Source organism: Apodemus sylvaticus, chromosome 2 (genome assembly GCF_947179515.1).
Source record: "Apodemus sylvaticus chromosome 2, mApoSyl1.1, whole genome shotgun sequence".
Taxonomy (NCBI): Eukaryota; Metazoa; Chordata; class Mammalia; order Rodentia; family Muridae; genus Apodemus; species Apodemus sylvaticus.
In genome coordinates this window covers 86,877,419-87,021,597 of record NC_067473.1, presented here as the reverse complement: position 1 = coordinate 87,021,597, position 144,179 = coordinate 86,877,419, and the positions used below count along the sequence as shown (strand labels likewise).

Here is a 144,179-nt window from a genome sequence, read left to right as displayed (position 1 = left end):
ACTGATTCTTTTATTTTTATTTTTTATTTTTATTTTTATTTTTTTTAAATTTATTTATTTATTTATTTATTTTTACTTACATTGCAAATGATTTCCCCTTTTCTGGGTCCCCACTCCCTGCAAATCCCATAAGCCCTCTTCCGTCCCCCTATTCTTCCATCTACCCCTTCCCACTTCCCTGTTCTGGAATTCCCCTATACTCTTGCACTGAGTCTTTCCAGAACCAGGGCCCACTCCTCCATTCTTTTTGGACATCATTTAATTTGTGGATTATGTCCTGGGTGTTCAAAGTTTCTAGGCTAATATCCCATTTTTTAATAGGGTTGTTCGGTTTTCTGGAGTCTAACTTCTTGAGTTCTTTATATATATTGGATATTAGCCCTCTATCTGATGTAGGATTTGTGAAGATCTTTTCCCAATTTGTTGGTTGCCGATTTGTCCTCTTGATGGTGTCCTTTGCCTTACAGAAACTTTGTAATTTTATGAGGTCTCATTTGTCAATTCTTGATCTTAGAGCATATGCTATTGGTGTTCTGTTCAGAAACTTTCTCCCTGTACCAATGTCCTCATGGGTCTTCCCCAGTTTCTTTTCTATTAGCTTCAGAGTGTCTGGCTTTATGTGGAGGTCCTTGATCCATTTGGATTTGAGCTTAGTACAAGGAGACAAGGATGGATCAATTCGCATTCTTCTGCATGCTGACCTCCAGTTGTACCAGCACCATTTGTTGAAAAGGCTATCTTTTTTCCATTGGATGTTTTCAGCCTCTTTGTCGAGGATCAAGTGGCCATAGGTGTGTGGGTTCATTGTGGATCTTCAATCCTGTTCCATTGATCCTCCTGCCTGTCACTGTACCAATACCATGCAGTTTTTAACACTATGGCTCTGTAGTATTGCTTGAGGTCAGGGATACTGATTCCCCCAGACTTTCATTTGTTGCTGAGAATAGTTTTAGCTGTCCTGGGTTTTTTGTTGTTCCAGATGAATTTGATAATTGCTCTTTCTAACTCTGTGAAGAATTGAGTTGGGATTTTGATGGGTATTGCATTGAATCTGTATATTGCTTTTGGCAAAATGACCATTTTAACTATATTGATTCTACCGATCCATGAGCATGGGAGGTTTTCCCATTTTTTGAGGTCTTCTTCCATTTCCTTCTTCAGAGTCTTGAAGTTCTTGTCATACAGATCTTTCACATGTTTGGTAAGAGTCACCCCAAGATACTTTATAGAATTTGTGGCTGTTGTGAAGGGTGTCATTTCCCTAATTTCTTTCTCAGCCTGCTTATCCTTTGAGTTTAGGAAGGCCACTGATTTGCTTGAGTTGATTTTATAACCTGCCACTTTGCTGAAGTTGTTTTTCAGCTGTAGGAGTTCTCTAGTGGGTTTTTTTGGGTCGCTTAGGTAGACTATCATGTCATCTGCAAATAATGATAGTTTGACTTCTTCCTTTCCAATTTGTATCTCTTTGACCTCCTTATGTTGTCGAATTGCCCGAGCTAGTACCTCAAGTACAATATTGAAAAGATAAGGAGAAAGGGGGCAGCCTTGTCTGGTCCCTGATTTCAGTGGGATTGCTTCAAGTATCTCTCCATTTAGTTTGATGCTGGCTACCGGTTTGCTGTATATTGCTTTTACTATGTTTAGGTATGGGCCTTGAATTCCTGTTTTCTCCAAGACTTTAAGCATGAAAGGATGCTGAATTTTGTCAAATGCTTTTTCAGCATCCAATGAAATGACCATGTGGTTTTGTTCTTTGAGATTGTTTATGTAGTGGATTGCATTGATGGATTTCCGTATATTGAACCAACCCTGCATTCCCGGGATAAAGCCTACTTGATCATGGTGGATGATCGTTTTGATGTGTTCTTGGATTTGGTTGGCAAGAATTTTATTGAGTATTTTTGCATTGATGTTCATAAGGGAAATTGGTCTGAAGTTCTCTTTCTTTGTTGGATCTTTGTGTGGCTTTGGTATCAGCGTAATTGTGGCTTCGTAGAAGGAATTGGGTAGTGTTCCTTCTGTTTCTATTTTGTGGAATAGTTTGAAGAGTATTGGTGTTAACTCTTCTTTGAAGGTCTGATAGAATTCTGCACTGAAACCATCTGGTCCTGTGCTTTTTTTGGTTGGAAGACTTTCTATGACTCCTTCTATTTCTTTAGGCATTATGGGACTGTTTAGATGGTCTAGTTGGTCCTGATTTAATTTTGGTATTTGGTATCTGTCAAGGAAATTGTCCATTTCCTCCAGATTCTCCAGTTGTGTTGAGTACAGTCTCTTGTAGTAGGGTCTGATGATTTTTTGGATTTCCTCAGTTTCCTTTGTTATATCTCCCTTTTCATTTCTAAGTTTGTTAATTTGGATACTTTCTCTGTGCCCTTTGGTCAGTCTGGCTAAGGGTTTATCTATCTTGTTGATTTTCTCAAAGAACCAGGTCCTGGTTTTGTTGATTCTTTGTATGGTTCTCTTTGTTTCTACTTGATTGATTTCGGCCCTGAGTTTGATGATTTCCTGCCTTCTACTCCTCCTGGGTGAAATAGCTTCTTTTTGTTCCAGGGCTTTCAGGTGTGTCATTGAGCTGGTAATGTATGCTCTTCCATTTTCTTTTTGGAGGCACTCAGGGCTATGAGTTTTCCTCTTAGCACTGCTTTCATTGTGTCCCATAGATTTGGGTATGTTGTGTTTTCATTTTCATTGTGTTCTAAAAAGTCTTTAATTTCTTTCTTTATTTCTTCCTTGACCAAGGTATCATTGAGTAGAATATTGTTCAGTTTCCACGTGTATGTGGGTTTTCTGTTGTTTTTGTTGCTATTGAAGACCACTTTTAGTCCATAGTGATCTGATAGGAGGCATGGGATTAGTTCGATCTTCCTATATTTGTTGAGGTCTGTCTTGTGACCAATTATATGGTCGATTTTGGAGAAGGTACCATGAGGTGCTGAGAAAAAGGTATATTCTTTTGTTTTAGGATAGAATGTTCTATATATATCTGTTAAATCTGATTGGTCCAAAGCTTCAATTAGTTTCATTGTGTCCCTGTTTAGTTTCTATTTTCCTGATCGGTCCATTGAGGAAAGTGCAGTGTTGAAGTTACCCATAATTATTGTGTCAGGTGCAATGTGTGCTTTGAGTTTTAATAAAGTTTCTTTTATGAAAGAGGGTGCCCTTGCATTTGGAGCATAGATGTTCAGGATTGAGAGTTCTTCTTGTTGTATTTTTCCTTTGACCAGCAAGAAGTATCCCTCTTTCATGACCTCAGCCTGTTGACCAAAGTTCTCCTGTATTTCTTTAAGTGTTTTTTGCGTTTCCTCATTGTTGGCTTTTGTATTCTCCTGGATTTCTTTCAATGCTTTTTGTGTTTCCCTTGCAAGGGCTTCTAACTTTTGATCCATTTTCTCCTGAATTTCTTTAAGCATGTCCTTTATGTGTTCCTGTACCAGCATCATGACCAATGATTTTAAATCCAAATCTTGTTTTACTGGTGTGATGGGGGTATCCAGGACATGTTGGTAGAGGAGAATTGGGTTCAGATGTTGTCATATTGCCTTGATTTCTGTTAGTGACATTTCCTGCGTTTGCCTTTTGCCATCTAGTTCTCACTGGTGTTAGTTGGCCTTGTCAGTGCTGGACTTACCAGTGCAAGCTGCCCCTTCCAAGGTGGCTTCTGGTGCACAGCTTACCTCCTGCACTGCCTGTAGGCAGGGTGCTGCTGCCCAGGCTGTTCAGATCCCGAAGTAGGCACCTGAAGGCTTCAGCTGGGGCCCGCTGGATTCACCAGAGCACTCCAACTTCTCCCCGTTGGCCACCCGGAAGCCCCTCTAGCCTCTTGCAGGACCTGGAGATGTGGTGTTGCCGCCCAGGCTGATCTGGATCAGGAAGCGGAGAGAGTTGAGCTGAGGGCTCCTGCCAGAGGCCTTAGGACCGGGACCCAAGCTCTGGGCAGCAGGAGCAAGCCTTGCTTCGAGCTCCCAGATTGCCTCTGGGTGCACACTGGGTCCCCCGCACTTCCTGGACACCAAGCTCTGTGGCCCTGGCTGTTCAGATCCCAAAGCAGGCACCGGAAGGCTCACGCTGGGGCCCGCTGGATTCACTGGAGCACACCGACTTCTCCCCTCTGGCCTCCCGGAAGCCCCTCTGTATACCCCATTTTTAATAGGGTTATTTGTTTTTCTGGGATCTAACTTCTTGAGTTCTTTGTATATATTGGATATTAGCCCTCTATGTGATGTAGGGTTGCTGAACATCTTTTCCCAATTTGTTGGTTGCCGATTTGTCCTTTTGATGGTGTACTTTGCTTTACAGAAACTTTGTAATTTAATGAGGTCCCATTTGTCAATGCTTTATCTTAGAGCATAAGCTATTGGTGTTCTGTTCAGGAACTTTCCCCCTGTACCGATGTCCTCAAGGGTCTTCCCCAGTTTCTTTTCTATTAGCTTCAGAGTGTCTGGCTTTATGTGGAGGTCCTTGATCCATTTGGAGTTGAGCTTAGTACAAGGAGACAAGGATGGATCAATTCGCATTCTTCTGCATGCTGACCTCCAATTGAACCAGCACCATTTGTTGAAAAGACTATCTTTTTTCCATTGGATGTTTTCAGTCCCTTTATCGAGGATCAAGTGGCCATAGATATGTGGATTCATTTCTGGATCTTCAATCCTGTTCCATTGATCCACCTGCCTGTCACTGTACCAATAGCAGTTTTTAACACTATTGCTCTGTAGTATTGCTTGAGGTCAGGGAAAAAGCCTGGCAGGCTAAGGCCTGAGCAAAGTTCCCCTTGGGCTATGACTGTTAATTGGTTCTTTCAGGTGGCCAGGATGGCAGTGTGCAATGTGCTCTCTGAAAGTGCTGGGAGCGTCTGCTATGCTAACAAACAACCTCCTGGCTGGGTTGGTCCAAGCAGCCCAGGACCTAAGGTCAGTCCAAGGTCTGTCTGTCTTAGGCCCTTTCCCCCTCCCCCCTGCTATGTTAGCCTCAGGCTATGACTCTTAGCTGACTTTGCCTGCTAGAACTCTCTGGCAGCCCATAGTCAAAATGGTGGAGTGCGTGCTAAGCCGGGCAATCAACCTCCTGCCTGGGTTCACACACCGATGGCCCCCTGAACAGCCCTGGGTCTGGGTGCAGGCCAATGTCTGTCGGGCTTAGACCCCCACGATGTTGGCCTTGGGTTATATTTGCGTACCTCAGTCTGTCTGATCTCTCTGGTACCCTAGATCCAAGATGGCGGAGAGACTCTAGTAACTGACTGGCAGGAGGCAGAGTTCTGATGTGGCTTCTTGATTCCACTGCTGTTGGTCCTTCTGTTGGACCAGCTGCCATGGCGGCTGCTGCTGCTGCCGCTGCCCTGTAATTCTCTTTCTTTGTTGAAACATTGTATCTGTTTGGGTATCTGTTTGGGTATCTGGGTGGCAGTGGCCATATAAAACTGAATTTGGCAATGCTCCTTCTGTTTCTATATTATAAAATAATTTGTTGAATATTGGCATTAGCACCTTTTTGAAAGTCTGGTAGAATTCTGTGTTCAAGTCATCTGTCTCTGGGATTTTTTTTTTTTTGGAAGGGGGTTTGGAAGACTTTTTAATGACTGCTTCTGTGTCACTAGGGGTTATAGGTTTATCTAAATTGTTTATCTGATCTTGATTTATCTTTGGTAAGTTGTGTCTATTTAGAAAATCATTCATTTCTTCCAGATCTTCCAACTTGTTGGAGTATAGATTTTTTAAAGTATATCCTTAAAATTATCTGGATTTCCTCTTTGCATCTTGTTATATCCTTTTTTTTTCTTATTTTGTTAATTTGCATATTCTTTCCCAGCCTTTTAGTTAGTTTGGATAAGGGCTTGTCGACCTTGTTGATTTTGTCAAATAACAAACTCTTTGTTTCATAGATTCTATGCATTTTAAAAAAAAAATTCAATCGTGAATTTGATTATTTCTTGATATCTCCTCTTTTTGGGTGATTATTTCTTTTTGTTCTAGAGCTTCCAGGTATGTAAATTGCTAGTATGAGATTTCTCCATTTTTGCTTTGCTGCTGTAATCACAGGAAATGTCTGCTGGTATTGGAGGCCAGGATACTTGGATGATTTGGGGGAAGTTAGGTTGGAGGAGGTCTTTTTGTTCTTTAGGTTCAGAGAAGAAAAGGAGATTGCAGTGGTTTTCCTGCTAGAGAGCTGGGGATGAGACTGGAGGCATAGACAGGAGGAGTACTGGAAAACTGAGTCTGGCATTAGATTAGTTCTAACCCTGGGGAGAGTGTACCTTGGGTTAGCAAGTGTGCTTTCCTTGAGCAGCAGCTGGGATAAAGTAAAGAGTGGGGGAGGGAGTAAGAGAAGGTGGTCTGTGGCATCCACAGGAGATTTGGCCAGGGAGAGAGAAGGCTATAGCTGGTGTAGTTGCAGTTCTAAGGATGAGAATGAGGGATGTATTTGAAAGGGAAGAAGGTGTGGTGAGGGCTTTCAGCTAGTTTATCTGTGTTTTTGTCTCCCTTAGGTAGTATGTTCCCAGTGAATGACTGCTGTTGTTGGAGGCTGTGATAATAATGGGATTAGTTGGGGGAAAGGAAAGAGAAGATCTTAGTGATAGTTTGGGATGGCATCAGAGAGAACATATTTCCTGGTACAGAACTGAGGATGAGACTGGGGAGATTAGATCACAGGAGCAGTAGGAGAAGTACAGGTCTGCCTTCAGCCTACTTATTATTCTGGGAGTAGAAGCCCTTGTGTTACCATGGTGCCTGCTGGGGCATAGGGGGCCAAGCAATGAGTCCAGGAGAGAAGTGCAAAAGGGGAAGATCTATGGTAGATACAGTGGGGAAGGAAGGATGCCATGAGGTGTTCTGATGCAGAGCTGGGGATGGGACTGGAGGATTGGATCTGGGGGAACAGAGAGAAAAGACAGAATCTGCAGGCAGCCAACCTGGTTTTCTGGCAGGTGTCTACTGGTCTCATTTAAACAATCATATTGTTTAGATTTTATAAGTGTTGCTTTTCCATCATATCTATAAGATGCTATTTACATATCTAGAAGATGCTATTACAGCTATTTCCTGGCTCTTACCAACCTTACTAACTCCTCTGAAATGTTCCCTAATCATTAACTACATGAATTTTGTTATAAATGTATCAGCTGGGATTAGTATCCCACCTTCTGTCATTTTCTGCATTTTTTGAACAGTTATAGATTTCTTTGATAATCTCCATCTGTTTCAAAAACAAACTTATTTGATCCTATCTGAGTACTAACTCTCGGCAAGTCCAAGGTTGCTATTCAAGCTGCCTAGGAATAAAAACAATATAAAATACTAAGTCCCTTTAAGGCCTATGAACTGCATCAATAACTATCTGATGAAGATATCTATAGGAGATCAATAATGACACTTATAGCACGGGGTGACAACAGCTGTCTAATTTGACCTAAGGCCCAATCAATATGAGGGAATTTATGCCTGGTACTGTAAATCTAACTATATGCACTTGGTGATATAATGGAATCTAGACAAGAAGCTATACTTCCACTTTCCTAGAAAAGTATAATTTTTCTTTTTAATTGGCTATTTTATTTGTTTACAACATTTGTTTTAACATTTCAAATGTTATCCCTTTTCGCAGTTTCCCCTCAAAAACCCCTATCCCACCCCCCTCACCCTGCTTCTATGGGGATGCTCCTACCCCAGCCCACTCCTTCTTCACTGCCCTAGCATTCTTTAACACTGGAGCATCAAACCTTCACAGGACGAAGGGCCTCCCCTCCCCTTGATGCCAGATAAGGCCCCTTCAGCTCCTTTAGTCCTTCCCCTAACTCCTCCATTGGGGTCCCCGTGCTTAGTCCTGTAGTTGGATGTGAGCAGAATGTAGTTGGAAACCAAGGTATGTAATATTGTTTGTGACTCTTGTGAAAGGGGTCATTTCCCTAATTTCTTTCTCCTCTTGTTTATCCTTTGAGTATAGGAAGACTACTGATTTGTTTGAATTAATTTTCATACAGCCACTTTGCTGAAGTTGTTTATCAGGTTTAGGAGTTCTCTGTTGGAATTTTTGGGATCACTTAAGTATATTATCATATCATCTGCAAATATTCATAAAATTATTTAAGCAGTAATTAAGATTACGATTTATAGTCCAGGCAGTGGTGACACACACCTTTAATCCCAGCACTTGGGAGGCAGAGGCTGGCAGATTTCTGAGTTTGAGGCCAGCCTGGTCTATGGAGTGAGTTCCAAGGCAGCCAGAGCTACACAGGGAAACCTTGTCTCAAAAAAACTTAAAAAAAATCAGCCTTAAGATTTCTAATTTTTTATTATATTAAAAGTCCTACTTCAAAAATTTAAATAAGGTTTTGAGGTAGATACTTAAACTCAAAAGAATAAAAATGTATCACAGGAATATTATTGCTTATTTGATTAATATAACTAATTTTTAAAAAAATACTCTTGAAGTATAGCTTACAACATAAAAGTGTTAATCTGTTTTTATTTCTCTAAAATACTATTTATAAACTGTTCTGTCATCTTAAGTCAGACCAATCATTCCTATATCTTGTCTAACTCATAAAGCCTAACGGTAATGTGTTACCAAAACAGAAAACTATGACGTTTTCTCTACTAGAATTAATTTAGTAGTAATAAAGAACTGTCATGGGTCAGACCAGCCAGCTGTAGAGACTCATAAGGGTAGGGTGCAAGGGTTCCAAAAGTTTGCAGCAAAACAAGAAGCTGGGGTCATCAAAAACATAAAGCTTAAAACAATATTGTAAGTTTGCACCACTATCAGGCTTGTACCTTTCCAACATGGGCTCAGAGTCCCGAAGCCTGCAGTCAGGTCTGTGTAGAATCTGAGAGAGGCCTGTGCCCAGCAGGACCACTGCCTCTACAAACTGAAGAGGCCTGGGAGCTTGCATCTCATACAGCTGACAGAGAAAGTCGTCCAATTCTGAGCTACAGGAGTGAGTCTGCTTCTGAAAATGCAGGAAGAGCAGACACACTTGGTGCTATGGGTGTGGAGGAAGATAGCTGGGACAGGAAGATGTAGGGGAAAATTTCCTAAACAGAACACTAATAGCTTATGCTCTAAGATCAAGAATAGACAAATGGGACCTTGTAAAATTGGAAAGCTTCTGTAAGAAAAGGGACATTGTCAATAGGAAAAAAAAAAAAAAACGGCAACCAACAGATTGGGAAAAGATCTTTACTAATCGTACATTTGATAGAGGGCTAATATCCAATTTCTACAAAGAACTTAAGAATTTAGACTCCAGAGAATCAAATAACCCTACTAAAATGGGGTACAGAACTAAACAAAGAATTTTCAACTGAGGATATATTGAACAGATAAGACCAAAAACTTGGGACAACAGATTCTGGAGAGGATGTGGAAAAATAGGAACACCCCTCCATTGCTGGTGGGATTGCAAGCTGGTAAAATCAATCTGGAAATCAGTTTGGTTGTTCCTCAGAATGCTGGACATAGTACTACCTGAGGACCCAGCTATAGCATTCCTGGGCATATTCCCAGAAGATTCTCTAACATGTAATAAAGACAAATGACCAGTCACTATGTTCAGAGCAGCCTTATTTGTAATACCCAGAAGCTGGAAAGAACCCAGGTGTCCCTCAACAGAGGAAAGGAAACAGAAAATGAAGTACATTTATACAGTGGAGTACTACTCAGCTATTAAAACCAATGAATTCTTGAAATTCTTAGGCAAATGGATGGAACTAGAAAATATCATCGTGAGTGAGGTAACCCAATCACAAAAGAACGCACATGGTATGTACTCGCTGGTAAGTGGATATTAGTCCCGAATTTCGGAATACTCAAGAAACAATTCACAGACCACATGAAGCTCAAGAAGGAAGACCAATGTGTGAGTGCTTTGGACCTTCTTAAAAATGGGAGCAAAATACTCAAAGGGATAAATATATAGACTGTTTAGAGTAGACACTGAAGGAAACATCATGCAGAGACTGTCCCACCTGGTCATCTATCCCATATACAGTCACCAAACCCAGACAGTTTGTGGATGACAAGAAGTGCTTGATGAAAGGAGCCTGATATACTTGTGTATTCAGCCTATAGCTGTCTCTTGAGAGGCTCTGCCAGAGCCTGACAGATATAGAGGTGATGCTCTCAGACAAGCATTGGACTAAGCACGGAATCCCCAATGAAGGACTTAGAGAAGGGACTGAAGGAGCTGAAGGGGTTTGAAACCTCATAGGAGGAACAACAATATGAAGCAATCAGTACCCCCAGAACTCCCAGGGACTAAGCCATCAACCAAGGGGTACACATAGCTCCAGCTGTATATGTAGCAGAGGATGGCCTTGTCAGGCATCAGTGGGAGGAGAGGTCCTTGGTTCTATGGAGGCTTGATAGATGGCCCAGAGTAGGGGAATAGAGTGTGGGGAGGTGGGAGTGGGTGGGTGGAAGAACACCTTCAGAGAAGCAGGAGAAGGGAGTTTGGGATATGGGGTTTCTTTGGGGGTGGGGAACTGGGAAAGGGAATAGCATTTGAAATGTAAATAAAGAAAATATCCAATAAAAAATGAGGAGGAGGAGGAAGAGGAGAAAAAAGAAAACAAACAGTACAACATCTAGGTAAGAAACATGGAGAAACATGATGGAGATCTTCAAAGCTGTCTCTTCTCACACACACATACACACACACATGCACGTATACACACATATACACACACACAAGTAATTCTGATGCATGCATAAATTTAGTTCATTATTGAGAGTAAGAATAACAACATTGCTAAAGAGAGTGTGTGGGTACAAAAAAGAAAGAGAAAAAATGCTTAACTAAATTTGTTCATAGGAAATTATCAGTTGTCAAGTATAAAAGTATATGATGACATTTGAGAATCAAATCTGGTCTTTTCACATGCAAAGAAATCTTCATTTAAGAAGTTTGCAGAATGAATCTCTAAGCTCTAAAGATAAATACTATCCAGAACTACTGAGCTGGGATGCCAGTAGGCACAGGGGTCACGGGGCAAGTTTTCTCTAATTTAAATAAAGCCAAAACCCAAAACAAACCAACTAACTAACCAAACAAAAAACAAACAACCAACAAACTAAACAAACAAGCAAATGACAAGTCCTGGAGCAACAGGAGAGACTGAGGACTGTGAATAGAAGCTCAATAGTCAACATACATTTGGGAACCTCCAGGAACTGAGGTGAGATCACAAGGCAGACCAGGCAGGGATAAAGAAACAGTGGCCCTGGATCATTGACTAAACAGCCATTGATAGAAACTATACAGGGACATACTAGGCCACAGTTTAAATTTCACACTAAAAAACAAAATTCATTTAAAAGCTGATCCCCTAGAGTATGTCAAAATTTTTTGTTTCTGCTCTAGTTAGCCTTATCTACCTCATGGTGCAGAGTCCATGTTATACAACACTTTCCTTCTTCAATTTGTTTCTAAAATCAGTGGCATAATCAGGCACACTCTTTAAAACTTGGCCATACTCTGGTTCATTACCTCCTCAAGTAAAAACACTATGATTTGGTGGGTTATGATTACGGAGGGTTGAAATAATATCAGTCATGAGCAGCTGAGAGCACTGGTTTATTAGCCTCTGATTTAAGCTTTAGAATCCTGTGCTTGGATACTCAATATTAAAGAACAATAGTCATAAGCCTCAGCCTTACAAATTACTCAAGATGGTTTTAAATGTGTGGTTATTTGCGTGTATGTGTGTCCGTGCACCATTTGTGTGCCTGATACCTATGGAGGCCAGAAAATAGTGTTGGGTTTCCAGGGACTGTAGTGAGCTGCCCTGTTCGTATTGGGACTCAGTTTCCAATCCTCTACAAGAGCAGCCTGTGCTCTCAACTCCTGAACCATGTCTCTAGCCCCACTAAAAGAAGAATTTATAAAGCTGATCACTTATTCCATGTATTTCATCCCTTAGCTCATTGCATTATGAGTGAATGATGGTATTGGTAGATAGGATAAAAATTATAAATATAATTGCTATTGGTTCATCTTGAGTCAGACATATAGATTTTTGAAGGTTTAGATTCCTTGGATAAAGCCCTCTATGATATTATCAGCTAGCAATGTGTTGTTACTTTGTAAATATAAATATTACCTCTAGTCCACTAAGGTAGCCATGAGAAGACATACTGTGTCTTAAACAAAAGGATTTTGTTTTCTCTCAGTTCTGGAAGTTAGAAGTCTAACATCTGTGTATATGCCCAGGAGTTGTATAGCAGGATCTTCTGGAAGTGAGGTGCCCAGTTTTCTGAGGAACCACCAGACTGATTTCCAGAGTAATTATACCAATTTGCAACCCCACCAGCAGTGGAGGAGTGTTCCTGTTTCTCCACATCCTTGCCAACACCTGCTGTCTCCTGAATTTTTAATCTTAGCCATTCTGACTGGTGTAAGGTGAAATCTCAGGGTTGTTTTGATTTCCCTAATGACTAATGAAGTTGATTATTTTTAAGATGCTTCTCCATTATCCAAAGTTCTTCAAGTGAAAATTCTTTGTTTAACTCTGTACCCCATTTTTTAATAGGGTTATTTGGTTTTCTGGGGTCTAACTTCTTGAGTTCTTTGTATATATTGGATATTAGCCCTCTATCACTCCTGGACATATACCCAGAGGATTCCCCAGCATGTAATAAGGATACATGCTCCACTATGCTCATAGCAGCCCTATTTACAATAGCCAGAAGCTGAAAAGAACCCAGGTATCCCTCAACAGAAGAATGGATGCAAAAAATGAGGTATATATACACAATGGAGTACTATTCAGCCATTAGAAACAATGAATTCATGAAATTTTTAGGCAAATGGATGGAGCTGGAGAATATCATACTAAGTGAGGTAACTCAGTCTCAAAAGATCAATCATGGTATGCACTCTCTAATAAGTGGATATTAGCCTGGAAAACTGGAATACCCAAAACATAATCCACACATCAAATGAAGTACAAGAAGAATGGAGGAGTGGCCCCTGCTTCTGAAAAGACTCAGTGTAGCAGTATAGGGCAAAATCAGAACAGGGAAGTGGGAAGGGGTGAGTGGGAGAACGGGGGAGGGAAGAGAACTTATGGGACTTTCGCGGGGAGTGGGGGGCCAGAATATGGGAAATCATCTGAAATGTTAATAAAAAAATATATCGAATAAAAAAAATTAAAAAAAAGAATCCACTCCCCCCCCCAAAAAAAAGAAGTCTAACATCAGATGTCAGCATGGTGATTTATCCCAGAGCTGCTGTCCTTGGCTCACAAGCCACCGCCTTCACAGTGCTGCCTCTGTGTCTACCTCTAATATATTCTAGTCTACTCTTCTTGTAAATACATCAATCATGGCAGATTTGGGCATCCTTCAATGACACACTTTAACCTTTATGTCCTCTTTAAATATATTAGTATCCTCATATACTGAGGGTTCGGACTTCAACACACATTTGTAAAAATTTAGTTGTAAGTCATTTACTTAAAAAATATCCTTAAAAACAAATTTTTTGCATAAATATAATGCATTCAGATTATTCTCACCTTCCACTGTCTTTTATTTACCGCTTACCCTTATCAAATCTCACTGTCATCCTTAAAAGTCTCTTTCCCGCATTTATTTCATTTTGTTTTGGGGCTCACTGAGTTTAACTATGTCCATTTGTGTGACAATGGGTATGTGCTCATTGGTTCCTGGTGAGCTTACCAGTGGGTGCACAGCTAAAGACAATGACTTTATGTCATTCAGCATCTATCAATAGCCAGTAATTAATCATGGAGAGGTAGGGGCACATGTACCCTTCCACTGTTGGTGGACTATTATTAGGCACATTCTTAAATAGATTCAGTGCCAAGAACTTCAGTTGGTGTAAGCTCATGATTAAAATGACTGTATTATGACCTGAAAAAGATGTTCTGTACTCTTTCTCCCTAACATCCAGCATATTATTTCCCTCCACTCTTCAGCTTTCATTCTATAAACTTTAGATGCACTGGTTCAAATGTCTTGTTTAGGGATGAAATAAGAAGATGAAGTGTGAAGCAAAGACTGAAGGAAAGGCCATCCAGAGACTGCCCTACCTGGAGATCCATCCCACTTGCAGACACCAAACCCAGATTATTGCGTATGCTAAGAAGTGCTTGCTGAAAGGAGCCTGATGTAGCTGTCTCCTGAGAGGCTCTTCCATTTCCTGACCAATACAGATACAGATATTCTCAGCCAACTATTAGACTGAACACAACGTGAGAGTTAGAGAAAGGACTAAAGGAGTTGAAAGGGTTTGCAACCTCATAGGAAGAACAATATCAACCAACCGGACCCCACCCACCTAGAGCTCCCAGGGATTAAGTCACCAACCAAGGAGTACACAAGGAGGGACCCATGGCTCTATCTGCATATGTAGGAGAGGATGGCCTTGTCAGGCATCAATGTGAGGACAGGCTCTTGGTTCTGTGAAGGCTCGATGGATGCCCCAATGTAGGGAAATTTGAAGGCAGGGAGGCAGAAGTGGTTGGGTGGGTGAACACCCTCATAGAAGCAGGGGGAGGGGGATCAGATAGGGGGCATGGGGGGACAGGGAAAGGGGATAACATTTGAAATGCAAATAAAGAAAATATCCAAAAATAAAAAACTACTATTACATATTACATGGAGAGAGAGAGAGAGAGAGAGAGAGAGAGAGAGAGAGAGAGAGAGAGAGAGAGAGGCAATTTAGCCAGGACATATAAACAGAGACAAGTTGCACAAAGAGAACAAGCTAGACACAGGAGAATTCAGAATAAACCAGAGAATGAAAAGGAGACAGAGTAGAGCATATTGCCAAAGTTAGTATGAGGCCAAAGCAGAGCAATTCAGGAGAGGCTGAAAGAAAGAAGCCAGAATGAATCAATCAGCGTGGAGAAGAGTTTGATCCAGAACAGCTGAGTTGAACCATGTAGCTAGAGTTCAAAAAGAACAAGACAAGGTGACTTATTCCTCATTAAGTCTTAGAGGCTGAAAACATTCTAGGCCTAGATAATACGGTATGGAGACTAGAAGCTTCTAGTACTAGACCTATTAGCAGAAAGAGGCAGTAAGCCTCTGACAAGACAATTACATCAGGTGAAAGTTACAATTACATGTAGGTAGAATATTCTTCAGCTGACAGACATTTAAACTGTTTCCATTTCATGACTATTATGAATAGAGAAGAAATGCACATGGATAAGTGAGCATCTCTGAAATGCAATATAGAGTCATTTGGGAATATGCCCAGGAATTATGTAGCTTGGTGATATGGAAGACCTATTTTTTCTCTTTTCTAGACATTCTACATTGATTTTCATAGTGAATGTTCCTGTTTTTCTCCCACCATCATTAAATTAGTGTTTACCTTTACTAAGTCTATACTAGAATTTGTCATTTGTCCATTGGTCTTAGAAATCCTGAATAGGGTAAGATGAAACCTTAAAGAGGTTTTAATTTACATTCCACAATGACCCAGGATGTGGTATATTTTAAAAATGTCTATCAGTCATTTGTCTTTCATCATTTAAGAGCTCTCTGTATAGCCTTAATGGCTCATTTTTTATTTGATTGTTTTCATGATGTTTAGCTTTATTTAGTTCTTTTTATATTCTAAAAATCTTTTCCCAGATGTATAGCTGATAAAATTTTGAAAATTTCCCCCAGTTTTCAGGATGTCTCATCACACAAATAATGGTGTTCTTCTGAATTTCACAGCCCTATTTGTCAGTTATTCTTAATATCTGTTCAACTGTGTCCTGTTCAGAACTCCCTTTCCTCCACCTGTAAGTTGAGATGCATTCCCTTTCTCCTCTGAAGGAATTGGGTTATCAGATTTGTGTGGAGATCCTTGGAGTTGGATTTTGTACAAAGTGAAGGAGAAGAATCTAAGTTCACTTTTGTACACATTGCTATACAGTTTGGTGAGCATAATTTGTTGAAGATAATGTCTTTTCCTCAATGTATATTTTTGAACAATTTGTAAAACATCAGTTGGCTTTAGGGCTATGGACTTATATTACTGCCCTCAATTCTATTCTATTGATTTGTATTTCTGATTTTGCTCAGCACTAGGTAGGTTTTTATTACTATAGTTGTCTGTGTAATTTAACTTGAAATCAGGTATGCTGATATCTACAGAAGTTGCTTTTTTTCTTTTTCATTTTTCTTTTTAAATTCAGATTTGTTTTTGCCTATCTTGGCTAGTTTGTTTTCATATGAAATGTCAAATTAGTTTTTCAAACTTTTTGAGAAATTGGCTTGAACATTTGATAGAAATTTTATTAGACCTGTAGATTACATTTGATAAGATGATCATTTTCACAATATGAATCCTAACCAATCCATGAGCACTGGCATTCTTTGCAACTCATGGTATCTTCTTCAATTTTTTCTTTGGTGTCTTAACATTTTCATTGTAGAAATATTTCACTTCCCTAATTACATTTTGTAACCATGTCCCTTTTATTTCCTCAGATGAAGAGATGAGATGAAAGTTGTATCTAAGCAGTGAGAATGCACAGCAGTGAGAATACAGTGAGAATCCTGAGCTCAGAGCATTTCCTTCTCTGTACTATCCCTAGATCCAGGCCTGGAAGCTTCTAGACTCCATACAGTGTGATCTTCTGCAAACCTAGATTTGGAAGGTTTCAGCTTCCAGCCCCTATCTTCTAACCTAAGCCTAGAATGTTTTAACTTACTTAATTCCAAGACTCATCCTTTCTAGTTCTATCTGAATTCTGTCTGGCTGCTTCAACTCAGTTGTTCTGAGTTCAAACTTCTCTCCAAGCTGACTGATTCAGATTGGGTTCTCTCAGCTTCTGACTGAATTGCTCTGCTTGGAAAGATTGCCTCTGAACTCCATGAACCTATCTGCTCTAAATTGATCTGAGCACAACTGCAGCCAACCGAACTGAACTGAACAGCTCCAATCTGAGATGGTCTAAACTGAACTGAACTGAATTGAAATCTCTCTCCTTCCCTGTTGTTTAAGTAGCTTCAGCTCCCTGTCTTGTGAGAGCCATATCTTATCTCTGACTCAGTGTGTAAAATCTTTCTATGTCTGTCCCTCAATTAGACATAATTATTTGAAATTAAAGGTGTGTAGGTCTATATTCCAGCAAGAGAGAAGAAATGTGTGTCTAGTCTGCACTCCAGCAGAATTATATCATTGAATTTGATCCCTTGCTAAAGCATCCATGCTGCTGGATTAAAATATCTACATTTATTCCAAGATATTTTATTTTTCTGTGGATATTGTCAGCACATAATTTGATGAGATTCAACCCATCCCTTAACACAGTAGTATTAGTAATGACAGTTACTGGTGCCTAGGTAAAATAATTTAAAATAATATCTTCATTAAAAAAATATTTTTCTACCTCTGAGATATAGAAAAGGTCATCATGAATTGTAAATATAAAATTAAGGTGAAAGAGGTGGAGGAAGGCTGAGCTATATCATCTCTATGCTAGTTCAATACATATTTCCTACTTGCATGAAAATTCTAATTGACTCCATATCTTCTAAATTTGGAGTGAGTTATATATGACATATTATATTCATTAACAGAATTAATGAATAAATCTGAACATTTGGAAATTTTTAATGTGGTCAACAGCATCCAACTATGACAGGAGAATTTGAAAAAAATCATGGGAAAATTGTCACTGGTTTTAATTAACACTTAAAAGGTATAACATCTTTTTCTATGCTATTGAGCTGTATTCCCAAAAGTGTTAAGTTCATTTTGTCTATTTGGGAAAAAGAAGAGGTAGAAAATATCTTGAGAAGAAGGAATATTGTGATCATGAGGCTGCAGTGAAATGGGCCATATTCACTATACTAACAGAGGAAAAGTAATAGAGGAAATTATCATGAATTCCACAAATGACACTATTTATTATCTGCAAGAGAGAGCAGATGAAATTTTTGTATGCTGTCTAGATAGAAATGAAGGAACATGTTTCTTTCTTTGATGGGAACAAATGGCTTCATACAGAAACGTTGTCCTGGAGTTAAGTCTCAGAGATGTTGAACTTTCCTTAGTGAAGAGGACAATGCAGCCTGCTGTGCTGCTATGAAGATTTTAGTCTTGCTCCTCTTTGGATAAACCACACTGTTTGTGGATACAAGATGCATTCTTTAGGTGTGAGGTGGAAACAGGAAACCTAACTACTTGCCAAATTCTCAAACACATTTTTTTATCTCCATGAAGTGACACTAGAACATAAAATACTTCAGCTATCACCTATTCTAATTAAATACACATAGGATTATTTTTTTTAAAATGATGTTTATGAAAACGGCTGAAAGTTCTTTGATTTTTTTTTCCAGTTAACTCCCTTATGCTCATGGCTCTACTGCTGATATTTGATGAATGTGTGTCTGAAGCTATTTGTATTTGTCACCTTTCTGTTGCTGTGCTAAGATACCACAACCAAAACATTTTATAGAAGGAAGAGTTTATTTGCCTTATCGTTCCATAGGGGTAAAAATCCACTATAGCAGAGATGCACAGAAAGAAGCTGAGGCGGGTGCATAACTTTAGTAGTAACAAAAAGACAAAGCAAATTGGAAGTAAGACAAGGCTACATAATCTCGAAGTCCAATCCCATGATATATTTCCTCAAGCACAGCTGCACCATCTAAACCTCCCCAAGCAGCAACACCAACTGAAAAACATGTGTTCAAATAACCAAACCTTTGTGTGACATTCTCATTCAAAACCATTCTCTGGCACCTATAGACCCATGGTCTATCTTAATAAAAAAAACATAGTGCATATTCAAAAGTAACTGTAGACTTTTATAGTCACAATATAATATCTGTTTAAAAGTCCAAAGTGTCTTCTCAGACTGAAGGCAGTCTCTCAATTATAACACCTTATAGAGTAAGATGCAAAATGAGAAATTTCAAACATGTCATGGTACAAAATCCCTAAAAAGAGGATGGGTGCCATAGTAGGAAAACACTGAACCAAAGCAAGACTAGAAGCCAGCAGTGTAAACAGAAAATTCTACAGGTCCATGTCAAGGGCTTAAATAATTATATACTTCCCACTTTGCTGCTTGAAGCATGTTTCTCTTTTGTGTTGGTTCCATCCACTGTCTGCAGATCTCCTTGTCAGATAACTCATACCATCGGAATTTTTAAAGTCTTGGGGTTCTATTGTTACCCAGGCTTCATTTTCAAAGTCTCACAGAATAGTCTCTCCGGGCCTCCTTTCTTTTCAGTATCTTCATTCAGGATGGTTTTGCCACATGTAGCTTGGACTCAGAAACTCTCAGAAACAATGGAGAAGACTCCATGAAGCCCTTAAAAATCAAATATCCATGCTTTATTAATTATGATATCCATGAACATTATTCTATTTCTGAAGCTGGATCTTCCATTAGAGTCTACAAAAAGCAAAGAAGAGAAAACAAGGCAGAGAAAAAGATAATAGAGGTAAGTGGACAAAGGGTTGTAAACAACACTAGGTCAAAAGCTTCTGGCCTGAAAATGAGTGGAGTAAGCCAATCATAAGGATGGGCAGAATCTCAGATGCTTAAGGGAAACTGTACTCTCCTGCATAACAAAAACATTCTGTGTCAGTGCATACAAGGCTCCAAAGAGTCAGATCTGGTCAAGAGCCAAATTCTAAAGAAATCTAGCTCTAAGTTCATTTCCAATTAACTATGGGCAAATGGTATGTTTTTTTCTGAGTCATTTTTCTCATAATGATTTTAATAATGATTTAAATATTGTAATGATTTAATGATTATAAGATTTAAATGATTTAAAAATAACAAATGATTTTAAATAATGTTTTAAAGAAAGGGTGAAGCTAATGTGGAACTCAATTTAAAAGTTACTAACAAAATTCAAATGTCATTTTCCATTTCTTTTTCAGATTGTTTTTAAAAATTATATCATTTCCACTTTTCCTTTTCTTTCTCCAAACCCTCTCATATACCCAACTTGCTCTCAAATTAATTGCCTCATCTTTTAAAAATTGTTGTTATAATTTTGTGTATAAGAATTTTAATATATTATAGTATCTTTAATAACAATAATTAATATAAATATATTAATATACAATATATATTTTCCTATACAGAAAAAAACCACCTCCTTGGACTGTAAATGTTACTGTGTGTGTGTGTGTGTGTGTGTGTGTGTTGATGTTTGGCCATTTGATATTGGAAAGCTCTTCCTTGGGGAACACTATTTCTACCAGTCTCACCACTCCTTAGGAACCTGCAATTCTTTGTGTAGAGTCTAAGGCCTCTTCAGGCCCCATTAACATTAGCATATCTATTGGTGTCTTTCTTGTTCGGGTCATGCTTAGGCAGCTATGCTGATGAGAATTTTGGGTATAGTTTCTGACATTTCTGGGAGACACAGTTTTTTTTTCCATTAGATATATTCTTTATTTACATTTCAAATGATTTCCCCTTTCCTGATTTCCCCCTCCCTGAAAGTCCCATAAGCCCTCTTCTTTTCCTCTGTTCCCCAATCAACCCCCTCCCCTTCCCTGTCCTGGTATTCCTCTACACTGCTGCATCTAGCCTTTCCAGGACAGGAGCCTCTCCTTCCTTCTTCTTGGACATCATTTCACATGTGAATTGTGTCTTGGGTGTTCCAAACTTCTGGGCTAATATCCACTTATCAGTGAGTGCATACTATGTGTGTTCTTTTTAATTGGGTTATCACTTAGGATGATATTTTTCAGTTCTACAAATTTGCCTAAGAATTTCATGAATTCATCATTTTTAATAGGTGAGTAGTATTCCATAGTGTAAATATACCACATTTTCTGTATCCATTCGTCCATTGAGGGACATCTGGGTTCTTTCCAGCTTCTGGCTATTATAAATAAGGCTGCTATGAACATAGTGGAGCATGTGTTCTTATTACATGCTGGGGAATTTTCACCTGAGGAATATCTAATGGCTGAAACATACCTAAAGAAATGTTCAACATCTTTAGTCATCAGGGAAATGCAAATCAAAACAACCATGAGATTTCACCTCACACTGGTCAGAATGGCTAAGATCAAAAATTCAGGAGACAACAGGTGCTGGAGAGGTGGTGGAGAAAAAGGAACACTCCTCCACTACTGGTAGGATTGCAAGCTGGTACAACCACTCTAGAAACCAGTCTGACAGTTCCTCAGAATCTGGGCATGATACTACTGGAGGACCCTGTTATACCACTCCTTGGAGACACAGTTTTATGGCAAACTCTCCGATCTTAAGGCTTTTATATCTTTCTGCTTCCTTTCAACAAGGACACCCAAGCATAAGGAAAGAATTTGTGTTGTAATTACATCGGTTGTGGTGTGGCTCCACAACTCTGAATTTTAATTGGTTGTGGTTTTCTGCAATTGTCTTTGCCTGTTGCAAAGAGAAGTTTTCTTGAAAAGGGAGGAATGAAAATTAAGCTTACCTATAAAAATAATGACATATACTTAGAATGTAGTTAGGGATGTTAATTGTTTGTAGGTTCTCCAGTATCTATGACGTTGCAAGCCATGGGTAGTTGGTTAAATTTCAATTACCATACAAGATCTCTCTCTTGTTATGCAGGTCATAAATTCAATTCGAGCTATTGCTATGCATACTGCTTTTACACCCGAAGAGTTATCATTCAATGCTGGCCACTGTTGTGTTTCACAGGCATCACATCTGGGCAGCAGTACAATGGGTTGCTTCCCTCCTTTGCTAGCATGCATGGTGTCTTCTGCTACTGTTAATGCTAGTCCTTGGGGAGGGGGCTTTCAGGTCAGTTCCAGCTTATGGCCTCTGTGCTCTGTGTTTGAAGTACATAGTGTGTTCAGCAATAAGTATTTCCTTTCTATTTCTGGAGAGCCCCCGAAAGCAATAATAGCGATAACATATAATGTTTTCTGAGTCTCTTGGATAACCCTGACCAATAACTCAAAAGAAGATTTCTCACTCATCTACCCCTGTGAGTTTTGTTGTTGTTGTTTTGTTTTAGATTTTTTTTGCAGTATTTCATCCCTCTTTTCCTCCCTCCAAATATTCCAATATACCTACCCCTCCCAAGTCTCCTTCACATTCAATGCCCTCCTTTTCTTTAATTGTTATTGCATAATATATGTATATACATATGTATTCCTCAATATAACCTACTCAGCCTAAATCTGAAAAATGTTACCTGAATGTATGTTTTCAGGGCTGACCATTTGACACTGCACAAGCCACTGGTATGGTCTTCTCTGGAGAAGACCACATCTCCTGCTCCCAGATTTGCTCAGTTACCTATCATTCTTCATGTAGCAGTGGGGCCTCCTGGCCTTTTCCCTGTCCATTTTGACATTTTCTCTGGTGTTGTCCTTGTTTAGTTCAGGTTTTGGTAGTCATGAATGTGAGACTTTATGGGTATAGCTTCTGACATTATTAGCAGACAGAATCTCATACAAAATTTCTTGATCCTCTGGCTCTTATGCTCTTGATGCATCCTTTTTTGCAATGTTCCCCGAGTCTTAGGCCAGGAGTTTGTGGTAGATGTATCCATTGGGACTGGACTCCACAACATTGTAGTTTGATTGGTTGTAGCTTTTCTGTAGTGGCCTCTATCTGTTGCAAAGAGAAGATTTCTTGATGATGTATAAAGACTATGCTTATCTGTGGGCTTAACAACAAATGTTTATAGATTGTAGTTACGGATTATGTTGGTTTAGTAAATTAGTGGTTGTAGTTTCTCCTCCAATATTCATGACTTTACTAGCACTGAATAGTTATTAGGTTTTCAGTTACCAGGCATAATTTCCTCTCTTGTTGAATGTATAATATCCCCAATTAAAGGGATGTTGGCTAATACTCACAGGTATGCATGTCACCCCTACATCCTTACGGTTATCATGGACCTTGGTGCCACTGACTCACATTAACATCACTTTTTTATTTGATTGCTTTCAAGGAATAGAAAATGATTGGGGTTCTCTTTAGGAAGCTTGAAACCCTGATTTGTGGAGTATTGCCTGAGGATACCCTTCCCTTTATTCCAGTGCAATGCAAAGTAGGCCTGTCCTTAATGTGCAAAGCTTCAGCACTGCCCTTGGCTGTAAAAATAAAAAAAAAAAAAACAAACAAACAAAAAAACAAAACTAGTGGTCTAAAGGAATTAATTTAGTGTAGGAGATTTTAAGACAACATAATAGTGAATCTGTGGAATGGTTTTACTGTTAAAACTTTATGCAAATCAATAATGAAAAAGAGCAACTGGGACAGAAATGCAAAATGTACAGTTTAGAAAGAAAAAAAACTACTAGTTTTGTTTTCTACATTCCTCAAACCCCCAACATGATCACGTTCTTCACAAAAATAGCCCACTCACTGGTACCAACTTCTGTCCTTGTTTCCTTCAAGTTGCTGTGATAGACACCATGGCCAGAAGCAGCTTTGGAAGCAAAGCTTTATTTCAGCTTGAAGGTTACAGCTTATCATCAACAGAATTCTTGGCAGAAACTCAAGGCAGAAACTGAAACAAAGGCCTTGGAGGAGTGCTGCTTGCTGGCTTACGTCCAGAATTACACTCCGCTACTTTTCTTATATGTCCCAAAGTCACTGTTCACAGTAGACTGGACTCTTTTACATCAATCATCAAGCAAGAAAATAACTACATATACACCCACAGGCCAATCTCCTACAGACAGTATATTAGTTAAAGTTCTCCCCTTCTCAGACATGTCTAAATTCATAACATGTTGTAAGAATAACCAGCACATGATTCAAACAGATTTGCTTAGTGATGGGAGAAGTAAAAGGAACTGTTTTAGACTGATATGCATGTAATGCTTTCAAAGGTTTCATCTCTTAACTAAGTGTTGGCGTTGTTTGTTTATTTCAAATGTTTATATTTCTTTAATTTTGTAATGTAAATATGAGAAATAGTATATGTTGTAGAACTTTAATTCAATGTTCTTGAACTTCACATCCAGATATCAATCACTTCTAACAGAATCATATTTTCTTTTCCCCTATAAAACATGATCTAGGAATCAGTATAAAAGTAGGCAAAAATAGACAGATACCTAAACAAAAGTTTTACATGGAGAATTGTTTTGGCAAAAACATTCATTTTTATAAAATTTATAAAATTTATAAAATTTAAATAAAATTAAAATTTTATTTACAAGGAAGATTGATACAGTATTGACTTTAATTTTTCTATCACCATTGACCTAATTTTCTTTAACAGCAAAAACTAAGTATTCTATGTGCGTATTAAGAAGTCTGTACAACCTGTCACAGAAACTCATGTTGATTTCTAATTTGCATCAAATGTTATTTTAACTATTTAGATATCTCTATAGATAAAACTACAACACAAGACATTTAAGGATTGGTAATGCTCATTAGCTTAACTATTGCCCCCCACACTTACACAATCATCAATTCATTAAACACAGATCCATTTTACATTTGACAAGTTGTCAAATTGTTTATACACACACACACACATATATATGTAGTTTATATATGAATGCAAATGTGTGTTTGCATGTATATTCCATCCTTTCCTCTCTATTTCAGTATTATTAAAAATTATATGCTATTTCTTTACTTAAAATGAAACTGCACATTTGGGTAAAATAAGTGAGATTTTTCTTTGGATAATTACACTGTGAAGATGTTTAAATAAGTATTTTTTGTGTGTATATATTTAAAGATTATCTGTGAAATATCTATATTTTTGTTATGAATTAAAAACATAAATATGTAGAAAGTCCTATTTCTATAGTCTAGGTTTTGACAAGTAAAATAAGAATCCATAACTCTGTTCTTTCCATTTTGGCCATGACACACATGGTCTTTTTGTAAATTACTCAGGCATTTTTACTCTCACTCAAATATAAACACATAATAACATATTTAATGAGAAATTGAAGTGGAACTTAGATAGAAAAGGACTTGAAGATGCTATGTTTAGAAGATAAAGCATCTTATTGGAGAGGCGGCGGCAGCAGCGGCAGTGCAGCAGTGGCTGGTCCAGCTGAAGGGCCATCAGCAGTGGAACCAAGGCGACACAGGGTCCAGTTAGGCCCTGCGCCCACAACCACTGACCTTCGCTGACCAGCCGGGCTGCAAGCAGCTGCGGTTTTGCAGCGCCTTTCGCTGCACAGAAGCCACTTCAGAACTCGGCCTCCCGCCAGTCAGGAGAGGCTCACCTCCATCTTGTTTTCGGACTCCAGAGATATCGGACAGACTGAGGTACACAAACATAATCCGAGGCCAACACCGCGGGGGTATGAGCCCGATGGGCGTTGGCCTGCACCCAGGCCCTGGGCTGTTCGGGGGGCCATCGGGGTGCCAACCCAGCCAGGAGGTTTTTTGCCCTGGCCTGCGCCCGCGCACACGCCACCATTTTGCCTACAAGGACGAAAGAGAGCTCTAGCGAGCATAGCCTTAACAGGCATAGCCTGAGGCTAACAAAGCGGGGGTCTAGGCCCCAAAAGGCACAGGACTGACCCCAAGAACTGGGCGGCTTGGTGGGCCATCTGTGAGTCAACGCGCCCAGGAGGTTGTTAGCACAGCAGACTCTCCCAGTGATTTCGGGGAGCACAGGGGCGCACACCCGCCATCCTGGTCACCTGGCGGACCCAATTAATAGTCATAGCCCTAGGGGAACTTTGCTCGGACCTTGGCCTCCCAGGCTTTTGCCTGGACACAGGGCCTGGGCAGCCAGGCTAACTTTGTGTGCGCTAGCCCGATTGGGGGATCGGCTGCCCAGCTGAGTGATCAGAACACAGGGGAGGTCCCGGCAGCATACACCATCTGTGCTCCCTGGGGGGTGCCCACGAGCTCCATCTGGTCCACAGACACAATCTGGGGCAAGGCCTCAGGCGGGAGCCCTCAGCTCAACTCTCTCCGCTTCAGGATCCAGATCAGCCTGGTCAGTGGCACCACATCTCCAGGTCCTGCAAGAGGCTAGAGGGGCTTCCGGGCAGCCAGCTGGGAGAAGTCGGTGTGCTCCGGTGAATCCAGCGGGCCCCAGCGGGAACCTTCGGGTGCCTGCTTCGGGATCTGAACAGCCTGGGCAGCAGCACCCTGTCTCCAGGCAGTGCAGGAGGTAAGCTGTGCACCAGAGGCCAACTGGGAAGGGGCAGCTTGCACTGGTGAGTCCAGCATTGACAGGACCAACTAACACCAGTGAGAGCTAGATGGCAAAAGGCAAACGCAGGAACTTCACTAACAGAAATCAAGGCAATATGGCAACATCTGAACCCAATTCTCCTCTACCAACATGTCCTGGATACCGCATCACATCAGTAAAACAAGATTTGGATTTAAAATCACTGGTCATGATGCTGGTACTGGAACACATGAAGGACATACTTAAAGAAATTCAGGAGAAAATGGATCAAAAGTTAGAAGCCCTTGCAAGGGAAACATAAAAATCATTGAAAGAAATCCAGGAAAATACAAAAGCCAACAATGAGGAAACGCAAAAAACACTTAAAGAAATACAGGAGAACTTTGGTCAACAGGCTGAGGTCATGAAAGAGGAAACACAAAAATCTCTTAAAGATTTACAGGAAAGCACAAACAAGCAAGTGAAGGAGCTAAGCAAAACCATCCAGGATCTAAAATCAGAAGTAGAAACAACTAAGAAAACTCAAAGGGAGACAACTTTGGAGATAGAAAGCCTTGGGAAGAAATCAGGGGACATAGATGCAAATATCAACAACAGAATACAAGAGATAGAAGAAAGAATCTCAGATGCTGAAGATTCCATAGAAACCATGGACTCAACAGTTAAAGAAAATGCAAAATGCAAAAAGCTTGTAACCCAAAATATCCAGGAAATACAGGACACAATGAGAAGACCAAACCTAAGGATTATAGGCATAGATGAGAGCGAAGATTTACAACTTAAAGGGCCAGCAAATATCTTCAATAAAATTATGCAAGAAAACTTCCCTAACCTAAAGAGAGAGATGCCCATGAATATACAAGAAGCCTACAGAACTCCAAACAGACTGGACCAGAACAGAAATACTTCCCTTCACATAATAATCAAAACACCAAATGTTCTAAACAAAGAAAGAATATTAAAGGCAGTAAGAGAAAAAGGCCAAGTAACATATAAAGGAAGACCTATCAGAATCACAGCAGACTTTTCACCTGAGACTATGAAGGCTAGAAGGTCCTGGGCAGATCTCATGCAGACTCTAAGAGAACACAAATGCCAACCAAAACTACTATATCCAGCAAAACTCTCAATCACTGTAGATGGAGAAACTAAGATATTTCATGACACAACCAAGTTTACCCAATATCTATCCACAAACCCAGCCCTACAAAGGATAATAGGAGGAAAACACCAATACAAGGAGGGAAACTTCACCCTGGAAAAAGCAAGATAGTAACCTTTCATCAAACCCAAAAGAAGTTAAGCAATCAAATTTAAAAAATAACCTCAAAAATGATAGGAAGTAACAATCTCTATTCCTTAATATCTCTTAACATCAATGGACTTAATGCCCCAATAAAAAGACACAGACTAACTTACTGGATACGCAAACAGGACCGTACATTTTGCTGCTTACAGGAAACATACCTCAGGGTCAAAGACAAACACTACCTAAGAGTAAAAGGCTGGAAGACAATTTTACAAGCAAATGGTCTCAGGAAACAAGCTGGAGTAGCCATTTTAATATCAGATAAAATTGACTTTCAACCCAAAGTCATCAAAAGAGACTCTGAGGGATACTTCTTGCTGGTCAAAGGAAAAATACAACAAGAAGAACTCTCAATCCTGAACATCTATGCTCCAAATGCAAGGGCACGCGCTTTCGTAAAAGAAACTTTATTAAAACTCAAAGCACACATTGCACCTAACACAATAATTATGGGTAACTTCAACACTGCACTTTCCTCAATGGACCGATCAGGAAAACAGAAACTAAACAGGGACACAATGAAACTAATTGAAGCTTTGGACCAATTAGATTTAACTGATATATATAGAACATTCTATCCTAAAACAAAAGAATATACCTTTTTCTCAGCACCTAATGGTACCTTCTCCAAAATCGACCATATAATTGGTCACAAGACAGACCTCAACAAATATTAGAAGATCGAACTAATCCCATGCCTCCTATCAGATCACTATGGAGTAAAAGTGGTCTTCAATAGCAACAAAAACAACAGAAAACCCACATACACGTGGAAACTGAACAATATTCTACTCAATGATACCTTGGTCAAGGAAGAAATAAAGAAAGAAATTAAAGACTTTTTAGAACACAATGAAAATGAAAACACAACATACCCAAATCTATGGGACACAATGAAAGCAGTGCTAAGAGGAAAACTCATAGCCCTGAGTGCCTCCAAAAAGAAAATGGAGAGTGCATACATTACCAGCTTAATGACACACCTGAAAGCCCTGGAACAAAAAGAAGCTATTTCACCCAGGAGGAGTAGAAGGCAGGAAATCATCAAACTCAGGGCCGAAATCAATCAAGTAGAAACAAAGAGAACCATACAAAAAATCAACAAAACCAGGAGCTGGCTCTTTGAGAAAATCAACAAGATAGATAAACCCTTAGCCAGACTGACCAAAGGGCATAGAGAAAGTATCCAAATTAACAAACTTAGAAATGAAAAGGGAGATATAACAAAGGAAACTGAGGAAATCCAAAAAATCATCAGACCCTACTACAAGAGACTGTACTCAACACAACTGGAGAATCTGGAGGAAATGGACAATTTCCTTGACAGATACCAAATACCAAAATTAAATCAGGACCAACTAGACCATCTAAACAGTCCCATAATGCCTAAAGAAATAAGAGGAGTCATAGAAAGTCTTCCAACCAAAAAAAGCACAGGACCAGATGGTTTCAGTGCAGAATTCTATCAGACCTTCAAAGAAAAGTTAACACCAATACTCTTCAAAGTATTCCACAAAATAGAAACAGAAGGAACACTACCCAATTCCTTCTACGAAGCCACAATTACGCTGATACCAAAGCCACACAAAGATCCAACAAAGAAAGAGAACTTCAGACCAATTTCCCTTATGAACATCGATGCAAAAATACTCAATAAAATTCTTGCCAACCAAATCCTAGAACACATCAAAACAATCATCCACCATGATCAAGTAGGCTTTATCCCGGGAATGCAGGGTTGGTTCAATATATGGAAATCCATCAATGCAATCCACTGCATAAACAAACTCAAAGAACAAAACCACATGGTCATTTCATTGGATGCTGAAAAAGCATTTGACAAAATTCAGCATCCTTTCATGCTAAAAGTCTTGGAGAAAACAGGAATTCAAGGCCCAAACCTAAACATAGTAAAAGCTATATACAGCAAACCGGTAGCCAGCATCAAACTAAATGGAGAGAAACTTGAAGCAATCCCACTGAAATCAGGGACCAGATAAGGCTGCCCTCTTTCTCCTTATCTTTTCAATATTGTACTTGAGGTACTAGCTCGGGCAATTCGACAACATAAGGAGGTCAAAGGGATACAAATTGGAAAGGAAGCAGTCAAACTATCATTATTTGCAGACGACATGATAGTCTACCTAAGTGACCCAAAAAACTCCACTAGAGAGCTCCTATAGCTGATAAACAACTTCAGCAAAGTGGCAGGTTATAAAATCAACACAAGCAAATCAGTGGCCTTCCTATACTCAAAGGATAAGCAGGCTGAGAAAGAAATTAGGGAAATGACCCCCTTCACAATAGCCACAAACAGTATAAAGTATCTTGGGGTGACTCTTACCAAACATGTGAAAGATCTGTATGACACGAACTTCAAGACTCTGAAGAAGGAAATGGAAGAAGACCTCAAAAAATGGGAAAACCTCCCATGCTCATGGATCGGTAGAATCAATATAGTTAAAATGGCCATTTTGCCAAAAGCAATATACATATTCAATGCAATACCCATCAAAATCCCAACTCAATTCTTCACAGAGTTAGAAAGAGCAATTATCAAATTCATCTGGAACAACAAAAAACCCAGGATAGCTAAAACTATTCTCAGCAACAAAAGAAAATCTGGGGGAATCAGTATCCCTGACCTCAAGCAATACTACAGAGCAATAGTGTTAAAAACAGCATGGTATTGGTACAGTGACAGGCAGGAGGATCAATGGAACAGGATTGAAGATCCAGAAATGAACCCACACACCTATGGCCACTTGATCCTTGACAAAGAGGCTGAAAATATCCAATGGAAAAAAGATAGCCTTTTCAACAAATGGTGCTGGTTCAGCATGGTGGAGGTCAGCATGGAGAAGAATGCGAATTGATCCATCCTTGTCTCCTTGTACTAAGCTGAAATCCAAATGGATCAAGGACCATCACATAAAGCCAGACACTCTGAAGCTAATAGAAAAGAAACTGGGGAAGACCCTTGAGGATATCGGTACAGGGAGAAAGTTTTTGAACAGAACACCAATAGCGAATGCTCTAAGAGCAATAATTGACAAATGGGACCTCATAAAATTACAAAGTTTCTGTAAGGCAAAGGACACCATCAAGAGGACAAATCGGCCACCAACAAATTGGGAAAGGATCTTCACCAATCCTACATCAGATAGAGGGCTAATATCCAATATATATAAAGAACTTAAGAAGTTAGACTCCAGAAAACCGAACAACCCTGTTAAAAAATGGGGTACAGAGTTAAACAAAGAATTCTCACCTGAGGAACTTCGGATGGAGGAGAAGCATCTTAAAAAATGCTCAACTTCATTAGTCATTAGGGAAATGCAAATCAAACCAACCCTGAGATTTCATCTTACACCAGTCAGAATGGCTAAGATTAAAAATTCAGGAGACAGCAGGTGTTGGAGAGGGTGTGGAGAAAGAGGAACACTCCTCCACTGCTGGTGGGGTTGCAAATTGGTACAACCACTCTGGAAATCAGTCTGGCGGTTCCTCCGAAACCTGGGCACCTCACTTCCAGAAGATCCTGCTATACCACTCCTGGGCATAAGAAACCTTTTAAATGCCACTCTATACTCTCAAAATGTCTAAACAGGTAAAAACAATTAGACTGTCTGAGCTCCTTGTGTTATAAGGGACATACTCATTTAATTGACTTTTTGTTATTTCTCTCCTTGAAAGGCATAATAACCAAATCAATGCTGTCAGCAAAACATAAATCTTCTTGATATGCTTTTTATCCATTTATTTTCCCTCTGAACATAAATATTACTCAAATATATCTTTCTCATTAATCTGTCCAGATTGTTCACATGAGATGTTAGAAGTTGGAATTCATAACCTTCATATCTGGTTGGAAATATTTTACATAGTATAGGAAGATAAAAGTATTGATGGCAGTAACACACATATCAGGTGTCTTGTGAATGGACTAAGAATTGACACAGGGATGCAAATAAGGCTCAAAATGATCACAATGAAAAGAAATGCTTCCTAGCTCACCTCAAACAGAAGTTTACATAAATATCACTACTTAAGGCACTAAAGAGATGGTGTAGTAATCAAGAGCTCAAATTGCCCTTAAGAAGATATAAGTTCATTTCCCAGCACCTACATCAAGAAGTTTAAACAGCCTTTATCTTCTGCTCCAGGAAATCTTATACCCCTAGGATCCTCAGGCACTACATTCATATTTATATACCTCTACACAGACATTCACAATAAATTAAACATTAACAAAACTTATGCTCATTTTTAAGATTGCACTCTGATTATAAGAATCATCTTATGTATTTCTGACATTACACAAGACAAATAAAATATGAGTCCTGTTTTACAGAGGAGATTAGAGAGGTGAGGGGCTAGTTCTACCTCATAGCACCACACGGGTTCATCTTGCCTCTGAATTGTACATGGGCACCCTCTGTCAGAATTACATTCTGCTTTCTAGAGTGCATTTCTTGGCTTCATCAATATGATGTATTTTTAAATTCTGAAATAAATAAATCTCTTATATTTCAAAATATCAAATGTATATTCTTTTTTTGTCTTTTTAAAATATTTTTATTTTCTAAATTCTTTGTTTGCATTCCAAATGATTTTCCCTTTCCGAGATCCCCCCTCCCCATATGTACCATAAACCTTCTTCTCTCCACCCACTCTCCAATCACCTCCCTCCTTTTTCTCTGTCCTTATATTCCCCTCCAACTCTAGATCAATCCTTTCCAGGATTAGGACCCTCTCCATACTTCTTCATGAGAGTCATTTGTTATGCGATTTGTGCCTTCGGTATTCAGAGCTTCTGGGCTAATTAATATCCACTTATCATAGATTGCATTCCACGTGCATTCTTTTGTGATTGGGTTACCTCACTTACGATGATATTTTCCAGATCAAACCATTTGCCTAAAAATTTTGTGAATTCATTATTTCTAATTGCTGAGTAGTATTCCATTGTGTAAAAATACCACATTTTCTGTATCCATTCCTCCTTTGAGGGACACCTGGGTTCTTTCCAGCTTCTGGCTATTATAAATAAGACTGCTATGAACATAATGGAGCATGTGTCTTTATTGCATTCTGGGGAATCCTTTAGATATATGCCCAGGAGAGGTATAGCAGGGTCCTTCAGAAGTGTCATGTCCAGTTTTCTGAGGAACCGCCAGAATGATTTCCAAAGTGTTTGTACCATCTTACAGCCCACATCCTTTCTTTCTCCACATCCTTGCCAACACCTGCTGTCTCCTGAGTTTTTGACCTTAGCCATTTTGAATGGTGTAAGGTGAAATCTCAGGTGGTTTTGATTTGCATTTCTCTAATGACTAATGATGTTGAACAGTTCTTAAGGTGCCTCTCCGCCATACGAATTTCTTCAGCTGAAAATTCTTTGTTTAGATCTGGACCCCATTTTTTATAGGGTTATTTTGGTTCCCTGGGCTCTAACTTCTTGAGTTCTTTGTATATATTGGATATTAGCCCTCTATCAGATGAAGAGTTCGTGAATATCCTTTCACAATTTGTTGGTTGCCATTTTGTCCTTTTAAGAGTGTCCTTTGTAATTTTATGAGGTCCCATTTGTCAATTCTTGTTCTTATAGCATAAGCTATTGGTCTGCTTCCCCATCAAAATCCCAACTCAGTTCTTTTTTTTTTTTTTTTTTTTTTTTTTTTTTTTTTTTTTTATAAAAAAGCGATTCTCAAATTCATCTAGAATAACAAAACACCCAGGATAGCTAAAACTATTCTCAACAACAAAAGAAATTCTGGGGGAATCTGTATCCCTGATTTCAAGCAATACTACAGAGCAATAGTGATAAAAATTGCATGGTATTGGCACAGTGACAGACAAGTTTACCAATGGAATAGACTTGAAGACCCAGAAATGAATCCACATAGCTATGGTCACTTGATCTTTGACAAAGGAGCCGAAAACATCCACACACCTGAAGGCTCCAGCAAGGGCCTGCTGGACTCACCAGAGCACACTGACTCCTTCCACCCGGATTCCTGGCTGCCCCTCTTGCCTCTTGCAGGACCTGGAGATGTTGAGTTGCAGCCCAAGTTGTTCTGGATCCCGAAGCGGAGATCTGAAGGCTCCCACCAGAGGCCTCAGGACTTGAACCTAAGCTCTGTGGGGCCGGATCCACTGGAGCAAGCTGTGTCCTCCCAGCCTGCCTCTGGGTGCACAGCAGGCCTCTTGCACTTCCTGGAGATCGAATGCTGTGGCCCAAGCTGTTCAGATCCTGAAGCAGACCTCAAATGTATTTTCTATTTAGTTTTGTATTCTTTAATCTTGGAATCATATATATCTTCATGTGCATAGTACCACAGAAATGACTGTAATGTTTAGAAAGATATCCAACTGAATTATTCATATATGCCATGCTATTTTCCTGTTGTCAAAATTTACACTTGTTCTTCATTGTTGTTCATTATCTTCTGCTGCCTGTGGAATAATCAAATAAACTGCACAAGAGGTCAAATTAAAGATTTTCTTCAGATACTTCATTGGTTCCTTTTCTTTTTAAATTCAGAGTAACATTACTGTTCTGCCTCAAGTTTATTAATCTTTGAAAATGAAAGATGATATCATCTTAAAGCCATGGATTGAGTTTCTTTGCTGCACCTCCTATATAAGATTGTAAGATACACATATGCAGATCTCAGCAGCTCATGTCTCATGTAATTACAGAAGATGAAGGAGAGACAGGCAGGTACTAAGAAGCACAGCCTAAGGATAAGCATATTATTTCTGTACTCACTTAAGCACATTAAATCAACACTTTCCACCCTTTTAATCACTTCTTCACCATCGGCTTCCTTCTTGCCATGAAATTTCCCTCTGCTTTCCTTGTAATAGTGCATTGTTAACTTCAGGACAGACCTCAAAACTCAGTTGTTTCATGGGAAGTCAAAGAGTGTGCAGGTTAAGTATATATTTGCCTAGAACATTAATCTACAACATAATTATGTGATTAAGCCCAGTTAAGTAAATGCTATTAGCATGGCAAAAAATTAGATTTCATTCATGGAAGAGCACCTGGTAACACATGTATGCATCACTCACATGTCCTATTAAGTTGTTCTTTCTTACACTACAGGCTTTAACTTAAATAAAAGTATAAAGTTTTAAATTTTAAGGTTATTTTCAGAATAAGACTTTGCTTCCAATGCAGGGTGTGGAGCAGAAAGGAGAAAACTACAGGAATGTCTAGTTCCTCTCTTTCTTAGAGAGGGCTGCAGCTCCATTATAAATGCAGAGACAAGAACCTACAGGTAGATTTTAAAGCCATCAGCATAGTTAACAAACCTGCTTGCTGTGCTCATTTTGTTTTGAAGTGTGAATGGAATAAAACACAACTATAATAATAATGCAAAATTGCAAAAAATATTTTACAATTTTATTGTAGCCATTTTTCTCTGTGCACATGTGTGTGCATATGTGCATGCATGCATGCGTGCAAGTATGCATATGTGTGTGTATGTGTGTGTGTGTGTGTGTGTATGTGTGTCTATGGAGAGACTTCACAGAGTGGTTTATAATGATAAAGGATTGTGTTTTCTGGAAAAGCCTACTGGATTATCTCACATTTGACTCTGATGTGATCTGAGTCCAACTCTTAGAGCACCAGTTTCCCTGTCTAGGAAAGTGACACAACTAAATTTATCCCCTTGTGATGATTAAACGGTGCAGCACCTCTGTTCTTTGCCAGACATAAAGCACAGTGCACAGATGTGGAGTTATGCTTCATTGTAGGAATCACAGCTATCCCAGTGAATCCCTTGTTGGTCGGCAGTTGGGCCTTAAAGTATCTATTATTTTATTTATCTTTTAACTGAAAGCCCAAGGCTTAAGAGGAGATCCCTGTGAACTTATAAATATGTCATATCAAGAAATATATTAAATAGTTGTCACTGTAGTATATCCAGCTAACTGAATTTTATGGGTCACCATGAAGTTGCATTATTGGCGGTAATAAAAAAAGGAAAAGAAAGTAATAAACTACTGATTTATGCAACAACAGGTAAACTAACACATGCTGACTGGTGTAAGCAAAGGCCATATACTCCACAGATATGGACAGAATCAAATAGAACTATAAGCATAGTTCAAAGGGATGAAAAATTTCCATTTATCTTTTGTCTTTTGAGATTTTACCCAGGTCAGAAAACTGGCCAGACTGTGAAACTGGAGACAATGGAATCCAGACAGTGCTTGTGACAGGAACCACACCTGGTCCAGTACTGCTTAGTTTTGTATGCTTCCTTAAGGGCACAATGGAACTTCTAGAAAAATCATCTCTTTCAAAATAGGATGCTATCACATGGACCTTTTCAAAATCTGGCAACACTTAAATCAGAGCAGTTCACTTTATAAACTATGTTTCAATATAGAATATCATTTGATGTCATTGTGGGTATTTCAATTATTCTCATACTTAGGAATGTATGCTAGAATGCTCCCAGAAGGAAAAAACAAGAAAAGCTTAACTCTCTAGAAGGAGAGGAGCTGATAGTGGCAGTAGCAGTACTGATGGCATAGAACGATGCTTTGAAAAATTGTGGAAGCTGGTGATACTTATGTAGGAATCTTACTCTCACACCTGCAAATATGTTTAAATGTTTTACATACTAAACTTTCAGAAGAGAGACATCATCACAATTCACTTTCTCTTCTATAATTGAGAGAATAAAAGCCCTGGGCAAATAGAACATAACTTGGTCAAGTTCTGAGAGGCAGAGAATCGACTCCCAGCTGCAACCAAAACAGGCCTGGCAAAACATTATCCTGAGGAGACACTTGTTTCCTTTCATCTGACTTCACACAACTGACAAGTAGACCCAAGAAATTGGAAGTCCTCCTGGACTTTGCTGGGGGAAGGAAAAGGCTGAAGATCTGTGCCAGTTATAGGGTAAGCATGTCTCCCAGGAAGAAATATCAGAGATCAGACAGTCAGACCACCTTGCAGAAGAGACTGGAGTGCAGACAGTGATGTTGGGTGGACGCCTACTTTGACCAGTACTACTTAGTTGGCCATACTTCCTGGCCTCTATTTAAACAAGATGAGCTTGGGGCACTGAACCTCTCTGTTCCTCTCCTTAATGTGACCACACTGAATTACTCCCCTTCCCAGTATTTTATTATTATACATTTCTTTACCTAGTTTATTGAGGACAGGTGTACCAGATTGGGAATGCTAGAGCCCGGGATCTAACCCTATCTACTGCAGGGGTGCCACCTTCTTCCTCTAATTTCAAGTAAACATGGTATGTGCCACTTCTGTGTAGGAAGTTGATTTTTAAAGGGAACAATAAGAATGGAAGGCATTGCTTAAGCAAGTAATTTCTGTCACATTACTTCTGCTCTGCATTTATGGTTTTATCTGACTCCTTCCTCTATAGCATGCCAAACCATTTGCTTGTACCTTGTTTCAAAATGCTTTTTTAGACTTTAATTTTATTTGTTTATCTATCTATCTATCTATCTATCTATCTATCTATCTATCTATCATCTATCATCTATCTATCTATCTATTTATTATTCAGGATTCAGAAGTAAACTCACTTCAAAGATCAAAGCAAGCATTTTTTTTAAATACAATAAAAGCTTGATTTAGCTCCCAGCGTTCTACCCAAGTTCGGAATACAAGAATGGAAAGCAGGCGCTCTGCTGGGGAGGAGCTTGGCACTCAGATCTACTCAGCTATTAAACAGTGGCATTCTGCTCATCTCAGAAAGAAGTGGAAATGTGTTAAAGTCACACAGAAATTGTCTCGAAGCCTGTGTCTCTATCTGCTCGTGTGCTGCGCTTGGAAGAAGGGTCTGTTAGCTGGGGCTCCATTCAGCCAGAAGTCAGAGGTAAGAGGTGTGCAAAATCTGCCATTAAGTAGGGGCTAAGGGAAGAAACTGCCTATGATAATCCCAGAGGGTGAAGGGTGAATCCCACAGACACAGACGCTACCTTCCAATCCTGTAATGCAGTTCTCTATAGTAAGCCACTTTTTCAAGTGAAAAAAAAAAAAAAGCCTCGAGGCAGCTGGTTTTCGACGGTTGGGGGATATTTATTCCGCGCTCCACAGATGGGGGAAAAAAATTCAGCGTCTGGCAGCCGCTGATTGGTGGAAAAGAAAATGGTGATAGTGGAGTGGGAAAGAGGATTTGCTGAGCCTCTCCCTCCCTCCTCGACCTGTAACTCTTCCTTAGTCGGCTCCCCTTTACACCCAGAACCCTTTTAGACTCCTCCGGTGTTAAGAAAAATGTAAATCACAGGCTGTGGGAACAAAAGTAAACCAAAGGGTGTGTGCTCCCTCTCCATTGCCTGGCTCTGCACACAGACCGTTTCAGGCGAGCCCTCTGGTGTCAGCGTCCGGGCTCATCCTGGAGGAGGGGGCGGCAGGGGTGCCTAAGGAACTGGGGACAGACTGAGGCAGGGAAGGAGGGGGATGAGGCAGGAGAGACGCCAGCTCAAGTTCAGCCACAATAAAGCTGAGGGCACCCTGAACTCGAGGTGAGGCTCAGGCCACCCTCTCTTCTCTCCTTCTGGGGAGCGTGCTCCTGATACCCACAGCTCTCGCGCACCTCCATCCTGTCCCCTCCCTAGGAGAACGAGCGAAGGCACGAGGCAGGCGAGGGGCGGGGAGAGGCGCTGACAAATCAGCTGCGGGGGCGACGTGAAGGAGCCAGGGAGCCAGAGCGCCCGGCAGCAGACAGCAGGAGACCAGCAGGTGTTCCCCCTGCTCCTGCCCCTGCACCCAGAGCCTTCCACCCCTCTCTCATCGAAATTAGATTGGGGGAAAAAGGAGGAATCAGAGTTCTGCGAAGCCTAGGGAGCTGGTAAGTACCTGTAGATGTAGCAGCCCTGCGGATCTTAGAGAGCCCTGGCTAAAAGCCAGGAAGCCCAGAGACCAACTAAGGCTACCTTGGCCAGTGCTTGGAAAGTATAATCACTCCAGCTTTCCTTCCGCTGGAGATGCGCTCTTCCATCCTCTCAAAGCCCAAGGGAAACGCCAGGTTGCCAGTGGCATCTGTTTTTTTCAAAGCAGAAATGCTAGGGTGTTTTGTGTTGAGTGCTGGGTGCTGGGTGCTGGGGGCTGAGTGCTGGGTATTGGGTATTGGGTGGCATTTGAGCTTCCAACTTTTATGCTGAAACCCCAGGGCATTTCAGCTTCTTTCAGTAGAGGAAGAAGGGTGCATTTGGTCAATGATTAATAGAAGTGCAGAGGACAGTAGGCAACAGGTGATAAGGGGTTAATGAGCACCGGGTGTAGGGTCTTTTAGAGGATTCTAGCTGAGGACAGAGCTTCTAGGTTGGGTGGTGCTCAAGTGAGACAGCTCAAGTGTATGGACAACTCCTGCTCTGTGCAGATAACAGGCAAAGAGCTAGTGGTGGGTGGAAGGTCTTGCAAGATTAGAAAGGCTTGGCCTGAAGTTGCCTACTTCTGGATTAGACAGTCCCCCTCCCTTCCTTCTACAAAGACTGACTCCTCTCTGGGTCTTTTTTTCTCTTGCCCCTACTCCATCTCTGTCCTGCCCCCCATGTTCCTTTTCTAGATAGCCTTTTTACTTTGAATGTAACCTTTGGTCCCCGGGAACTTGATGGGGGTAGAGGATGTCCATCTCCCCTTCTGTAACTCTACTTCTGAAGCATGAAGGAATAGTCAAGTGGTCCACTGGGATCCTTAAGTGGCAGGACTTTTTACTAGTGTTAAGTAAAATAGCTCACAATCAGCCAACACTGTGCCCAGTCGCGAGAGAGAGAGAGAGAGAGAGAGAGAGAGAGAGAGAGAGAGAGAGAGGGTGGAGGGAGAGGAAAAAGAAAAGAGAAGAGAAGAAAAGAAAAGAAAGAGCTCACACTTACACCAGGATGAGGCAGGGGTGGGCATAAGGATTTTTTGATTATTTTTTCCCCTCGATTTCATTTCTTTTCCTAACTGCTTTGAATCTTGTTTTCTTTTGCCCAAAATTTCTAATTCAAAATGTATTCTGTATTCTCTAGTGTGGAGCCAAAATACATCTTTAGCCATGGATGTGTTCATGAAAGGACTTTCAAAGGCCAAGGAGGGAGTTGTGGCTGCTGCTGAGAAAACGAAGCAGGGTGTGGCAGAGGCAGCTGGGAAGACAAAAGAGGGAGTCCTCTATGTAGGTAGGTAGTGGTGACACTGTGACTAATGAATTGGGGTGGCTGGTGTGTGGTGTCTGATTCGTGCGCATCACAGCCTCTCAGAAGAGTGACAGCTGTGTGGAGGTGAGAGAATGTGAACCTGCATGTTAACTCTCAGAAACAAACAGACACAGTGTTTTCTTTCCTTAGAATCATTAATTTTGCTATTTCCCTAGAGTTTTTAGTAGCTTTTCTGTTCCTGTGTAAAATTACACTGAATTTTAAAAATTGGCAACCCATGAAAAGTAACCAAGAATATGTTTATGAATCAAAGACGTTTGTGGCAGTGAGCTTGGTGGCACATGCCTGTAATGCCAGCGCTTAGGAGGTAGAGGCCCAAAGGGCCAGGAGTTGGTGGCCATCTTCAGCTACACAGAGCAATTGATGCCAGCCTGGGCTATGTGAAACCCCATAACAAAACAAAACAAAATAAAATGAGCCTCAAGTTTTCAAGCGACTTAGATTTTTCTCATCATTACTATAGCTAATACTTTCTAAGTTTAATGAATTGTAATGTTTAAAACAAGACTTTTGCACGATTTCATTTGATATCTGTAAAAATACAACTACATGGATCCCAAAATAGAAAAAAAGAAAGCAAGTCTTCTTGGATGAATCTCCTTTTAGGGATCACGTGGTCACTGGGGATGCAGGAGGTTAAGGACCCTCAGAAACATTTGTGTGGTTCACCTGTCAGAGATCATGCAAATAGGGAATAGTAAGAGCTTGATATTTAGTGCCATTTTTGCCTAACAGTATACAGTGTAAGAAGGGCCAACACTACCTTTCTCTGTCTTTCCCTGTGTTAAATTGGCTGTAACTTTACAAATTCCTTCCAATACTTCGACAGAAGGAATAGACACACACGCGCACACACACACACACACACACACACACACACGCGCGCACTCGCGCACACACATGCTCCTCCACAGCAGAGACACAGGTGCACATGGGAGCACAGTTGGATGTTTCATCTACCTCTCTCCTCTGAGGACTGTTTCCACCTTCTCAGGAGGGCTTCTACTGTGGTAGAAGACCCAGGGTCAACATTCAGACTGAAAGGGAGCAGAACAAGTGGCAAAAGTGATGGAGATGATATCCAGAGTACCAATGGAGGGAAGCCATGCTGACCCTTCAAAAGATCATTGGGAATTTACACTTGCAAACATTTTTATGCATGTGTCTTCTCATTGAAGTTTCTAGAAGATCACCATTACTCGTTCTTTATAGAATAACTTTACATTGAATTAATTCTTTCTTTTTCTACTTAAAACAACATCCTTTCAAAAAGTCTTGAAATAAATATTGTAAGAGAAGGGTGTCAGTGAGCTAATTTTATAGTATTTTTTAAATGAATTTCCTAAATTCATTTTTAAATGAATTCTTTTAGATAGAATTCTGAATATAAATGCAGTAATTTGAGTGGGGAACCAGAAAAGGGGAAATCATTTGAAATGTAAATAAAAAAATATATTGAATAAAATTAAAAAAATAAAAAAGCAATAATTTGTAGATTTGTAATTTGTGAATTCTTCCACATTCTGCAATGACAAGCCTATGACTGGTATTTTTTACTCCAGTTGCTTAAAAAATTATCTTTCTTCTTTGTAGATCAATAATTTTAAGCAAATTTAGAAGTTATTAAATATTAATTTAGTATATTACTCTTTCTGGATAATAAATGGATTTTATCAAGTAGAACACTTAATTGTTAATTGTGAGTTTGGGCAAATAAAATGATTACATTTTTCAGAGATTAATTTTGTTGTTCTCTGTAAGGCCATTATATTGAAAGTGTAATTTTTAATATGTGTAATATTAAAATTATCAATGACTGTTATTATATTTAAAACATGTATAATTAATCAATTGCTGATTATGTTCTAGAGTTTAATTAAAAGCTGAACACATGCATAGATTTTGGGATGAAGAGTAATGTATCAAGATAAGAATAGGAGCTCAGATATTTCTGTTAGTTTTCCAATACATACTAGAAAATCTGTCATAGATAATCAGCTGAACTGTTTGTTGACTGTGTTGATTGTTGCTGTTGAAGTGTGAAAGCAACCATAGACAAAAACCAGTGTGACTCTGCTTCAGTCTTTATTGACCCAGAGGATACAGAGAAGTGAAAGAAATGTAGACTTAACGTGATACAGGCAGAAATCTAATTCAAGCCACGTGACTTGTATCTTCAGCATCTTCAGGAGGTAACTTAATGTCTTTGAGTCTCATCCCCTTTTTCACACACATAGTTCATAAAAATGCAACTGTTTTACAGAGTTACTAATGTTATGTAGTTAAGGTAGTAGCCGAGTGCACTTTCATATTTAGGAACCTTGATTCTTGTCAGAGAAGTTGTTCAATTTACCAGTTACCCTTCCAACATGACTTCTTATTTTTCCTCCAAGATATGAAACTATTATTAATAACTAATCTGAAGGATTAGAAATGATCTGGGCTTGGCCATAGGTCTTGCGGCTCAGTGCTTGTCTACCAGCACGCAGCACTGGGTTTTATCCCCGTACCAGAAAAACAAAAGATTAAAAATAAAAGGTTAGAAGTAATCAAAGAAAACGTTTTTTAAGTTTCAGCACTGAAGGCTGAAAAGGCTTGGCAGAAGTCTCATCTCATCTCTAGTAACAGATACTTCGGGCAGCTGTCTTTCAATGAGTCAAAGAACTGCCATACTTATCAGTGTGCTGACTCTCTTTGTGATATTTGCACACGATTCAATTAACATATTTCAGTTTCCTAATAAAAAATCTCAATGATGTGATGTATAATTATAAATTGAATTTAAAGTCAAAATTTTTTCTTCACTTCATGTTAGTTTTATAGTATTAAGTTGAAAAAAAAATCACCTTCAAATTCTGTTTCACTGGGGAGCAGCCGTGGTCACACATCTAACTCCTTTAAGTCTCATATGTGAGACTTACTATGTACATGTTGTTAGGTAGTCAGCATACAAGCCAATGGTAAAACTTGGTTCTCACAGCTCTCTCCAGTCTGTACCCTTGTGATCCACCAAACAAACAAGACAGGGCGGGGGCAGGGCTCCTTAGAGAAGCCATTATTATATTGTCCCCCTGCTTCCATGTCTTACTTCTTTTTTTTAAGATTTATTTTATGTATATGAGTACACTGTAGCTGTCTTCAAACACCCCAGAAGAGGGTGTCGGATCCCATTACAGATGGTTGTGAGCCACCATGTGGTTGCTGGGAATTGAACTCAGGACCTCTGGAAGAGCAGCCAGTGCTCTTAGCCACTGAGCTATCTCTCCAGCCCCTTTTCTTACTTCTTATTTGTCACTTGACATCTACTTGTTCTTCTATATCTTATCACTTAGAGCTCACCTGTAAACTGAAGATAAACTACCATTTATAACTTAGCTAATAATAATTGTAACAACAGAGGTGAGTTATGACTTGAGATACAGGGCCTTCAAGACTGTCATTGGTTTTTCATTAAAGGGGCAGTTCATGATTTTGCCAAATGTCAAATTCTCTGCTACTGCTAAGGCAAAGAAGACAGACAAGGGATGAGCCAATGAGCATTTGTTTCCATTAGTCATGGTCTTAAAGATTGTTGGGAGTGAAGACAAAGGATCCAGAAGAGAAGAATTCTCTCATGCAAGCTGTTCTACTACTTATACAAGGTGCCTGCCTGCCCCCATTCCCAGTTGTGACTTTACTAGCACCTGTCTCAAAAAGCACAACTTAAACATCCGTTATTGCAGTGCATAAATTAATAGTAACTATTCAAGGAAGAAACTTTATTGCTAGCACTTCACCCTCAAAAATTATCGCAAAAGTAATGAAAGCCCATTATAATTGGTGACTAAATTAAACTACTTCTTCCAGAACTTGTCGGTAAGTTGCCACTTTGCATCTGTTTCAGGATTCGCACAAAGAGCAGCACCCATGGGTGTGTTGTCTCTTGTGCCCTGCCGATAAATCCTTGTGATATATTACAAACAAGCATCTCAGAGAAAACTGACCAGCTGAAGTGAAGTTACATCAAGGCAATAAAGTGAAATTTTCTGGGAACAATTGCTTTATAGAAAAAACAGCTGACTATTTAGATTGCAGAAATGTAAATTGAATATTTAATAATTTTGGAATTAGCATTTAGCTTATATAAGGATTAGTTTTGTCAACTTGAAACAAAGTAGAGAGAGCATATGTGTTCGTGTACTTAGGTCATCTTAGTGATCATATTATTCAGCTTGTAGAAATGTACATCTGAATTTTAAACAATTTTGAAATTACAAATTACCTCGTAGTGTTTGTCAACTTGATAGGAAGTAGAGCTATGTGGGAAGAGGATATATCATTTGAGGAATATTTTATCTCTGATTTACCTGTAGTAATGTTAGTGAGGATATTTTCCTTATTGACAACTGATGGAGGAGGACCCAGACCACTGTGGGTGGCACCACCCCTAGGCTGGTATTTTTGGGTGCTATAAGAAAGCAGTCTGAGCAAGACATGGAGAGCAAGCCAGTTAGCAGCATTCTCCCTCAAGGCCTCTGCATCAGTGCCTGCCTCTGGGTTCCTGCCATTCTTGAGTTTCTCATTTTGGTTCCCTAGATAATGAACTCCAACTGAGAAATCCCCTTTTCCATACTTGGCATTTGGCTACAGTGTTTATCACAAAAAAGAAGACTTTGATTTGTAAATTAATTATGTACAGGAAATATTTATTACAAATGTTATCTGTACTTTTTTTTTTTACCATGCACTTGGATTCTAGAAGCTATGTATATGATATAGTTTTTGTTCTTGTTTTTTTCCTACTTATTTTCTGTACACTTAACAAAACTTTTTTCTTTCTCAAATAGTTCTTTTTTAAAATCCAAATTGGTAACTGTTCCCCCATACATTGGACTAAATCTTTTTCAGTTTATATGTCTTCATGTCCTTTTATCCTTTGCATTCTTCTGGGTCTAGATAAGATTATTTTAGTTAATATTCCTTTCTCCCTCTCTTTAGTCCTTTCTTCTTCATTTTCTTGCTAATATTGGGGATCAAATTCAGATCCTTAAACATCAGAAAACAGTGCTGTACTAAAAACTAAGTCTTCATTCCTATAGGATAGCTTTAATTTTATTGTGTATTATTTACATGTATATATTGCACATATATGTATATTATGCATATATGTAGATATATAAAAGTTTTATGCATGCATATAAAATTATCAATTAATTGTACAAAGTGAGAAGTTTCTTTCTGACCTATGGGTCTCCTCTTCCTTGGAGGTGCTTGGCAACTTGCCTAAGAGGGCGAGGGGAGAGGAGGCTCAGGCTTCAGACTACCATAAGTACAATGATTGACTTCTGGGATCAGCTTCAGTTAGACATAACAGTTTAGACAGTGGTAGGGATTTCCAGGGTGGGTGTAAATTATTGGCTAGGACTGAGGTGCTGGGGAAGCTTCATTTACATGAAGAGAAATTCCAAGAATTATTGGGAGAAAGGATGTTGAATCTGTAATCTGGCCATAGACAGCAGTGATTGTCCTTAGCAGTGAGGGATGTAGAGGTCTTGTGCCACAGCAAGCAGACTAGAGTAGGGACAGAGTGACCCTGACTCATCCTGTCTCTGGATGGGATTTCCAGGGTCTTGATCACGTCTCAGTCTCACTCTGGCTCCAGGTCAGCTCTGGTAGCTGCACATGCTCACAATGATCTTCTCACACATGCATCTAACATACAGGTTTATAGCCACCCTTCTATTATTCAGGGTTTTATTGGTTTTATCATCATCATCATCATCATCATCATCATCATCATTATTATTTGTAGAGATGATGATTTTTATATTTCTTTGGCATTCCTGCTGTTTCATTTTTGTCGTGTATACTCATTGTTCATGGTACCATTTCATATGGACATTTTTATGTAAGTATTCATGATTTTTCACAATTTGTGTATGTATTTTGATCATAACCCCCTCCATCATTCTTTATCTCCCTTTCTCTTCCTCTTCACTTCTTTAGTAGAGCCCAGCTGCTTTTGTGTACTTTTTATCACTCTATATTGCATATCTGGGAGAAAAAATGATATGTTCATCTTTTTGAGCTGCGTCATTTCACTTAACATGATGATCTGTCTGTTTCCCTACATATATCACCATTTCATTCTTCTTTATTACTGAGTAAAACTTAATTATGGAACTCAGTGTGTGGATAATTCTCAAAAAGTTATAAATAGAATTTCCGGTCATGCCACTTCTGTTCAATCTCCAGATTCACCATACAAAAATGATTTACTGCATATTTGACCATTCAACCAGAGAGTGTTGTGGAGCCAGCCCAGATACTCACCAATGGATGAGTGGAAAAAACACTCCAGAATAAATCAAAACTAGCGTTTTTCAAATGAACCTTAAACCTCCAAAATATTTAGTTAAAATGCGATTATTATACTGAAATTTTAAGCATTAGAAAGACTATTATTAAAATGATTAACAAACTCACTTTTAATAATATGTGCAACCGTTATTTGTTTAGTAATGGCTCAAAGCATAGGTGAAATTCTTATTTTACATACAGACCTAGTTTGAAAGTGTTGTTACTTAATATTAGGTAAATCACTTAAGTATGACTTTTAATTTCCTTGTGTATGAAATAGGTATTGAAAGGCTGTTTCAGAGATGAGGGGAGATGAATCTGTAGCATGGGTTGGGCAGGCACTGACTCCTTCTTTCCTCTCTCTTATTTGTTGTGGAGTGTGCAGTCTCTGCTCTTCTGTGCTTTTACAGAATTCTCAGGTCTGCACAGAAAATCTTACTATGCCCGTGTTATATCCCCTTTCCTTCTCTTGGTAAATTGATAAATAAAACATCAAGCATAGGTTATGTAAAGAGTCATTATGTTTTGTGCATTATGTTTTGTGTTCTATCTGTTACTTTATGGCACAAAACTTTTTCAAATGATGCCTCTTGTGAAGTTCCCATCTGTCTTTACTTTGTGTGGTCAAGTTACAGATATCTGTTGCCTCCAACATGTGTCAGATCATTATGATATGAACCACCGAAACTTGTAGCTTTTTGAGCTACACAGTACCCAATTGCTGTCTTTGTCAACCCCACTGGAATAGCACAGGATCTTCATACTGCTGACTAACTCAGCTGGCTGCCCACTCAACCCTCTCTGGGCTTCCCTCCTGAACTCAACCTGGACAGGCCTGTCCTAGCTTTCCTCTGTGGCAGTGACCAGATCTCCCCACTTTAGTGATTTCTGACCGTAATTGGTGGTTGTTTGTCTTCTGAGGTTATCTTTAGAGATTTCTGAGTATGATTGGTAGTTGTTTGACTTCTGAGGTTATCTTTGTACATGAACTTCTGAATATTGACAATTTTTAATTGGCTGCTGCAAATCCAAGGACAGCCTAATATTTATGCATTCAATTTCTTGTTCTTTAGGTTCCAAAACTAAGGAGGGAGTGGTTCATGGAGTGACAACAGGTAAGCTCGGTTGTCTTTTATCCAGGGGTGATATCCCTAATGACCTCTAGTCTAACTGCACTTGATGCTGATAGTTCAAGATACAGTTGTAAAAGCCACTTTCTACAGAGGAACATGGGTCAATTTATTTTTATGCATCTAATTTTTTTTTATTTTGGTATGGTGATATAGACTTTTGCTACATAGGCCAGCATAGCTTCTCCTTCAACCTTCTAAGTACTAGGAATATAGGCATCATCAACGTACCTTGCATATTGGCTTTGTTGAATGCTTATTCTTTATGAAATATTTTTAAATAGACAAATATGGATAAAACACTTATAGCCCAATATTCTAATGGCTGAGAATGATGGCTTTAGATTTTTCAATGGTATTTAAATTCTAATGGTTTAGTATTTGGGTAGTGGGCTAAACAAATAAAATATAATGATGCTATTATTAAATATTTGATGTAAACATTTCTTTAGTATTTAGTATTTGCACCATAAGTTACACTGATTAGAACCTTGCCTCTGTGATTAAGGATCCTTTTTAGAAAATCTACTTAATAGTATGTTATTTTAAAATATATATACTTTTTTAGGTTAAATGAAGAACTTTTTCTTTTTTATTTATTTTCTATATTCTTTGCTTACATTCTGAAAGCGTTCCCCTTTCCCAGTCCCCAAGTAAAGAATTTTTTAATTTTAATTTTTAAAACATTGAGAGCACTTTTCTTACAATATATTTTGATTGTATCCACTCCCATACCCCAGTTCCTTCCAGATCAACTCCTTTTTATTTTATTTTATTTTTTGAGTATCTTCTTCATTTACATTGCCAATGGTAAAACCTTTCCCAATTTCCCCCTTCCCAAAAGTCCCCTCCCCAAAGATTCCCAACCCCTCGACATATATGCCTCTCTACCACTCCCACCTCCCCCACCCCTCCCCATCTGTTTCCTTTTGTTGGGGCCTCTATTGAACCTTTACCTGAGCAAGGACCACTCCTCCCACTAATGCCCAACAAGGCATTCCTCTGCCACATTTTTGGCTGGAACCATGTGTACCCCTTGGTTGATGGTTCAATCCCTGGGAGTCTTGGGGTGTCTGGGTGGCCAAAGACATTCTTCTTCCCATGGGGCTGTAAAATCTTTCAGCTCCTCCAGACCACCCTCCAAATCTTCCACTGGGGACTCCAAGCCCAGTCCAATAGTTGGATGCTAGTTTTTGCCTCTGTATTAGTAGGGCTCTGGCAGTGCCCCTCTGGAGACAGCCATGGCGTGCTCCTTTTGGTACATGCTTCTTGTCATAGTGTCAAGGTTTGGTGACTATTTATAGGATGAATCCCCAGGTAGGGCAGTCTCTGGGTGGCCTTTATTTCAGTCTCTGCTCCACACATTGCCTTCCTTATAACTCCTGTGAGTATTATGTTCCCTTTTTCAGAGGAACCTCTAAAGCACCTAAAGAAATGTTCAGCATCCTTAGTTATCGGGGAAATGCAAATCAAAACAACACTGAGATTCCACCTTACACCAGTCAGAATGGCTAAGATGAAAAACTCAGGGGACAGACGATTCTGGAGAGGATGTGGGGAAAGAGGAACACTTCTCCTTTGTTGGTGGGATTGCAAGCTGGTAAAACCACTCTGGAAATCAGTTTGGTGATTCCTCAGAAAATTAGACATTAGACCTGCGGACCCAGCTATACCACTCCTGGGCATATACCCAGAAGGTGCTCCTACATGTAATAAGGACACATGTTCCACTATGTTCATAGCTGCCTTATTTATAATAGCCAGAAGCTGAAAAGAGCCTAGATGTCCCTCAACAGAGGAATGGATACAAAAACTGTGGTATATATACACAGTGGAGTACTATTCAGCTATTAAAAACAATAAATTCCTGAAATTCTTAAGCAAATGGATGGAACTAGAAAGTGTCATCCTGAGCAAGGTAACCCAGTCACAAAAGAAAGCATATGGTATGTACTCACTAATAAGCAAATGCTGGTCCAAAATCTCAAAATAAAAAAAAAACTATATATTTTATTGTTTTTATGTCTATTTGTTAAAATTTCAAATAGATTTTCAATAAGATTCAAATAATAATTACTAAACTAATAGGGCTAAAACAAGAAAGATCAAAAATGATAGACAATGAAGTGACTGGGAGGAAAAGGAACAATAGAGTAATAAGACAGGAAAAAAACCAAAGAGAAAAAATAAATATAAGTTACCAAAGCTTGGTGGTAGTTAAAAACTCCCTTATGCATCAGACTTCCTTCAGTGGGAAGAGACCTCTCGGGAGCGTAATTGATATGATCAGGAACCTTGGCCATTACACTGTGTAACATAACAAATACATTGCATTATACAGCATCACACAGGGGCAATCTGTGTCTTCCAGTGGTCCTTCCCTGAGAATCATTTGCCAGCCATGGAAGAAAGAGCTCATTCTTTTTAGCATACTAATAAAGAATAATGATGCAAAAGCAAAACTGAAGCCTAGGAACAAGACTCTTTCTGAATTTCACAGTGTTGAGGACTTCTTTCAGTTGCTGTCCCACAGAAAGTGCAGATAGCAAGAGAGAAAGCAGGCTGATTGGTTCCTGGAGGAACTTGTTCCTATGTGTTATAAGTAAACTCTCAATCAATATTTTTTATGGGCTTTTGCAAACTTTTATTTTTTATTCGATATATTTTTTTATTTACATTCCAAATGATTTCCCCTTTTCAGGACCCCCACTCCCCGAAAGTCTCAATACTTTCTAATCTCCTCATTAAACTTGTATTCAGTGTTTGGTTGAAACATGCCACTTCTACATGGCTGTCTTGTTTCTTCAAACGCTTGTTACCTATGTTATATGTGTCTAACATATAACAACAAAAAGTTGACAGCTGCCAGAAGTGGAATTATTAAAATTTCTATCACACCACCATCTTTTAATCTGTTGTCATTCTTGATTTTCCTAAGTGGCTGAGAAGACCAAAGAGCAAGTGACAAATGTTGGAGGGGCAGTGGTGACTGGTGTGACAGCAGTCGCTCAGAAGACAGTGGAGGGAGCTGGTAACATTGCTGCTGCCACTGGCTTTGTCAAGAAGGACCAGATGGGCAAGGTATGGCTGCCTCTTTTATTCTATAGTGATAACCCTGGACACCATGGTCCTTGCATGCATAAGAAAGCATGAATATGAAGCATACTGTGGCGAAGGGCTGCCTTTAAAGGGCTCTGATGTTGATGCACTGTTTTACTTGGGAAATGTCATGTACACTGTACAATAACCCTGATAGTTTTAGTGTCTGGAAGAAAGCTACAGAGCTGAACAATGTAGTAAACCCTAAGTGACATTTCAGAAAGAAAGGCTGCTTTCATGGAAATGGTGGGTCTGGAATTTCTCCTTATGGCAATAGCAAGCGTTTTCATGAGTAATTCTCAAATTTCCAGAATGAAGACCTTTCATTTGATTTCTTTGTAATGACATCATCTCTTATTAAATGACATATTTGCATATCACATAACAACTCATTACCAAACATGTTTTTGCCAACTGGGAGACTTAAAGTGCACATCAAACACAGATCATGATATCATATGGTGATTCTTACATTTTCAGAATTTTAAATTTGCTTCTGGATAAAAGAGGCTGTAGTGACATATTCTAGATATAATTTTCCTATTAAATCTCAAAGAAAGAGAATATGAAGCCCCTGGGAAATGATGTTTCACAAACCCCATGATCTTATAGTAGGATGAGCTTTGCCTTTTGTATGTCATGTGTCCTTTAATATTTTTTGAGAGATTCCAGCTTCCCTTCCCCCAAAGTTCACAGTTGACTCTCAGTTCCTCTTGTTCTGGGTCTTCATTGAAATGACACCTTCCTTGCAATGCCTGATTTATTTAAAGTTGGAACCATTCTCACCCATGAAAACCTTTCTGATTTGATTTCTTCTTGGTTGATAAAGTTTTAATGCATTTAAAATAAACCAAATAATTTACTTATTTTTAGTATGTTGTTTATCTTTCCTTGTCTAGGTAGGTACAATAATAATGTAAATATTCATTTTGTTGGTTGATACTTAAATTTTCTAGGCAAGTTCCTAACCACAAATTCAGTAATTAATAAGTGCTTATTAAGGATAGAAAGAATGGAGAAATGACAATTTTCTGAGTATTAAAAATCATTCATGGTGTAAATTATTCGACTATTGATAATAATAATAGTTCTAATCAAAGGGTTCTGAAGTAGACATCCTGAAACCCAAAAGGAATGTACTTTCACCTGTGGGTAGAGTACTGTGGGTTTTCTCTATCTCAGTCATCCTAGGTGGCAGAACAGACTACATGAATAATGGATTAGGAAATCCGTGATACACTTTTTTACAGCCACTTCTGTTTTTAGAACAATTAAATGTAACCCAAGATAATCTAGGGAGAAGTGCTCAGCTGATGTGAGCACAGGACTGATTAAGTCAGCTCTGCTCTGAGTGTAATATGCTTCTGTAGTAATCTCTTTTTTTTTGCGGTAATAACTGTATTAATGCCTATTTTCCATTGGAAATTGTAACCATATGTTTATCCTTACCATACTTGAAATGTTAAGAGATACCAGATTAGTATGTAGGAGCCTAGAATTGCAGGTTTATTGACAATCCAATGAAAACAAGAGAGCCTCTTGTCAGAAAATTGCATGTTCACACATATGCACCAAAGAACAAAAGGAAGAACATCAACAGACCCTCAACTAAAACCAACTCCTGATTGTACACTGATGAATGTGGAATTTTTAGAGAGGAAGTGAGTATTAAGTTCCTTTAGTGACTGGAGTTACCTGATGACACTTGCACAGATCTATCTGTTGTATCACTTGCCTAGCTATGTCACCAATGTATACCTTCCTTTGTCTATAGATTGAATTGTGCAATACTAGATTTAGTGCAAAAATTTATTGCTTCGGAATGTTTAAAGGCCAGAAATCATGTCTCATTCCATTTCCCATTTTGACTGTGTTTAAAATATGCATTATAAGTCATAATGGTTTATTAAAAACACTTCAAATCTTGTCAACTCGAACATGGTTTCTACCTTTTAAAATAGCAGTCCTTATTTTAGTATTCTAAAGCAGAAATCTACCAATGTTACAAAATTAAACATTTGCAGATATTTCTCCTAGGGGAATTAACTGTGAGTTCTTAATTTTTTTTTAATATAAAAATGAAGCCATAAACAGAAATTGCAGTAAAAACTTAAGATAAAACCCAATGAGTTTGGGGTTAGATGGTTGATCTTCATAGTATACTGGTCATTTGGTAGCTATGAAAGCTTGTGCTAAGTGCCCAAGACCCATTCTTATGTAATGAGGGTGCTCTGAGTTCTGCTATTTTACCAGAAAGCTGATAAAGGCCAATTTGACAATGAAGTTCTGAATATCTATAATCACTCAAGGAATACTCAAATAAATGCCAGTAATTGTGGCCGTATTTTTGATGCTATACATATCTACAGTTTAAATATAATTGAATTTATTTCTAATGAAATTTGAAATATTTTATTTCATCCTTCAGATTCTAATTAAAATTATCTTGGTGAAAAGAAACAAGCACATATTCATTTATTATTGTAACTGATTGCCACTGACTCCATTTGGCCTATTTGTAACAAATAGTGATTGTGTATAATGCATTAGAAACTTGGAAGAACTGGGATTTGAACAGTGCGTCTCATAGATTAATAGAAAGCCAATAAAAGGTATTAACCACACTGCATTTTTGGTGGTTGTGTCTCAAGGACCAGGAACACTGGGGAACTCAAGAGTAACCTTGGATATTCCCAGCATGCTGTCTGAGGGTGTTTGTCTCATTGCTTCCTTGATGATGAATGGACTGGCACACTTTCTTCTTCTCCCTCTTTCTTCATATTTGTGCTTTGCTTTCTTGTTTAGAACTGAGCTGTAATAGTTCATTTCTTTGTCCTACTATTTCTTAATCTCACCTCTGATTTGAGATTCACAAGGCAATATTTGCTCCTAGCTTTAATAAGGTACAACCAGTTAAAGGAAATTGTATTTATGTCATAACACGTTAACAGCACAATGTTATATTAAGTATACCTAAAACTCCAAATGATTGTAGCCATCAAGATAATTAACATACTCCATGCCTTAAATGACTTTTTCTATTATTGTGGTGACAGGTATTAACTGCAACAACTGTGTCACATATTAAGTTTCAAGGTTATTCCCTTCTTTCTCCTCTCCTTACCCTTGATAACTTATCACCATCATCTTGCCATTTCTTCCATCTCCCAGCCCCTGGTAGCCACTATTCTAACCTTTTTTTCTATGGACTTGATGTTTTTTTTAGAAAATGTTCTACATAGAAGAGAGATCACAAAGTCTGTACCTTTGTGCATCTGGTTTATTTGCATAGTAAAATGTCCTCAAGGTTTAGTCATGCTGTGGCAAATGTAAAGATTTCCCTATCTGTAAAGACCTCTTGAAGGTGGAATAATATTGCATTTGTGCACATATGTACACATCTTTACCAATTCAGCTGCTAATTACTCTTTGGCTTGTTTGCACATATTAACTGTTGTGACTGGTTTCTTTCTTCATACCCACCAATATGGTTACCAGACTATATGGTAGCTGTGATTTTAATGTTTGAGGACTTGCACACAGTCTTGTTAATAACTCAGTTACATTCTTAGCAGCTGGTGCTTAAGATTCCCTGTCCTCTACATCCTCATGATTCTGGTTATGGGTTGTCTTTTAGATAACCAGTCTAATGGGTATAAAGTAATAGATCACTGTGGTTTTGAATCATATTCACTTAGTGTTTAGCTATTTGTATGACTTCTTTGATAAGTGTCTATCCAGCCAATTAATTCAGTGTGTGTGTGTGTGTGTGTGTGTGGTGTATTTGGTGTGTATATCTGTGATATGTGTCTGTTGTGTCTATGGTATGTATAGTGTATGTGTAGGTGCATGGTATGTGTGGGTTGTATGTGTATATGTGTGTAATATGTACATGTGAGTTTGTGTATATGTGTTATGCAAATGCACTTGTCTCTACAGGCATACATAGAGGCCATAGATTGACACTGGGATATTTTTGCAGTCAATTCTTCCAGGATCCAACTGTATCCATTTCCTAGTATTGAGTTTACAGGTGTGTCATGCTTGGCTTTTCTCATGGGTGTTGGGAATCCAAAGCAAGGATATGTGTTTATACAGCAAATGGGTAACAACCCAGTGAGCCAACTCTCCAGCTTCTTTTTTTCTCCATTTTCCTCTAACCAACTATAGATTTTTTAATACAGTATATTCTGAATATCGTTTCCCTGCCCCAACTCCTCCCAGTTCTTCTCCATCTCCCCTCTCATTTCATCCCATTTGCATCTACATCCTTTCTGTCTCTCTTAGAAACAAACAGGTATCTCAGGAATAATAATAAAGTTAGATAAAACAAAAACAAACAGAAGAAATGGAGTCAGAGCAAAATCATGAGCAACACAAGTGGATGCAGAAACATTGGTTATACACACAGGAATCCCATACAAACCACACAATTGAACCTCTAATATATACTTAAAGCCTGTAAGTTAAATACACTGCCCTGACAGAATATTAGAAGGGAAAGTACCTCCAAAGATGTCATTGAGTTCATTTTCTCTTTGCTATCTACTGCTGGGCATGCAACCCATGGTTGGTTTCCCCAGTGAGACTTGCTTGGAGAAACGAAGTTTTTATTGGCAAGTGGTTGCCAGTTGGAGGAAGCTTCTGGTTTAGGGGTGACTGTATGTGCCCACGTCTCCTTTCATCTCTAGGACTCCATCTGGTGCAGCTGTGCAGCAGGTTCTGTGTGTGCTGTCTCCAGCTGTGTGAGCGCCCATGGATTGGTTCTGGCATGTTTTGAGGCCCCTTTTCCCTAGTGTCCTCCACTCCCTCTGGCTCTGATGCTAGTTTGTTCATTTTTAAACCAAGTTATTTACTTTCCATTGACCACTGAACAGACACATGGTTTGCATTTTTCTCAGTTTTACAGGTAACTCTTATATCTTGACAGTCGTCCAATTTGCAGTGAAGAAGCAGTCAGTCTGACGCAACTTCTGTGTATTTGTATTCTATCCAGTAGATTTTGAGTTTTGTCCCCACAAAATATCGTTCAGACCCATGTAGGGGAGTTTTTCTTTACACTTTGTTACAGTAGTTTGCAAGGGTTGTTTGTTGTGTTTGGGTGTAGGCCCACTTTCTGTTCTGTAATTGGCTGTTCCATTTTCCCAGTGATGCCTACTGAAGCCTTCCCAGAGCTGCTTTGCCCATTGTGTGCTTTTAACACTTTTGGCTGCTGTCAAGTCTGTGGGTTTACAGTTCTCTATTCCCGTGCACACATTATGCCAGTATAATGCTGTTTTGGTTACTCTAGCTTTGTAACAGATTTTTAAATCTGGCATTCTGATACCTCCAGGTCGGATCTGAAATACTGATGTTATTGCTTGTTGCTCAAAGTGGCTTTGGATATTTAAAGTCCTCTGACATGACTCTTGTGGGTTGAGGACATCTACATGTGTAAAATGTGTTGTTTTAGTTTGGGCAGGATGGACATCCCAGTTCTACCCATTTTGGTGACATTGTGATGCTTCAGATCCACGAATACAGGTTTCCTTCCCATTACCTCTGTCTTCTCATTTTTAAAGCAATGTTTTATAATTTTCAGCCATTTAGGCTTTAAAACCCTCATTAAATTTATTTCTATGTACTTTTTTAATTGAGACTCTTGATGATCTTGACACTATTTAAATGGAATTACTTTTTTCTTTCTTAGATATCTGTGTCAAACTGATTTTTAATTTTGCCTATTGACTTCATATCTTGAAACTATTTGTTTATTAGTTCTATTTGGTGTAGGACTTATTTTCTTTACATGTATATATCAATTTATGCATATAAAACACATGTATGTACTATGACTGTACTATAAACAATTGGGCATAAAAACTTGATATAAAATGTGGAAGATTTTATAAGTGACTCAGTAATAGACAGACCTGATCTACCATGTGCTGTGTGTAAGAGCTTATCAGTTGCTACAAACTCATTCATTTGATTGTTACAGTGGAAACTGACTAATACACATTGGCAAAAATACAAGTTAGTAGTGGTTTTATGTATAGCAGACAAATTATTCCCCCTTTTGACAGAGAGAAAGATCTGTTTGTACCAGGAATGCTGAACAAAGGAAATTACTGGACTCCATGTTGTTGAGTACTGGAATAGTGTTTACAGTGCAGAGCTAGTCAATGAGCATCTGTCTGGGACATCTGGCCTATCTGTCTTTTATAGCTGATTAATGATGTCCTGTTTGGGCCTACTGTTCAAATCAACCACTGCTAAATAAATGGACATCTCTTTAGTGCAATTTAGAATGTGCTGAAAAGTTGTGGACAGATATTTAAACATGTTTTTAAAGTTTGTGAAGAACTAAGTCAATTGTGGAGCATGCTGCCTTGCATATATGATAGTGCTCTGCCCCCCCCCCCCCATCCTGTCCTTTTAGGTATCAACCTACCCACATGGTAATTCATAGTTTTCATACAGGTAAGCTTGAAGCACCAAGGATCAGGAGTGTGAATTATTTTTCTCCAGAGTCCAAAGGAAGTTCTGAAGCATTGATAATTATGAAACATTAATCATTAGAATATAAATAATTTTTTATTTATCTGTCTGGTTAATTTCATTTTTGGAGATTGCATTAAATTAATTAATTAATTAATTAATTAATTAATTTTATTTATTTTTACTCCGGATCTTATTCTCCCTGCTTCCACTCTCTACCCTCTAACTTGTTCCACATCCCATACCTCCTCCCCAACTCCTGTCTCTACAAGGATGTCTCCACCCTCCACCCAATCAGACCTCTAAACTCCCTGAACATAATTTTTGAAAAGCTTACTTTCAAGACAGAATAAAACACATGAAGTCTATAATCATTTCTTGATTCATTAGAAGATAGCTAACCAAAGGCAGAAAGAACAGTGTCATGTTTGGTGTGGTCTTTCATGATCATGACATTCTTCTCCCTGATTCCTGTTAGCATGATTGATGTGTGCAGTGTTGTGCAGATTAATTGTTTAAACACTGAAACTGAGCTTGATCAGATGACATATGCTGCCTCTTGGTGAACCATTTGATCACAACCTCACAAGGAATCCACAGACCATAGGCAACCTTTTGCATTTCTCTAAAGAGAAATACATATACTACAGGTAGAATCAAAGGACAGAATTAGTGAAGTATTTTCTTTTATTGTAAAATAGTTTCCTTCAGTGTTTAATAATGGTTAATGTACTATGTCATCTGAAAGCATAGAAACTCAAGTCCTGTCTGTTCAGAAGAAGATAATCAACACAACATTCAGATGTAAATGAAGACTTGTGACACAGGGAGTGATCTGCTCTGTGTTTGTTATGGTAGTAGAGTCTGTGAGCAACATTGGAACCTTAAAGTATGATAATACCCCACTAAAGGATAAATGCAATGCACTTAAATGATCTGTTTCAAAAGACATATCATCAGTAGCATTTTTGTAATGTGATTCATCAAAAATAGTACTTTTACTTAAAGGAGAACATGCTAATTGTATACATTGTCCCTACTTTGAAACACATGTGTTAAGTGGTTGTATTGTACCTGAATGTTTCACTTCACTTATATGTGTGGAGATGAACTGTGATCCTTAGTGACTTCTAATCAAGGAAAGTTCTAAATGTAAAAGAATTCTGTAATTATAGGGAAAAATAGGCTTACTGGACTTTTGTTTGTTGTTATAATTCCAAAGCACTGAGTAATTTGCTAACATGTGCCTGGTATGCAGATGGGCCAGTGAGAGTAAAACAAACAATATAGTCTGGAATCAGTGAATACATAATAATAAAATAAATGAACAAATGGGAAGAATTATGTATATTTCAACTTCCCTTTTGCCTTATCTTTCCTTAGTATTTTCTTATTAAAACAATATGACTAATTTGTTTGTAACTCAGTTCATACAAATGAATACAGTTTCAGGTCTGTGTATGCAAGGAGTAAAGTGAAATTTAGATTTTAACTATACTTGTGAAGGAATGAGTTCAAATGTTCATGTTTCTATTTGATTACTGGGTGTCTACACAAAAAATGAGAAAAAAATTAAATGTTACATGATTTTCTTTCATGCATCTTTAGGGAATGCACACTCAACTCAGCTTTGACTCTTCAAATTTTGTTCAGTGGATTGTGTGTTATTTGATAAGTCTGGGGGTAGGCATGCACTTCCTACTTATGCCACCTAGCTTGGAATCAATCTATCTGTCACACAAAGTCTAAAATTTACTAGAATATTTTATCTTTAATCTAATATTAGAACATATGTAAGGCAAATACCTTTCAAAATATCTCTGCTAAACCTAACAGAGTTGCTTATAGTAGAAATCATCTGTCCATGGAGGACAGCCACTGTAAGATTGAGACATAGGTAGTGGTTATATGTTCTGTTAGAGCTACTTCATACCTGCTACTGGATCCACTTTGACAGCCATCTGATCCTAATCTTTATCCCCAGGTTCTGGTTTATGTGTTCTATTTGCTCGAGCATAGATAAAGTGTGGCTGGGTGCAGTGGACAACTCTGTACCCCATGGAGTGTAGCATTATTCTTTTCTCTTTCACAATGCTGGATGAGGTCACCATACCGCTTTGAGCACTGACATTTTTATCCATGAAATAGAATTGCTGTATGAACCGAGCTCAAAATGTTTTGTATCTTGATTCAGTGGCTTGAATTTAGGCCAGTTGTTTTTCAATTATGCATTGCCAGACCCCTTCCAACTCATTTAACCTTTCTAAAGAAGCGCTTGTCCTCTGTAATTGACCAGCCAACTTCAGATTTAGAGTGGAAAGGAACCGTGGCAGCAAAGGCAAACAATCAAATGGACTGTAGCATAATGTGTTTTTTTTCTGTAAAGAATCTGATGTTTCTATTTATGTCTTTGGTTTAGACATGTGATTATTGGGACAGTTTTTCTCCATTCTTGGTGTGGTTTGGCTCTGTTAAGTGGTTTAACACCGAAAGGAATAGACTTCAGAGAGGAGATCTCTTTGTTGGGCTTAATAAAGTGAGTCACAGTCCTTGTCATAGGTTTTTTTTTTTTTAATTTTTTTTCATGTTGATTATTAAAATCCTCTGACTTAAGCAACTTTCACTCACAAATCATGGGTACATTCAATCATGGCAGGGAAACTGAGGGAGCAGAAATGTGAAGCATCAAGTCACTTAAAAAAAAAAAACTCGTAAAGTACAGAGATTGGTGAATGGGAGACATCCAGTCATGTTCTCTTTGTATACAATTCAAGATCCTATCCTATGGCATGGTGCCTCTCACAGTGGGCTGGTTTTCTCAGTTCAGTTATCTAATCAACATAATCTCTCACAGGCATTCCCAGAGGCCTAGGTGATTCTACATCCCATCAAATTCACAGTTGAGGTTAGCAATAACACCTCTGTTACTTTGAATTAAATTTCTCCAAAGCACTAGGTTTTATTAAATGTTATTTTCATGTTTTAATTAAAAAGGGTTCTATTCAAAGGACTTTGAGAAACACTGGTATAAACAAAGTTTAAAAATTTATCTTTTAAATTGAAAATGCCAAGTATTTAGCATTACATTGCAGGCATATAATTATCTTCTTAGTGTCTCTTTACAGCAGATGAATAGAGAATAATTCTAAATATTCATAGAACACAGATACAAGATGGCCAGGATCATGACCACCCTCTCTCTATTTTCCTTTTCTTAGTAATAGTTATTTTAGATCCCAGGTAAAAGGACACTCAGAGCAAGTAAATGATCTCTCTGCATTTCATATCACAATCTATTTTCTGGAGATACTTTTTAAAGCATTCTTGAAAGAAGGACAAAGAAATAATCCCTGGGTCACTATGAGGTTTTGCATCAAATCCTGGAAAAGATTCAGATAACCTAGATGGTGAGAGGTCAGCTAGACCAGCTATGAAATTGGCACCCTCATCATCACAACCCCTCTCCTCCCAGACATTAGAGGGGAGCACACAGAAACTGTGTCCTCATGCTAATTCAGTGTTGTAGAAATTCCAAAAGTGGTAACTGTCTGACAGAACAACTCCTCACATAACTTTAAGGTGACTTACCTAAGGTCTATTGAACGTAGTCTCTGCTGAGAGAAGATGAAGCAACAGCGACAGACACAGAGTGCTCTTGCTCTGGCTGGTGCTTGGCAGACTCCTGAATAGCTCTGTCTGTGACCACTCTTCTCTGTGGCTGAGAGGTGCCTTGCCAGGACAGTTGCAACCTATGGCCTTTGGAAAGACAGCCTTCTCCCTGCACTCATCTTTCCTTTTGGTGAGCCAGCCTTCACTTCTTTCCAACACGTAATGTGAACCCAGATAACCTAGAAATTTGTCATTGCAGTTTTGAATCTCGGGAACTGGGGTTAGTGTGGGAAGGACACAGTGCTTTCTGCTGATGCTCACATGTTGAGCATCTCTGTGTCACAGGTTAAGAATGCATTGATAGACGCTTCCCTGAGAACACATGAGACACTGGCAAAAGAGCACTGCAAGTATGCTTCTCCACTTAGTATATTTTGTGTCCAAGAGTTAAACAGTTCTAGCTTTAGATATAAGGTTATTTATCAAAGCATTAGTAATGATATCTTTCTTAAATGATAGAAGCTTGCCCAATAGCCCCTAGGCTCAATATATGATGGTTTACCCCAGGTAATAATTAATTGAACAGAAAGTGCAGAAGAGTAATGGGTTGCTCTTTCTGCATTAAGTGAAAAGAAGAGATCATAAAACAGTATTAAAGTTTGTAAATACGTTTGTTCTTAAAAACAAACATATGGTCTTTGTGTGTATGTGTGTATGTATTTCTAAGCAGTCTCTTCATTTAATTGGAATTAGAAATAAAAGATACAAAATTTTATTGTACATGTCCAAATTCCAACTTAAATTGATTCATAAAATCATTTTATTTATTCAGGACATGAAATTATTACTAAAGTGTGACTCTTACTGTTTATTCATTTACTTATCCACACATACATATGTTGGCCTGTCTAATTCATACTATGTGTTCTATTCTATACCAAGTATTATAACTTTAGTGATGTAGAAGATTGACTTATGTGACCAAGTACATTGACATCAATCATCTTGTCTCCTTCTAGTATGAAGCCAGATTTCTTTTGTGAAGTTCGGAAGCTTTTGATCATTCCTAAAAATTCCTAGCTAGGTTTCTTTTATGCATTACTCTTGACCATAATTATCAAATTAATATGAAATACAATTTCTGCAATTCTATTTCTTGTTGGCTTATGATAATTGCATGCAATATCCAAATATCAGAACACACTAGAACAAAACGTTTCTAAGAGCAATGGATTGTATTGCCTGAGTGGTTAATTTATTGGCTCATCTACATTTGACAAGAATTTCTGATCTTTTGAGGCTTTGTAATTAACTGGCTTTGCTGATTCTTGTCTTTGGACTCTAAGAGAGAGCTGTGCTCATAGTCTGCATGTGCTAGGGTAACACATGCAACTGGGTAATTTGTGAAAAACAGAATTTGCTTGTCACATTGTAAAGCTGGGAACTCAAAGATCAAGATGAATTTAGTGTCCTGGACGATTTCATATTTGTTCAAAGATGGCATCTTGTTACTGTGTCTTGGAGTGGAGCTTTTACAAGGTGACTAGAACTGAAGAGTTAAATTTGTCCCCTCTTGCAGCACAGCATCCCTCACGGGCGACATTACCCATAAAGAGCCCAGTTTCACAATACTGTGATATTAGTGCCTACATTTCAAGTAATGTGTTTTGGGGATATTCAGGTCATAATAGCTATTATCTTTATCTTCATGTACCATTAGAATGTTAGCTTCTTCTTTTTATTAGTATCGTTCACAGTAGGGAGAAATCCCTATCTTACATATCATTCCCTATGTGCTTGTTATCCTGTTTTGTAAGGCAGAGAAAGTCACAAAAGCACATTCTGGAACTTTGCTGTTATCATCATATCACTCCCAGTAGTTAGACACATCCATAGTGTATGGGTTCATTTCACAGCTGAACAGGAATCTCATGTATCATGTGGGAGTTTTTCAACTATACATGTTTGCACTTGAAAGCAACACTTAACTGTGCATTTTCCTTTGGAAATAACACCTTCCAAAACAATTTTCCCCAGCTCAAATCCAAACATACCCAATTATTTTCTTTAGTAATTAGAATATAAACAATAAAATGAAACTCTGTGGTAGGCCCAGAAAAGATTTCATGTTCCTTCTGCCTTTACTGCCTTTAACTAGTCATACAGGATAGCAGTTAAAAAAACAAAGTGAATTTCTTGGAAAGGAATACTACAGTTTACTCAATGACAAGGAAATGAAAGATCAAGAGAACACATACACACACAACTCTTCCCCCCACCCCTGACACACACACTGAGGAGGTGTGCTAAGGACCACAAATGAGACAATGCTGATGTAATGGATGGCACAGTGTGCCTTTGTCACTGGACTCTGCATTTGAGAGGAACCCTTCAGATCCCCCTCAATCCCTAGGCTGCTTCAATTCTTCAACAATGAATTTTCTTTATACAAAGAGACATGTCAAAACACATTTGCTTTTGTGATTCTGAGCATTCATTTCTGAAATTAGTCAATATTCCAAACGGAAAACTGTGACTACCTTTATTTATAACTTATAATGATCTAGCTAGAAATTTCTCATTTGAGGGCCTGTCTTCAAGTTTGACAAATCTTTATATTTAAAAAGCATATTCTAAAATTTTCAACAAGAATTGCAGGCTCTGGGGATACCTTTCCAGTGACAAATCCAATTGTGCTTTTTCTTTTTCTTTTTTTTTTATTAGATATATTCTTTATTACATTTCAAATGTTGCCTCCTTTCCTGGTTCCCACCACCCCCGAAAACAATTTTCCCAAGAAATTTAGCTTACTGAGCTGTTTGTTCTGGTTGAGACCAGTGTAGATAAGCATCTAGTCAGTGTTCTATTGCTGTGTAGGGACATCACGAACATCGCAACTGTTTTAAAGGAAACTCTTAACACTGGGGCTTGCTTACAGTTTCAGAGGCTTAGTCCATTGTCCTTACGGCAGAGAGCATGGCAGCATACAGGTAGCCATGGTGCTGAAAAATTAGCTGAGAGTTCTACATCCAGATCTGTAGCCAGCAGGAAGAGAGAAGGCCACTGGACCTAGCTTGGGTGTCTGAAACCTCAAAGCTCTCTCCTAGTAACACTTCCTCCAACAAGGCTACAGCTCCTAAGTCTTTAAGTAGTGTCACTTCCTGATCAACTGATACCTTAAAGCACAACCATGCTGAATGTTGCTACCTGTACATCCCAGGCATGTTCTATATGTGTTTATTCCTAGATACGAAACACATCTGTGGGACCTGGATTCCAGTGAGAATTACGTGAGCAAGATGCTTGACAGACACAGTCTTTTACTTCTGTATTTGCCTGACCTTCATTTGTATGACAATGGTAGATGAAGTCCAAAGCTGGTGCTGCAGCATTCTGCCACCATGGGTCATCCATCAATTCCTTATCCCTTATATTGGGATAGTTACTAGGAATTAACACTTTGTGTCACAACAAAACTGTTGGGGAATTAGTTAGGTAAATCATCAATGTAGATTTTGCTGGATTTATTCACAGTATAATATGTAATTATTTCTGCCCTCACTTTTACCTGTTCTTTACCCAGCATTTTAACCAAACCTAAGGCAGGATGCACATGCACAGGGGCAGGTTTTTATCTGCAATCAGAACCAATTTTTCTTTTGAAATCAATTTCAAAACATACTTAGTCAGAAAAACATGTTTATTGTTTTTGTCTGGTGTTTCTCAAGAGCTGCTTTCACGTCCTACTGCTTATATATCTATAGTTTTCTTATAAAGTTCCATTTTCTATGGGCTCTTCATCTTAGTTCCTCTATGTTTTCTCTCAATTTGGAATTTGCTTTTCTCAATTTCTTTGCTATGCATTTCCTTTTAGATAATTGAAAGAAGATTTGCAATTTCTTTATACTTACATTTGATACAATTGAAATGTGTTTTAAAAATCATCACAGTTACCAGAACACATTTTCTACAAAAGTTCTATCTGTGGGTTTCGTGCATTTCAGTGTACCTGGCTGATGTTCAGGGTCTGAGGCGGCACTGAAACACTATTGCATCATTTCATCCAGTTATATTTCCCACAAGCTGGTAGAGATACTCCTTTGGTTGGGATAGCAGTCTCATACTTTGTTTGCCCATTTAAGCATGTTGTCATAAGTTCCAAGATACAAGAATGTGTTCTGAGATCCGGAATAATGAGCATAGCACCTCCATGGAACACCTCTTACACTTTTCTGTCGCATTCCCATACTAAATTCAAAAATTAATCAACAGTTACAGTTTCCTCAGTCTGTCTCAGCCCTAGACATTCTGTTCAGTGCCTTTTACTCCTGTTCACAGTTGAATCATCCCAAACCTCTTAACTTTTGGGCAGCCATGAAGATGAAAGGCTAAGATACTAAATCATCCACAAATTTATCTTGGTATTCTGTCTAGGCTAACTTTCATTGACAATGACAAATAGAGTTGTGGTTGTTAAGAGTTTGTTGTTGTTACTTATTTAATAGAAGGGGAAAGTAAAACAGTGTTATTGCTACAGAGCCATGATCAAAACCATGACTCAAGAAAGTAAAAATCTTGCTGTAGGAGCATCAGGCAAAGAGACACAAGATTTTGGCACCAACCATATGCTATGTGATAATGTATGCATGTGGTTTGGCTTCAAGAAATTAGAATTCTGAAATAGTCTATATAGTCAGGCTATGTAATGTAGCTTTCTCTAGTTTCCTGCAGTAAAAAATACACTCATTGGTTACCTGGTCAGGAACACATTGCTTCATTATTCAGTTATTTTTATTGAAAAATCCATGTTTTAGTGGTGTGGTAATAAATGTCCTAGTTCCTTCCATAAGAGCTTAGAGTTTATAAGCTTGGTATTCATTTGAGGTCTAGACATTTTAATGCTTCATCCTGACATTTATCAAATTGTACTGTGGTTGGTGAGTGTCACATTACCCTGAGAAATTATAAACGTTATAAGGAAAAGATTGTTACCAATGAGTCAATACACTTTTTGTAGTGTTTTATAAGTTTCACATTTTATATAATTTAAAGTGCATGGGCTATTTATTAAATGCTACTTGTTGTCAACACTTGCTACGTAAATAATGTAATTCCATTTTACAAATACATTTTAAAGTTTGTAAAAAAAAAAAAAGACCTAAATATACTTCAAATCTCATAAATGCTAAGTGACCCTGAAAGAAGACCTACTAAGATTTAGTGATTTGAGATTCCATGTTTTTTGACTCATCAGGAGTACTGTGCCTCGAAGGAATTTCATCTTAAGTCATATATATCTCACGAATATAGTCATATATATCACAACATATGGGCCTTTGCTCAAAATTCCTAACAGTTAACAAATCTTTATTCTATGAAATAGTTAATCCAGTAGAAAATGGGTAATGAAAGATTTATATCCTGTGTATATAGAAGTCAAATTTTAAAAGTCACCCATTAAAAAAATCTTAGTTTAACTACTCTGATATTCTCTGTATTTAACATTTTGCCTTTCAGTGGTATCTACTGATTCCTTCAGTGCTTCATTGGAACAGCAGAGCCTCTGGCTTTGCTTTTCTATGATTACTTGAAGGTCTATAGGAGAGCTAGCCACCTGAAAATCTCACTATAGAACGATTGGATGACCAAATATATAGCCTATAGAGGAGGGGTGGTTAGCAAGAGAAACACATGCATTGCATCTGTATACACAAAGCAAGTTTTGTCATTTTGGAATATAGTTTAGATGTTTGTTTTGTTTTTTACAAACCTAACTCTGAACTTAGTATATGATCCAAGAGTCAAAATCATTGGTATTTACTTTCTTGAGTTGAATACCTATGTTTACATGTGAACCTGCAAATAGTTTGCGATCAGCTTCATCTGCAGCTCTCCAAACATGGGGGAAGCCAAGAACTTCTTTAATAAGTCAAACATAATGTATCCATTTAATGAAATTATATTCAGCAATGGTTAAAAAATGAGCCATGATAGCACAAAGGCACATGGAGGAAATTAAAATATATATGACAAATGAGATAAGACAATCTTTAAACTATGAACCAAGGATGTGGATGATATATAAAAATGTGATGGTTTCGGAATGCCAAAATTCTGATGACAGTAAGATAGCAAAGCAATGGTTTCAGGGGCCTCTAGACAGGTGGAAGGCTATGTGATAAAGCAACATGGTGGCGGTGGGGCAGAGAAGTTATTATGATGCCATGGTTTTCCTTGCAGGACATTTGTTGACTTATACAAAACAAGGGGATGCCAATTGCAATCTTCAGTGAGGCTATCTCAATTCTCATTAACCATCAGAACTTTAAAGTTCTTAAACCCAGTAAGGCAAGATGATAAGGTGGGGTTGGAGTGTCTGAAAATCTGCTTTATTGCTGTGTGACTATTATTCTGTTCAAAGAATCTATAAAAAATGCATCAGAAGGGTGTAAACCCTTGATTATCTATATTTCTAGAGTGCTAGGAGCCTCATTTACACCCTTTCCCATCCTGTGTTATCCCATTAGTTTCACCTTGGTAAGAGTAGAAATGTAAATATGTAGGTTTAAAAATGTATGGGAAAATATTTGTATCTCAAAATTAATCTCGTTACTACACAGTCTGTATTTAGGCCTCCCGCACATATGTAACAGAAGTGCAGCTTGATCTTCAGATGGGTCCCTAACAGTTGCAGCAAGGGCTATCCTGAAAGCTATTGCCTGTAAGTGGACTATGTTCTTCTAGCTGAGCTGTCTTGTCTGGTCTCAGTGGAAGAGGAAGCGCCTATCCTTGAAGAGACTTGATGTGCCTGGGGAAGGGGGATACCCAGTGGGACATCCAGCCACTCAGAGGACAAGGGGAGGGGGACTGGGAGAAGTGTAGGGGGAGGGAACTGCAGCAAGCAGGATACAAAGTGTGTAAGTAAATAAATAAATAAAACAATAATCTTGTTACTATAGTGTTCCTCAAATAAAGAGCGGCAGAACATGTCTAATGAGTATCTTAACCATGGGAGATTGGTAGGCATTAGCTATGTCTGCACTGTAGCTAGAACCTGGGAGAAGTGTTTACTCTAATAACTCCACACAAAACTGAAGCACTGGGAAGAGATTTTTGTCTTCGCCCTTCAGATTTCATGTAATTTGGAGGCATTCAACAAATATTTGTTGTGGCATTGTTGGGTAGTCCCTTTATAGGCACTGTAAAGATTTCTTAGTGAAACCAATGGTTTAATACTCAGGATTAATGTCCATCCTTGTATAATCTTAATTGCTTGTCATGCTTTGGAAGATTATATATCTTTCTCAGGCTAAGACTGTGTCTTATTCGCATTTGCACTTCTACAGTACTGATCGCCTGTCACAGGCACCTAGAATGCACTGACTCATGAAAAGATCTCATAACTAAAGGAGTAGCCAATCATACATTTCTCCTTCCTTGTTTGTTTATAACATTAGACAATGAATGCTACTGAAGGTATATGCTATCCATGGCTTCGGGGCATGGCCTCAGGTCATGACCTCAGGGTCCACAACCTTAGAGCCCCTCTGCGTGCCTTTGCAGCAGTGCTGTTTGCATTGCCCATGATGAACCATTCATTATAAACACGTATCCTTTCACACGAGAATGATAAGGTGAGTTTTTAACAACCTTTCTAGTTAAGCAAATCAAGGTATAAAAGGAACTAAAGTGTTAGCTCATGATGACTACAAGGCTGTGTGCACAAACATCCAAGTGACTAGGGCCAAGGCGGAGAGAACTCAGTAACTATTTACAGTTTTACTTTTCTCTAAATATTGTGGTATATGCTTCCTCTGTATTTATTGTAATTCCTGAAAGAACAGATGGTCTGCACAGATTAGGCAACTTCATTAAGTGACAGATTGTGGAGGCTGGTAACAAAGGCACCTTACAGCAGCCAGTTAAACAATCAGGAGAGGTCACCATAAAGAGAAGAAGGAGAGCTAGGGAGAGGGATGGATTTGGGGAAGGAAGGACAACAGAGAGGTCATGAGAGAAGGGGAAGCAAGCAGCATGAAAATGTTCCCCTGGCTGAGCTTACCATCTGTGAAGTGACAACTGTCTGCTTACCCTGGCCTGGCAGGTAGTAACTAGGGACTGTCTGGGAACAGATCGCCTCACCTCACATGACTTCCTCCATCCTGCTCTTTATGGTGCTTCATTTGCAGTGCCCTACGGTTGTATAGATAGATGTGAAGCAGCATTTAGATATAGAGTAGTTGTTTATGTAGGACAGATTTCTCCAAAGGGACTCTTCGAGTGCACGCCAATCTGTGGGAAAGACGTGTTTTCCATCATTTGCTGCATAGAGGCTGAGTATACTCTGTCCAACCTCTAGTGCTCAAAACACATCCTGTGATTTGGTCGGCGGTTTAGATGTCAGTAGTGTGAGTCCCGACAAGCCCCAGTCCCCAGTCCGTATGCTTCCTCTTCTCTGGGCATGGCAGGAGTACGTGGGTGCCAGTGTCTGAAACAAAGAACAGGTGAAAACAGACCTGCAGAGAGACAGCAGGAAACAGAAGACAGCTCGCAAGTACATCTGGTACAGTTTATGAGATTTATTAAAATTCAACAAGGAGTGCATAATATTTAGCAAATGAGGTTTGTCTTTAGAAAAATCCTTGTGGGATTTATACAAGGATCTGTTAATAAAGGGCACATACAACACTCATAATACAGTCAGACATGTTATGTAAAACAGGACAAGAAAGTAATAGGATAACAGATTGTTTGCACAAGGGATTTTTGCGATATAATGCATGATTCTTCTGCATTCACTGTGCACTTTTAGAGGCTGGGATTTGCAGAGTGATGCAGCCACATGAGACAGTAACTTTGACATTTTTTGTAGCTGTACATATTTGCACACATCAAGATACATAGTCTTCCTGTCTAGTTACTATTTGATTCTTTTATCCATCTCTTATTTATTACCCAAAGCATTGTCCACAAAAACTATTTCTCATATTTTTACAATTTAAGCTTTTAAACCACAGTGTGGATTATAGACACTATCCAAGTTTGCCTTTCCCACCAGAAATGCCATATGTTTCAAAGCCATTTATCATTTTATTTACAATTCTATCTAGATTGTTTACTTAATGTTTCTTTGCATATACCATATATGTTTACTTTGATACTCCATTTCTGCCTCAAAACGTCAAAAGTTCAACTGAATCTTTTCCTCAAATAAGCATTCCTACCTTCTCAGTCACCAACACTGGAAACAGTTCCTTACTGTGATCTGCAACACAAATCACAGATGGATCTGAGTTTTGTAATTATTCTTCTCACTGTAAATATAATGAGCCTGTGTTCTTTGTCCTCCATCCTCTCGCACCATTTTCATTCAGAAGGTTCAGATGAGACTTTGCCTGGAGAGGGTAGAAGACAGTCAACTTGTGTAGCTGGCCTTTCCTTCCAGTTAACTCTTAGCTGCCTTTGTCCCTAGTGACACCATTTCCTCTGAACATAGGTTTTACCAGGTCCTCATGATAAGGCAGAGTTTGTCTTAAGCTTCTGCTGCTTTTCTCCATCATCACTGTGTGCATATACCTCCTGTCATTTGTTTATTCGCGCATTTGAATGAGCTACTTATTGAAGAGCCCAGATTTCTAACACAGTGGTTCATAAGTACTTCTTGTTGATCTCTATAGCTGTGTGCCTAATGTAATTTGGACTGATATTGCTTCTAAACCTTTAGAACTGAGATACAGTTGTAGCACATACTCAACTGATACATAGGTCAAATAGGTTACTATACAAACTCTCAACTAAGACATAGGTTAAATAGGCTGCTGGCCACCACATTACAAACTTCAAAGAAATCTATTTACTCTACACACCAATGGTTGTATGTGGAACCTATGCAAGATTATCAAGAAATTTTATGTTATTTAAAAGATTCTACATTTTAGAAATCGAGTTCACTCTTTATACCTACATCTCACAATTTAACATTTGACACATTTGGAAACTATCAAAGTATCAACTTCATATGAAGCTGAACAAGATAGTGTAAATATTTTCTTATGCCTATTGTCAGCACTGAAAGGTACCCTTTCTAAATTCTTTCATTATTAATCTTATTCATTGATAATTTGGTATATGATTATTATCAACCTTTTGTTTGGTTATTAAAAAATAATTAAGGAAGAAAGACCAGAAGCCTAAGAACAACAGCCATTGAGGGCTTGGAGATGACTCTTCCTATACAAATGTGAGGATTTGACTCTGAATCACAAGAGCTAATGTGGACCCAGGTATAGTACTGTGTGTCTGTAATCCCAGGTCTCTCTACTATGATAGGCAAAAGAACTTTTGTCATATTAAGCTGATTGAAAAAAAAAGCTAAAGTAAATAGACAAGGAAATGATAGCAATGGAAAATGTGATAAGGAGAAGACAGTTTAAAATCTCACAATGATTTATTTTTTGTTTTCATGTATGTGTGAGAGTTTATGTGTATAATGTATTTGAGAGTGTGTGTGCGTGTGTCTGTGTGTCTGTGTCTATGTCATACCTGCCTGAATATGTTCACAGGGCCAGAGGCAGATGCTGGTGTCACCCTGTCTATCACCTCTGCCTTATTCCCTCTAGACAAGGTCTCTCATTGTGCCAGAGCTAGGAGGCCAGTCAGCTACCCAGCAACATTCCAGTGTCTGCCCTTTAATTCTGGAGTTACAACAGGTGTTTTTATGCCCAGAGTCTTATATCAGTTCTGGGGATTTGACCGTAGGACCTCTTGGTAGATTAGCCAGTACTCTGACACACTGAGCTACCCTCTAACCTATACAAATACTTTTCTAGAGATTTAAATAATGAATGTGTATCACTCAAATTAAAAGGGACTGAGAAGCATATTTTTAATGTTAAAAGAATCAACTCAGGCAGATTCTGTATACTTAGTAAGATGATGAGGGGATTTTTTTGAGGAAACTCAACCATTGAAATTCAACGACTTAGATTAAATGGATATGCAACATAAAAAGTACTGAATTATAACTGGGTTTAACTGGATAAAAATATGAATCATACTGAGCTATTAAAGAAATCATGTTAAATATCTAAAACCTTCCATGAGGAAAATAATTTTTTAAAAATGGGATCTTTGATGAGGTTATAAGACATACTTATGGATGAAAAAAATCCAGTTTTAAACTATCTCTCAGGCAGCTCTGGGTGTTTCTAATACTCCAACAGAAGTAGTACCCTATACCTATTAGATATCTAGGTGGTGTTCCCAGCTACAAACTACATTGGTGTGTATGTGTGTGTGTGTGTGTGTGTGTGTGTGTGTGTGTGTTCTACAATAGTATGTACTATAGTGTATCTGTGGAGGTTAGAAGACATCTCTCTGGAGTTGGTTCACTTTTAGCACTTTTTTTTATTCAATATATTTTTTATTTACATTTTAAAAGATTTCCCCTTTTCTGGCGGATCATGCACCCAGCTAAGGTTCCCAGGCCTGCACACCGACATCTGTACCCACTGAGCTATCTCACTAGGTCATATTTTCAATAATTTTAATAACTTTTGTTCAGTGGTAATTGAAAATAGTTTCTGGTGTTCAGAATTAAGTACCCTTAAACAGATATTACGTTTGTTTCTTTATGTTAAGAAATCTTCAAAGGCTTTAATCCTAGCACTCAGGAGGGCATAGGCAGGCAAATCTCTTTCAGTTCAGGGCCAGATTTGTCTACAGAGTGAGTTCTATGACAACCATGGCTACACAGAGAAAACCTGTTTAAATAAAAAAGAAAAGAGAAAAAAAGAGAGGAAAAAAGAAAGAAATCCTTAAAAAATAATAACCATGCATTATCTTTGCTTCTCTTCAGAAGCATTTACAGTGGAAACCATGACAAATAAGAAATTGTCTGATGTTAATGAAACTTAGAAATATTTCCTTTCCTAAAGTTGGAATGTATCTTTTCACGTCCCAACAGTTATGGGGGTCACTGTAAGTGTTTGAAAACAGAGCAACACTACTTGTCCAGAGGACGCCTTCATCTGTAGATGCTGTTGCCATATAGCATAGGGAAGAGACATTCAGTGATGGGTAGGTTTATGAAGACTGAGGTAAAGGCGATTTTGAGCGGATGGTGCATTGCCACCTTTGAATGTGTTTGAGACTAAGAACAGGCCGCTGATCCCCGTGGTAAAGGAGGAAGTGGCAGATGAGCATGCTTACGCTGTTTGTTCTGTGGGCAGCAAAACGTTCCATCTTGGTAACATTCGAAATCCCCGTGGTGTCATTTTTAATTCCTTTTGTGAGGCCACAACAAAGCTACCAATGGACACCCACTTGCCCTCTTCATGTTCAGAGGATTGTGTGATGGCCTGCCAATCAGAGACCAATGTTAGAGAAATCAGGTCCACCAAGAGGCCACGCTACTCGATCTCTATCTCGGTTTCATGAGCATTTTCTTTATGACATGTGGAGCCATCATATGAAACAGGAATGAAGAAGCCACAGCAGTAGAAGGCACAAAAACATTGAATAAGAGCTATGTGCTTGAGCAATAAGTAGTCCTCCCTCCTGTCAGAAGGCATTCTAGAAAGTACTGGACTCAAGCAGGCTACAGACATTGCATAGCAAATATTTTTTGAACCAGCTTGCACCTTTGTTAATAAATTATTTCCTGAGACCAGGATTTTGTCCCTTCGATAGATGATCTCTTAACTTTCATTTTACCTTTCTCTTCAAGCGCTTGACTGTCACTCCTTCCTCTGAAGTCCCTAAGCAGCAGCCTATCAGCCCTGAGTGCCTCTCCCTGCCCACTGTCACTAAGTCAGGGTGTGATAAAGAACATAGTGTATATGACTTGCCAGCTGTATATTCATACTGCATTCTAAAAGCCAGCTCCCCCCTGTAGCAGCTTTTCCTTCGCACCATCAGTTAAGTTCTTCCCGCATGTATGGCCTCAGGGCTTCTTGCAAAATGAATTAGGAAGATTAAGTAGTGTCAAGGATATCAAGGTCAGTGAGAGGTGGTAGAGAAATGTAGGTCTTGAGAGTGGATTTTTGGAACTACGAGGGATAAAGTTATAGCATTAAGTCTTATAACATAATAAATATAAAAAGGATTATTAACCACACCCTTAATAAAAATTATCAGGTGAAAGAAAACATTTTTCTTGACTAAATATTTAGGAAGCGCATATTGGGAAGAAGCACGTTTGTAATTTAAAAGCCTTGTTCTCTTCATGTCACATAAGAAAACGCGAATGCTTTGTATATCCTTATATTTGTGCTTTCACTTGAAATTAACAGCATTATTGAAGGGAAATATAATGTTTTTACTTTGCTGTTAACCAATCAAACCTCTCAATAAAATTTTATGGATAGTACAGTAGTCAAGAGATTTTTATGATTATTGAACACAATGAATAGATGATGACATTATTTAAAATACAAATTATTATTGTGTGAACCATGGTACTTATAATCAGGCCTGCCTTAATGAATTTGTGAGAATTTTTGACCAGCTGCTGTGAGTGTTCACCAAAGGAAACATATTTTTGGCAGGACCCTTCAATCTCCTACACGGAGAGAAAGTGTTTACTGTGAGACAAATGTTTCACAATGTGTACTATACCCTCCTGCTTTAAACATAAACCACTTTTCTTCTTGAATGTAGAGTTCAGAGAAAAGATTTGTGATGACCCAAAGTCTTGACTTCTATAAGCAGGCAGTGCTATGGCTCGTAATAAAAGCTGTAAGGTGCTAAATGTCAAGCACACAGAAATAAGGCGTTGCCAGCCATTTGACTCTTGCAACTGGATGGTTTAAAAGAACATTTGTTGTTCACGAGTTGTCCTTAGACCATCCCAGTTCTAACAAGATCTGGAGTGAAATGTGAATTCCACATTTGGTTTCTGATAGGGAATTTTTTAAAAGCTGATTTTTGAAATCATTCTGTCATGACTCTGAAAGTATACCTGTTCACCACTTTTCCCTTGTTCTTATACCTGCCCTTCGATATTTCTAACCAGCCCCATATTGGTATGGGGATGGGAAAACATCAGTGCCTGGTATCTGAACAGGAAAAATGAAATTAAGTCAAGTCAAGGTTTGTGTCCAGAAGCCACAGAAGCGGGAAAGGAAAGAAAGAGGTGTCTAGACAGGGCTGAAAGAAGGCATGGCTTCAGATTGTCACACAAAAAGAATGCAACAAATAATAAGTATAATAATTTTAATATTGTCTGGCTTACATAGTGGTGTTGTGGTTGGTATTGGCTTCCTGACTGATAAGAAAGAAACTGTATGTTGTTTGTGTAGGCTAGTCTTCTTTCCAGGAGATACATGCTGAACCTTAAGGGTTATGTCCCATCATCCATTTTGCTACACACACACACACACACACACACACACACACACACACACACAGAGGGAGAGAGAGAGACAGAGACAGAGACATACACAGACATACACACAGACACAGACAGACACACACACACAGATACACACACACGCACACATGCACACACACACATACACACATGCAGAGTGGGAGGAGAAAGAGAGAGGAGAAGAGAGAGATGGAGTGAGGGAGGAAGGGCAAGATGGAGGAGGGAGAGAGAGGGGAAAGAGAGAGAGTGTGTCAATGAATAGAAAGATAAATGAGGTAAAATGTTTATGATTACAGATTCTGAGCAATGTGGGTATAATACCCATTAAGCTGTTATTGAAAGTTTTTGGTGGGTTTGAATTTTGAATTAAGTAAAGCTTAAACTACAAAATAAACATGATTAGTTGAATCTCCTATAAAAATGCATAATAGTAATAAAGACATAATAGCTGTTTTGAAAAGTGGGAGCTTCCTAAGCAAAGAAATTTAGGCAACCAATCTCTCTCCTGCTACTGGCTACTGCCCTATCCAAGAGGGTGTCCTTCGTTGCATCCTGTGTGTGGAGTAGCACATATCATTTATTTTTCCATACTGTGGGCTGTGATTCATAATCTAAGGAGGCTGGGAAAATGTTCTGTAGAGTACATCTCTGACAGAGAAAGGAGAACAGATTTTTGGGAGATCACCAGAAAGTCACAATAGGCCCCCTATAAAGCACAATTGTGGGCTGATACTAGAAATCCTTCTCAATGTGAGAGCTGAGTATCTTTCTTTTGCTTGAAACTGGTCTAGGCATTTCACAAGAGGACACAGTTCTGTCAGTGAGCTCACAAAAGATGAATGTGTGAAAAATAATAATGCCTGTACAGAGCTCGTGCCATTTAAGTAAAATGGAGCATTTTCAAGTCCAATTTAGCAATAAATTGCTGTAGGCAGGCTAAACTCATCATTAAATACAATCATGTCAATGAGAGAAAGATGAGTTACAGTGATAGTGATTGCTAAAACACTTTTCCCCTTTTTTGTTCAAAGATATTTATATTTGTCAACATTCAGAGTAAAGATTGTACTTTTATAACCACAGTAAGGAAATATGCTATCAATAAACATGTTGCATTTTTTTTCACAAGCAGCAATTTAATCTCTTTGGTTGCTCTGTACAGAATTGACCTGGCCAGGTATGTAGCCATGACCAGAATTCGAGGATGCGCTCTGTGCTGCAGATTCCCACCCACTCACATCCAAACCTTCCTCCTATAATTTACTAGTAGCATATTCGGAGCCAGACATCCTCTTGGCTAGAACATAACCCTTTAAGGAAATCTATATGCTATTCTAACAGAAACATCTTTAGGCGTTGCCCTACTGGGCATCTATCCAAGTGATTAAAGCCAGCTTGTGCGCCAGCTTGAACTTGGCTTCTTGTGTATGACTCACCCCTAGACACATCTCCTGCCAGCAGGACACTGGCAGCCTCTGTGAATATGGGCTCGGAACTTTCTTCCAGTTATTATCTCTGTTATCTTTTATTTGAGATAATTTTTGGATTCATGAAGGAAATCAAGAATTATTACGTGGGTAAGTAAAGTATATGAAGAAGTCTCAGATAAGTAAGTGTCTATGGTGACTTATCCCTTACTTTCCAATAAACAGTTTAGATTCCATTTCACTCACTCCTTTTGTTGCTAGGTGAGCAAAGTGTTCGTAGACTAGTTTTCAATAGAATATCAGACACTACTGCGACATTCTATGGACGTAACAACCTTGGACATGGGTCACAATAGCACGTGCCTGTACCTACACAGGAGGTAGAGGCAGGAGGGCTTGAGTTTTAGGTAGACTAGAACATACAGTGAGTTTAAGGCCAAGAAAGACTATAAAGTGAGGTCCTGTCTCCAGAAAACAAAAAGCAAAATCAAAACAAAAACAACAGCAACAACAAAAATAACAAGGAAGAAGATTTAACATTGTCATATTATTTTACATTTTTCATGGTAGCAGCATAATAGTCGTGACTCTAGTATTACCCATCACTGCTCATGATTTCATTAGAAAGGTTACTGATCATAGCTACCAGTATATACAAGATAAAACTGACATATACAGATGCACCAACCACAAGCTCTATTGGCAATGTCCTGGCAGAGACTGCCCTGGTAGAGAGTCTGTGCCCTGGCAGCCAACAAGGGATTAAACACAAATCTGCTTTTGCCCTCCTGCAGTGCAGCCAGGAAATCAGGTAGCCTCTTTGCCTACTTTTGAATTAAACTTCATCCATTAAAATTTTTAAAATTCAAATCCACTTACTAGATTAATTAACGTTTTATATATCATAATTTACAGTTTTGTTGGAAATGTGTTTTGTTTCATGCCTCCATAATGAAAAGTAAATGTGAGAGTCAAAACTTCACCTGGAAAAGCCTCTGTACATCTTATTTTCTTTCCCCATTTCCTGGTGAATAGGTAGAATACAGAGAGCCAGACCCACCACTCTCATCCCAATATCAGCCCCCACTCTCCTCACAGTACCCCCTCTCCCAGATCCTCCTCCATTCCTTCCTCCCTTCTCATCTGAGTGGGAGCTCCGCCCTGTAGCTATCACCCCTACCCCCCAGCCACTAACACATCAAGTCACCGCAGGTCCAAGCATAACCTAGCCCACTGAGGCCAGACAGGGCAGCCCAGATAGGGGAACAGGATCCACAATCAGGCAACAGAGTCAGGGAAAGCCCCTGTTCCAAACCATTCTCATTCCTAATAATGTTGCCTTACTAAGCTGATGACTGGAACAAAGATAACTTTTGTTCTTACTTGACTCTTACAACACAAAACATTAAAATGGTAAATTTCTAGTTGTGTTTGATCATAACACAAGCTAATTAGTGAAAAATTAGGCTCAGAATTATATGTAATAATTACAGAAAAAGAATTGCATCTAAGGTCAGCATTAGTATGACTTCTTATTTTCTGTCTGTCATGCGGAAACAAACAATTCCAAATGGGTGCCTGAGATCAGAAAGAGGTACTGCTGAGACTACACTGCTGTTCTAGTGAGCACAAGCATCAAGAGACTCTCCAAAGCCCAGGAAACAAAAGAAAGCCTGGCTTATGTTGGCTTCGCTAGTGCAGGGAATTTCAACTGATGGATGAGTTAAAAAATTGAAACAAGTTCTGCCTGACAGCCACTCCTCTGGGATATGTTCTTTGCTGTCACAGTGATTAGCCATCTGTTCTCAGATCTGGAGACTGTTTCTTTTCTAGATCTCTGCTATCCAGTATCATTACTATCCATCATCATTACTTATTGCCCCAAATCATTAAACCACATTTAAAGTTGTGAGGCCTAGGAATGGTATCTTCATGGTAGCACACTTGTCCAGTGTGCTAGCACATGTTCAATATAAGTCCTGTGTTCCATTGTCCAGCACCATCAACACACAAAAGATCAAACACCGATATGTTTATACTATATGCTTTATTAGCTTCTAGATATTAATACTAATAAAATGCCACACTCTGTGGCAGTGGAAGGAAGGAGGTACCATGCATGCCACTTGACAAGTTTTTAGACTTGTGACTGGTTTCAGATTATGTTCATAAAAGACATATGGAAAGGAAAATTAGTAAAATTTGTGTATTTGGATGTATTTACTTTGAAGACTGTGCTTTTGAAACACTTGTTTCCAGGTTATTTCCTTTTATCCAAAGTAGAAAGGTTTTAAAATTGTCTAAGTCAGTCGTTCTCAACCTATACCTGTGGGTTGTAACCTCTTTGCAGTCACATATCAGATATTTACATTAAGATTCCTAACAGTAGCAACATTACAGCAATGAAGTAGCAAGCAAAGAATTTTATGGTTGGGGGTCACCACAACATGAGGCACAGTATTAGAGTTGCAGCATTGGGAAGGTTGAGAACAACTGGTTTAAGGTCTGGGTACAGTCCCTATTTGAACAGATGCAAGTACTCTTGGGTAACTTTTACATGGTTGTCTTACTGTAGTTTCTTATCCAACTGTGAAAACTAGGCAGATTGCTGCAGACAGAATCTGAATAGAAATAAAAATTCTGCACACCCTTGGTTTCACAATTCCTTATGTACATCCTTCTGAGACCCTGGCTTGTACTACACTGCTGCCACTCTGGCCTAGAACCCCTTTCACTGTTTGTGAAAAGGTGATTATATCCTTGGGGATCTATAAAGGTTCTGACTTTGTGAGTTAATCTCAAATCAGGGACTTCCAACCTTATTTTCAAATATGTGTGAAACAACCTGTTTATTGAAGCCTTTGTGAGGTGTAGCCAGTTGATTGACCAGTTATCTTATTTGTAATTGACTCTTTTACTTTATGTGGGGCTCTGTATGCTAAGAATAGTAATTCAATCAGCAGTCACTCATAGAACTACTCAGTTGATGTAATGACTAAAGAGACACTAGGATCAATGAAATGACTCAGTGTGTAAAGAAACGTTCTGCCAAGTCTGATGACCCAGGTTTGATTCCCTAGGATCCACGTAATAGAAGGAAGGAACACTATCCCACAAATTGTCCTTTGACTTCCCCATTTTCACTTTAGCACATATACATGCCCATACTAAATAAATACAAAGGTTAAGTGATACACTAAGATTTAGTTAACAAATTTAATAACAAATAGCATACCAGAATACTCAAGTGCACAGTCAAAGAAGAAAGTCACATTAGGGATTAATAGGAAAACATATACTGAGTGTTAAAAAATGTATACTGGAGGAGAGCAGAAGGGTAGATTGAGGACTAGCCTTACAATAGTGAAGCTTCATCTGGTCCTTCAAAATTCTGAGTAAGAAAAGGAATATGGACTTGAAACTGAAAGGATCTCTGATGGCCATGTGTAAAATACTTTAGGGCAGAATTTAGAAGAGGGAATTAAGATTTGAAGTCCACTATGAGTTCATCCAAAATCTCTTTACATAACAGTGTTTTATACTTTGAACACTGTGCAAATATATTTTTAAAGTATCAAAAACTATTCTGTTAACAGTGGCTTGCATATAATCAGGCAAGATGGCTCAACATGTAAAAGTGCTTTTATACATTCATACCTGATGTACCGAATTAAATTCCCACAGAAGGTTGAAGGAGGAAAAAGATTACAAAAATATTCTCTGGCCTCCACATGCATACCTTGCCCTTGTATCTAAGCATAAATACTATACATACCACATATGCATACAAAACATAAATAAAATGTAAAGACAATAGCCTACATACTATATTTTAAAGTAACATTTTCTTATTTTTATAATAAAGAGTATTTTTGAAAATGTAGTTTATTTAGCCAATCATTGACCTTTTACAAGAAGATGCAGTAATTCTTAAAGCCCCCAATTAAAATAACATGTAAAGTTTTTATTACTGGTTTTGATAAACTATAGTATAGTATAAACTAAACTTTGGCATTCAGATATTTCTTGAAAACTCTGAAACCTTTTCATTGTCTTCTCTTGGAATTGTTTTATTACTGTTTTTCTTTAACAGGGAAACTGAATGAATGAACTAGAATGAATAGCCCATGTCAAAAAAATTAGTACTAGTAGGTTCTACTGAGGAATGGTCAATAAATGGCAAAACATATGAATTCAGTTCTGTGAAAGATCTTCCTCAGGAGTCAAATCAATTCAAGCAACACACACACACACACACACACACACACACACACACACACACACACACACACACATGTGTACAGGGAGGAGAGACATTTATTAGAAAATGCAACCTGGATGGCCATCAGGGAGTGAATCTGTTTCTCCAAAATCTTTCCCAGACTCAAAGCTAAACAGGCACCAATACTTTTTATGGAGAAGACCCAGATGACCTCAAACTCATGATTCTCCTCTCTCATCCTCCTGAACACAGGGATTATAAGAGTACACCATGACATTTGGTGAGAGAAAGGATTTAAAATGGGATTCTTCTCAGACAACTTGAAATATATGGGTCAGAGTAGCAGTGTCTCTGGAATACAGACTTAAAATCTGATTCAGATCAGAGACATGGGTACCATATTGGGTTTTATGTGTATATTGTCAGATGTCAGATAATGGAAGTTGTTTTAAAAATGACTGATCCATAAATAAGTCAATGATAAGTGATACTTATATGTAAATTTAGGTGTCTAGTAATAAGTATTTAGTTAATAAGGAGTTTCAGCTGGTGCCTCCTGTGCCTTGGCTATAACTCTGAAATGAATAAAGTGAGTGAAGGAACAGTTGACAGAGAAGCAGAAGCAGACACACTTGGTGCTAAGTACCTGAACAGGTACTTAGTGTATGTTGAGCCTTATTTCTGTAAAAGGTGAAGTCTGGAGGGAAATCAGTGAGCCCTGTGATTCTGGCATTGCTGTGAAACACTCAGAGGTGGTTTGTCATTACACAGAGCTGTTCTTATTATAGTTTAAAATCCCAAGCCTTAATTGTAACTATGATGCTGTTTGATTTTTTTCTACTCTTTGATTAAAATATAGTTGATGCTTCAGCATAGTTATGAGGGGGACTTACTAGCAAATGCTTTTTAACAATCAATATTTGGGTCTCCTGGTTTCTATGCAAGTCATAAGTCTCCTTAACTACTTAATCTCCTGCAACCCCCATATCCACAGAGCATCTGTATGGTCACTCGTGGCCATGCTCCAGAGGTGAGTGATGTACAGATGAGTGGAGAATCCAGTTTTAAATAGCACGAGAATGTAGAAGATACAAAGGAGCACTGCAGGAGCATGTGCAGACTTGAGTGACAGGAGTCCCAGACTGCTTTTCTCCAGACTTTCTCTGCTCATGGTTTTGCTGCCTGCTCTGATACTGGTCCTTTACCTTAACCATCTTCCTTAAATTCTCCCATGTTTTATCCTTCACTAAGTCTCTTTCCCTCCAATTCTGGATGCTCATCTGCTCATCCCTTTTGGTCTTGTATATGCTCATTCTGCTTTTGGCAGCAGCTGAACTGTTTTATAATGGTCTCTAGGGTAACACTGTGAGCTCATTAGCAATGGTTGCCATCTTCTTGTATCCTCCGCACTATACCAGTAAATGAAGTTGGACCGTGGGCTGTATTCCATGGTGCATGAATGCTCTGTGCTGGCTGGAACCCTATAGCTAATAGACAATGTGCATACACTGACAGTGTTTTGTTGTTGTTGTTGCTGCTGCTGCTGCTGTTGCTGCTGTTGTCAAGATACTCACTTCAGGGTTTTAAGAACATGAACATGATGTGACCTGTGTATAATCAGTAAATTCAGACAGAGGGTTTTCAGTTAAGAGTTAAGGTACAAATGAGAGATCAATGAAGGTCTGAAGCAGACTGTAGGGTGAGAATGAAGGAAAGCTCCCAACGTATGAGCTAGGATCGAGGGCTCCAGTGGTGGTGGCTAAACGGGGGTCTGTTTTTATGGAGTATACAAACATATTTGGGCTAAGCAGGCCCACTATTTACTTTCTAATGAAGGAAAATGCTTGTGTCTTAAGAGTTTGCCTGTGCAGTGAACTAAAACTAAAAAAAAAAAATGTAAACTCTTATTCCATAATCTCTTTAATATCTCACTTTTGCCAAAGGAGTCTAACCTTATTGCCTCAAAATCCCACTGAAATCTTAGACCAGCAAAAGGAAGGGAGTTTACAAATCCCCACGACATGCTGCAATTTTCTAATTATAGATTGAAGAAGAGCTTTTCTGAATTCATTTCATGGGAACTTCACTGTGTGTCCCTACAGGGTGCTGCACCACAATTTGACACACACATGTGGTGTGTAGTATTTGATCAGGGATCCCAGGCTGGAAAGACAGCTCAGTAGATACCTGGCAAACACAAGGACCTGACTCTGCTCCACAGAACTCATATTTTAAAAAAAAAACTAGCAATGATAGCACACATGAGTGATTCCCACTCTAGAAAGATGAGGATAGGAAGATCTCTGGGTTTCTTGGCTAACCAGCACAGCCATTTGGCAGGATCCAAGCCTGCTAGAGATATTATTGGAAAAAAAAGTTGTCAACAGAATCTGAGGAACAACACCAGAAGCAGTCAACTGGTCGGCACACATCTATCCTTCCCTACACCCACATATGCACATGAACACGTGTACCTGCAGATAAACATTATCCTCCCCCACACTTGAAAACACACATATATACAACATTCATTTTAAAGATACAGGCTACAATTTTCATTGCCTTAGCCATTGCTCATTCTTTTTTGTTAGGAAACTGCCAATGCCATTCCCCTTGCTCTTTATAAAACAGCTAATAAAGTGTTATACATTATGCTTCAGTAGACATGCCAGAGCCTTCCTTTCTACCTGTGTTCTGCTATCTTTATCCAGCTTCCTTCTGCCTCCTCTGTTTGCCCTTTCTAGTCTATTATGACAGCTGTTGTGCTCTCTGTTTGCAAGAAATCAATAATTTTCCAACATTTTAATAATTTTGATAGAATCATTTATTATAACAACCATTACAAAAACAATTGTTTTCTTAGACTGAAAAAATTTAACTAGATAAATGTAGTTTTCATGAAAATATTAAAGAATATATAATATATGATATTATTATATATATATAACATATATCACATATATTATAATAATATATTATAATGTCATATTATATTATATGTAAATATTTGAACATTATATTTCTAATTACATATTGTATTTATTATATTTTATAATCACATTATTATATATTTATAATTATATCATAATATATATATCCTTTAATATTTTCATGAAAAACCGTATTTATCTAGGTAAAACTTTTCTGTCTAAGGAAACAACTTTCTTGAAATTATTATAATAAATAACTGTATTAAAAATTTAAAATGTAGGAGCCACCAGACTGATTTCCAAAGTGGTTGCACCATCTTACAGTCCTACCAGCAGTGAAGGAGTGTTCCTCTTTCTCCACATCCTCGCCAGCACCTGCTGTCTCCTGAGTTTTTGACCTTAGCCATTCTGACTGGTGTGAGGTGAAATCTCAGGGTTGTTTTCATTTGCATTTCCCTAATGATTAATGATGTTGAACATTTCTTAAGGTGTTTCTCAGCCCTCTGAAGTTCTTCACGTGCAAAATCTTTGTTTAGCTCACTACCCCACTTTTTAATGGGGTTATTTGGTTCTCTAGGTTCTACCTTCTTGAGTTCTCTGTATATATTAGATATTAGCCCTCTGTCAGATTTAGGGTTGGTGAAGATCCTTTCCCAATCTGTTGGTTGACGTTTTGTCCTTTTGACAGTGTCCTTTGCCTTACAGAAACTTTGTAGTTTCCTGCTATACCACTCGGGGGCATATACCCAGAGGATTCCCCAGCATGTAATAAGGACACATGCTCCACTATGTTCATAGCAGCCCTATTTGTAGTAGCCGGAAGCTGGAAACAACCCAGGTGTCCCTCAACGGAGGAATGGATAAAAAAAATGTGGTATATTTACACAATGGAGTACTATTCAGCCATTGGAAACAATGAATTCATGAAATTCGTAGACAAATGGATGGAACTGGAGAACATCATACTAAGTGAGGTAACACAGTCTCAAAAGATCAATCATGGTATGCACTCACTGATAAGTAGATATTAACCTAGAAACTTGGAATACCCAAGAAATAATCCACATATTAAATGATGTCCAAAAAGAACAGAGGAGTGGCCCCTGGTTCTGGAAAGACTCAATGCAACAGTATAGGGGAATACCAGAACAGGGAAGTGGGAAAGAGTAGATGGAGGAACAGGGGGAGAGACGAGGGCTTATGAGACTTGCAGGGAGTGGGCACCCAGAAAAGGGGAAATCATTTGATATGTAAATAAAGGATACATTGAATAAAAAAAAGAAAAAAGTTAAAATGTAGATAAATTCTCAACTTCATGGATATATCTATTATATATTATATTATATTATATTATATTATATTATATTATATTATATTATATTATATATTAAATATTTTTGTAATTAGCAACCTTTTAGGCAAGAATACCTCATTGACTTAAGTTATATGAGTGCTAGACTATAGGCACACTGTCCATTATATTTATGGTGTTAGTAGCAGAATTTTCTATTTTTATACTAATCTTTCCATTAAGCCTCAATAAAGCATCCTATACTCCTTAGCCAATTCACTAGAATCTACATAATTAAGCCACAAGAGGGAAAGTATTGGATTCTTCTTCACTAAATTGCATGGGAAAATGCTTTGTTATAATACAAAGAGGAAGTCTAGGATTCACACACACACACACACACACACACACACACAAACAAACTTTATAAAAATGTTAAAAATAACACCAGACAGAATGTTGTAAGAAAATAGCACTAGGTATCTGATTCATCATCTCATACTTTTAGAAGTAAAATTCAAGTTCTTCACACTTATTTAAAGTACAAAAGATTCAGCCTAAGGAAAGCCTGAAGTTTGGGTTTTAAATAAGTCACCAGTCTAGAAGTTGGACATTTCTGATTAAAATGCTCATGTCCCGTTTCCACCAGGTGCTGCTTTAAAACAAAACAATGATAGTGGCCACAAAAAACCTCTGGCAATGCTAATTTAGGGTGCGATATACTGATGGATGATTTATTTATCTTAGAAGTACCAATATTCCACTCTTCTCTACATCTTGAAAGCAACTGAAATAGTTTCAGTAGCACAGGCATAACTGGGTTCTGGGATTTGGCTAGAAATGATTTGGCTGTGTGCCTGTTGCTGAGGGAAGAAACTGCCAGTACTGAGGATGCTTCTAAAGCCAAATGCCAAATTGTTTGTGCTTAGCATCACGTATCAGGCTGGCCCTGCAAAATGATTCCATTCCAAAGGTCAGATATACTGTGTCCTGGTTCCAGAATTCTATTCAGAAATTGAAAATAGAGACAGCTTCAAAACCTACACATCCCATCTTCTTCTCAGAATGAGGGCTTTGGCCCAAGCCTTGCTATGTAAAATGCATGGGAGAAAGAGGAACTTAATACAAGCTTTGTATATTCTACCCCAAGTTGCTGTTTCCATGGTTGAAAGTATTCTGCTATTTGGTTTAGTGGCAATAGCTTGTATCAAGTCAATGGCAACCCCACCCTGATAATGATGAGACTGTGAGAGCAAATTTTCACATGTTTGAAGAATAAATAGAACTACATGGGGGTTGAATCTACCTTGCACTTTGATCTTTATCAGTTTCGTGAAGGCATATTTCAATGATTTCCCCAGGTGTATTTATTTTAATTAAATAAATAACCATAATCCAATTGCTTCCTCATCTTAATATTATATGTATTCTCTATAGAGCAAGAGACAATAGCTAGTAGCCATTTGTTTGCCTTCTTATTTTCTTCCTTTCACTGCCCAGTATTTTCCAATTAAAGCTATCAACAGCTACCATATGCCCAGGGCAGGAGTCTTACTCTGTGGAAACACCCATGACAACAAAAACTGTGTGCTCTGATATAGGGAAGTCAGCAGTCGCAGGGGGAAGCAATTCATTTCTTATCTAGAAAAACCTCACTTTCTTTTGCATTTTCAACTTGTTTTATGTTAATTACAAACTTCAACAGTCTAACAGTGTTCACTTAAAGATAAATACCACAGTTGATAGCTTGCACTCAGATGTCAACAATGGATTAAGTGACTTGTAATAATTCCTCTCAAAACAAACAAACAAACAAATAGCTGGGCATTGGTGGCCAATGCCTTTAATCCCAGCACTTGGGAGGCAAAGGTATGTGGATTTCTAAGTTTGCGGATAGCCTGGTCTACCGAGTGAGTTCCAGTACAGCCACGGTTATGCAGAGAAATCCAGTTTCAAAAATACCAAAAACGAAACAAAACAAAACAAAAAAACCCAAATAAAATGAAATAAAGCACACCATCATTATTTTCTCACATCATGTTAGAAGAGTATCTTATAAGAACCTTAGGTGAGTAGAGCCAGCAAGCATCAGGTTTCTCATCTCCATGGTAGAAGTACTTAAAGTAGGAAGTGTCCATTTTGACCCTGCTGGCAGCAGAAGCGAACACACTTGGCTTGTCAGTGTAGCCTCGGCTAGGCCATCTACTTCGCTGATGCGGCATAGGTATAAATTAGCATGTCCTTTTTCTCTTGTCTTTCTAGTTCATACAGAATCCTGGAAGCAACACATTCATGAGTGGGAGCTGTTCCATTTTCACATAGAAAATGTACGGTTTCAGTGTCAACGCACAGAATTACACTGCTTTCAAAAACCACAGAAATTCCTTTGGCTGCTGCTTTTTAGTCAAATATAAAATGAGAAGTATTGAAATTACAACCTGGCATCACTTCCATCCTTGAAGACCTATTTCTGCAGTCACAGCTGCTAAAACATCTTCGTGTTTGCTTTACCTGTAGCTTTGAGGTCCTGCAGATGAAGGATATCACTGTACATTTCCTGAATCTTTCAGGCCACTTATAATCACCACACAAGACATTTTTTTGTTGAGAATTTAATAAGAATATGGCCAAGGAACAGAATGAGCATTGTGGAGAAGATGTGATGAGATAAGCTGAAGAACAATTCAGAGCTGTCAATCATGTCTCCCACTTGCTGGGTTCATTGTCTCTATCTCAGGCATTGAATGAAACACACCCTTGTCTCTGACTATAAAAACCAGCAATATAATACAACTAATTTAATAGCATCTGGAAGAGATGGCATAGACCAGCAGGGAGAAGAATATATCCTCTGATTTAAGATATGTGTTATGATACCAGAAATTTTGAAAAGGAAAGAAGCATAGTAGTTCCATCAGTTCCTAATTGTGACAGCGCATCAGTGCTGGATGGCGATGAGCGGGTGTGTGCTGGACGCTGGTGGTCCCCTTCACCTGCATTGGTTCATTGAGTCTTTACCTTGAGCAATTGGTTTTGTTTCACATGTTGGGTTCTCTGCCATTCTCCATACTCCATGAAAATTTTCAACACTGTCTTCTTCTGTTCCCCTCTTTGCCCACATTGTAAACATGTAAAGTAGGAAAGTGAAACATTTTTGGTGTCTTTTCATCAGAATCATTCCTTTTTCCAGCAAGAACTAACACTGAAAGCTAACAAATACAAATAAATTAAGAGTTGAGCTATACAGTCACCTGTAGATAAAGGTGCAATATAAAAGGGACATTCTACAGTAAGGCAGAAACAGATTAAGATTTGATAAAAAGATAGGCAGAACAAGTATCCCTTTGACTTATCTCTTACAGCTGTGGCTATGGGACATCATAAGTTGACCTTATTTTCTAAATTAGTCAGAGGAGCATAACTTTTCTTCTGCCTTTTCTAAGTGTGCTTCCTCTAGTATATGTAATGTTTCTCCTTTTCTTTCATATTTTCTTGTTCTGGGCAGCTGTTGAGATTTACAGATTGCTTGTCTTTGGTCATCTTCTGTCAAGCTGTAATAAAACTGCCCTCTTTTAACAAACAGGCTTTCCTTGACTTTCAAACCTGTTTTAGTTGTGTTTTTCCAGAAAGGTTCTCATCTGTATTCTTAGACCCCTTATGTCTTGCATGTGCATATTGTTACCTAATTTTTGTTCCAAAGATACTTGATTGAACCCATGTTTGTTTGGAACATATTTATTTCATTTTGCTTCTGACTTGTTCTTTTGCCTTGACCTAGTTGAGCAGAGTTTATGGGACTTGGGAATCTTTTCTGGATAACCTTTCTTCCATGAAACAAAGCTTCTGGGATTTTCTGAGATGCTCTAAGGAAAATTCAATTTAAAATGAGCCTTTATCTCGATGTAATAAAGGTAGAAATTTATGATAACCAATTTTATTGTTTCCAGTTAAGAACAATATTGTAAACATAACTTCTAGAATACATTTAATTTCATAGCATTTAGCTATATGTCGCTACAAGTAAGATGTGGCACTCTTCTGGGTACAGAGGCATCCTCATAATTTTTATCATCTGTTTTTGGTAAACATTTGCCTGTCCAAATTCTGCTTCATGGCGAGGACTTTTACTTTGAAATATGACAAACTACTTAAATCCCATTTTTGGCCATTTTCTGTATTATTTAAATACATAAAATTATAAAGATTTTAATATATTAACTAAATACAGATTTTAATATTATTTAAAGGAAGCCTACCAATGACTAAGATATATACCTACATAGGGACTGATAACCTTCTGTACTTTTACTTGATACCTATGAGTTCAGAGGTTTATTATTGAAAGAAGCTGCTCCTAAAAGGCTCTGTCCAGGCCAACTGTGGCCACAAGAGCAGAACCAGCTGCAAGTCTCTCTTCCAGCTCTAAAGTGAAAGTCAAGATGGCTGACATCTTGCCCTCCACAGTTCCTGTTAATGATCTTATCTAGCAGTTCCACATATATCTCCCTTAAGTTCAGAATTTCCTTTTTCCTGATCTCTAGTTAGATCTTCCCACTTATATTGCCACACATTTCTAACTTACAACCCTTAAATACTTTCTCAAAATCTACAAAACAATGTAAAGCACACTATTAACACACTCAGGTTGTTTGTGGTCTAACTTCATTTTCTTCTGCTGCTACTTTTTCAGCACTTGGCTTCAGATGCAAGTAAAATTTTACTGACACCAGCACATGAGAGGCAAACATTAAGCTGGAAGAGCCTGTGTGTGCAATTTGTGCAATTAGTTGGTTCGTGGTCATTAGACAAAATGCCTGATTGTAGTGGTTGACAACTGTCTTCCTACCAGGTAGACTGTTTGCCCGCTGTGCGGTCTTAGACATTATCTTAATTTTTGTCTTCCTTAGCTTTTTTACATATGAGGTCAGAATAAAAATTACTCCTACTTCATCAGATTTAAATTAGGTGTTTTAAGGTAGTGCCTACCCTATAAGAATTCAATTCAATAGTGGTACCATGAAAAGAAACCACATGACTTTAATTGACTTTTAGAGTTATGATGTGTGTGTGTGTGTGTGTGTATGTATGTATGTTTGTATAAAATATGGACCAGAGAATGATCTGGAAAAAAATAGCCACAGAACAACAGAGTTTGTGATAGACTTGGAATGTCTGCAGAATTTATATTTGCAAATAAAGGGAAGAATGAAACCACTGGTCTTTTGGAAACTAATAGAGAAAAGAATATCTCAAACAGCCTTCATTGTGGCTTTCTATGATGTTCTCTGTCTGCTGCTTCTGCTGCTGTAAAATAAAACTTCTTTTTTCTTATGAGTGGTGAGAGTGGCACTTCCCTGTGGGTATTGGGATAACTATTTAGAATGCAGCGAGGAATTATGTTGCTTAGAAATGTGGCTGTAGAATTTCTCATCTATGGTCCATTGACTCACCAGCCATGGATAGTTGGCTGATCTTACAGTAACCAAGCATAAATTTTGCTATATTTGGCAGGCCTTAAGCCAACTAGGAGACCAGTGTAGAAATCCATAACCATCCAGAATGCAGAGAACAGTTGACCCTTGTTTGCTTGTTCCCATCAATACATTTACAAACAACACATAGACCTAAGGCTCAGGAAACATTCTGGAAGAGGGGGTAGAAAGACAGTGAGACCGGAGGACCATGCAGTTTGTTAACATATGGGGTCTTCCTAAAACATGTGCAAGGGGTAGGGAGAGGAGAGTGTAAGTAAACATATGCAGGAGACCAAATATGTTGTATGAAATTCTTGAAGAATTAAATTCTCAATATAACCCCCAACTGCACACTAGATAGTTTTTCTTAGACCCACAGATAAATGTAGCTCTTACCATTCATCACATATAGTCACAGTTGAAAGCCTTCTGAATTGCTTCTCCCTCCATCAGGTCCACAAGCCCAGAGGCTTCATTTTTCCCTTTATTTACTCTTATAAATTCTATAGTATTTCCATTTGAAAATGCTGTTATTATTTTTGTTTGTTTGTTTGGGTTTGTTGTTGTAGTAGTAGTTGTTGTTGTGGCAGGGTCTCTCTATGTAGTTCTACCTGTCTTATAACTACTTGTGTAGACCAGGCTGACCTCAAACTCATAGAGATTTTCCTGCCTCTGCCTCCTGAATACTGAGATTAAACACATGCCCTTCCATTCCCAGATACTTATTTTCAAAAGGCTGTTTATATTTGGGGGCCTGTTTTTGCCAAACTCTGAGTGAGAAGATTTGGATTAAGAATTATAGCCCCTTTGCATCTGGTTTTCACTCAATTCTGATCCTAAAACAAAATAACCTTCCTTCCAAATTATCTTTTAATTACCAAAATCATCGTTTGTTTCCACCATAAATATACAATTTGCCATTTAAAAGTAATGCTTAAAAGTTGTGGAAGTTGACCAGAGACAAGGCTTACTAAAGATGAGTTCCAACTCTGTGGGGGAGAGGTCATGAACTGTCTGTGTCTGATGAAGCTTATTGCATGCAAGCTCACCACGACTTCAGAAAAAACATTAAGATAACTATGCTATTACTGGGTTCCACAGAGCCTAAAATGCTGTGTAGATTTTATTGTCAATGTAACTAAACAGCAAGAATGCTAATATTTTATGTGAATTTATAGACATTGAGTGTCAGTGAACTAATTCTGTCCAGATTAGAGAGAAATGAAACATTTTATCTTTCTGTGTTCCTTTCTACTCTTTAAGAGGCTCATGTTGAAGACAAGTTTGCATAGGAATGCTGGTAGAAGCACTCATTAACTAGGATTAAAACAGCTAGCATGGATTCACCACAGCCCTTACAAGAATTGGTCTAAAAGCCATTCAATCTTGCCATTGTAATACTGGTTAATTTTTGTTTATTTTTTATTTTATTTATCACTTTCAATTTGATTTTACATAGTAAGGTTTTCGAAGTTGAATGTCTTTGATCTCTACAAGCTTTACTGAAAGCCATATTCTTCTTTCCAGGGTAACTGGTATTTATAAACATAACTGTACTCACATGGATTTTTTTTAGAGGAACAATACATATGATTTACATTACAGCAAATTTTGTGAAGATTTTAGATAAGTCTGCCTCTGCTTATAGAAAGTATAAATAAAAAGTTTAATAGCTACCAGTGCCTTAGACTTAATATTTGTAAAGTTCACAAGAAAGTCCACAGTATAGAGAGATTATAGATAATTATATATATTGTATGTAACTCTCTATTTTCTCCTTCCTTTAGTAAATTTTAGGGAATTTAGCAGTAAATTTACAGCAGTATGCTAACCCTAGTAACTCAATCACTGTATATCACCTCTAAAATTCATTTTAATTTCATCAGTATAATGGCTTACTCATTGAATAAATTTTGAGCATTTGTGAGACATGTTACTTATCCTAGGCAGTTATGTTTTTAGATAGGCTCAACGAGTACATCCAGAAAACATCTGAGTAAAGATAGAATTAAAGAATTCAAGAGTAAGGCTTGCGGGTGATTATTGGTTGGCAAAGCATCCAGCTATCCTTTTTAGAGAGTAACAATTTCAGCATTGTGATGAAAGATTCTCATTTCATTGCATCCCACTGACAGGTTGTGTGCAGAGCTGCTCAGCAGCTCTTATGGTGCCTAATACCCTCCATTCTCATAAGTGATGTCCTGAGCTCTGGGATCTCCCACAGCTCTTCGTTCATAGAGCCCGTTTTTCCAAATGAAAAAAATAAATAACAAGGGTGCTGTGGCAAATACACAAGAAATATGACTGGCATTCTCACTGTGTTCTTGTGGAAATGTTGTAATAGAAATTAAAGGTGCCACTCTTCCTTGGAAAGACTCAGTGAAGCAGTATTCAACAAAACCAGAACGGGGAAGTGGGAAGGGGTGGGTGGGAGGACAGGGGGAGAGAAGGGGGCTTACGGGACTTTCGGGGAGTGGGGGGGCTAGGAAAGGGGAAATCATTTGAAATGTAAATAAAAAATATATCGAATAAAAAAAAGAAAAGAAAAGAAAGAACTGCAAAAAAAAAAAAGAAATTAAAGGTGATGTAAGGTAGCAACTAAAAGCTGGGAGGAGTTTTGTACACTAGCAAACCTTGGGGATGAGCTCTTATGAATGAGTGATGTCACATAGAACAGATCTATAATTATTTATTTTTCTGACCCTGTTCCTAAATATTAGACACTGTCTCAGGAGTACTGCTAACACATGGCATTTTCTCCGAAGGCCTCTGAAAGCTTGTCCACTGCCCATGGAGATACTGTCCAGTCTGCACATCTAGTCCCTTATTCATATGACTCATTTGGGTTCACAATAAGAGAGGAACTATCTTCACCTAACTAGTACCACTGTAGCTTTTAGGAAGGGCCATGGGAAAGACTAGCCTGCCAACTAGCCAACAGACCTGTTCATTCCCTCTTTACTTCCAAAGGCAACTGCAGGACTGCAGCCCACACAGATCACTGTTAATTTTAAAAGCTTGTGCATCATGGCAAATCATTGTCTTTTATGGTCAGAAAGAATGACATCTCTTAAGTCTTTCCTGCTAAATGATGGTAGAAGATTTATGCATGTTCCTTTAATGGCAGCAAATATAATCAGACTAAAACTGAGCAATTAATGCTACACTTACAGGAAGTGTATAGAACAATAAATAATGTAGACGTTGATAATGTACACACGCTCAAGTATCCTCTAAGAAGTCAGTGTCACAAATGAAAGTAATTTTAAGTGAAAGCAATGCTAGGAAGAATCACTGCAGTCACAAGTCTGGCAACATATAAATGTATAATTCAATTCCTATGGTTCCTTCTGTGACAATATGAACTTGATCCTTTTTACTCCCATAAAGGAACGGCAAGCCAAGCTGGAAGAACAAGCGTGCAAGCAAGGCAGACAAATGTTGCTGACATTTTTTTGTGATTACACAGTCAGGACTCAGCAAATGCCTATATCCCCCGGTAGCCTTTAACAGGGACCTTTTCATTGTCTCTGTCATAAAACGACTGGATGTCATATAGATTGGATGAAAGGAAAGCACGGAGTAAGAACTGTGGACTTTGAATGTCAGTATAACCTATTTTTACATCAAGGCTGTTTGTTATCCATCTTGATCAGTGATGCCAAACCCATTCTAGATTTATGAGTGAGATAAGCATTTATTTTTGTATATAGCTCCCAGGTCATGGTCAAAGAACAGCATGAACAGAGGTGATGTCTATGGTTTTACAGACATCAGCCTCAGTATCTCCTTTGCATGTTTTAAGGGTCATTCTTAACTATAGCCAAAGACTCATGATAACAGGGCTCACATAGAATAATTAATTGCAGGACAGGTTTAGTTTAGTATCATTTTTCATCCTCAAATGCTAATCAGATTGAAAATAAACCTGTCACTGAGCAAAAGTGGCAATGCCGAGGCCATTTGCTGCATGAGATCTTTTCAAATGGGTTTGCTGCATTTCAGATGACTTTTCTGTCACACTCCAGAGAACATGAGCCCCTGAAGACTTTTGTGAATGCTATTAGCACACCATCGTCTCATGGATGACTTCATAAATGTTTGCTTTTGCATCAGGTAATGGCATGCAACCTAATTTTTTCCTGGCCCCCCACTATACACACATATAACTCCTTTGAAAGTAGCTAATAAAATGGCAGAGAGACTTTGATTTCTGGCTAATAATATCACAAGAGCTCCCTATATACTGTCTCCCAGTCATAATGTAGAATTTACAGTTTTATGCACAATGTAAATAATATTTGTTCCTAGTATGTGTTAGAAAATTCAGTTTTATAATATTGTATTATAGTTTATGAATTTCTTACATTTATCTTTACTTCTAGTTTTAGAACATTGATGATGGAGCTGACAGATTGGTTTTTAGACATAACAGTTTAGCATTTCTCTTATGACATCACCTGGAATCCTAAATTTAACACCTCCCACTGTACCTATAACCATGCTTCATGGCTAGCTCTCTCACACAGCTACCTCCAACACACTGGATGTCAGGATTTATGGCCTCCCAAAGACATTCATTTAAAGGCTATGTTAACCCAAATGCGTCAGGTGTAAGTAAAACTAAAAAGTGACTCAGAGCAGTTCCAATATCTCAAAAACACTTTGTGTTATTTAATGTTGACGTTATTCATTCCAGATATTTTACATTGTGAATATATTTCTTATAGTCATAGAATTCATATAAACTGTATTACCATCTCTTAAATAAGGATCTGTAGCTTAAATCATTTCAAAAGTGTTTTCCAACTTTTCTATTACTTCATTTTGATCATATTTACCCACCTCAGTTTCTTTAAGATCCACAGCTTTCTCATTTAGCCACCTCAGTTTATCTAAGATCCACAGCTTTTTCTACCCATATAACTTTGTGTCCCTTTAATCACATGCACACACACACACACACACACACACACACACACACACATACAGAGACACATACCTACAATCTATGCTGTCTAGGTATTCTTGGTGTATGGTATAGTTAACACAAGAAACACCCTTAAAGAAAATTCATTCACTCTCTCTCAGCAGCTAATAATTGCCAATAGCTCCTTGGCCAGTGGTGGGACCTCCTGTACTTGTTCCCCTCAATGTAGGGATTTTGACTGGCTTGAGCTTACACAGGGTTTGTCCATCCTGTGAGGACTATTGTTAGTTCATATGTGCAGTTGTTCTGCTAAGTCCAGAAAACATTGTTTCTCTTGAAGTCATTCACTTCATCTGGCTCTTAGAAACTTTCTATCCTGTCTCCCTTTATGATCACCAAGCCTTGGGATGAATTGATTTGATAAGGATGGTCCATTTAGAGTTGGGCATTATCCAATCTTTTATTCTTTCCACTTTGGCCAGTTGTAGATCTCCAAGGCTTTGGAGATACTATCTATTGAAAAGATAAACAACAATAGCAACAAAAAATAAAACAAAAAACCAAAACATTCAAAACACTTTTCTTTGAAAACCCAGACTTAGAAAAGAAAATCCAGTGTGATTTCCTTTATACATGTTAGTTTTAGAATCATAGATATATTTATTTCACATGAAATACCCATAAGGGTCAAGAAATTATAAGAGGCCATAAGGACGATTTCAAGGGAAATGGTAGAAATGGTTAAATGGAAATTATTGAAGAGAAAAAAATTAAATGGAGGGTGGAAATGGGTGAGTGAGGCAGAGGAAGAAATATGGTAAGAAATAACTACTACTGAAGACCTTTGAATAAAATTCATATAGAAGTGGAGAAATGAAAGGGAATGATATTGTAATTAAAATTTCAAAAATAAGCAATAAAAAGTCATATGGAGGCCAACTATTGTTGAAAATTTCTAAAATATATACATACAGTACAGGATGTAAATATAGTTATTCTATAACAGGGAAACAATGCCTCTATTAGACCCTATAGGCTAACAAGTAAAAGCCCAGCACTAGGAATGGTTTATCATCTTTTATAATTGTTGGTGAGTGTAGTCACCAAACATTATAAGCTACGGCTAGTACTCTTGTTTATCCTACTGAACTTGATAATATGATCCTATTGCTAGAGTCACCTGGAAAATATCTTGTCTACCAGCTCATTTTCATATTACTGGAAAATGTTACCAGAAGTGAAAGCCAGTCACCAGCTTTAGCCAATTGTGAGCCCTAGGAAGCACAACAATGACCAACTTGGCAAGACATGGTCCTTGGAGCAGTAGTGTCATGGATGTCATAGGTGTAATAAACTCTACTTTCTGGTCAGATTTCACTTAGGGCCTGTTTCACAAGATGAAAGCTATACATGCCACCCTTACTGGGTCAAAATTCCTATACAATAGGTCATAGCCCCCAGGGTAAAGTGTACTACCACTACTCTGCATAATGTTCATAATATTAAGAGACTTCTGATTAATTTTTCAGTTTTTTAATTTTTGGTTTTTTTTGAGACAGGGTTACTCTGTGTAGTCCTGGCTGTCCTGGAACTGACTCTGTTGACCAGGGTGGCCTCAAACTCAGAAATCTGTCTGCCTCTGCCTCTGCCTCCCAAGTGCTGGGATTAAAGATGTGCACTACCACTGCCAAGACCGGACTTTTCATTATTATAACCATAGATTAGTATATGTATCAACCATCAAAATTGTCTTATAGAGAGATATTTCTGTAAATATTTATAAAAAGAGTAATAAGAAAAGACACTAGAGGAAATGTCTGATTGCCCCCTATCTTTATTGTATACACAGATTCATAGTTCTAGCCACCTTTGAACAAGAATCCCTAAAAGATATTCAAAAGAATCTCTAGCACTCTTTATTTGGGGGAACTCACTAGTTTGAGTTGGATTAGCTTCTAGAGGTGACAGAAGCAAACTTTTTTATTTTTTTCACATTAGAGAATCTGTAAATACTAGTAATATGGGAATTTGCCTATCAGAGACTAATTCACTTAATTATCTCAACTTATTCTACCTGACTTTTTTCTTTTCCTTTTCTTTCTTGCTTTTCTTTTTTCTTGCTTTTCTTTTTTCTTTCTTTCTTTCTTTCTTTCTTTCTTTCTTTCTTTCTTTCTTTCTTTCTTTCTTTCTTTCTTTCTTTCTTTCTTTCTTTCTTCTCCTTCCTTCCTTCCTTCCTTCCTTCCTTCCTTCCTTTCTCTCTCTCTCTCTCTCTCTCTTTCTTTCTTTCTTTCTTTCTTTCTTTCTTTCTTTCTTTCTTTCTTTCTTTCTTTCTTTCTTTCTTTCTTTTTTTTTTTTTTGGTTTTTTGGAGACAGGGCTTCTCTGTGTAGCTCTGGCTGTGCTGTAGCTCACTCCATAGACCAGGCTGGCCTCAAACTCAGAAATCTGCCTGCCTCTGCCTCCCAAGGGCTGGAATTACAGGCATGTGCCAGCATGCACAGCTTGATTTTTAGTTTTTTCAATAGTTGAATGTCAAAATAAAAGGATATTAGAAGTGAAAACAGCTATACTTCATGTATAAACATGCTTAATGTCACTCAGAAGTTTTAATATATATATTATTTTCATAAATCTAGGTAAGTAGTAATATTAAGTCATAAATAATTTAAGTTATAAAATGTCCTTAACATTTTTCTTTCAAATGATTACATTTATCCATACATTTATATCCAAGCATTTAATTTCATCAAATTTCCTAATTATGTTGTCATTTACTCTGTAGAAAAATCAGGAGTATATCAATCTCAAAGGCCATATTTCAACATGCTTACACTTGAAACTGTTGTTTCAATTACCCATGCATTCTGTCACAGATTCTGAGAGTTAATCTTCTAATTTCTCTCAAGAAAAATTTTATCAGAAAATATTTTAAAATTTTTTTTAGGAATAATTAATATCATATGCTTGGGAGAAGTATAGATATTTCTATTAGGGTTGATAAAAAATTAAATTATTATGTAATATGTTTGTTTGATAAAGTTAAGCTAAAACAGTACTTTCTCTATTAAATTTACATATTTTCTTATATACATTTAATCTATCTGTTCACAATTTTCTTATAATAATCATCAAGTACCCCTCTTAGTGGTCATATAAAGCAAATTTTGTAAATTTCCCATTTCTTTTAATTTTCTACCAATAATTTATTTGTCATTTTCCTTCTATATAACACTGCTGTCCAGGGGTTATATAAAGTATGCTTTGTAACATTTTCTGTCTTTTAAAATTTACACATTAATAATTCATATAATTTCTCCATATCTGTAAGTTATGGCTCCATACCCTCTTCAGATGCCAATGACTGAGGTAGGATCACTATCACTCTACATCTATAGGTCATGGTTTTAGAACCCCCTTCCAATGCACATATGTTATCTTCCATCTATATTTCTAAGAAATGGCTCTATCATGCCCCCCTTGAGAGGCTAGATTGAAGGTGCTTGAGTTCATTAAATTAAACTGTATAATAAATACTTTCAACTTGTATCTTCCTACATACTTAAATTAATCATTGGATTATTTATAGTACCCAATACAAGGTAAATGCTGTGTAAGTAGTTGTTATAATATATTTTATGGACTTTTGTTTTAGTACTGTTATCAATCTCCGGCATTGCCAGTGGTAAGAGTCTTTGGTTTAAGTAATTAAGGCTGCATCTTTTCCTACTGTGGATGTATTTGCTCTTTTCAGAAGATACTATCTTATAGAACAGTTTGGTGACATTATTGTCTGTTAGACTGGTATTTTAAGTACCACGTTCTATATTCAATCTTCCCTGTGTATTCCCTAAGATGAGTCTTTATCCAACAGTGAACCCACTCTGGTATTAGAGAAAGAAGTAGCTCAAACCAGATACTTGTTAGGTACTTATTAGTTTGAGGAGTAAAGTGACTTCAGTAATACTGTTTAATTAGTATGGTTATGATTGTAAAGGAAAAAGAGTTCAGAAATGATGGGAAACTAGTGACAAGTATTAGGTTATTACATAGGAATTAGAGGAGGAGGACATGTGTGTGGGAATAATTGATGCAAAGGGGAGAAAATGTCATGTATGTGTGGAGGTTTGAGCTAGGAGACTAAAAAGAGTTGGTAAAAATATGTACTTAGATATTGTAAGCCAGTTCAGCCTTTAATCTTTGAGATATATAACAATAAGTGGGAAAGGTACAGACAGAAGGAAAATAAGAAAAAGAAAAAGAAAGCTGGAAAAAAGATGAGGAGGGCAAGCAGGAGGAGAAGAAAAATAAGAGAGGGAGAAAATGAATGCAAATCAGTAACAGGTGCAGAGTACAGGGGCCCAGGTTGGCTGGCTTGACCTACTAGACTGTAAAGAGAAGAAATTCTGTGCAGAGAGGAGAGTTAAGTGGAATATGAAATCTCTGCGGGATCTGTTGTGGGAGGAGTGATAAGGATCATATCAGGAACGGGGGCCAATGGCTTGAATGCTGTTTTTTCATCATCCTGGAGGATCTGAGGCTTTGGCTTCCTTGGTCCTGATTGTTGCTACATCCGGGTTGAGTTTTACTGGTCCAGACCTCTTCCTGTACTCACATCTGTCCTTGCATTTGGAATTTTCCTGACTATCTTCTGTGAATTGTGGATAGTGGATATAAACTCTTCCAAAACTGAGTTGTTGTGATTTTTTATGATCAACAGTGGAGGCTTGTTTTGCAGTGCCCAAAGGTTTTGTAAATTCCTTGATAGGAACCTTCAGCCTACTTTTCGGGAGTGTGGTAGAAAAGGCAACCAAGGTGGAAACTGTTGATTTTAGATTCAGCTGCAAATCCGGGGTAATGACAAAGAAAGTTTGTGCATCCAGTAATAGACTTTTGTTAGTGTGTTGATCAAGTCAATACAGAGGCTAGAAAAGCTGTTATTAAATATTTCTATTTCCTTGTTTTTCCTAAGATATGTTTTAACATGGCTTCTAATCACCATCCTGTGCCCAGTTTTATATATATATATAATATATATATATATATATATGTATATTTAATATAATTATTTGCTATATATTTTACATTTAATTATTAATATTTAATATAGAAATATACATTTAATATAATTTAGTATAATTGTTTATATATAAATAACATATTTACTTGGATCTCATTGACTTAAAGCCCATAGTTCTATATGCTAGCTAATTTTAATTTAATGAGATAGATTAAATAAAATATATTATTAACAAGTGTATCATGAATACTCAGCTCAGAATGGGGGGGATGTCTCCATCAAACTCCTCCCCCAGAGCTTAGGGACCCCCGTGGAATAAAAAGCAGAAAGAACCATAGGAGCTGGAGGACACCAAGAGAACATGGAAGTCTGAATATAAAAACAAGGCTCATATGAGGTTGAGCCAGCAAGCACAGGGCCAGCATGGGTCAGCATTAGGTCCTCTGCGTATATATAACAGCTTCCAATTTAGTGCTTTTAGGGTTCTCCAGAGTGTGAGAATGAGTGGGTCTTCTGCCTTCTCCTGGGCTCTTTTGTTTCTGTTGGTTTATATTCTCCAACTTTTATTTGATTGTTTTGTTTTATCTTATTGTATTTTATCTGTTATATTTTAGTATTATCTCTTAGAAGCCTGTTCCTTTCTAATGAGAGACAAAAAGTGGATCTGGATAAAAGGAGTAGAGGAAGGGGAAAATGTAATCAGGATAGATTGTGTGAGAATCTAGTTTCAACCTTAAAGAAGTGTGTCCTGTGAGGGAGCTTAAGGGGTTTGCAACCTCATAAGAAGAACAACAATATCAACCAACCAGAACCCCTAGAGCTCCCAGAGACTAAGCCATCAATCAAAGAGTACACATGACTCCAACTGCATTTGTAGGAGAAGAATGCCTTGTCAGGCATCAGTGCGAGGAGAGGTCCTTGGTCCTATGAAGGTTTGATACATGCCCAGAGGAGGGCAGGATGGTGAGAGTGGGGGTGGGTAGAAGAACATCCTCAGAGAAACAGGGGAGGGAGGATGGGATGGGGGTTTCCAAGTGGGGGGAACCAACTGGGAAGGGGATAACATTTGAAATGTAAATAAAGAAAATATCCAATAAAAAGTGAGTGCTGGCATTATATATTTATATCATAATAACTACGTCTGAAACAAGCAGTCAAGTGCCAATTAGTTTCTTGTGCTATTGTATATTTTTGTTCTTTGGACCCATATAGACTTGTAAGCAGTGTTACTATTTTTGAAATTCACAACTACAAACTGAAGCTTTCTTCAGTGCTCTGGGAGCATTACTGGATGTCTGAGCCTTATTTTTCTGAATCCCCTACTGTTTTACAATATGGCCACATAGATGGGTACACAAACCTGTCGGACTCAGACTCCTAGCCATAAATAGCCAAATGGCTTAATTGGAGTCTAGAAATGGAGCTGTTCACATATCGTGTCTCTTTCTTTGAATTCCATTGCCTTGCTTATGAACTGACAAACAAAAACTGTTAAATTCACTTGATGAAGTCTTAAAGATCTTTGTATTTAGATTCAATCAGTGAATAAATTTCCCAGAAATTTAAAAATGCTATCCATGAAATTGTCTTAATTTTGTCTTAATCATGTCTATAATTATCTTTAACAAAATGACTGAGTACATGTGAGTATTCATTCCTGTAGAGGATATCAAACACGTTCTTAAAACAAAGATTTGCCGTTTATTGTAAAACCTATTATGCATGATTTAAAATCTTGATTCCTTAAACTTAGCTTTAGATTAAAACATGACAGTCCTTGAGATTAAAAGAGCAATTCAATAACTCAATTGAATATGAGCTTTATTCCTAACAGCTACTCAGCTTTATAAAAATTTACCACAGACTGATAATGTGATAGCAAATCTGTTTTTAAAATGAAGTTATGCTGTGGTCAATTTCAAAAAGTGTAATTCGTTTCACATTAAAGGAAACATCTAGTGACCAAATATATACTCGTCCGTAACCACTGCCTCTCAGATACTTCCTGTTTAACCCAGAGCAGGTCAATGAAATTATAAAATGGTTCAAGCTAACTAACATTGTAAGAAAGTCTATGACCCTGGAATCCTGTGGATAGTTGCAGGTTTTTAATGTTGAAAGTTAAATGATGCTTACATGTATTTCATCAACGAGTTAAAGATAATGATAATGGTATGTCTGTGCTAAAAGAAAGCTGGTTAGGAACAGATGAAATCCCTACTGATGCAGAGTTTCACTAGTTATTCAGCTTATGTGCGTCTTCTCTGGTTGGTTTAAGAGCTGGACTATAGCTGTTGAGTAGGGAGAAGGGAAGGGGCAAGCAGTGAGTGTGTTCCTGACAAGGCACTGAAGCAGGTTTGTGGTTTTTCATGATCATAGACACCATGTTGGTAGAGAGATGGGTCTGTAACTGCTAATCTTTAACTCTTTCCATCCCACAGACCACTTACTTACCCTGAACATATTCAGACCTGGTAGTTTGAGATTAACCATGGTTTTCTTCCATTGTAACTGCTATCTTTGGGTCCTAAGCCTCCCTCTCAGACCTCTGGCGATTTATTAGAGTCAGTCTAGTTATTTCACACATTTGAGAATGAATAAGTTTGCACTGATCTGCTTGACTGTCCATTTTGAAACCAGCTACCCATGAGTTACTCAGGGAGGAATCATGCAAGTCTGTTCATTCCCCTTGCTAATGACCTAGTTTCTTTTGTCTGGAGTATTCTGGCTGAAGCATCCTCTGTGGACAGCAGGGCAATCCTTCATGCCAGCTGGAAATAAGCACTGTTTCCTTAATCTCTCCTATAGTTAGTTACATCCATTGTGATTGTGTGAATGCATGCACACACATATTATATTATATTATCACAGTTTATAAAATATGAGCATAAGACAGTCCATTTTACATAAAGGTTGTATGGAAAGGCTGCATTTCAATGGGGATCATACAGAAAAAGAGTCAAGCCATATCACAATAGCAGACTGTCAGGGATGGACCCATTAGATCGTAGGATTGACATATTCAAAGCAGAAAAATTCCTGTATGAAGTTTTAAAGGATTTGAGAATTGTGTCATAACTTCATGAAACTTCAGGCTGAGGGTAGCTGGATTAGTTTGGTTATAGCAAGAAGAAAATTTTAATTTTGTGCATATACTTGTTAATATTTTATGAAAAGAATTATTATTGTCCAATTTAAGACATTTTACTTATAACCAAACCTGATCCAGAAACAAACTTAGACACTAATACTGGCATGATAGCTGTGAGCTGGGTCACAAAATGCATGTATATGCTTTATATAGATGCAAAGATCTTTTACTACTTTGCTTATAAATTTATGCACGCATGTGTTTATGAATGCAAAGTTTATTGGGGATGGTTGCTGAAATGATTTCTACCTGCTAATGAAAAAAAACATCACTATTGAGCTAATGCATGTGCATTTTTTTTTTTACCTTCTTGGAATTCTAGAAGAAGTTATTTCAAAGTATACTTAAGGGCTTTCAAGTAATTTTGTTACTAGGGAGCTTGTAAATGGTTGGTTGATGGCTTCAAAACCATCACTGAAAGCAGATATGTGGTGTGGATTCTCTTCTCTTCATTCATTCTCTGGCTGATGAACATCTGGGTTTGTTCCATTGCCTCCACTTGAGAAGGGAGCTGAGGGGAAGAAGAGAGACAACAATGGAGAGAGAAATCAAATATCACATGTTTTCTTTCATACACAGAATCTAGATTGAAATATATGTTGTTCTAACTGTGGCATAAAGTCAGAGTGGAGCATTTAGAAAGAAAAGAGGAATCAGTATGAAGGAGAGGAGGGTTAAGAGAGTGCAATGGGGTGAATATGATCAAGTACAGTGATAGAAACCCATGAAAATACTGGTAAGGAAATCATCACTTCATATGGTCACCTAAACATTTAATTTAAAAGTGAACTTGGAATTTACCAAGATAATTGAAATAGTCTCAGAATTCACATGTTCCCAAATCATTTGCTTTCATGGGATGCTTCAAGTAGCAAGAAATCCTTTTAAACTGTTGAGAACAAGGCTGTAGGTTGTGCTGTATAAAAAGAAGCTCCGTTTACACCAGTATTACATCAGTTTATTTACAAATGGATACTATTCTCTCTGTCAGCAGCCTTACTGTCTGCTTGCTCAGTCTTCTACTGATCTCCTTGCTGAGTCCTTCAAGCACACTAGAATTTAGGCACTTTATCCATTTGATGTAATCTCAGAAGACCAAGGACACAGTTACAGTCCACACTCAATACCTTATTCTTTTCCTTTATTATGACCATAAGTAACACTTGTCTCTAAGTAACAAGATCAAGGTTTTTGTTTTATTTCTGCCTCCCTCAAAACATTTCTCTTCCTCTACACAAGTTTCAAACTTATTCACAAAGGAATATTGCAATACGGATGCTATTGTCTGTGTTTCTTCCTGGAACAAGTGTTAATTGATCTCTTTGGGTCTATGTGTAGAAAGGAGTGGGGACCTAGGAAAGGTATTATCTGGGGAGTTCCTTTGTCCTTGGAACAGAACAAAAGGATGCTGCCTGTGAAAGCTTTGGCTCCCCAGGGCTTCCCTGTGGCTAGACTCAATTACACCTGGAGAAGCTGTGGCTCTTGTGCTCCCAAGGCCATTTGACAAGATAGTCAGCTGTTTGTTCTTGTTTCTTCTCTTTTACTGGTATTCTCCAGAAAAAGATTCTTTGAGTAAGTGACATGTTTAGTCTGTAATCTTCAAAGGGTGTAGTGCGTTCAAATGCAAAAATAAACGAGACAATGCAGTTTCTGAAATCGACTTACAGTGATACCCATGGGAGTGTATTTACTACAAACCTTCCACCCAGGCTCATTGCTCTGCTAGTCAAGAGCCATTACAGAGAGCACAGCTGGAGACTGGAAAACAGCTTTCCCTGGCTTTTACAGCTGTGGAGATTTTCTCACCTACTTAGGTGACAGTATAGTACCTACAGGCTTTAGAAATGGAGACTAAGATATTTTCTGAGATTTAAAACAGTTTAAATTGTACAGGTTATTAAAACTAAAAAAGGAAGATGATTCTGTCACACTTTATCTTAGTTTACCAGTTGCATTTATCAAAAGCTAAAGAATGTGGTGATTCTTGCACAGAAGTAAAACCAGCACATGCCAAAGATGCTATCTAATTATTTAATGGACCAGTGGGAAGATTGAAACACTGCTTAATAAGACCCGAAGTGGGTTAACCAGTGGGGTGGGACTGGTTAGCATTACCTGGGGTTGAATCTGTGCTTTCTACCGCAGAATACTATCAGTTATTTATAAATGTGAGGTTTTAGGGCTCTAGTAAAATAGTTACTAACAAAGTCAAACCTATGCATTAAAAAAATCTAACACTTAAAGGACGTGTATCAGGGAAATGCCTGAGTCAGTGAAATTCTTGCCATTCACAATACAGATACTTGAGTTTGAGCACGTGGGAGACACAGACAGGTGACTTGCTGCAGCTCCTGTACAGCCAACCTATGTTAGTAAGAGTCCCAGGCTAAACAGAGACCTTGTTTCAAAAACAAACTGGACAGATCCTGAAAAACTATACTCAAGGTTGCCTTGAGGTCAGCACCTCCCCTCCCCAACATGCAAGTGTACATAAATAAATAAATAAATAAATAAATAATGAATAAATAAATAGAAAAAAGCAAATAGTAAAATTGTGGGGCATGCTTTGGTTCCCTAGTTCTAATCTACATTTTTCTTATGAAACTGAACACTGACAAAATTTTACAAAAATGAAGAATCATACAGAGCCCAAGAACCATCTCTCAGAAAGCATTCCCAACTTAAGTGTGACCTAAATGGTCTCCTAATGTACCTGCATTTTAACTATATCTAATGTACAGTGTTGCTTGTTGATAACCACTGTGGAAGAAGTGTCAGTCTCTAGCAATGCAATCTAAGAATGACAGTATTATAACAATATATTGTGTTATCTTTTTTCTTTCTTCTAAATGTTTAATAGAAGTTTGTAAAAAGACGTATTAGTTTCTAAGGAATTTGATCAAATTTAAAGCCAAATTCAGAGGACACTTTAGATTTGAGAATAAGATGTCAAATTGAAAGTTTTTTTCATATGTAAACCAGTATTTGTGTGTGTGTGTGTGTGTGTGTGTATGTGTGTGTGTACAAATCAATTATAAAGTTCCCACATGTCTGTTATACTTTTACTGTAGTATTGGAAAGTACATAATGCACACTGTATGAAGTCAATGGTACTTTCTATTATTTTGAAAGTAAAAGTATTTTCTCCTCTTCTTGGGATTTCAGACCATAAGGTAAAGACTGATTAGTGGATTCTGCCGTGCTGACTTGCTGTCCCCTAAGCATGAAGCCACATATGAGTGTGCTCTGAGAGACCCTGAGGTCTGATAGTTCAGAATGAAGCCACACTTCCTAATTGTCCTCCTTAACAGAGAGCTCTGGATTAATCATCTGCAGAGTAGCCTAATTCTTGAACACACCTACTAACATTGAGGTAAAGTTCCTAGTATGTGTCAGTCAAGGAATAAATCTTCAGAAATGTGTCAATGTAAGGAGGTCCTTATAGCCTCCTTTATTGTTAAGATGCTGGAGATTTAAACCTTGCCCACATAACTCATTTTCTGGTAATTCTGAAAAACTGTGCCTCCTAGTAATGTCAGAAGCTACACCCGTAAAGTCTCCCCAATGTGATTGCCTAAACATGAATTGAACAAGAATAACAACATGATAAACGGGAAGAAAATTGCCCATGAGATTTCAAATCTACAAAGAGCTGTAGGCAGCTAAAGAATTCTGATAATGAGAGAAATAGTCTTACCAAGGGAGGAGCACAACAACTGACTATCCAATACCAGATAGCTCTGAAAATGCACACATAGGTAACATTATAAAGACTGAAAAAGATTACATTTAGTAATATATTCAATATATGCATTTATGTATATGTATATATGCATGTAACAACAGTGAATGAAAAAGTTACCATGGGTTTGAAAAGAGCAAGAGGGGGTTATATGGTTGGGCCTGGAGGGTCAAAGGGATGCTATAAATGATGTAATTATAATCTCAAAACAGGAAAGAAAAAACGATATCAAACAATGAACATGTTTTGCCTATAAGAAAATTATATATGCTTAGGACAGTAGTTCCCCCCCCCACCTTTTTTTTAAATTTAAGCTCTAATTTCAGCCACAAAACACTGAGAGTTTGCTGTTAAAAACAGTTAAATTTTCTTGAATATTTATGCTTTTGATTTTCAATTTGCAGTTGAAATTTGAGAAAAAATCTTATAAAAGGTGCAGATACGTGTATGTAATGTCCTTATTTTTAAGATCTTCACCACCTCATAGGAATAAAAACTTTTTACCAACACAAGAACTGTCCAATATGGCACTCTATGTATAAGGGAACTTGCATTAGCACATAGGGAAGCAATGATTCCAGAAGAACCAAGGCTGGGTCTCACCTGTAAAATCTCAGAACAGGGAACACCATTAGTTACTCTGCTTATATCCGTTCTCTGCTTGGGGCATGTCTCCCAGCCTTAGCACAAAGGGGTTTGGAGAACAGGTGATGGAAGGGAGTCTAAGTTTATCAGTCAGGCTACATATTACTGTAAAATGGGCAGCCTCAGAAAGTCTGTGGGAAACATGCTTTAATTCTCATCTTCCCAACACTGTCATCCCAAGAGAAGCCCTCAGGCTAGATGTGGGCCAGTCTCCAGTTGATCAGTTCAGTTCACAGTTTACTCCTTGCCTTGCTGTGCTTTCTCACCTGACAGTTGTGATACAGTGTGAAGACAATTTTAGCCTCTTGATCACAGCCAGCACCTGGTTCACATGTCTATGCTAGTTCAAATGAATCAGCCAGAAAAATATATTAAAAGTCATCAAAGATGTGTGAATTTCAAACTGACCTATTTCTTTAAAATGTGTAAAAGTACTATTGTGAAGGCTCATTCTAGAAGATTCCTTTGCTCCCCCTTTTCGTTAAATCTCTGTGTGAGAAAACGTAGCTGAGAAGCAGCTTAATATTTCCCCACCTCTGTTAGAAATAAAAGACTAAAAATAAATGACTTTAAGATTCAGAGCAGTAACCTGTCCCCAGTGAAGCTCTCTTAATTAATGTGGTGACCTGTGTAGAGAGAAGAGACAACTGCAGAGTCCCTCAGTAATTATCCAACCAAAGCTTCAGATAATTACAGGAGGGAAGTTTTCAAGACACCAGACATTCTCAAAAGTTGACCTTCCATGTTGATTTAGGCCTTCTGTTCGTAATTGACAAAGTCAGAGTATATCAGAAATTCAAACACTACTAAAGTCTCTGTGTTTGTAATTGACAAAGTCAGCGCATATCAGAAACTCAAATACTACTAAAGTCTCTGTTGAAGTTTTTAATAGAAAATAAAGTGCCTATTAAAATAGTGGAAATTAGGGGGTTAGTTAAAGATAAAATTGGGAATTGCTCATGCAGTAATGAATAATGTGGACCAGATATAAGGTTTACAGAATATAGATATATTACACAGTAAATTTGGAACTGTTGGCAAAGGTTAATATCAGACAACAATAGGTTGCATTCATAAAAAGCATTCTTCACTACTCCAGTAATGGGCAGTGTTGGAAAAATCTTGCTGAGGTACTGTATTTGAATGCTCAAACTACTCATTAGCTAAATTTCCTTTTGATTGAAATTCATAATTGGTAATCCAAATGAATCTCAGTTTCCTCCTTTGCAGCTTAAGATGTGGAATCTCGGTGGCCTTCAGGAGACTCACTGAACTTGTACATTCAGTTAATCTGAACTCACATAAATGGATTTAGTTTTATTAAAACCACTTTGCCCCAATGATTTTCTGAGCCTATAAAAAACCTATTCTCCATGACCCTGTCTATCTTGAATTACAGCAGTGCTTCCTCAATACAATAAATGTTATCTTCCCCATGGGAGTCAGATGAGCTGGTAAAATTACCTTAGAGACCAAGCTAGCTCATAGATGTCCTGTCCTTCAAGAATGAAAGAATACTTTGCTTTGTATTGAGTGATCAGTGTTCATTTTAGCCACAGACCATGCATGTTTCTTTTGTCACAGCTATGCAGTAGGCTACAAGACAGAAGGCTTATATCTGCTCTCCTTTGCACTCTCCTTAAGTCTCCTGGGTTGCTCTCCTGTTTTGGCATCCATTTCTCACAGGTGCCTTTGCTGCACAGTACTGTGTGTTCATTAAGAGAGTCCTTGTTCCTTCTAGAAATAAGAGACCTCTAAAAGAATGACCTGAGGCAACAATAGCCTGTAACACACAAAGCACATGGAATGGTAAGTGAAAGAGTGATTTGGGAGCAATTTGGGAGCAGCTCCATTTCTAATACAGTCACAAATGGCTGCACGTGATGAACGATAACGCTCCTCAACTAGTCACAGCAGGTCGCTGCCTCATCCAGTACATATTTTGCTGGTATATGAAGAAAATAAAAGGGAAATCCTAAATTTTATAGGTGTGCTGTTGATATGCAGCATATTAGGTACGCAGTCAAATAATAATTTATCAATATAATGAACATTGCCTCATTCATTAATCAGTAGCAATGGATTTTATTATAATGTCTTTTGGTAGGAATATGACTGAGGTCACTGTTGTGATTTTCACACTTGTTCCAGTGAATCCTATAGATTCGTTTTATGTGTCTAAGTCATCGAATCGCCACTCAGAAAGCAGATGCAGGGGAATCTGAGTTCAAGGCCAGCCTGGTCTACAGAGTAAGTTCTATGATAGCCAGGACAACATATAACCCTCAATTTAAGGTTATTTAAGCCAGGGCTCAAATAACCAACCAACAAGATATCTCTCCCCACCCCCACCCCTCTACATATATCCTCCTGACGATGCTTTGATGGGGGTAGCAGCTAGCACTAGAGGTGGTGTGCATTGCTTCTCCCCATGGTGGGCTTTTACACCCTTCGCATTTGTGCTTCCTACATCATGATCAATCTGCACAGATTGAATGTTCAAGTACTAGGCACGAAATCATGATCTAAGAAATGAATAATAAGCAATAAGAGCCACAGTTTCAGGGGAAAATGACAGCATTCCACAGATGTCACCAGGGCATAGCTCAGAATTGATAGTTATCAAAAGCAAGTGATAGGATCAATATGCATTTTATCTACATGTGAAAATCTCAAGGAGTAAAACTAAAACATAAGAGATTAAAGTAGCAAGAATGTATCAAAAGAGGTAAGTAGAATAGTTTCTCTAGAGAGATAATACAAAAAGAGTATTTGCTCAGAACAAATAAATAAAACCAGATCCAATTATGTTTTATTTCAAAAACCAACTTTCAATTTTTAAAGTTCATCGTGTAAATCACTTTTGTATAAGTCAATTTTAGGTTAATATGATAAATTTTTTTTTAGATCTTTATTGATTTTCTTTTACATGTAATATTTTAACATGGGAATTTAATTCAGAAATTTGATAGGATACTGTTTTGCATATGTGCTACACATGTGTTTAACTTGGCATTTAGCAGCTGTAATACTGTAGGACCACCTGGCTCATTTATGTGCAACCTATCTGAAGATGCTCCTAGGAGCATTATTGCTGTTACTTTGGATAGTATTTTTTCATTACACATACAAAACAGCCTGTACGTTATTTTCTCCATAAACGATTAATAATTTATACTGGCTTAAATTTTAAGAGAAAAATGAAGACACTGGCTGACTGACTAATCCCCAAATGACATTGCCCAGGTTCTATTTGCCCTGCTTCACTTCTTCTGTGACAATGCCCAGGTCCCATTAGTTACACATTGCCTCTCTCAGCAGTTGGCTAATTTCCCTCTAATTTATTTTACAAAATCTATTATAGGATGTTTCCAATTACAACTACATCTCAGCACTTAAAGCTCAAGCTTTGGTTTAACATTTGCTTGGCTGCACACTGAGCTTGAAGGCTATCACTGTCACTCCAGAGAGAGATGCACCCTCAAGTTTTACTACTCTAAATCAGATGGGTTCATTAACTACTTTACAGGGTCACTTGGTAAATGAATGAATCCCCCTTTCACATTTGTTTTCCTGTTCTGGATCTTATCAGTTTCAGTGAGAAAACAGAAAGGGTGTGTCATCTTTGGACTCCCCCATCAGAGTAGAGTACTATTGCTTATGTATTAGTCAGAGATTTATGCCTATAGGCTCAGTTGCAGGCTTATTTCTTTGAACTTTACCCACCTGTGGCCCTGGAACTCACTGCCTATGGTAACCATCCACTTCCAGGTCCAGTGAATGCTCTTGGGATACAGGCATCTCCTGCCAGTGATAACTGCCCTCCCTCCATAGGACTCCAAGGCTAGGGCCCATGGCTATCATGGCTAGTGTTGTAGCCTTCTGAAACAGGACTTTGTTCCTGACCTCCTCATATCTAAAGCAGCGTGTCATAGTTCCAGGGCTGGACTGTTTGGGTCGTCAACAGTTGGCAGCAGCTAGGATACAAGTTTTAGGTCTAAGTCATCTTCGTGCCCGAGGGCTTCCTGGATCTTTCAGGTCTCTCTCTTCTCAGGCTTCATGGTCTTCATGACCTCTGTTCCCTGTCATCTCTTCTCAGCTGTTCTCTGGAGCTTTGCAGCCACTCTCTCTTCACTGCTGTGCAGCTGCTCTCATTTCTCTTGCTGCTATGTCAGCTACTCTACTGACAGCCAAATGACTGACAGTCCCTCCCTCAGACAGACAGAGTACCAGAGAAATTCTAGCAGCTGTCAGTTAGCGAGCCACACTACCACATCAATCTACTTCATAGTTTATTTAAAAGAAAAGTATGCATCAATATAGTGTTTAGGATGAAGGCCTATCATAAATATTACTGATGTTTTAATGGTATTTAGCATTCTCTAAATTGGCCCAGTGCCTCAATGACTGCAGCCTCCTTTTCTTATTTGTCTTTAAAGCACACTTATATATCTGATGTCTTTAACGTACTGTTCATAGTAGACTTGAAGAAGCATCTCAGACAATGTATATTAGACAGGAAATGTACTCTTCTTTTTTTTCTATAGCTAATAACAGTCCCTGTCTTGATCTGTCAGACACAAATCACAATAAGGGAGACATGACAATATACGTATAAGTAGCATTATATAGACTCAGCAGGCTATGTTAGAAATGTATATCTATATACAAATACATATATGTGTACAATATGATGAAAATATTAACTCAAACTTGAAGGAGAGCAAGCTGTGGTATTTGGGATGGTTTGGAGGAAGGAAAAGGAGAGATGTAATTAATTATAATTTCAAAAGTAAAAAAAATATAAAAAAAAAACCCTCATCTGCTCATGCCCTTTCTTTCTGATTCTTATCCATATTCACATAGTCTTGAAATCCACATGATCTCACATTTCTGCATATTTTGAACAAGGCATTGATTGCTTTTGCTTGGGTCTGACTTCATGAGGATAGTAGCATAATGGTCAGCCTTAAAAGGTGGAAGTTGTTTCTCCTTCTGAATCAAAGACAGTTGTGAGTGTGTAACCTTAGTCAGATGCTCTGTTTATAGTCATTCCTTATAAATGAAAAAGAAAAATCTGGGTAGGTGAGATAGCTCAGCAATTAAGAACACGGGCTGTTCTTATGTCAAACATTCACATGACAGCTGGCAACTGTCTGTAACTCCAACACAGAGGATACGGCACCCTCACATAGACAAACAAGCAGGCAAAACATCAATGCACACAATAATAAAGAAAGCTTAAATGGTATTATTTTCCTAAGCTCCAAAGTTCTCTTCTATTATGAACCCAGTTACTGGGAATTTTGATTTATATAAACTTTCCAGTGAGAATTAGAAAGATCCCTGTGGCTTTGGGAAGTCCAAGTGAGGTCTGTGCTTAAGCTACTGCTATTCTCATAAGCAGTTATATAACTCTTCTCAACATTTTTATTTTTTCCAATTTCTAGAATATTGACAATGTAATAATTTACAGGTAGCAAAAATTTCAAACTCTGGACAACTATTTTTTTTATTCGATATATTCTTTATTTATATTTCAATTGAGTTTCCCTTTATTTACATTTCAAGTGAGATCCCCCTCCTCGAAAGTCCCATAAGCCCTCTTCCCTCCCCCTGTTCCCCAATCCTCCCCTTCCTACTTCCCTGTCTTGGTATTCCCAGAAACCGCTGCACTGAACTTTTCCAGGACCAGGGGCCACTCCTTCTTTCTTCTTGGGCATCATTTGATATGTGCATTGTATCTTGGGTATTCCAAGCTTCTAGGCTAATATCCACTTATTAGTGAGTGCATACCATGAGTGATCTTTTGAAACTGGGTTACCTCACTTAGTATGATGTTCTCCAGCTCCATCCATTTGTCTAACAATTTCATGAATTCATTGTTTCTAATGGCTGAATACTACTCCATTGTGTATAAATACCACATTTTTTGTATCCATTCTTCCGTTGAGGGACATCTGGGTTCTTTCCAGCTTCTGACTATTATAAATAGGGCTGCTATGAACATAGTGGAGCATGTATTCTTATTACATGCTGGGGAATTCTCTGGGTATATGCCCAGGAGAGGTATAGCAGGGTCCTCTGGAAGTGTTGTGCCCAGTTTTCTGAGGAAGGCCCAGAGTAATTTCCAGAGTGGTTGTACTAGCTTGCAACCCCACCAGCAGTGGAGGAGTGTTCCTCTTTCTCCACATCCTAGCCAACACCTCTGTCTCCTGAGTTTTTAATCTTAGCCATTCTGACTGGTGTGAGGTGAAATCTCAGGGTTGTTTTGATTTGCATTTCCCTAACATCCAGCTACTCCATCTTCATTTTCAATACCCAACCTGTCCAACATGAAGTTTTACTGTCATGCGCACCTGATCCTCATATTCTGCAGCCTTTCTGCAGGTCACTGCCAGACTGATTCACCTGAAACAAATTTTAGCCTTATATCTGCCAGTCAAAGCATGGTGGTTACTAAATGTGCAAACCCTGTTGGCAAGTGTTCCGGATACCCATCTGCCTCCAATCCCCATCCGCATAGGGACAGTATTTCCTCCTGCCATATATTGTTGATGATATATCCCATGCTTAGTTTTCCCAGCTAGCCTGAAAATATTGAGATGCAATGCTAATGTTTCTGGGAGCAATCCTCCTCATTTTGAACATCTTATTTTTACTTCTCAATGCCCTAGTTCAAGGTTACAGTCTTCTGCTTTTCAGCTCTCACATATTTATTGTTCTAGATTTGATAATGTTTGAGGTGAAACTTATGTTTTATTATATAGTCTGTTATTGTCCTCATTCACAATATATACAAATGTTTGTACTGCTAATTACTCTCTTTTGAAAAATGGATAGGTTGATCTAACCAGGAGCATTGTAGTTTTGGCAGCATTAAGCATAGATCTCATCAAGGAATTAGAATGTAGAGAAATAACATTTTCTATTCAATTTCATGAAAATTTTGTAGTTTTCTGCTACATAAAAATACAATGTCATTATGATTTGGTCAGTTCTTCATAGAAAATAACTTTAAGTCTACGTTTTCAGAAGTCTCATAACTCCTTAACCACAAGATGTGTCATGTTTTTCATATCTGGCCACTGTGCAGCGAGTTGTTGTCATAAGTACTTATACCGTACAGTAATTATCTGTCATTCCTTTCTGTGATGTGCTTATGTCATAGTTGTGTCTGGCCAATATGAGCAACATAGAATTTTGTAGGCAGTACACTAGCTCTCTTGTGACTTTGAATCCAGAGACTCATAGCAAGGTCATGGTTTTCAGAGAGTTCTTAGCCTGCTTTACTTAGAACCGGTGACTGAAATATTAAGAGCTGTTTTATTTTTTTGGCAGCACCATAAGAATCAATAAAAGGCTACTCATCCTCCAGGATCAAGACTGGACAATTGTCAAACCAAGTGGTTTGCTGTAACCCCAGCTCAGGCTGCTGTGGGTAAGCCTGCAGCAAAGGATTCTGGCTGCTGCATTTTCAGTTTCTGCTCTGTTCCTTTGTCTCACACCAGGTGCTTCATTACAATGGCTAGGACTTCAGCACCTGTTCCCACAGTCTGAACCTCACTTCCTGGGCAGCTGGGAGGGGGCCATATGGAAGGGGCCTGTGTACCACTTTGACAGAGACAAACATTGAGATTTTGTAGAGTCTCAAACGTAACTAATTGATGAAAGCAAAAAGTTTCTATTATAAAAAATTAAAAAATTAAGTCTATTCTAAAGAAAAACTTAACTACAACTTGATAATCTAAAAATAATGAGTACTCATTAATGAAATAATGTTTATTGAAATACCTAACAAAATTAGATGCTATCTGAGTACATAGACTCTCAGGAAATATTGTTATATAACCATATAGTCATTACTGGCAACTTTATATCACCATGTTTAATATCTATAATGTCACAAGTACCATTTGCTAATATGGTTAATCAGTTACCAAATATTTTGTTTGGAGGGGGGAGGAGTATACTTTATCCAGAGTTTCCAAACAACCCATCATGTATGCAGTTTAGAGGAGGGAACTCTGACACAAGGTGCTTGGAGTAGTTTTATACAGAAGCTTGTATTTGCTCCATAAAGTGATAGAGTTGGTAATTTTATCCAGATGTGCCTCTCTGTCACAAACACATGTACTCTCACCACACGAGAGTGCCTGCAGCCACTGCTCACAATAATAAAGATGCTCACAGTGTCTTGATGCAGATACTCTGTGTCTGTGGGAAACTGTTGTGCATTCATAATAGATCTAAAGGAACCGTGCTGAAGGAAGATCCATTGAGAATGTTGAACAGAGCTGTGGATTGACTTATTGAGAGTTTTATAATGTGTGTAATCCAGAAATAATGGATGCTTTAGAAGTAATTAAAAGACTATAAATAAACAGTGCCTTATTACATAGAAGAGAAAGGCAGCGTTGAGCTCATTAGCCGTGCTGAGGAAGTAATCTTTCTCTTTATATTCTATGTGAATAAGTAAGCAAACTACACTTGATGACTAGATACAGCATCTGCCCCAAGGACTTAATGGATTGTGATGCCTTATTATAATAATCAAAGTGGACATAAATGCAGGGGCTTAAGAGGGATTGCCATCTTCAGTGCTCAGCAAAGCTTTGCTCCTTGTCAGCAGGGGAGAAGAAAGCACTCAAGTGAGGATAATTCAAACTATCCTGGAAGTTCCTAGTGTCAGGACCTCCAATAAAATGGCTTACTTCAAATTCAGAAGATAACATTGTCTGAGTAGGGCTCTTCATTAGAAGCAACTTGTTCATTGCCCCCTAAATAAAAAGATCCAGTTTTGTACTTGACAAAACATCACGCGCACACACACACTCAATTCCCTCAGCCGTCTGAGATTATTCTTCCTGATGCAAATAGTAACAGGCTTTAATTAATACCAGAGATAGTTGAGGTATTCAGAAATTAAATGTGCCTCATTCACAGAATCTGGCTTCATGTTTTATTATGAAGGGTCTATTTACAAGAAGATTCACAAAAATACAGCATAATAATTAGGAGGGCAGACTTTGGAACCAGGTGCGGTCTGCTCAGCAGTGGATGAATGGGGATCATAATGACAGCCTTCTCTAAGGCTCTGGTTTGAGTTCAGGTAAAGTTTATAAGGTCTTTGGAATGTGTCCAGACCCTAGAAATGGCGTCTAGAGTCTGTCTTTTTTGTTTGTTTGCTTTAACTGTGGCTCATTTATAAATAAGGTGGGTAAGAAAACATTTAGTAGCATTTGCTTTTACTTTATTTTTTAATTTAATTCAGTGTATTCATTTACTTAGTTTTAAAATCAAACCTCACTCTGTATTCAAGCCTGGCTTAAAACTTACTATGTAAAGAAGAGTGGCCTCAAATCCATTGCATTCCTGCTTCAGTCTCCAAGGGCAGGATTACAGGCACAAAACACCGGTGACAGGTTTCCCCTTACCTATCAGCTTTCCTTACAATCTGGGTTAGAGTTCCCTTTACTACTAATCTGTTCAAGCAGATTTGAAGTTCCCAGAAAATCTCTAAGTTAAAAAAAAGAAAAGGAAAAAGGAAAAGGAAAATGACCATTAGCACTTTGTGACAATATTTAACTATGACAGTACTTTCAAATCTTTCTGAAGTGTATTGCTGTGATCTGTGAGGCTCTACCTCCTCAGTGCTGATGATCCCTTGGGGACACAGTCAATCTAAGAGGCTGGGGCTCAGTGAAGAGCTTTTCCTTGTAAATGGTAGGCCTGGTAGACTTCACTTGGCCTCTGCTCACATTCTTGCTTTAGCTTTCTTAAAGCCTTTTAATCACACAGATAAGGAAGACTCAGCCTCCCTTTGTTCTGTAAGAGTTCTTGATTTCATATCTATTGATTCCTAAGCCCTCATTGTCTACTTTAGAATCTCATCACACTTGTCATGTTTTTGCATATAAGTATCTTGTTTTGCCTGAAGTATTTTCCATCACTCTGATAGTAAGACAGAATATCCAGCATTTCTTTCTTTGTTTAAAGTAAACACCTGTGCCATGGCTTGTTAAAGTCTGAATGTTCCCCCCCTTTTCTCTTCCATATCTTCAACATTCCTTAAGGTCTTCTAAAATGAAAGTATCAATTCTGTTTTATAGTTGATCAAAGTCTACCTTTTTCATTCAGTTACTGATTTTAGGCCTTCCTTTCAACGACTATGCATTAACAAACAGGATGTAGCTAGGTCTTTCTGAGCCCAATGTGCAGCAAATCTTCCTGAGATCATCCCACTTGAATTCTGATGATACCCCACAGATACTCCATGCTTTCCCTAACAAGAGAGCTTATCTTTAAAAGTCCAATCTATAAATGTTTAAACTAATAGTAAAAAAGGACCCTCACGTATATTATGTAAACATAATGTAATAATATATACCCTCAACAGTTCTAAAACATGAAAATGCAGGTTATTCTCAGGTTTCCATTGTGTGTTAGTATTTCTACCAGATCATATTCAAATAACAAGAACAAAAGCCGGCAGTGGTTGCCTTGCTGTGTAGGCTCATTAGATGAGTCAGCTAATGACAGGGCTGTGCATTCAAAAGGGCAGGCACTATGCTGCTTACCAAAGAGAATGAGGATTAAGATAGCATGTTACCTCCTGAAAACTCTACTTAAAAATACTTTTGCACAGATACCTAGTTAGTGTGCCATGTATTTTATACAACTGGTTTTTGAAAATTGATCAAAACCCTGTAAAAAGATTCTTCAAGAATATTTAATATATTATCTTGCTTTTTCCTCACCTCCCAGAACTTTTAAAACAATGAGGTAAAGGAGTGTTTATCTGTATTCTATAATGTTTGTTCATCTGAGAGGACTACTGAGACTGAATCACTGTGCCAGAGGGAAGGACAACCTGAGCAATCAGACTTTCAAAGTATATCACAGGCACATGGTCAGTGAGAAGAGGAGTACACCCCATTTCCATGTAGGACTGGATTCTCCATGAATGTCACCTAACTGTAAATTTGTATTCACAATCTGAAAAAGCGTTCTAGAGGTGTGACCTGAGAAAAGCGTGTTTTCAGTATTTCTTATCAGTGTTCCCTAACTTTGCTATTCCAGTGTGATACATGAAATAGATGGCATAGCAATTTCCTGTTCATTGAGAAAATCTTGGTAGATGTAATGATGCTGGATATACCATAATAAGTGAGGGCAGATAAGTCACTCTGATCATAAAGCAGGCTTTCAGATGAACTAGGAACCTCAGACCTCCAGTCAGCTTTGTTGCTAGTCATTTTGTTGTGGTTGTTAAAATCAGGCTATAGTTATGTTTTTGTTATTTTAGTAGTAGACCTTTAGGTCAGGGAAAAACTCAACTACTGAACTCTTTAGTTTTATTTTATATATCTATGAATATAGGGTGCCTATATATATATATATATATATATATATATACACATATGAATGAGTGTTTGCCTGTTAATAGACGTACACAGGTTAAAGACAACCTGGAAGTACTGCTCCTCAGGTTCCAGACAGGCAGAGTCATTTGGAGACCTGGAACTGAGAGTGGACTAGCGTCGCTAATGAGCAAGCTCCAGGGATCTACTTGTCCTTGTCCTTCAGTCCTGTCATTAACCAGCCCCCCACACCCTATCCAGAGAATACAGGCTCAATATACACTTCTCAGTTGCTCATGCATAGAAAGTGGCACTTTACAAGAACCATCTCCCAGTCTCATGCACTTTTCTTATAGAACAAAGCCTGTCCAAGTTGTAAATTGTTTATGGCGGTGAATATCTAGGTCAGGGCAAAATTTGTAATAGAAAAGTCTGAATAAATGGTAAATATCTTACACTTTCTTTTCTTTTCTTCTTCTTCTTCTTATTATTATTATTATTGTTTTTTTTTTTTTTTTTTTTTTTGAGACAGGGTTTCTCTGTGTAGCCCTGGCTGTCCTGGAACTCACTCTGTAGACCAGGCTGGCCTCGAACTTAGAAATCTGCCTGCCTCTGCCTCCCAAGTGCTGGGATTATAGGCATTCGCCACCACCGCCCAGATTACACTTACTTTCTAACAAGTTTTTTATTTCTATCACGTTCACTTTTTAATGCGTCCATATAATACATGGCTATTTCTCTTAATACAATGTGCTTTGTAATTTATACTTATGTGGATTTCCCTGCATGGGAAATGGAATATATATAGTGTGTACACTTTTTCAATTAAATTTACTTAACTATTTTACTACACACACACACACACACACACACACACACACACACACACACACACACACATACACACACACACACACATCTCCTAATGACTCTCTCCCTAACACCCTTATTTCCCTTTCATCCTTATGAAGACCTCATTCCTGTCATTGCTGCTAGCCGCTTTCCCAGATTCATGGCTTTTGGGTTTTTTTTTGTGACCCCGATATTTTAGTCAGATCCTTTTATGTGAACTTTTGGTTGAGATCATACATCAGTACAGGGTGTGATCGTCCATTGGTATAATAATGAAGGCAATGATGTACTCTTTCCTCAAACCATCAGTAGTAAATAGTACAGCAGTGAGAGATAGGGTCATCTGAGCCCTTCTATCTATTATTGACCTTTGATAGGCTCATATTTGTGCATATACAAAGCAGGCATCTGTAGCTTCTATGATTTCATGATTGGAATTCCAATGACTTGCCAAAGGACACTATTTCTTCTGGTCCTTACAATCTTTCTGCCATCACTTCTTCAATATCTACTGATAATTATAGGAGATAGTATGAATGTATTGTTTGAAGCTGAACACTAATACTCAGTGCATTTTGTAACGATGAGTCACAACATTCACCACTCTTCACTGGAAGGAGAGTGTGGAAGTAGCATTTGTTTAGGAGTAAAAACATGAATATTAAGCGGCAGCTTAATATTAAGTGAATTTGCTAAACAACACTATTTAGTTCTTCCCAAGGACCTACAATATCCCCTGCTGGGGTGTTATTTTTTATAATGTTTATAATACTACACTTGGATTTCCTCATTTGACACACATCTTTGTTTCAACCACAGAGTACTTGGTTACCTCCCATATAGTAGTAGCACTAATACATATTGTGCATGGAAGGTTTACCTCATAGATTCTATAATAGGATAAGTACATTGATGTTCTCTTCCTTTCAGTATCTTGCACAGTCCCTTCTATGACTATGAGAGCTAGCTAGCAGGGAAGAAGCTCCTAGCTCTGATCCTGATTGACTTCTCTAAGTCTTGCATCCAGGTTGTTTTGTGTCTTCAGTGATATAGGAGTATCACCTACTTGTGACTGACAACAAGGAAGAATTGCAAGAACCTGTAGTGCTTGAAGGGTTTACTTGGGTCTTTGTGTTGAACAACTCAAGAAAACAGCCCACTCCTGGAATTTAGTGTTTGGTCTAATAAACCATTGCTTCTGGGAGAAATTTTGTTCAGTCACAAACTGTTTTTGATTGTTTGTTTGGTTGCTTGTTTTGTTTTGTTTATTTAAATAGATCTATGTTATTTTTTATTTAAAATGGAACTCTGGGATGTATTTTATATTAGAGGCACTTAGCATGCTAAGATGTATGCTTAAATGAACCTTGCCCTATTATGTCAAAATTCTTTTAAATTTCTTCCTTTGTTTTTATGGCTATTTTTTCTCCAACTTTATGAGTTGCTCTATTGAGCAAATGTATTGCTTTTTTATTAATGGGTTGATTAACATTGCCGGACATTATAACAAAATACTTGTCTCATCCAAAACATATATTAGCATAAGAGAAGTGGGGTCAAATCTTGACCTGATGCTTTCAGTATTATTGGTGAAGATGTCAGGTACTTGATTAGCCCTTATTGACAAACCACCATATACTGCTGCAGCTGTCTCTTAGAAACTCCAGTTTTCCTTTAACTCCTTGTAAATTTTGAAGCAGAGATCATCATTTATTTCACTCTATTCATATTAGTATCTAGTATATTGTTATGTTCTTATGTTAAATGGCACCATGGAGGTTTCAAACAATTTCTTACATTGGACAGTCATTTCCAAGGTCAACTGGAAACTTTGGTCAGTTCTGATCTTAACTTCTTGTTTTCATGAATAATCCTTGTTGTCTGTATTGTGACTTTGCCACCAAGAATTATCCTATAGAAAATACGTTTAGTAAAAAAATTACCTATGGCAAACTTCAGTGAAGATTATGATGCAAGCTATGCTTGGGAAGGAGGGCAGGTATGATGCAAGCTATACACAGGAGCCAAGTAGTATAAAAGCTGTGCATGGGGAGACAGTTAGGATACTGACTACGCATTCAGGGGGCCAGGATGTTCCAAGACATTCATGAGGGCTGGATAGGATGGAAACTAAATGAAAAGACCAGGCAGCATGAAAGCTATATTTTAGGAACTAGGAAGGTGCAAGATATGCATGGAGTTGTCAGGGAGGATATAAACTATGCATTTGGAGTCCAGGCAGGATGGAAACGATATATATATATAATTATTTTTTATTTGGTATATTTTTTATTTACATTTCAAATGATTTTCCCTTTCCTAAGGGTTAGAAGGGTTCAAGCTATACATTAAGGACCAGATAGAATCCAAGCTATACACAGTAGGTGGGAGAAATGGGATACAAGCTGTGCATTAAATGCAATGTGAGCTGATGGCTATGCATTAGGCACCAGGTAGGATGCAGGATATATAGTGAGGTCCAAGTAGTGCACATTAAAGTCCAAGTAGTACTCAAGCTATTTAGAAGAAGCCAGGTGGTATTGCAGTACAGATCTCTATGAAAAAGGGGAGGTATATATTTGATGTCCTTGATACAGGATTTTGTCAATCTTCTTTGCAGGAAAAATGGCTGATGTTAAAATATATGGTGCTCCCCTCTAACATATTCACAGATAAACTTATGTGGTTTCACTTTTATTATTGAAATTATGGGTCCTTTATGATTTTATGCAACCATTGCCTAAAAATTAAATTTTGAATAGCTTAAAAACTTTGATAATGATAACTCTTCAAGATTTGTGTTACTTAAATGCATTCCAGGAAAGTACAGTCTTTAGCACAAGAAAAGGTAGTACTAAGAAACACAAACACATATACCAAGTTTTTAAAAAGTAACCAACCATTATTGATTTATACCTTGGCTAATATTATGATATTATAAAATTGAGTTGGATGGATTGTAATTGATTGTATTACATGGTAAACACAGGAAGGAATTTCGAAGCAACATTCAGCATTATCTAGATGAACTTTGAAGGGCAAACACAATTATCCCCTTATATGCACGGACACCCACAGCCTGTGACATTCATTCTCTTATACTCATGCAGGGATAGCAGAGTTAGCAGTCCCTGTGATTGGCCTTCCATATTGTCTTATCCAGTTTTTAACATAAATCTCACAGGTTACATCAGAAAATGCACCAAAGATGTACTTTACTATATTTCCTTTATAAGAGCTGTATAAAAACCATGTAAATATCAGTGAGAGGGGTGTATTGTGTCACTTGCTTCTCCGAGTTATATACAAATTAAAAGATCTCTGCTGTCTTTTCTCACTAAAGTTAATTGGTGCTGAGGAGTGGTGGTAACATGCCCAGAGTCACAAAAGATAGATACGTAAGGCTGGAACTGTAATGTGCATCTTGTGATCACGTTTAGGTGCTAAACCACCACACAACAAAAACTTGGATTCTTATTCTACCATGTAAAATACTGTTACTCTACATTTTGAAGTGATGTGTTTTGGGGACAGTTTGAATCATGTTTAACTTATAAACAAATTGGCCTCTCTGGGTTTGTAAACAGAGATTGGTGGTATCTGTATAGCAGGATAAGATGATCTGTAAGCTGCCATGCCCAGCTGCCAAAAGCATGATCTTCAGAGTCTGACCTTGCCTTACAGTCAGCCATTGTTTCTTCTCTCTGCCCTCCTGTCCATCATGTCTGCGATAAAAGCAGAGAGAGATAGAATTTACACTGAGCATGTTGTCCGCAGAAGCTGAGCATCCTTTGATCTCTTTGAATAAACCCATTTAGACTCGAGTTGCATCTCTGCTCTTTGAATATTTGCTGAACTCTGTCATTCAATAATTGCTTTGGTGGAACAAATGGGAAAGAACAAAAGATCTTTGATAGAGAAGACAAATAAGCCACATCATGTCAGGCTGAATGCCTGGGTGTCTGTATTGTGGAGAAATAATCTGAAATTTTGTTCAATAATATCTTTGTTTCTTTTAACTTCAGGTATGTCTACTTTCAAACTTCAGTTTTCCAAAGAGAACTATTTCTTTGGCAGCATTTAAAAATGAATTGTTGGGGCTCGAAATATAGCTCGGTGTTTAGGAGCATGTGTTTTTCTTCCAGAAGACACTCATTTATGTTCTAGCACCCGTATAGAGAATCACAAGTGTCTATAGCCCCAGCTCCAGGGAATGTGATGCCTTCTTCTGCCCTCTTCATTTGCACACATGCACAGAGTGCACATACTTACACACAGGGTAAACATCCATACACGTAAAAGAAAAGGAAACAATGAATTATGAAACACACGTACTTTACCTTTTCAATTTTAGGAAAAATAAAAAAAAAATAATCATTTGTCTGTTAATAGTTGTTTCACTTTCTTAGAACATTTTTACTTTTGCATTGAAGTGCTATGTGGGTTCTGTCCACAAATGTTGTTCTGTTAAACATTATACCAAAAATGAGATCTCTCTATTAGAGAATTATTACATGATTGCAAAAAAATTTGAATACATTACATTATTTGATCATCATTACCCACTGACTACAAACCATTGTTACTATAGCATTGCACTTATGGAGATAACTTATGGACTTTAGCTTTGGCCACTTCCAGGGTAATGAGTTACCTGGGTAAAACCTTTGTACTCTTCAGATTGGTAACCTGTGTTTGCACAGCGTTTTCCCATTGGTTTGGTTCAGTTAGAATCCATCAATAACACTGAAGAATGCACTTTTTATTTTATTTTATTTTCATTCGGTATATTCTTTATTTACATTTCCCCTTTTCTGGCTCCCCACTCCCCAAAAGTCCCATAAGCCCTCTTCCCTCCCCCTGTTCCCCCCATTTACTCCTTCCCACTTCTCTGTTCTGTTATTCCTCTATACTGCTGCACTGAGTCTTTCCAGAACCAGGGGCCACTCCTCCATTCTTCTTGGAAATCATTTAATATGTGGATTACGTCTGGGGTATTCAAAGTTTCTAGGCTAATATCCACTTATCAGTGAGTGCATACATGATTGATCTTTTGAGACTGGGTTACCTCACTTAGTATGATGTTCTCCAGCTCTATCCATTTGCCTATCCATTTCATTTCATGAATTCATTGTTTCTTTTTTTTTTTTTTTTTTTGTTTACTCATTCTTTTTTTTTATTCGATATAATTTATTTACATTTCAAATGATTTCCCCTTTTCTAGCCCCCCCACTCCCCGAAAGTCCCGCAAACCCCCTCCTCTTCCCCTGTCCTCCCACCCACCCCTTCCCACTTCCCCGTTCTGGTTTTGCTGAATACTGTTTCACTGAGTCTTTCCAGAACCAGGGGCCACTCCTCCTTTCTTCTTGTACCTCATTTGATGTGTGGATTATGTTTTGGGTATTCCAGTTTTCTAGGTTAATATCCACTTATTAGTGAGTGCATACCATGATTCACCTTTTGAGTCTGGGTTATCTCACTTAGTATGATATTCTCTAGCTCCATCCATTTGCCTAAGAATTTCATGAATTCATTGTTTCTAATGGCTGAATAGTACTCCATTGTGTAGATATACCACATTTTTTGCATCCACTCTTCTATTGAGGGATACCTGGGTTCTTTCCAGCATCTGGCAATTACAAATAGGGCTGCTATGAACATAGTAGAACATGTATCCTTATTACATGGTGGGGAGTCTTCTGGGTATATGCCCAGGAGTGGTATAGCAGGATCTTCTGGAAGTAAGGTACCCAGTTTTCGGAGGAACCGCCAGACTGATTTCCAGAGTGGTTGTACCAATTTGCAACCCCACCAGCAGTGGAGGAGTGTTCCTCTTTCTCCACACCCTCTCCAACACCTGCTGTCTCCTGAATTTTTAATCTTAGCCATTCTGACTGGTGTAAGATGAAATCTTAGGGTTGTTTTGATTTGCATTTCCCTAATGACTAATGAAGCTGAGCATTTTTTAAGATGTTTCTCCGCCATCCGAAGTTCTTCAGGTGAGAATTCTTTGTTTAACTCTGTACCCCATTTTTTAATAGGGTTGTTTGGTTTTCTGGAGTCTAACTTCTTGAGTTCTTTATATATATTGGATATTAGCCCTCTATCTGATGTAGGATTGGTGAAGATCTTTTCCCAATTTGTTGGTTGCCGATTTGTCCTCTTGATGGTGTCCTTTGCCTTACAGAAACTTTGTAATTTTATGAGGTCCCATTTGTCAATTCTTGCTCTTAGAGCATAAGCTATTGGTGTTCTGTTCAGAAACTTTCTCCCTGTACCGATGTCCTCAAGGGTCTTCCCCAATTTCTTTTCTATTAGCTTCAGAGTGTCTGGCTTTATGTGGAGGTCCTTGATCCATTTGGATTTGAGCTTAGTACAAGGAGACAAGGATGGATCAATTCGCATTCTTCTGCATGCTGACCTCCAGTTGAACCAGCACCATTTGTTGAAAAGGCTATCTTTTTTCCATTGGATGTTTTCAGCCTCTTTGTCAAGGATCAAGTGGCCATAGGTGTGTGGGTTCATTTCTGGATCTTCAATCCTGTTCCATTGATCCTCCTGCCTGTCACTGTACCAATACCATGCAGTTTTTAACACTATTGCTCTGTAGTATTGCTTGAGGTCAGGGATACTGATTCCCCCAGATTTTCTTTTGTTGCTGAGAATAGTTTTAGCTATCCTGGGTTTTTTGTTGTTCCAGATGAATTTGATAATTGCTCTTTCTAACTCTGTGAAGAATTGAGTTGGGATTTTGATGGGTATTGCATTGAATCTGTATAGTGCTTTAGGCAAAATGGCCATTTTAACTATATTGATTCTACCGATCCATGAGCATGGGAGGTTTTCCCATTTTTTGAGGTCTTCTTCCATTTCCTTCTTCAGAGTCTTGAAGTTCTTGTCATACAGATCTTTCACATGTTTGGTAAGAGTCACCCCAAGATACTTTATACTGTTTGTGGCTATTGTGAAGGGGGTCATTTCCTTAATTTCTTTCTCAGCCTGCTTATCCTTTGAGTATAGGAAGGCCACTGATTTGCTTGAGTTGATTTTATAACCTGCCACTTTGCTGAAGTTGTTTATCAGCTGTAGGAGCTCTCTAGTGGAGTTCTTTGGGTCACTTAGGTAGACGATCATGTCGTCTGCAAATAATGATAGTTTGACTTCTTCCTTTCCAATTTGTATCCCTTTGACCTCCTTATGTTGTCGAATTGCCCGAGCTAGCACCTCAAGTACAATATTGAAAAGATAAGGAGAAAGGGGGCAGCCTTGTCTGGTCCCTGATTTCAGTGGGATTGCTTCAAGTTTCTCCCATTTAGTTTGATGCTGGCTACCGGTTTGCTGTATATTGCTTTTACTATGTTTAGGTATGGGCCTTGAATTCCTGTTCTCTCCAAGACTTTAAGCATGAAGGGATGCTGAATTTTGTCAAATGCTTTTTCAGCATCCAATGAAATGACCATGTGGTTTTGTTCTTTGAGTTTGTTTATGTAGTGGATTGTATTGATGGATTTCCGTATATTGAACCAACCCTGCATTCCCGGGATAAAGCCTACTTGATCATGGTGGATGATCGTTTTGATGTGTTCTTGGATTCGGTTGGCAAGAATTTTATTGAGTATTTTTGCATCGATGTTCATAAGGGAAATTGGTCTGAAGTTCTCTTTCTTTGTTGGATCTTTGTGTGGCTTTGGTATCAGCGTAATTGTGGCTTCGTAGAAGGAATTGGGTAGTGTTCCTTCTGTTTCTATTTTGTGGAATAGTTTGAAGAGTATTGGTGTTAACTCTTCTTTGAAGGTCTGGTAGAATTCTGCACTGAGGCCATCTGGTCCTGTGCTTTTTTTGGTTGGAAGACTTTCTATGACTCCTTCTATTTCTTTAGGCATTATGGGACTGTTTAGATGGTCTAGTTGGTCCTGATTTAATTTTGGTATTTGGTATCTGTCAAGGAAATTGTCCATTTCCTCCAGATTCTCCAGTTGTGTTGAGTATAGGCTCTTGTAGTAGGATCTGATGATTTTTTGGATTTCCTCAGTTTCCGTTGTTATATCTCCCTTTTCATTTCTAAGTTTGTTAATTTGGATACTTTCTCTGTGCCCTTTGGTCATTCTGGCTAAGGGTTTATCTATCTTGTTGATTTTCTCAAAGAACCAGCTCCTGGTATTGTTGATTTTTTGTATGGTTCTCTTTGTTTCTACTTGATTGATTTCGGCCCTGAGTTTGATGATTTCCTGCCTTCTACTCCTCCTGGGCGAAATAGCTTCTTTTTGTTCTAAGGCTTTCAGGTGTGTCATTAAGCTGGTAATGTATGCTCTCTCCATTTTCTTTTTGGAGGCACTCAGGGCTATGAGTTTTCCTCTTAGCACTGCTTTCATTGTGTCCCATAGGTTTGGGTATGTTGTGTTTTCATTTTCATTGTGTTCTAAAAAGTCTTTAATTTCTTTCTTTATTTCTTCCTTGACCAAGGTATCATTGAGTAGAGTATTGTTCAGTTTCCACGTGTATGTGGGCTTTCTGTTGTTTCTGTTGCTATTGAAGACCACTTTTACTCCATAGTGATCAGATAGGAGGCATGGGATTAGTTCGATCTTCTTATATTTGTTGAGGTCTGTCTTATGACCAATTATATGGTCGATTTTGGAGAAGGTACCATGAGGTGCTGAGAAAAAGGTATATTCTTTTGTTTTAGGATAGAATGTTCTATATATATCTGTTAAATCTAATTGGTCCAAAGCTTCAATTAGTTTCATTGTGTCCCTGTTTAGTTTCTGTTTTCCTGATCGGTCCATTGAGGAAAGTGCAGTGTTGAAGTCACCCACAATTATTGTGTTACGTGCAATGTGTGCTTTTAGTTTTAATAAAGTTTCTTTTACGAAAGAGGGTGCCCTTGCATTTGGGGCATAGATGTTCAGGATTGACAGTTCTTCTTTTTGTATTTTTCCTTTGACCAGCAAGAAGTGTCCCTCAGGGTCTTTTTTGATGACTTTGGGTTGAAAGTCAATTTTATCTGATATTAAAATGGCTACTCCAGCTTGTTTCCTGAGACCATTTGCTTGTAAAATTGTCTTCCAGCCTTTTACTCTAAGGTAGTGTTTGTCTTTGACCCTGAGGTGTGTTTCCTGTAAGCAGCAAAATGTAGGGTCCTGTTTACGTATCCATTCAGTTAGTCTGTGTCTTTTTATTGGGGCATTAAGTCCATTGATGTTAAGAGATATTAAGGAATAGTGATTGTTACTTCCTATCATTTTTGACGTTATTTTTAAAATTTGAATGCTTAACTTCTTTTGGGTTTGATGAAAGGTTACTATCTTGCTTTTTCCAAGGTGAAGTTTCCCTCCTTGTATTGGTGTTGTCCTCCTATTATCCTTTTTAGGGCCGGGTTTGTGGATAGATATTGGGTAAACTTGGTTTTGTCATGAAATATCTTAGTTTCTCCATCTATGGTGATTGAGAGTTTTGCTGGATATAGTAGTTTTGGTTGGCATTTGTGTTCTCTTAGAGTCTGCATGAGATCTGCCCAGGACCTTCTAGCCTTCATAGTCTCAGGTGAAAAGTCTGCTGTGATTCTGATAGGTCTTCCTTTATATGTTACTTGGCCTTTTTCTCTTACTGCCTTTAGTATTCTTTCTTTGTTTAGAACATTTGGTGTTTTGATTATTATGTGACGGGAAGTATTTCTGTTCTGGTCCAGTCTGTTTGGAGTTCTGTAGGCTTCTTGTATATTCATGGGCATCTCTCTCTTTAGGTTAGGGAAGTTTTCTTCCATAATTTTATTGAAGATGTTTGCTGGCCCTTTAAGTTGTAAATCTTCACTCTCATCTATGCCTATAATCCTTAGGTTTGGTCTTCTCATTGTGTCCTGGATTTCCTGGATATTTTGGGTTACAACCTTTTTGCATTTTGCATTTTCTTTAACTGTTGAGTCCATGGTTTCTATGGAATCTTCAGCATCTGAGATTCTTTCTTCTATCTCTTGTATTCTGTTCTTGATATTTGCATCTCTGTCCCCTGATTTCTTCCCAAGGCTTTCTATCTCCAAAGTTGTCTCCCTTTGAGTTTTCTTAGTTGTTTCTACTTCTGATTTTAGATCCTGGATGGTTTTGCTTAGCTCCTTCACTTGCATGTTTGTGTTTTCCTGTAATTCTTTAAGAGATTTTTGTGTTTCCTCTTTCATGAGCTCAGCCTGTTGACCAAAGTTCTCCTGTATTTCTTTAAGAGATTTTTGTGTTTCGTCTTTCATGACCTCAGCCTGTTGAGCAAAGTTCTCCTGTATTTCTTTAAGTGTTTTTTGCATTTCCTCCTTGTTGGCTTTTGTATTCTCCTGGATTTCTTTCAATGATTTTTGTGTTTCCCTTGCAAGGGCTTCTAACTTTTGATCCATTTTCTCCTGAATTTCTTTATGTATGACCTTCATGTGTTCCTGTACCAGCATCATGACCAGTGATTTTAAATCTAAATCTTGTTTTACTGGTGTGCTGGGGTATCCAGGACATGTTGGTAGAGGAGAATTGGGTTCAGATGTTGCCATATTGCCTTGATTTCTGTTAGTGACGTTCCTGCGTTTGCCTTTTGCCATCTAGTTCTCACTGGTGTTAGTTTATCTTGTCAGTGCTGAACTCACCAGTGCAAGCTGCCCCTTCCCAGTTGGCCTCTGGTGCACCGCTTACCTCCTGCACTGCTTGTAGACAGTGTGCTGCTGCCCAGGCTGTTCCGATCCCAAAGCAGGCACCCGAAGGCTCCCGCTGGGGCCCGCTGGATTCACTGGAGCACACTGACTTCTCCCAGCTGGCCGCCCGGAAGCCCAGCTAGCCCCTTGCAGGACTTGGAGATGTAATGCTGCCGCCCAGACTGATCTGGATCCGGAAGCGGAGAGAGTAGAGCTAAGGGCTTCTGCCTGAGGCCTTGCCCCAGATTGTGTCTGTGGAGCAGATGGAGCCCGTGTGCACTCCCAGGGAGTGCCGACGGTGTATGCTACTGTGACCTCCCCTGTGTTCTGCTCACTCCGCTGGGCAGCCGATTCGCCAACCGGGCTGTCGCACACAAGGTTAGCCTGGCCGCCCAGTCCCTGAGTCCAGGCAAAAGCCTGGGAGGCCAAGGTCCGAGCAAAGTTCCCCTAGTGCTATGACTGTTAATTGGGTCTGCCAGGTGACTAGGATGGCGGGCGTGCGCGCCCACGCTCCCTGAAAGCGCCGGGAGAGTCTGCTTTGCTAACAATCACCTGGGCGGGTTGACTCACAGATGGCCCACCAAGCCGCCCAGTTCTTGGGGTCAGTCCTGTGCCTTTTGGGGCCTGGACCCCCGCTTTGTTAGCCTTAGGCTATGCCTGTTACAGGTCTGCCCGCCTGAGCTCTCTGTTGTCCTGCAGGCAAAATGGCGGCGGTGTGCTCGCAGGCCTGGGCAAAAAAACCTCCTGCCTGGGTTGGCACCCCAATGGCCCCCCGACCCGCCCAGGGCCTGGGTGCAGGCCAACGCCCGTCGGACTCAGACCACCGCGGTGTTGGCCTCGGATTATGTTTGTGTACCTCAGTCCGATCCGTGGAGTACGGAACCAAGATGGATGCACCTCTCCTGACTGGTGGGAGGCCGAGTTCTGAAGTGGCCTCCGTGCAGGAAAGGCACCGCACAACTGCAGCTGCTTGCTGCCCGGCTGGTCAGCGAAGGTCAGTGGTTGTGGGCGCAGGGCCTAACTGGTCCCTGTGACGCCTTGGTTCCACTGCTGATGGCCCTTCTGCTGGAGCAGCCACTGCTGCCGCTGCTGCTGCCGCCGCCGCCCAGTTGTTTCGAATTCATTGTTTCTAATGGCTGAATAGTACTCCATTATATAAATATACCACATTTTTTGTAGTATTTATTATTATTTTTATTTTCTATATTCTTCATTTACATTTCAAATGATTTTCACTTTCCTGGTTTCCCCCTCCCCATAAGTCCCATAAGCCTTCTTCCCTCTGCCTGAAGAATGCAATTCTGATAACACTCCTTGCGGCACATCGAAGATGTATCTGACACAAGGTGTTTTTTCAAGCTGTGTTTCAGAAGTTAAAACAATATCTTATGGTGCCTTCTCTTCCCTCTCTGTAGGGTGAAGAGGGGTACCCACAAGAAGGAATCCTGGAAGACATGCCTGTGGATCCTAGCAGTGAGGCTTATGAAATGCCTGCAGAGGTAAATACATACATACAGAAAAACTAAGAAAATTATTTCAGGTGTTTAATTTGGATCATAACAATATGTGCTATTAAAACTCTGCTACTATCAGATCTCTCACATTATGGTTTGGATTATACCATGATTATATCTATATTAATATAATATGAGAATATATTAATTATTCTCATATTTGGATTATAGTTCAATCAAGAAAAGGTTTTTGGAAAAAATGATTTTAATCTTTGTAGGAAAGGGTAAGAGGTATGGTAGGTCAAAATAAGAATATTCTAGCACAAAAGACTACCAGAAACAAAGGCATATGGAAATGTCTGAGCAACAATGGGCAGTTATCAAACATGCTTTAGAAAACAGAATAATGATAGATTAAGGCTGAAAACATAATTAAGGTTATAGACAAATTGTAGAGGCCCAAGTTAACTTTGTCATTTAAGTTTATATTTTCATTTGAAAAAAAAAGTTTGATGATAGGTTTAGTTTAACTGCAGAATCTTGATATAGTTAGGGTTAATTTTGAGAAGTCTATCCTATTCAGTTACATTGGGTCATTACTGTCTTGAAAGGTATCTGGATTTTGTCCAGGAGGCTTGGGCTTTAGAGTGGGAGCCTTCCATGAAGCTGGAGTTTCCTAATGGGTGAAAGAAGGGAGAAGGATGAGCTCTGGAGGAGGCTTCATGCTGCTCACCTGGGTGCTCACAGCTCACAATGCAGAGCAAAGGAGACAACCCAGAGCCCCCGCCAATTCCTACTCCAGGGTGAGATCACAGATCAACTGATATATCTAGAATTGGGCCTAATACCCTAACTGTGATGACCTCTATAACTTACAGATGATATACATGGAAAAAAAAACAATAAATGTTCAGGACAGATAAGTTCCAAACACTGTTCTGAGGATCAATTTTATCTGATTGAAAGGCTGAGCCCTCCCTCCTGAGAAGCAGCCAGTTGATATCTGTCCCTTCACTGACAAGGCATGCTATTACTTTTTTTCCCTGATGTTAGGAAGGCTACCAAGACTATGAGCCTGAAGCCTAAGACTATCATTGCACCCAGTGTCCTAAGATCTGCCGGCTGCTCTTCCATGGCGTACAAGTGCTCAGTTCCAATGTGCCCAGTCACCACCTTTTCTCAAAGCTGTACAGTGTGTTTCAAAGTCTTCCATCTGCAGTGATCGGCGTCCTATACCCGCCCCTCAGCATCCCGGTGCTCCCCTCTCACTACAGTGAATACATGGTAGCAGGGTCTTGTGTGCTGTGGATATTGTGGCTTCACACTTAAAATGTTAGCAGAAACTTAAAACACCTAAGTGACTACCACTTATTTCTATATCTTCACTTTTTTTTTTGGTTATTCTTGTTGTTGTTGCTGCTGTTCTTAAGAAGTTGTGATTTGCTCTAAGAGTTTTAGCGTATCCTTAATGATTTTTTCTGTCTAAGAAGAATGATGTGTTGTGAAATTTGTTAATATATATTTTAAAATATGTGAGCATGAGACTATGCACCTATAAATATTAAGTTATAAATTTTACAGTTTTGTGATGTGTTTTATTAACTTGTGTTTGTATATAAATGGTAGAAATTAAAATAAAATATTATCTCATTGCAAAATCTTTTTCCTGGTCTGTTTCACATTAGTAACACAATCATGTATATCGGGAACATGAACATGAAAGGACAACTGCACAATGAAATGGAATGGAAAGTTTTAACACTGTATTAAGGAATTAAGAGGATTTAGAGGTGGAACATTCACCCACAGGATGAATTCTCCAGTGCCACTGAAACACAGCCAGCTTGATCTACAGTCCTCAGAGCTGTGGCTGCACTGAGAAACACTTCATTGGAACTAAAAAGTGTGAGCAATAGTGACCTTTTGCATATTCCTAAGACATATTAGCATATCAAAGGCAGGCTGTGAAAGAACCTGCTTAATTTGGAATTTATTGCATGTGTGTGTGTGTGTGTGTGCATGTGTGCAAGAACCCAGGAAGTACCGTAAAACTCCTCAGGGACCCCAGTCAGCAGTCTGCAGATATGAAACCTTAACAGGTATGCAAAAGCAAAAGCAAAATGCAACAAAAGGAAATGTCAATTTGTAAATAACAGAGAATTGGGAATATTTTTAAGACAAGTTTTCCTTCAATAGGATTAATTCCCCATGAATGCAGACAAAAATCTTGACTGAAAAATTACTAAGTACATCTTTCTAATTATTCACTGTGACAGCAGAGTCACAGTGAAAAAACACTTGCAGAAAGTATGCTTTTTGTAATGAATATTGTCATTTAAATATGGTCATGAGTACTTGATGAATGTTGGGCAGTGACAGGAATGGAAGAGGAGTGGGAGACCACGAAGATAGCACCACTGAAAATTCCTTCTGCCCAGTTGAGAAAATACTATGAAGTGTTAGTTGCATGTGTGCTTTGACACTGGAAATAGATAATAATTCTTTATCTAAGTTTCCTTCAAGCAGGAAAATTATTCATTATTAAGAAAGCCCAGATGATGTTTAGGGTACAACCAAAAGTTCACGCTTTTTTTTTTTTAAAAAAAAGAAAGATACAAACAGAAGAAAATCAAACTGATGACAATGACAATAAACAGAGTAGGACTGGAGGCACAATGTGCTTGACCTTGAGTACTGCTATTGATGTATATGGCATTCTAAAGCTCTTCTTCTCTAAAGCAGTGTCCAGCTGTTAATGTCCAAGCAGTTAATTAGCTTTTGTCGTTTTGCTTTGTTTTATCTTAAGAGTTTTTCACTCATCACCTAAAGAAAATTCCTCAATCCACACAAGCCCTAATAGGAATCCTGCCCCTGCGAAGTGCAGCCAGAGGATGCCTCCTGACTAAAGCTTTAGCTCTGCAGATTTAAATCCCAAGCCAGAGCTGTTTGATCTATAATGAGTCCACCAAGGACTTTCAAGAAAACCTTTCATGGCAGACTTGGGCCCCATGATTGGCAGTGCTACACAATTAAGTGTACACTTTGGAACCTCAACTTGTGTCATTTTTCAAAAGTCTCTCCTCTAGATTGTATGAGGCAAGTATATGTCCTAAGTTGTGTACCTATTTGTGATATAATGGAATTTATAAATATAGTGTCATACAATAGAACACTTATCTATTCAGAGGCAGGAGGATCCCAGGTTTGAGACATTGTCTCAGGAAACATATACAGATAGTTTTTGCTTCTAATTCCTGGCAGAGTACATTAAAAGCATTGTATTTTGTGAGCCATGTGGTTGCAAGTGAGTCTCTTATTCAAATAGCTGATCTATCTATCTATCTATCTATCTATCTATCTATCTATCTATCTATCTATCATACATCTTTCCATGGCTTGGACATAGCTCCCAATGCTGAAGAATTTCTTGACTCTTGTTCTGATGAAATACATACAATTTGGCTTCTGAAGCTGGCTGATATATAAGAGAGAAAGTACTATATTTTCCTCAGTCAGCACAGAGATAGCAGAAGACAACTCTGTAAGAAAGATGGGAAAAATGAGGAGCAAACTTAACTAGCCAAAGTTTTGCATGATAGATGAGTATTCAGGAGTTAAGGGCTAAAAATACAAGGAAACTATATTTTTATGACAGAATTTTGTGGGAAAATAAACATTTTTATAGAACTATGGTTAACTTAAAGTGTGTTATAACCTAATGGCAATATACTGGGAGGGCTGACTAATCCTGTTTGCATTTTTCTTGCTTCTGCTAGCATTCCTTCCTTTGGAGGTGCGAAGGTATTACTTGAGGGTCTTCTGACATGGAAAGGTCAGAGAGAAGGAGGGAGTGAGGAGCAAGAGGGGGGAGAGAGAGACAGAGAGAGACAGAGAGGGAGACAGAGAGAGAGAAAGACTGGCAGAGAGAGAGAGAGAGAGAGAGAGAGAGAGAGAGAGAGAGAGAGAGAGAGAGAAAGCTATTATGATTCCAAAGCTGTTTCCCTCAGTTTCACATACACAGCAAGCCAAAATGTGAACATATTTCAAGACACATATTCTTGAGTCCTGGCCTTGGGCAGCAGAAATACCAAACCAAGTTTAGAAGCTTTAAAGCTTCTTAAAGCTTTAAGACCCTATTCTGGCACTCCAGGAAGGGAAAAGATCTAGACAAAAGTCCCTCTGTCAGGGCTTAGACAGCTTTTGGGCAAGTGAGCATACAGAGATGTTGTGACGTTCCCAATACACACCTACTACCTTGCTCTTTGCAGCTTCTTTATCTGGTTTCCCCTGGTTTCTATCTTTTGCAATAAACTGGTAATATATTGACTACATTGTGAACCAATCCTGATAAATCATTAAAACTAAGTAGAGAATCTTGGGAACCTCTAATTAGGGAACCAAATCAGAAGTCTGGAGTAACTTGAAGACCTAGCACTTGCTACTGGCATCTTACACTGGAGACAGTTTTGTGGGACACTTTAGCCTGAGTGCAGTATTTCTTTCTTTTCTTTTTACAAGGGACTATGGTATTTAAACCCATCCAAAAGAAGAAAATACATTCTCCTTACAAAAAACTTAGCATGCTGCCCCTGGGGTTGCCCTGGGGAAGTTGTATTTCTATGTAGGATGAGTGTGTCTGTATTCTTCTTTCTGTCTTGGGTATTGCAGCACATCAGGACTGGCATAATCATGCTAACTCTGTCTGTGGATTTGGATATACTTTAAGAAAACATTATTTGCCTAATATAGATTTAGGTATGATATTAATACATAATTTTAGGTCATTTAATTCTCAAAAATAACACCAAGAAATTGAATTTTCTGTCTGCTTATTACATGAACAATATTATCACCTATTGGCTAAAGAGTTTGATCTATATTACCTCTCTAGTAAGTGGAAAGATCTGGTGTCCCAGCCTTCACAATGTCTCTAGAGAAAGAATGTGCTACTACATAAAAGAAATTTCTAGATGTCTAATCATTAGTGTGGATTCTACTGCTCAAGGTACAAACATTGCAATGTTTCTATTTTTCTTCAGGTGCCTTTGTCTTATGAGAGTTTTATATCTGGACAGGTATTTCTGATATTCAGTATTCTAATCACCCATTGATATGTATTTTATTGTAATTAAATGATGTGTTTCCTGATGATCATCCTCATTTATTTCCAATAGAAACTGAAATATTGATGTATTCATAACAATAGTCTACCACAAGTCAAGCTTTGTTATATCTCCATTGAATCATTGGTATTTGGCTTCTGCCAAATGGCCAAAGAAATAGATAAATTCCTTCTTAACTAGGAATTTTAATTGTCATTATTTATTAGTGAAATAACCTAGTGTATGAATGTATTACCATGGTAAGGGAATGAGCTAAGAATTTCCATTGGTCAATGATATTGACACCTCAATATCTTATGATTAAACTCCTAATTTCTAGTTATATTTTCAAGAGTGAGGCCATATTTTTATAGTTTACTTAACATAAGATAGAAGGTCAACATGTAGCAGAACAGATATAGCACCAGAACTTTTTAAAAGGTGGCTTTATTTCCTATAATCCCAATACACTCATGTAAAATTTCTTTTTCTTTGCTGCTGTTATGGTCACTGTGTTTATCTTAGATCTCATATAACAATCAGTTAAAAACATTTCTTCAAAGAGCTCTACTTTGACTCTATAGTAGCACTGAACAATACAATTTAACTCTAAAATCATCCAGTATTTGAAAGGGGATTTCAAAAAGCTGCACCAGAAGCTATAGATGAATATCCTGGGCTGATTACTCTTATGAGTCTTATGAAAGTGTATCCTTGCATTCCCTGAAAGGTCAGTGACCAGAAATTCCTGTTGTTTCTATAGCAACACAGCAAGACATGCTGCCTTAGAAATTTGTTGCATTTTAATTACGTTCCTCCAGGCCTTCTTAACTGTCTTTTGTAGGTAAATAAATATCAGGTTTATATAGTGAGAGGAGATAGATACTAACCCATGTTCATAAATATGGAAGTTAAGCTGGGATCTAGTTAAGTCAAATCTAAACAAATGTGGCAAATCTATGTGTTTGTCTTAGGAATGATATAATATTCTTGACTTAGAATAAACAATGGTGCATTCTTGGGGAGGCTATCCAGAGGAGTATTGAAGACCCAGATTCCAAAACAAGACCATTAAAGATTGTCTCACCTATTGCTAGTGTACTTCAAACAAATTGTTTGATACCCACATGGGTACCTCTATTTATTGGTCAAAAAAATGCATATGGTAATCATAGTACATGAAAGCATTGCTGCACAAAAGATAAATATTAAGTAGAATGCTTTGGCTTATTGCTGGCTGATAGAAAATGATCAGTGAGCCTGTGCTGCTATTACTGCTTAGAATGAGTTATAGTCTTAGAGTTTTGTAAGAAACATGATGTCAGATATGCTCAGTTATATAATTTATATCTAGTCTTAATAAAAAATACCAAACAAGGTTCAGATGCTGGTGGAACTACTTTGAGGAGTAGAGCCAGAAGCTCGTAGCTAATTGATATTGGGACATTTTAATAGTTTAATAAATAACAGTAATGCCATGCATAGACTTAATGGAGTATTGTTAAGCTATCAGAACAATGATATTTTGCTGAGAGTTGAAGATGTGTATTATCCATAAACAGTGTGTTGATGAAGCACATGTAACTTGAGATCCAACTATATTCATCGTGTCACTTAGCTTTCAGCCAGGTGAAGTGATACATGAGAAACTGATAGAAAGAGAAGTATATGTAAGTACATATAAGTACAAAGTATTTAGTGTACTTACGATTAGAGTTCTGGTCATGGTGGTAAAGAGACAAAACTCAGAGTAAACAATATCGTGGTAAAATATAAAGCACTGACCTAAAACTCATTGAGCTATAAACTAGAAGAAAAAAAATAAAATCTGTCCATTAATGCCCCTCAGTTTCTGAAATCTAATTCATTTCCCATCTTCCTTTATGTTCTTCCCACTGGGTTAAATGTTTGACCCAAAAGAAGGTAATGTTTATATGACAATTTCTAAATTGTTCCTGAAATAGCTGAGATGCCAGAAGGTGCATTTCCAGGGGAAGTATTGCTTGCTTTCCTTTATTTCTATGGTTGCATGCTCTTAGAAGAGAGTGAAAGATGAGGTAGTTTCTGTGGCAGCTGCCTGTGGACCACCCTGAGGGCTCAAATTGGGAGTCAGTGAGGAAGACAATATAAACTTGGCCTTTCACACTCTGGGCCCTCACAATCATTCACAGCCTCAGGAACTATGAATAACAGAATATTGTTATCCAATCTTATCACTCCTAAAAATACTAACTCTTAGAAAGTATCTTTATATATACATCCTGTCTGTTGTGTGTGGCCTCACCTCTCTGTATAAATGGTAGGACCAGTCTTCAGAGGCTGCCAAGTATTTGTAATTCGCCAGGACTGGCTCATGATGTTAAATATGTAGTGTCATGTTGCATGATGAGAAACTGTCAAGTGTTGGCAGATATCCCTAGCCACCAGCCTTGAGAGACCTTAGCAGCTTATGCAATAATTTCCCTGAGGCAGTTTTCTGAGCATGACGAACAAAAGGATAATTACAGAGAAAATACTTTTTTCACCACCTTATAGATCTTCTCTAAGCTAAGTGAAGATTCAAGAACAAAGGTGAGTGTTGTTGATAACGTACTTTAAGATTTAATAATCATAGCTTGTGCTATGGAAATACATTAGTGCATATTTGATGTGATTCTAAGGAGTCTAGCATATCTCAAGGCTGTGCCTCAGGAGAGCTCTGGGTATGAGAATTATGACGGCTGTCTTGTCCTTGTCTGTGGTAACAAGACATTCAAATGCCATGCTTCCTTGCTTCCTCCTACCAGTCCTAGCTCCCAGCCTTTAGAAACATCCTTAGATCATAGTTTTCATGAGTTTCTGGATGAGCTAAAAACAGGTTTTTTTTTTTCTTTTTTCCAGAGTAATTCTTGGAATAACAATGACTTGAACTTCTCTTTTTATAGATGATAGCTTCTATTGACAGGTTTTAATTGACTTGAGATCCTGGAGCAGTTCCTCAGCTGACATACTTCTCCATCCCACTCCTCCCACCATCACAGCTTATACAGACCCATCTGTCATCCTCCATATTTTATTTCAAAATATACTAAGACCAGATACGTTCATATCTGGTATTTAACATGTAATACCTATGTAACATTTTCAACCATTAAATACTAACTTTATACATGTATTCAACTTGTTTCCAAATAATATTTTGCTTACAATTAACAAATAAGAAAGTCACCAAAAAACAGACACAAAACATTACAGTGAACTGTAAAATAGGGCTTACTAACTATTTTAATGTAAAAAATTTCCTAAATATATCAGAACAATGTAACTACAGAAAACATGGTAGAAAATAATTAACCAAATGTTTATTATTAACAAAGGTCTCTCTTAAGACATGGCACCTGACCACATTCCACTTTTCTCCTCCTCCTTTCTCCCACACAGGGCTCTTCTCCTTCTGCCTCCTGTGATTGCTTTCTTCTCTATCCCAAGTAAGATTGAAACATTCTCACTTGGGCCCTTCAGCTTGTTAATCTTCTTGAGTTCTGTGGATTATATCTTGGGTATTCTGTACTTTTTTGACTAATATCCACTTAGTCAAAAATGAGTACATATCTTTCATGTTTTTTTGGGTCTGAGTTACCTCACTCAGGATGATATTTTCTAGTTCTATCCATTTGCCTGCAAAACTCCCAATGTCCTCATTCTTAATAGCTGAATAGTATTCCATTGTGTAAATGAACCACATTTTCTATATCCATTCTTCCATTATGAAATATCTGCATTGTTTCCAGCTTCTGGCTATCACAAATAAGCCTGCTATGAACATAGTGGAGCATGTGCCACTGTGGCATGGTGGGGCATCTTTTGGGTATATTCTCAAGAGTGTGTGATATAGCTGGATCTCTAGGTAGATCTATTTCTAATTTTCTAAGGAACATTCAGATTAGGGAAGCCCTAAGGACCAGCACTTTGAATAGAAACAGGCAACCTCAGAAGATGGGAGATAGGGGGATCTTCTGTAATATTTCAGAGACCTGCATGTTGATAGACTTAGGATTCCAAGGGAGGGGCCTTAGATGAAATGCCCAACAATGTAGAGAGGGAGCTTGTAGAGTCCCCACCTTCAGTAGAAAGACAGGGCATCAAGTGGAGTGATGAGGTTTCCATTCCATAGTCAAACACACTGACCCAGAATTGTTCCTGTCTGAAAGAGCTACAGAGACAAAAATGGAGAAGAGATTGAGGGAAAGGAGGTCCAGTGACAGGTGCAGCTTGAGATTTATCTTAAGGAGAAGCTCCAAGGCCTGACACTATTACTCATGCTATGTACAGACAGGAGTCTAGCATAGCTGCCCTCTGAGAGGCCCTAAAAGCAGCTGATCGAAAGTGAAAGACAGGTGCGTATACTTACCAACCAATGGACTGAAGTCAGATACCCATGTGGTTTAATGAAGGAAAGGCTGCAAGAAGCTGAGGAGGAGGAAGACTTCACAAGAAGATAAGCAGTCTCAACTAACCTGGACCCCCAAGATCTATCAGACACTGAACCACCAACTAAGCAGCATATACTTGCTGGTCTGAGGCCTTGGACACACACAGAGCAGAGGACTGTCTGGTCTGGCCTCAGTGAGATAAGAGGTACCTAACCCTTGAGAGACATGAGTCCCCAGGGAGTGGGGAGGTCTAATGGGGTGAGAGGGTGAGAGGTGTGAGGACATCCTCTTGGAAACAGGGGGAAGGAGGAATGGGATAAAGAATTGTAGGAGGGTAGACCATGAAGGGCATAATGACTGGACTGTAAAAAAAAGGATTGAAGATAATAATTTTTAAAAAGTGACATTGCACAACAAAATGGTGTCCTTCAAAATTATACTTTCTAATATTCAAGTACATCTTAATTACATTTTTTTTCCCGAAGAAATGCTGGTAGCCCCCAGACTTGCTAATAGCAAAGGATTTAAACCAACTGTACTACCTTACTCTTAAGTCTATGAGTTCAAACACACAGTCACATTTTTGCAGGATTTTCCATGTCCAATCATATTAGGGCAGTGGAAAGCCTGGGATTAGACAGGAAAGGGGAAGCAGAACTAGGAGTTGGGGAGTCACAGAGGTAGAAGAAGGAAAAATAGGGACTGGAGATGGCTTCAGACGTGAACCTGTGTGGCATTTATTAGCCACAAATAGCTAAGTTTTTATAAGACTAGAAATATTGAGTTAAAGCTTTTATCATATCAATTGGTTCTTAAATTACTGCATTGGCATCTTGTAAATTGTGATATTATTATACATAAATATGATTGGTTAATTAAGCTTTAAGAGTTTTGATTTACTTGGTTACTGGAGTGTGGGTCCACCAATGGCGGAGAGGGAATACAGCTGGGATGCTCTGGAAGCTAGCTGTCAGAGAACAGCTCAGCAGTGGTGAGAACTGCCCTGAGTGGAACCTCTCCAGGACATGGTGCTGAAGCCTGGCGGGGCAGGGGAGTTGGTGGAATCTTTTTTGTAACTCCTGCAATAGCACATTTCAGTTTGTCAGTTCTGCTATGCTTCCAAAAGCAGTTATCCTAGTCCCAAGTGCCACCTACATAATGACAGAGCAACAACAATAAAAAACCTAAAACACTTTTCTGAAAGAAAGGGTTCCAGTGGAATCACTGGTCTACCTCATCAAGGTAAGGTAACAGCACTGGGATACAGAGATACTGATGCTGGAAGAATCATGCTGCAAGAAAAATTATAAAATTGACTTGTTCTTGGAGAAAAGGAAATGTCAGGGAAGATTATTGATACATAAAAATAGAAAATCTTTCAATAAATCATTCATTAAGGCTGAACAAAATGCCACAAAAGTTGAAAGGTAAATCAGCACTCTGTATATAAACATATGTGGCAGTAAACATTATTACACCAAGTGAGAGGCTCAAATGTAGAATTATAGAGCTTTCCATGAATTACTTACAGTGTAAAATGCTGTTTGTTGAAGATACTGTATATTTTCATCATACAACATGGAAAATCATGACTTTCATGATGGTATTGAACTGGAAGTTTCATCCCTTCCTGGCTAGATTTCACAGTGTTGGAAGGTGCTGTGTAGCTACTGAAAAAGAAAAGCAATCACAAACAATATCAAGCCATGAATCCAGTGTGGTAGTTTGAATATGTTTGGCCCAGGGTGTGGCACTATTAGGAGGTGTGACCTTGTTGAAGAAAGTATTGCACTGTGGGAATGAGCTTTAAGACCCTTCTAGTTCTCATAATAGCTTTCAGATGAAGAGAGAACTCTCAGCTCCTGCTGACCCATGTCTGCCTGGATGCTGCCATGCTCCCACCTTGATGATAATGAACGATGATAATGAACTGAACCTCTGAACCTGTAAGCCAGCTCCAATTACATATTGTCTTTATAAGAGTTGCCATGGTCATGTATCTGTTTAAAATAGCAAAACTCTAACTAAGATACCCCGTGAGCTATAGTAATGACAGGCCTGGTAAGACAGGCTTATTGTTGCAATAGCATCACAGGTATGGAGGGGGTGAGGGTGTATTAACCAACTGCTTTCTACTTGGATTAAGCTCTATTCCACAAGATAAAATCTATACATTTGCACATTTGTCAGGACTAGAACTTACAGCTAGAGATGTCATAGGCCCTAGTGTAAAACCCACTACTATTATTTTCTAAATATAAATGTTATTAAATTGACTCTAAGGTTTTATTATTATATACATAGATTATTGCATCTTCTATCCGTCATTCCAGAAGATGCTATTTGCAGTACACAATGATTAACTGAGAGATCCTCAACTGGTCAAAATGCATAGAATAATGGACTTCAAAATGGTTAGTTCTAAACGGAGCATATATACAACATCCTCTCTTGCAAATGCTCAACAATCAGTGAGAAATAAAGAATGGAAAAAATTCATGAATTCATTGTTTTTAATTGCTGAATAGGCAAATGGTTGGAACTGGAAAATATCATCCTAAGTGAGGTAACACAATCACAAAAGAATAGACATGGAATGCAATCATTGATAAGTGGATATTAATTAGCCCTGAAGCTTTGGATACTGAAGATACAATTAGCATATCAAATGATTCCCAGGAAGAAGGAATAAGAGGGCCCTAATCCTGGAAAGGTTTGATCCAGCATTGTAGGGGAGTACCAGGACAGAGAAAAGGGAGGGGGAAAGATAGGAGAATGGATGGAGAAAAGAGGACTTATGGGACATATGGGGGGGACTGGGAAAGGTGAAAGCTTTTGGAATGCAAACAAAGAATATAGAAAATAAAAAAAAAGAATGGAAAAGGTATA

General features: G+C 38.3%; 1 protein-coding gene across 2 annotated transcripts; it reads left to right on the top strand.

Moving 5' to 3' along the window:
* Positions 1–38,052: 38,052 nt before the first annotated feature.
* Positions 38,053–133,434, top strand: Snca (synuclein alpha). 2 transcript variants are annotated; one of them, XM_052173834.1, is made up of 6 exons: positions 38,053–38,241; positions 39,404–39,550; positions 47,002–47,043; positions 49,997–50,139; positions 131,738–131,821; positions 132,830–133,434. In XM_052173834.1, exons 2-6 carry the CDS (start codon positions 39,430–39,432, stop codon positions 132,860–132,862), a joined length of 423 nt encoding a protein of 140 aa, XP_052029794.1. In that variant the 5' UTR covers positions 38,053–38,241; positions 39,404–39,429; the 3' UTR covers positions 132,863–133,434. The 2 variants fall into 2 exon arrangements, with proteins under 2 accessions (XP_052029794.1, XP_052029796.1); XM_052173836.1 differs by lacking the exon at positions 38,053–38,241 and adding an exon at positions 39,201–39,276.
* Positions 133,435–144,179: the final 10,745 nt, after the last annotated feature.

Excerpts from the sequence above, each read along its gene's own strand:
- Snca (XM_052173834.1), top strand. The coding sequence starts at position 39,430 with ATGGATGTGTTCATGAAAGGACTTTCAAAGGCCAAGGAGGGAGTTGTG. Across the intron at positions 50,140-131,737 it reads AGAAGGACCAGATGGGCAAG|GGTGAAGAGGGGTACCCACA; the intron begins GTATGGCTGCCT and ends CCCTCTCTGTAG. Across the intron at positions 131,822-132,829 it reads CTTATGAAATGCCTGCAGAG|GAAGGCTACCAAGACTATGA; the intron begins GTAAATACATAC and ends CCCTGATGTTAG.